At 40.6% G+C, this 144,179-nt stretch overlaps 1 protein-coding gene and 1 long non-coding RNA gene across 7 annotated transcripts; one reads left to right on the top strand and one right to left on the bottom strand.

The window, feature by feature from the left end:
- Positions 1-30,078: 30,078 nt before the first annotated feature.
- TMEM161B (transmembrane protein 161B) lies at positions 30,079-136,170 on the bottom strand. Of its 6 annotated transcripts, none has more exons than XM_019483148.2 (14): positions 136,064-136,165; positions 132,769-132,846; positions 118,739-118,842; positions 112,162-112,242; positions 105,830-105,927; positions 101,213-101,369; positions 84,117-84,268; positions 83,515-83,575; positions 81,536-81,676; positions 74,781-74,894; positions 73,706-73,880; positions 72,792-72,888; positions 71,710-71,822; positions 30,079-31,369 (listed from the first exon to the last, which is right to left on the bottom strand). In XM_019483148.2, exons 1-14 carry the CDS (start codon positions 136,064-136,066, stop codon positions 31,352-31,354), a joined length of 1,392 nt encoding a protein of 463 aa, XP_019338693.1. In that variant the 5' UTR covers positions 136,067-136,165; the 3' UTR covers positions 30,079-31,351. The 6 variants fall into 6 exon arrangements, with proteins under 6 accessions (XP_019338693.1, XP_019338681.1, XP_019338685.1 ...); XM_019483136.2 differs by lacking the exon at positions 30,079-31,369 and adding an exon at positions 43,815-44,559 and having other exon boundaries at positions 136,064-136,166; XM_019483140.2 differs by lacking the exon at positions 30,079-31,369 and having other exon boundaries at positions 60,180-71,822; positions 72,792-72,846.
- Positions 136,171-136,615: 445 nt separating this feature from the next.
- On the top strand, positions 136,616-142,349 carry LOC109282149 (uncharacterized). Its single transcript, XR_009461096.1, has 2 exons — positions 136,616-136,913; positions 137,398-142,349. It is a non-coding gene; the product is annotated as an uncharacterized LOC109282149 (long non-coding RNA).
- Positions 142,350-144,179: the final 1,830 nt, after the last annotated feature.

The following is a 144,179-nucleotide window of genomic DNA, read 5'->3' as shown; positions in this document are numbered from 1 at the left end:
CTCCATGAAGAATTGTCCCTCTTTTCTACAAGTAAAACTCGGAGATCAAAAGGGGCCAAGGCGAAACATGATACTACCCAACTCCTCCTTGTCACAAGCTTCATGGAGTAGAGGACATGTCACTGACATCGACATGGTAGCGGTTAACGTTCACTGGCCTATTCCACTGCCAGCGCTTGTTGCAGGACTGATCGGTCAGAAAGCCCACGCATGGCATGACGGACGGCCAGAACATACCGGTGCAGAACAACTTATGCTAGCGATCATCGGAGTCTCGTACTGTGCCTGGAACCCCAGAGCATGTGCGCTGGGACTGACATCACTCCAGCAAATAAGACCATGGCCTCACCATCATCTACGAGACCCTGGAACCGTTCCAGTGACCGTTCACAGCGTAGTTGTCTTGAGGTTTATGGATGAAAGAACATCGTCGTCCTCCGGATTCTGCTCACCCCAATGGTGAACCAACCCGTGAGTAACCTCCTTCGTCAGTTGTCACGACTGCGTATCCTGATGGAGCCAAGATTGTCTAGTGATTGGGAACGTCGACACCCGACCGAGATTCAAGGCACAAGACACCGCCAATCTGACCTTCCATCATTGCCACCGAGAACACCAGAGGAGCGATACATGTTTGGATTTCTCCTACAGCGTTCTGGACTCAATAAGCGGCAACTTCGGATTTTAGGGGACGCAGGCCAATGGCAACTGGCCTATGAGTTAGGTTTTCATTACCTAGAAGAATTAGACGACGGCTTCTCAACGATTTCATCTAGTTGAGTGTGCAAGAGAGGGTAGTTCAAAGTAGCAAACACCTGTATTATATGTTTTAAAATTGATAGTATAGTTCCATGGAAATTTTGTAAATATTTTGAGATACGTTAACTTATTTTTTGAGAGTTTTGTTTACAGATCCGGAACTCAGAGTGCGTGGCGGAGAGAAGCCCCAAGAAGGATAACATCATCAGCAGAAGTGAGGGCTTGACGCGTGACTTCGCCATGATGCCCACTGAAGCCCTGGTCGTGCAGTTTTTTGTTATGAATCTGATTATATGTATATGTATTTGTGCTGGTTATTATTTGATTCGATCCCTGGAGGACGAACTTCTTATGCTAGCGGATTTTGTGTTTACTCGTTTAGTTCAGCAACCCGTGGTAAGAGCTCTTGATCACCCAAGTGATGAGCGTGCAGCATAATTCAGCTGTGCCTTCAGCAAGGGGGGATGTCACAACCCAAGGGTGTGATTTTTGTTTGTGTGCGCTTCGGCACTGCTGAATTATTTCCTGCCACTCGTAGCTTTCTTTGCAGGGTGCATTTCTAGGTTGCAAAAGAGAAATGCACGGTGCAAGGAGCTCCCGCCATTCGCATGCAAATTTGTGTCCCACTATTGGCCAGTTCTAAATTATTCCCACGTGGCGGCTAGCGATTGGCCTGCTAGCCATATAAGAGGCTTGAGCGGTTTCCGCCCAAGTTGGAGATCTCTGGAGGAGAACCCTGCAAGGGGGGACTCCGTAAACATCTTGAGAAGAACTCTAGGTGCGCTACGGAGCCTATCGGACCCAGCGCGTGTACCTTAGAGCTGGCTATAGGGGTCTGATCAACCTCTGGCCTCTCCCTGTCACCGCCTGATCCCTCGACGTACCCTTCCCTGCGCACAAGTTCCACGGAGCCTAGCAAACTTCGTGTGAGTGTATCCAGAGCTCTGTCCGGGTTCGAGTCCTGCAGGTTTATCTTCCCGTTGCCGAAAACCCATTGCGACATACTCTCGTGTTTTGCATCTTCCCATCGCCGAAAACCCCCTGCGACGTACTCTTGTGCCCTGCAGGTTCAAGCTTTGTTTTGTTTTGTTTTGTAACTGCAACTCAAGCAAGTTTTCCTGCCTGCACCGCGACCATCTTCGGTGTAAGTAAAATAATCTTTAATCAAACACTAAGCGTCTGTGCCTAATTCTAGCGTGCCGCCTGCCTTCCCCAACCCGGCGTGTCCGGGCTGCTGACCACAGCCCGCCGCACGAAAAACCTCCGAGGGCCTCGGACCACTCCTGGCCCGCACACTCCTCTCTGCCACTACTCACTTTTAGCAGAGACCTACATATAGACATATAGACCCCTGGAATAGACAATGTAGAATAAACAGGAAAACACCTGTGCAATCTAGGCTAAAGTATCTTTTCTAAGCAGAGCAGTAGTTTTCCTTTTCTTTATCAGGTGCCTCCTTCAGCTATACAGAAATGTCCACACTTCTGGATTAAAAAGGTCTAGAACAAAACAACCTATAACTTCATTTTCCCCAGGTTACAGCTTTTGTTTGTGTCAACTAACTCCATGGGAAGTTCATGTAATCTCTCTACCAAAGGCCTCTCTACACAGAATTTCCTGGGTATTTTTCCTCACATCTGGTTCTCCCAACTAGAATTGGACATTTTTTTCAAATACTAGTAATAAATATGATGCAAAATGGGATATTAAAAGAAGAACAAAATTACTTCTAAATTTGAGTTAAAAAACAGTGAATCACTTAGACCAAAAATGTGAAAAGTATTTCCTAATGTCAAAACTTTTCATATTTGCATTTACAAAATTAAACATTTTATTTCAGAAATACTGAAACATTTTGCTTTGAATTATCTAACTGAAAACCTTTTCAGCTTTTCATTTTAAATGGCACTTTTTCTTTAAGAATTGCCTTCATTTTAAAATATTATTTTAAAAAATGTTAAATCAAATGAAAATGATGATACAAAAAGAGTGTTTCCAGTCAAATAAAACATTTTAACTTGACCCAAAACAAGTTTGTTTGTTGGTTTGTTTATTTGTGTTTGGGGGTTTTCTTTAGTTTTAGGTGTTTTATTTATTTTATCATAATTATTGAAAAATCTGAAAAAATATGCTTCACTTCAACCCAACTGAATGTTTTGGGTCTGAATTTGTTTCTTCAGCCACTGACTTGAAAAATCTTTTTGGGGAGTTCTTCTGGAGTCTCTTCACTGTAAGTACCAAGACCCTAACTCTCCTGATGACAATAGAAAAAGGTCCACATCCTTTGGGCAGGAGGGAGCTTATTATATCCTTCTTCCATCTTCTGAGAAAACTATGCTCTCAGCCTCTGGTGCTCATCTGTCCTTCTCCAAACAACAACCCACAGGAAGCCTTGGACCTCAGCCCAGATAGTAGCAGAATAAAGCAGAGCCTGAGTCTACCTGTAAGGGGCAGCTCATCTTGTTACATTAACCAATTTTGACTATGTATGCAAAGAGATTTAGTTCAAGGGGAACAATAGTGAACATCCCTCAGTACTGGTCCTATCCTACCTACTCCTCTTGTGCTGCCCAGTCTTATGTAAAAAAGTATCTGTAAAATCAGGAAAAAAATGAGAGGGTACTTGAAGGCAGCTGAGCCATGTCTGTACAGAAAGGAAGGAAATCCACATGTGAAAGGTCTCCTTTCCATGTAGATCTGTCCCTCTGGTCCAAGTAGCTGGTAAGAAAGATTTTCAAATGTCTTTGAAAACAGATTCCAACTGGGAAAGTTTAATTCCTTTTGGACAGTCATGCCTCAGGCCCTGGCAGAAGTTAAAATAGCGTGCCTGGGATTAGAGGAATTTTATGCACCATCCTAAACACCAAACCTCCGGCCACTCCACATGTGCGTATGTTGCCATGTTTGGAATGGAGAATAAAGTTCCTTCAATCCTAAGTGCACCACTTCAGAGCTGCCCCAACCTGACCCTGTAGGGGGACAGCTCTGTCTTGGAACCATAGTTGTCCCCATACCCAAGCAGGTTCTAGATCTTAGACAGCCCCAGAACCAGTTTGAGACCCTTGGCTGTCCAGGCCAGGTCCAACAGTCAGCTGACTATCAGCTAGCCCTAGGACCATACATCTGCATGAGTGGTTTTTAGATGTCCCAGTTCCCCAGGACTTATAAAAGCCATATATTCAGCCCCCTCTGTGGGGGCTTCAGGTCAAGGTAGGAAAAGCTGCTGGTTTGAGGGTTGCCAGGTTCCCAGCAAGGGAACTCCTCAGTTCCCCACACAAGGGAACCCATACCCCTTGCAGTCAATTTTCAGCACCAGGGCTGTCCCAGTCCTGATGCCAACCCCTGCCTCCATGGCAATACTGACAACCATCTGACTGTCTGCATTGGCAGATAGGTGGCCAGTGAGGTAGGGGATGGAACAGTGTATCTTGGGATGCTGGAGGACCCAGCAAACAACTATCACTTGATTTGTGACAAGTGTTCAAATTAAAGTTTGATTGAAACCAGCAACAAAAATGTCCAGCATTTTCCAAGGAACATCTTTGTGGCTGGTTGGCCATTTTTGTGCCTGCTTGGATATTTTTATCAAGTGATAATTACTTTGCATGTGTAGCATGTCTAAATTTTGTGTAGTTAACCAGTTCATTGCATAATAAATGGATGTGTTTCAGGAGCCTGAATTATATAGTGCTTCATTGTAACTGTGCTGCATGAGCCGTTAAACATAGTTTTATAAATCCTTTTTGTTGGATTGAGCTTGAACATTTCAAGCTCTCTGTGCTGTCATCAGAGACAAAGTTTGGTTCTAATGAATATGAAAATTGGTGAGTTTTGCCCTTTGGGTCATTTTGTTCTGAAAGATTCACACACACACCCCTGTAATTATGACTCTAATAGAGATGAACTAAAGAATATCATATCCTTTTTAGAGAAAATTTAACAGAATGTTTAAATTGTTAAATTTGCCCTACCCAGGTTCACCTATATTTCAAAAATATTCCTTGTGGGGCCCAATTCATAATTGTTCTGTGATCCCTTTCCATAATGAGTCCATGACCCTAGTACAAGAGGTCCTTTGTAACAGATGCAAAACCAGTCATGTTAGTTCTCTTCCTCCCTGCCAGAAGCTAGAGTAGAAGGGTTGTATGGGGGTGTTTTGATGGTATGAAGCTAGCTACATGACTAGAATGCCATGAGATCATTACAACAACATGAACAACTTGAGCTACAACAACACTTCGAGTAATTAAGCACAAAATGCCCAGATCTCTGGGCTTTCCACTGTTGTGTGGAAAGCCAAGCTAGTCCCTTAGGTGAAAAGGACTAGAGATATGAAACACCCATTTCAATCTCTTGCCCAAGCTGAGCACTGGGGTATTCCTGTATGTCTTTAATGGACACCAGTGTCCTTGTATATCTTCTAGATGCTCCCTTTTTTTATTTCAAATATTCCCATTTTTATATCCAAAACTTTAAAATTTTGTTTGAATCCAAATTTCTTCTCTCAAATGTGCCTCGTTTCTATTATGTTTATACTTCCCAATACATTTCATAGGTAGTCATGTTTCTCTCTGACTAGATTAGGCCAACATTTTCTTCCTAAAGGGATTTTGCATCATCAGAAATTATTGAAATATTACTTAGATATGTGATAGATCCACACCTTGAAATAGGATAACTAGCAAGACTGGTATTCAACATATTTCCATGTGTTATTTATCTCGCATAAAGAATATACATAATATATATAATACAAATAATTGTATATCAAATACATTCTATATTATATAATATATTGTTATATATTATGTATATAATGATCTGTATACTAAAAAAAAAACCTTTCAGTTAATTCTTCCTTTCTCCGAAAAAAGAAAGACATCCATAGTTTGTGAAATCCTACCCCAAGGATTTTTGAAAATTCAAAATGTGGTAGTCTAGTACAAATCTGCATCCCATCACCTCAGCAACAAAAACCCTCTGGTGCACAGGTCAGTTGACTGGAGCTTTAATGAGAACACTCGCCCCATGGGTGGCCTATGTTTCACTCCTATTGGTATTTTTGTGATACCTTGGTACAAAAATACAAATGTTTCTTTTCTCATCATGTGCTACTTTCAATTTCAAACTTGCCTAAAACCGTCGGCCCACAGGTCCCCTGCTTTCAAAAATACTCAGACTCTTGCAAAGCTGAATGTATTCTTCTTTTTAGAATGCAGTTGATTTCAGGGCAAAGATTAGCCTTTGGCCATTTACCAGATAGAATGTATATTGAATGCATGCTTTTCAGCCCTGTACTTCTCCTAGTACCATCATGATATTGCTCTATTAGCACTATTATTTACCACATGTTCAGTAGCAAGAGGCTTAATGAAATGGTTTGTTGTGTTATTCAACACAAACAATGGCCATTCAAAATCAACCAAAGTGCTGCTTCTTTATTGCACTTTTATTATCTAAATGTGTAAAAACTTTTTTAAAGGTATAGAACTAGTAAGTCTGAAATGCGAATGTTAGAAAGAGTATGTCCTTCTCGTTTACAGTAAGCCTGTACAACTCTGGCAGTTTAAAGGGAGTTTCAAGTAAGAGCAAATGTAATTTGTTTATTCACACTTTAAGGCCCTTTTTACTGCTAGAATTGCATAAAGGGACATTACTGTAGATGAGAATCAGGCCTAGGTATGTCTGACCTTTATGCTGATGCTCTGTATCTGCATTTTGTGCAGAATTAGACAGTGCACATCATCTCATATTATTGCTGGGAATCCAAAAATGATTCAAGTAGAGTGATTTCTAGATATACCATTGGCAACAAATAAAATTGGAGGGGTAAGATACTTCATTTACGTGTAGAATATGAACTTCTAGAAAGACATATCTAAAATGAAAATCCTTCTCTTCCCAGCACATCTGAATGCTTATTTTGGACTGACTAAACACAGCATGATGATTCAAAGGATTTTTTCCCACTTCTAAATTCAAAGGTGCTAGAAGAATTACCCTTGTTACACGGTAATTTCGGGTGACTCCTGGAGCTCTTAACCTCTGAACTGTCTGCACATTAACACCTGAAACTGGTTGTAAGTACTCATTATGCGGGTCAAAGTTATGCCACTCCAGGGCAGGATTATCTCTGATCCATCATGTTACACTAATGTGGAGCCACTCTAGGCTACACCCATAGTGTAAACATCCCAACTGCCCCCCACCACCCAAGCTGGCCGAGACTGGAGCCACCCCCCCCTCCCCATTTCCCCTTCTCACTGCACCCTCCCCCCCGCTTGAAGTTGCCCAGGCATCTGTCCCAGGGTAGCAGGCAGGGAAAGGTTAACTTGCCTGCCTGCCAATGCCACTGTTTCCCCCAGGGGAGGCTGGAGGGAATCGGGAGGGCCAGGGGGAAACTCAGGAGGGGCAAAGGAGGACCAGGGGAGCCTTGAGGGTAGGGGACAAGGAGGGCATCCTGGAATGGGAGGCAGAGGGCTTCTTACTTTTCAGTCCTCCAGACCCCTGCTCACCTGAAGAGTGACTGCTCCAAACTTGAGCTAGCACTAACACTGATCAACACTTGTGCAGCTCAGAGTATAAAATGTAACAAGACCCTTAATGTTTTAATGATTCACAAACCAATGATTTGAGGGTTGTTTATGAGGTGTGTGTGTGAAGGGGGTGTTATTTGCTTGATTGTGTTTATTTGTTTTCATTTTTCCCCCTGAAAAACATCAAGGGGAAAATGCTTCATGGTAATAAATAAATGAAATAAAATATTTAGAGTAGCTTACATGAGGTCATACTTTAAAAATGTTTTTTGTCAGATCTTTGGCTTTTCTATGATCACTTTGCACTGTTCCTCACTGGAGGGAACTGGCCTCACTGATCTTTTGAGTAGGCGATCATCTTGCTGTAAACCCTCCTGAGTCTTTGTTGAGAAGGGTGGCATATAAATTGCACTTATATATATATTTACACTCCTTTGACCCTGTGGTTGATATAGGCACAACTAAGAGCAGCTTCATTCATATATATATATGAAGCTGCTCTTAGTTGTGCCTGCATCAACCACAGGGTCAAAAGAGTGTAAAAATAATTTTAATGACCATTACAACACCCTTCAAAATAAAGGCAAAGTGCCACTTGACCTTTATTGAGGAATGATCAATACTTCAGTATTACATGCCTTTACTGAAACTCTTTGATTGACCAGGAATGAAATCAAGTTAAAGAACAGTACTAAAACTCAGTTTAAGTATGTCGCCAACTGAAACAGTTTCTAACCTGGTATAGTACATCAATTTGGACAAAAACCAAACTGCATTAAAAACCAAAACAAAAATCAAAACATAGAAACCATGGACTAGCTTAGGATGTAGATGGTTGGCTGTTATTAAATCTAAATGGTCCTTCAGTGCAGTCTGATGCTCGTTTTAGATACACCCTTGAAAGTTCTTTCCCTTCTTTGTTTTTCTTCCTTTTAGTCAACTTGTAAACCATCTTTTCTTCATTCCTGATCTCTTTTTCACCCCTCCAGACCCCATCTCAGTTTTATACACACACTCTTCTGGTCTTTTTCTCTCCTCTCCAGTGCTTTCTTTGCCAAGTCACTCCCTAAAATATATTACAATTGTTCTCCCAATTTTGTTTGGTTCTCCCAAAGCCTGGTACTTCCTTGGATCATACATGTGTGATGAAGATACTATTTGGCAAGGGAAGGATGAGGGTGCTGCCACTGAGATGATTTGGGCATATGCTGGCATGGCTTACCTACATGATCTTTTTGCTCCATCTCTGTATTTAGAGAATCTTTCTAAAGGCTATTTCTGTGAGTACATTTCAAACTCACAAATTTTGCATGATGTGAAAATGTGCTACTGAATGTATTCTCCTGTTCCTAGTGATTATCAATTTGCAGCATGCTGTAGGCTACAAATCCCATGCAAATAACATCCAGAATTCAGCTTTGGTGAAAACTGAGAGCCCTTGGAAAATTAGGACCATCAAAAAAAAAATCCTTACAGATCATGTTTTTAAAATGGAGATGTTGATGGCGGAGAGGAGGGGGGGGAAGGACTTATTATCGCTTAAATTAAAGGGAAAGAAAAACTACAAATCTAGTCTAAAACATCTGCAAGTAAAATGCTGCATTGCTTGCTTGTTAGTATGAATGTATTGCATGATAACGCTCTGCTGTATGCTGTGTAGCATAAGGAGTTGCTAGGTTACACAGAGCATCAAGAATTCAGGGAACAATGTACTTATATCTTTTTCAATTTTGAAAAATAAAATAGGTATTGACATAAAATACAGTGTGGCACTGAAGTAATTTTGTAGTGGAGAGATCAGAGGAAGGAGGCCTTTCATCTCAGTGACAGCAGTTTACTTCTTGTTGTGACTTACAGAGGGCAATGGCGGGACAGCACACCAGGATGTCAGTCTGAAGGAGAATGCTTGAAGCCCCTGTACCCCAGCAACTGCTTCTTGAGTCAGGCCAGCCAAAGCCATTGAGCAGCTGCTGTTCTAAGCCATGTCAACTGGTCCTACAGAAAGCCATGACAGCTGTAATGATGTATGGGCCTGGGATGGAAAAACTGAGCCTTTCATGTTAAAAACAAATCTTGCAAGTCTAATGGAGACTCTCTGCCTACTGGTGTTGTGCCTTGGGCTTTATTGTTGTTGTTGTTGTTGTTGTTATTCTCCTGCTCATAGATAATGTCATAATTTACAGTCAGGCATTGTATGGCCTGAATGATTGATGTCACTTGGACATGAATAACCATTTCTGTGGATTTAATAATGGACCTTCCGTGAGACACAGCATGGGGGAAATTCACTCAGAAAAACAGCCTTGCCTTTGATATTTTGTTCAAGATGGCAAGCTGAAGTTCCTAGAACGTGTGGATGATGTGTTCCTGGTATCCTAAAAGAATTACTTAGTGTGTGGAAGAAATATGAACTTGCACAAAGAGTCACTAATGAAAGCAAATGCCATGCTCCTTTCCATCAAACCTTGAAACCCAGGTCACAGAACACGGGTATAAGTGAGTGTGCCTTTTATTTGTTTCCAGTGGCAGGAGCATCTTGACTCATTTTTGTAAGTAACAGTGTTCTTTACATTGTGATGCTTATACAGACAGAGGAAAGAACCACATGGTAATCGTCTCAATTTCTGGACAGTAAGAGAACACTGTTAATATGGATTGTGATCCCATAGTAAGCCACTGATTAACAGAGATCCTATGGGCTGTACATGGCATCTCCCATGGACTTATTACTATTATACCTGTTTCAGCTCCCTCAGAAAAAGTCCAAAGAGAGTGATGACTCAGCTTAGTGTGATTCTTTAAGTGGGGATGCTCTTTGCTGTTAAAATATATGCTTCAGCTGTAGTTTATTTTAGTAAACTACAGTGTTTCTGTGTTAGGAACATGGGAATATGTTTATTTCCATGAAAAACAGCATGTATGTTATTAAACAGACTATCATAAAAGCACCCCTTCTATTTAACTTCTCTTTAATTGTATTTGTTTGTCTTTCATCATTGTCCTTTTTCATTTATTCCTTTTAACCGTCTGCTTGCAGCCCACAAAGAAAAATGCAGATCTACCAAAGTTACCTATGCTTCTGACATCTTATTACCAGTCTCATTTCCAATTCAACGGTGCCATTGACACCACAAATTCTGAGTTGTAGTTTCATAGTTTGTAGGGTCGGAAGGGACCTTGACAGATCATCAAGTCCAACCCCCTGCCATGGCAGGAAAGAGCACTGTTCATCTAGCCTCCTCTTAAAGACCCCCAGGGTAGGAGCCAGCACCACTTCTCTTGGAAGTTGGTTCCAGATCCTAGCCACCCTAACTGGGAAGTAGCGCCTCCTGATGTCTAGTCTAAATCTACCCTCTGCCAGCTTGTGACCGTTATTTCTAGTCACTCCTGGTAGTGCTCGGGGGAACAGGGACTCTCCCAATGCCTGCTGGTGCCCTCTGACTAGTTTGTAACAAGCCACTAGATCCCCCCCCTCAGCCTTCTCTTGTGGAGGCTGAACAGGTTCAGGTACCTTAGCCTCTCCACGTAGTGCAACTAGACTGCTTTAGACCAGCATCTGACAACATTTTCTATAGTGGTTCCTATCTGTTATATGAGGAAAATGATTCTGACTTCTGCTGCCCCCTGATCATGCGAGTGGCCCTCCTCTGGACCTTCTCAATGCTGTCTACATCCCTCCTGAAGTGCGGCGCCCAGAACTGGATGCAGTCCTCCAGCTGCAGCCTGACCAGTGTCGCAAAGATGGGGAGGATCACCTCCTTGGACCTGCTTGAGATGCATCTGTGGATGCATGACAAGGTGTGGTTAGCCTTCCTGACCACGTCCCCACACTGTCGGCCCATGTTCATTTTGGCATCAATAATGACTCCAAGATCCTTTTCTGCCTCTGCACTGACAAGAAGGGACTTCCCCAGCCTGTAGGTATGCTGCTGGTTTTTCCTCCCCAGGTGCAGCACCTTCCACTTGTCAGTGTTGAAACCCATCCTGTTCTCATCTGCCCACCCCTGTAACCTGTCTAGGTCCAATTGCAGCCTATTCCTCCCTTCTAGCGTGCCCACATCCCCCCACATCTTAGTGTCATCAGCAAATTAGAATAGGGTGCTTTTTACCTCCTCGTCCAAGTCACTGATGAAGATGTTGAACAGCGCAGGTCCGAGGACCGAGCCCTGGGGAACCCCACTGCCCACATCCCTCCAGGTCAAATAAGACCCGTCCACAACCACTCTCTGGGCGCGGCCCTCCAGCCAGTTAGCGACCCATCTGACTGTGTAGGTGTCGATGCCACAGTCCCCTAGTTTTTTAATGAGAATGGGGTGAGAGACAGTGTCGAAGGCCCTCCTGAAGTCCAGAAAGACTACGTCCACTGCTACCCCTGCATTTAAGGATTTTGTGACCTGGTCATAGAAGGCCACCAGGTTGGTCTGACAGGACCTGCCTCTAATGAACCCATGTTGATTGCCCCTAAACATAACCTCCCCTGCTTGCCCCTCCTGGACATGCGCCAGGATAATTCTCTCAAAAAGCTTACCCAGGATCGAGGTAAGACTAACTGGCCTATAGTTTCCTTGGTCCTCCTTCCTCCCTTTTTTGAAAATGGGAACCACAGTGGCCCTTTTCCAGTCCTCTGGCACCTCACCAGAGCACCACGAGTGCTCGTAAAGCCATGCCAGGGGTCCCGCAATGACCTCTGCTAATTCCCTCAGCACTCTGGGGTGGAGGTCATCAGGACCAGCTGATTTAAATACGTCCAGTCCCTCCAGAAGTTCCCTGACTAGGTCCTCCCTGGGCCTGGGTGCGCCTCCCCTGGGGCCTGAGGGGGTCCCGGCGGATGGGCTGATCTGGTCCCTGTTGAGGAAAATGGAGGCAAAGAAATCATTAAATAGGTTAGCCTTGTCATCTGGTGCGACAACCAGATTTCCTAGCGTGTCTTGCAGAGGCCCCACGTTACCAGGTACCTTCTTTTTGCCCCCTATGTATTTAAAAAAGGACTTCTTGTTGTCCTTAATCTGGGTAGCTAGTCCCAGTTCCATCTCCGCCTTTGCCTTCCTGACCGCCCCCCTGCAGCCCCGAGCTACTGAGGTATAGTCTTTCCTGGTGATAGCCCCTCCCTCCCATTGGGTGTACACCTCCCTTTTGGCCAGGAGACGTTCCCGTATGCTTTTGCTGAGCCATGGGGGCTTTTGCGCCCTCTTGCCACCTTTGACCCTTGTGATGCTTATACAGAGAAAGGAAAGAACCGCATGGTAATCTTCTCAATTTTTGGACAGTAAGAGAACACTGTTAATATGGATTGTGATCCCATAGTAGAGGAGGGTGTAGGAAGGGCTCATTTAATTCTTGATACTTTCTGCATCCATCCTTTCAAATTGTCAGCAGATTTTATGTTCTTTAAAAATCAAAATAAATAAAGGCTCCATTTTTCCTGATGGATTCTGATGACACCATAAATTACAAGGCAAGACTTGAAAAGTTTTCAAATCCCACCAGAACCTAACGGTAAAATTATGGTTAATAATTAGTGATCAGTGAATTTCAAAATTTGGTTTGGTTCAGTGAAGCACCCAATATTTATCAAACCTGCATCTCAAGCCGGTCCAAACAGATGATACTCCCCCTCTATGCGACTTTGGTCAGTCCACATTCTGAGTACTGCATCCAGTACTGGGCACCGTATTTCAAAAGGGATGTGGCCAGCCTGGAGAGGGTTCAGAGGAGGGCCACCTGCTTGGTGAGAGGGCAGCAGAACAGGCCCTACGAGGAGAGACTAAGGGATCTGAACCTGTTCAGCCTCAGCAAGAGGAGGCTGGGGGGTGGGACCTAGTGGCTGCCTACAAGCTCATCAGGAGGGATCAACAGCAAATAGGTAGAGCCCTTTTCTCCCCAGCACCACCTGGAGTGACAAGGAACAATGGTAATAAATTGATGGAGAATAGGTTTAGGTTAGAGATCAGAAGGCAATATTTTACAGTTAGGGTGGCCAAAATCTGGAACCAACTTCCCAGGGAAGTGGTCCTCGCACCTACCTTGGGAAAATTCAAGAGGAGGTTGGACGATCACCTGCCTGGGGTCTTGTGAACCCAGCATTCATTCCTGACTGTGGCAGGGGGTCAGGCTAGATGATCTGTTCAGGTCCCTCCTGACCCTAGCTACTATGAAACTATGAAACTATTGGAACTTGATAGGTTCAAAAATGCTCTGGAAATCTCATAGAAAAAGGATTTCTCAAGAAGGTTTTGCAACTTCAAGCCTCCAGGAAAGTTATGAATGCCTTCACCAAGTCTTTATCTGGTGTAATTCAGCATAAAGCAGTCAGTGGAACTAGGCTGCTTTAGACCAGTATCTGACAACATTTTCTATAGTGGTTCCCATCTGTAATATGAGGAAAATTATTCTGACTTCTTTTGTAAAGCACTTTAATGGAAAGCACAGTATCAGACAGAGATTTATCATTGTTGCTGTTGTTAATCCACTTGGGGTAGCAAGGCAGTGGTAAGCATTAAGACCCATACTAGTTCTGTACTCACCAGCTCCTAAGATGAGTTCATATAATGCTGTGCACAGGCTAATTCATTTTTTAAGGAAAAATTAATTAATGCTATAGCAAATACAGCTATAGTGCTTCTGTTTTGGAGCTAGCACATGAAAAGTTAGCTCAGGTCATCTGGCCATACCTTTACTGACATGGTGGTATGAGTAAATATAACATTAAACAGTAAAAAGAAGCTGATAAAAAGTCCATGCTTTATATCTCAAAACAGGCTTTGAATAAGTGTGCTTTGAGTTTTAAACCTAACTGACTGAAGGTAGTCTTCTGATGTTATTGCCCATATTGTTCATATTGGACAAGACAGTCCTTTGCCCTATGCCATCTTTCTACCCTGTGCAAACTACACACCAGTACATCCCAGCATTGGGATGAGAGCAACCCATGCTCTCACCACTCCTCAGCCCTGTGGTGCAGCCTGGGGGTTGCAGGGGTGCAGATATAATTCACCTCTGCTCTGGTGTAAAAAAGAAGAGAATCAGATACAGAATTTTGACTCAAAGCTTGGCTTCACTGTTAAGAGAAAGAGGCGTAGGTTGTAGCCATGTTGATCTCTGGCTGCTTTACCACTCCATCCAGGAAGAGCACAGACCATCTGCAGATGCTTCCTCAGCCTAACGAAGGGTGTTTGTGCCTGAAAGCTTGCTAAGAAGAATTTTGCAACTATTTGAGTTGGTCTAATAAAAGATATCGGATTTACCTAAAGAACCTTGTCTGCCTATGATAAATGAAATGTTCTTTTACCTGATGAAATCTGAAACCCTGCTCCTGCCTTTGTTCAAGGTAATTTCCATCATCATCACAGGGCCAGAGATGCCTCACAAGAGATTCCTGCCCAGGACAGCATTCCATCTTTTTACTGTACTGTGAAATGTGAAACATCATAACCAGAAGGAAATACGACTCTTACATTTTGCTTGCCACCAAACAACTTCAAGGTAAACAGACTATAACAACATTTCTCTGAGCCTAATTTGGATAAAAAGAACTGTTCCAAACAGGGATCTATTTGGTAGCTGTGTTGGTCTGAGACAATAAGAAATGCAAAACTCTAGAACTCTTGGTTCAGAGATGATACCTTGTATTAGACCAATTAAGATGTCACAAAAAAAAAAAATCTTTTTCTGCAAGCTTTTGGGCACACACACCCTTCCTTAGGCTCAGGGAAAATTAAAGATGGTAAAAAATCCTCGTAGGTAGAAAATAAACTTAATTTTTGCATAGAGGGAGCTGGAGGTGGAAATCTGTTCCTCTGGGTCCCAACAGATTTTACCATACCTTCAACTCTCCTATAAAATATGAACTTTCATTTCTACCTAGGAGAACTTTTCCAATCTTTTCTCTTATGCCTGAAGAAGGGTGCTTGTGCCTGAAAGCTTGCAATTAAAGAATTTTTTTTTGCAAACATCTAGTTGGTCTAATAAAAGATATTGCCTCCACCACAAGTTCTGATTCCTTTTGCCTCTAGACCAATACAGCTACAACCTGGATACCTTTTCTCATGACCCAAAGGTCTAATTTTTTGTGTGTGCTTCGGCACTAGAATTATCCCCGTGGGTTTACAGATTCATTGCACGGTGGAGTTCTGCTGCACAGAGAACCCGCGTGCAAAGGAGAGAGTTCCCGCCACTTTGCAGCTGTCTTTGCAGGGTGCATTTTCTTTGCAACACAGAAATGCGCAGTGCAAAGAGTTCCCGCTCTTCGTATGCAAATTCATGTCCCGCTATTGGCTAGTGCTAAATTATTCCCACGTGGCGGCTAGCGATTGGCCTGCTAGCCGTATAAGAGGCTTGAACAGTTTCCGCCCAAGCCGAAGAGGACTCCGCATCCATCTCGTGGGGACTCTGGGTGCGCGGCAGGGTCATAGATACCCTGTGTGTTATTCAGGGGAGTTTGGCAGCCTGATCCACCGCCCACCTCTTCCCGTCTTCGAGCAGTAACTTTCTATAAGACGTATCGATGAGTTTTCTATTTTGAGGCGCGCTTGTCCTGGACATCCGGAGTTCTGTCTGCGTGGAGCCTAGCAAATTCCACGTGATTGTTCGTGTTCTGTCTGCATGGAGCCTAGCAAACTCCACGTGATTGTTCGTGTTTTCTGTTTGTAACCGCAACTCAAGCAAGTTTTCAGCCTGCACCGCGACCATCTCGGTGTAAGTAAACAATCTTAAAATCAACCGTTACGTGTCTGTGCCTAATTCTAGCTCGGCACCCGCCCTCTCCGACCCGGTGTGCCTGGGCTGCCAGCCACAGCCCACGTGCAGCGTGACAAAGGGCCTGGGTTCGCGCCCGGCCCATGCACCTTTTTCCTGATGGAAACTTACAGGCTGAAGATGAGTAATTTTAATTTTGTCAAGAAGTAAGCTAAGCAAGTTGAATCCTGGGTGGGCATGTGTGGTGATCTTGGAAAGTTTACTTCATTGTGAAACTGATGTGACTTGTCTTCACTGTGTTTTTACCTTAGGATAGTTCATGTGCATTATTTACCCAGAGCTAAAACATATCACCTTTTTAAAAAATGAAGGCAAACCCTTAGGGCATGTTTTGACCATCAAAGGACCACACCTCAGCAAAGCATGGCACACCCACTCTGTATTAGCCACACCCTGAAAAGATATAAAGTAGCCAGGCCAGTGAGGTATTGGACATGTATCCCTAAGCAATTTGTGTTAGGTGTGCTTATCAGCACCCTCAAGGATGCACCCTGTCACATGCTAAGCAAGCATGCTGTAGTTCACTACAGCACTTCCTAACATGATCCCTTGATGTTATACATATGCCTTAAGGGTCATAATTCCTTCCCAGATCTTCTCCTGCTGTGCTTTTCCTCAAAAATCAGGGAAGAGTCTAAATTTAAAACCTAGACCAATATTAATGGTTTAGATTACTTATACCATATAAAGCTTGAATACCATAAAACCCCCCAGAGATAGGCAATGGAAACTGCCACACTATATATACAATGGTATATATACTGCCTTTCTTCCTGCAATGGCTTACCTTTTATCAGATGAACAGAAAGATTAATTTGAAAACATTTTCTAGAATACAGAATATAAAATTATAGCCTGGAGTACAGAAAATCAAATTATTTTTTAATTTTCAAATACTTTTATTAAGAGCTCATATTGTCCTCCAACATTAAACTTTCAATAAGACAGTAGAATCACAATCCCAAATCATCACAGAAAATGGTATTTGTATTGCTTGGTTTCCAGGATATATATATTTGGGCAATCATCATTTAATGGCAATACAAGATGCATTTATATATTTATATATAAATATCTATACCTGTATACATATATATAGAGAGAGAGATATCTGGAAAGACAGATAGATAGAGAGATAGAGACTGGACAGATATTTGGCTGGGGTGATATAACCCTAGCACCTGTTCCTGCCCAGGGCAGGGGATTGGACCTGATGATCTGTTTAAGTCCCTTCTGACCCTAAGCACTATGCTACTATGATACTATGCTACTATTGATATGTATGTATAGATGTAGACATCTATAGATATAGATATTTAAATAAATCTTGTGTTGCTTCCAGGAGATATATATCTATATAGATATACATACAAATACACACATTACTACAGTTAAAATGTCTTTCTACAATGAGAAGAGAATGTAAAAATAGTATTATGGGGTGCCTATTTTTCATCTCTGAATGACTTCAGATCCAAATGTGATCACTTCAAAAGTCAAAAGATTTTTTTCTAACTCCTTTTAGACTCATCTGTTATGCTCCTTGTCTGAGAAGCGCTTGATTTGTTCTTTGCAATAAAGATGTTATTCAAGGTGGCTGAAATAAAAGGACTTGATTCTCCTTCAACGTGTTGACCACTCATTTTTCAGGTTTTTATTTCCTTGGATATCAGTGGCCTGTGGTTTAGCCGTATGAATCTATTTTATCTGTGGTATATATAAAGCATTTGCCACCTTTGTAGCTAAGCTCCTCTTCTTAGAAATCTTAGATAAAAGATGAAAGATCTGTATTATCTGAAGAGTGATCAGGGCCTATGTTCTTGAGGACTCTCGTGTTTGTGATGTCCCCAAGAACATCTGTGAGCCAGGTCCTCGGTTGTGCTGATGCAACACAAAGGTTATGGTTATGGGCCTGCATAAGATTTCTATCAGAGAGAGCCAGAGTCTTCTGTCCTATACTAAGGAGAACAGGACTAGGGTTAGGGAGGTAATAGATCTTAGAGAGTCTTTCCCCTAATCTCTGATCCTGCTTTTCCCTAGGAAAGTTTACATCCAGGTTAGGCTAATCTAGGTACCAATCACCTGGGTTAAATGTGCAGTGAAGATAAACCTTTCTGCCATCTGCAGTAACTCCCTACCCCATCCCTAAGATGCTTTCTCCCTGATCCCTAGCCCTGACACACTCTTCCAGGGCGGGGACAAACAGTTGACAAACCCAGGGAGAATTCATCAGGAGGAACTTTGTTCTGCTAATCCAGACCAAGGCAGCTAGGGCCAAGAATCTGTCCCAATGTCAGCTTGTCTGTCATCACACATGTTAAGCACATTAAATGCATTTTGCTTCATACCGGGTTTCAGCTCTCACCTAGTAGTGAGCTGTGTGTATGAAATGTTTATATAAATCTTTGTGACAGCTCATTTGGCCTGGTTTTGGGGACCAGGCCAAATAGAAATAACCAAGACTATAATTCTAGCAGCATGCCTGGAACATATTGTGGTGGTGAGCAATCGACTCATCAGGGCCCTGGGTAGAAGCTGAGATGTGAGCCATCCTCTGCTCACACCTACACTAACTTGGTCTACTGGACCCCAAGCAATTGCCCTGGTTGCTTGCCACTAAAACTGTCTATGGCTGTGGTATACATACTGTTAGAATGACCTTACTCTCCATAACAGAAATTGTTTCTTTCCCAGAAGACAGAGCCACATTGCAACATGCTCTATTATGGATGTGCAATGGGCCTGCACAGTGACCCAAACGCCACCTATTTGTTCTAACACCAATTCAGGTTACACTGGCACACTTTCCCCCTGTGGACAAGCCCAGAGCCACACTCCAAGGCACCCAGAGCCACACTCACCAAGGCGCCCCCGGGGGTTACAAGAAACAATGGCCACAAGCTAGCAGAGAGCAGATTTAGATTGGACATTAGGAAGAACTTCTTCACAGTTAGAGTGGCCAAGGTCTGGAACGGGCTCCCAAGGGAGGTGGTGCTCTCCCCTACCCTGGGGGTCTTCAAGAGGAGGTTAGATGAGTATCTAGCTGGGGTCATCTAGACCCAGCACTCTTTCCTACTTATGCAGGGGGTCAGACTCGATGATCTCGAGGTCCCTTCCAACCCTAACATCTATGAATCTATGAATCTATGAATCCAAGCTGACACTGAGTATGCAACCCAAACAATCAGAGTGTGTTAGACATAGGCATTTGGCAGATCCATTATGAGAATCAGGAGTCTCTTCATGCCTCCCCCCTCGCCCAGCCACCTATGGCCAGTCCCCAGCATGTGTGATGCTATGAAAATATGCTTTAGGAGTACTCCTGCCTCCTGCACAGGTTCCCCTGCCCCCCAAATTCAGCTCGTCTTTGTGCAGTAGTACTGCACTGGTTACACTGGCAGAGACCCACTGCACCAGTGAAAGCAGAAGCAAGATTGGCTTCTTAAATTTGGACCACCTGGAAGGTTGTCCAATATTCTCCAGCATATTGTGATTTACCCTTTTACCCCTTGTGCATTGAGAGGTAATGAATACACAACATAGCTCTGGTCATTAGCGGTTTTAAAATGGAGATTACCAAATGAATAACACGGGAGTGTCAGCCCTGCAATGTCAAACTTTCCTGTCTTTCCAAACAAGTCAAATATGAGAGCTCTTATTTATCTAGCAATGATAGACATACTATATGTACTCATAAACCACCTGGATTTAGCCTTTCTTGAAGTAAACAATTATACTATTCTACCTCATTAGAATGTGTAACAGAGTGCCCTATCAGAAGTAGCATATATAACTGACTACACAAGGTGTATAAAAAGAGCTGGCTTTTTCATTTCAGCTGGATAGGTGCCTATAAGTTATTCATCAAATCCTGAAGATCTCTAATCCCTTTGCAGTGAGGGTAGCAGCACATTGTTCCTACTTTTGAGAGGCATATATATCTGAGCTACAACTGAGCTAGCATTGCAGTAATACCAGATCCTGTGAAATAGGCTTAAAAACCAAGAAAAATGTGGGGAAAAATTATATGTAAAGATGGAATACACAGTGCAGATCTCCTGCAGTGAATTTATTAGGTTTTGGAAAGAAATAAAAGATACAGGATAATAGATGGCCCCAGAGTAACTACAAAGCAGTAATCCACGTGAGGGACTCTGCTGATGTCATAAACACTGAGAGTACAGTTCAAAAGGTTTATGGAGAGTGGTATAGCTTTGTGAGTGAAATTAGCCATGTAGCTGTTCAGGTCAAGAACATCTAGTAGATTTTTTCTAAACTATATTGGGGGGGTAGGGGGGTGCTATTTATTTTAACATTGTAAAGGGAGCTAGGGTGGTATGGGTGCTAAAATACACGGCTGACAGCCCAGAGATCACAAGTCTGATTCCATAGCAGAAGCACTCGAGGCGCGGCCTTGTCAAATTCCAAATGAAATCTGCAAATTCTACTAAATACCTTGTCATAAGGGTACAAAAAAATAGGAAGGAACATTGTGAAGAATTCAAAACCATGCAGCAAGAGAAAAATCTACATAAAAAATGAAAACAGAAAAAGAAATTCTTTTATGTCCCTATCCCTTAAATTCTTTATATCCCTATCATTTTGATACATCATTTCTAGCCACTTCTTAATGACTACTATTCGCAAAGCCGAAGCACTTTGTTTAGTCCGGGAGCAAATAATAGGAGTCAAGTGAATGACCTAACAACATTTGATAACCTAACAGATAAATCTACACCGCAGGTACACAAAGGACAGCAGTACTGCATAAAGGTAACTGAGTACCTCAGGTATCAGTAGCATCTAGCTGCAGAAGCAGGGATATCAGCCCAGACTAATTTACCCAGCTTCTCAAGTGGCTTTTGAAGCTGTAGTGTGCTCTATGCTAGGCTAGTACCACTACTTGAACTAGTTTAAAGCTCTACAGTACAGTAGAGTCACTTCTGTGGGACACATACGGTAACAAACAGCACTTAATTCATCTCTACTGGCACATAAGGTGTTAATTACAGCTACTCCTGTTGAGGGAGGCGAGGGGAATAAATGTTATCTGTACTGCTGCCATCCCATAGGAAGTCTGCTAGTGTGAGAGAAGCTGTACATTGTGTTTGAGGCTCCATAGCTACAGGCAGCTGAGCCTGCCTGGAGATGCGTTAAATGGGCACAACTTCGGAGACACCCCCCCCGGCCAGAACTGTCTAGGGGTTGAGTCATCTGGCTGCAGTCTTTCCTCCCAGTAAGAAGGAAGTCAAGGAAATGTTGCATAACTTCATCCTTCTTCGGGTCAAACTGTCTGCCATGGCCCTGCATCTAGGTTAAGCCAGGTCCTTAAGACTGTCACAACTCGGTCATCTCAATTAGGGCAACAGAAAAGGGGGAATAATGACTTCACAAAAAATGCCTGAAGCTTCCTTTCCGCAAAATTGAAACTGGACTCATTTAACATTGCAAAATTGCCTTTGTTATTTTAACCAGCATTTTATCATGTATCATTTTCAAAATAATTTTTAAACTTCTTGTTCAGATTTTGGTACACATACCAAACAAAATGTGGAAAAGCTAGAAAATGTGTAGAATGTCTATCATCTATCCCCCAAATTTCCTTAAAAAATATTTTTTTCTGTTAAAAAAAATTTGGACAATATATTTTGAGCAGCCCCTGTAGAGAGGTAGCAGTGACTGCAATTCAGCATCTTTGTGATCAACAAAAGTAGAATGGGGACTGCAAAAAGTTTACCTAATTCTAAAAAAGTACACTAACCACATTTGTAAGAGAGACGGGAGCTGCAGTTTAGTTAGCTAATTTGCAGTACTTTGCAGCAATTTTTATGAGGTTCTTTTTTCAGACAAATATAAATACTGAAGTCCAGATTTTCAAAGTACATGCCCTCACCTAGACTGCTGTGAAAATCTAAATTTGAAGCCACTCCCATCCATCAATCTGTAGAAAAGACACAAAATTTTTTTAATGTTTAATATCTCTCCCAACTCTAAAGTTGTCCCAATATAAATTGTCCCAATTACTTTACCTGACTAATTTTGGTTTTTGCATATTCCTTACAAAAATGCTACAATCTGTGCATAAGCACAAATTGTGGTATTATACACATTTGGAAGGTGGTGAATGTTCATTGTGAAGTGCTACTTCTAATGTTTATATCTTTATCAATTTTTTGTGTTGTTTGCCCACTCATAAAAGGAATAATGAAATGGAAAAAAGTATTAAAATTCATAGACTTTGAAGAAGGCAGGAACATCATGAAAGACACCCTACATTAGACATAATGGACTATAGTACAATTTACTGATCAACTTAAAAAATCCGCAGTGATCAAACAGCACACCAATATTGCAAAATGTGAAAGAATATCATATTAAACCTTTTCACAGACACTACAGTAAAAGTAAAATTAAAGTAATAAGTAAAATTACCCTGTACACCCATATTAATAACTTGTCCCAACATGGAATAAGCATTCATCAAATGAAATGCTGAGGAAAAGGTTACTAAAGTATTTGGAGAACCAGAAAAAGATAGATGGCCAGATTTCAAGCCAACTGAAAAACTGAGAGTCATCAAAGGTTAAGAAAAAGAAATCCTATGGTTGTTTTGGTTTGTTTGGTTTTTTTTGGGGGGGGGGAAGTGATTGTCTTTTGTGGGGGCAGTCAGTGGGATACAAAAGGTAAAAGACAGACAAGAAGAACGTGAGGTGAGGAAGTAAAGAAACTGGGATCTCAGTGTGTTCGGAGACAAAATAGAAAAATGGCAAGATAAAGAGAGAAACAGACTTCAAGGATCCAAGAAAAAACTACACATCTGAATACAAAGAGGAAGAAGTGTGAGAAGACGATGATTAGTAAGAGACAGAATAGGCACTGGAGAGGAAACAAGGGAAGTTCAGAGATATGAAGACGTTGGGAATGAATTGACAAGTGGAAGGATCTGAAGGAGACAGACACGTGGAGCCCCCATTGGATTAAATAAGAACAGAATCAAACAAGGGAAGAGGCTGGTGGATAAAAAAAGGAAACAGAGGCTGGAGAGCTCCTGTCAAATTTTACTTTAAAAGGTTTTAATAAAATCCTGTGCATAAAGAAATAGGGAAAGAGGAATGAAGGTGAAAGATGAGGGTTTAAGCAAAGACTCAAGAGTGAAGAGTTTTTCAGGATTTGAAGCCTGAGAGCATAAATTAGAGGGGAAATGGGCCAGAAGCAAAACCGAGCTGAAAGAGGAAAGGAGAAACATTCGGCAAGGTGATAGGACACTTTTTTGCAGATGCATTCAGAAGAACAACAACAAAAGTAGAAAACAAGAAGCCTGGATTATGAGGAGCATTGGATCGCACCCTGTCAGTACCACACTTCTATTCCTTTAGGAGCTCTAGAGCCTCACTGCTCCATTTCTTCCCACTTCTGTCTTCTACTGCAATCAGTCCTCCTCTCAGACTGGCATCACTGAGAAAAGAAGGAAATGTAGGTGTTTTTCTTACTCTCCCCTGCATGGTAGGGAGCTGTTGACTGAAACAGGAAAGGTAAACTACTGTCCCAAGAATGGCAGGAGGAGCCAGGGCTTCCAAACTCCCTTTGTGGGACCTTCCTGTCTCACATATCATTATTTATATTATTTTTTATAAACGGAACAGCAAGTTGCAGTGCCTACTAAGCTGAGACAATATACACAAACTAAGCATTAGGAACAGAAGTCTTGGTGGGTACCAAGTCACAGGGAAAAAGAAACAAGTATGTGATAATACAACACAGAGGCATGACCACTGACCACTGTACTAGACAGAGAGATTTGAAGCAATTCCTACAGACCTATGGCTGGAGGTCCTCTCTCACCAATGCACTAACAAGCCCTGCCAGGTTTACTTTGCCTGCAGTTGCAGAGGCGTGAGGGGAGGAATAGCCTCCCATTATGTTGTATGCTAACAAAGAAAGCAGCATAACATCTAAAGAAAACTCCATGTGCCACTTCATTCTTCACCCACAAAAACATGCCATTGATACTGCATAGCTGGAACCACGCTGCAAAATGAAACTGGAACACAATCTTCTGTCCTATCAGGCTACCGTATGATATGAGATTTGTGCATTTATAAAGGTAATAAAAAACGGCATTAGTCCTGAATTTCACTGTTAGAGAAATGAACCTGTAAGCATTGATATCCACATTCCGGAGTTAATATTAGAGTACAGATAGGAATTTCAATTTTTTTTTAGATGTTATTCACTTGGGATGTCTGTTCACATTTTATAAAGCAAACTATAAATGTACTTAAACAGATGAGTAAAACATTAAAATTAAAAATCAGTCTGCTTTTTCTGCAAGTACCTTTTGAAATGGCACAGAGAACTTTACACAAGCTAAAGGAACCTCTGCATTTAATTCCTAAGGGCAATGATATTTCATCAGTACATTTTGCAGTCTGGGCAGGTAATGCTGAGTCAACCTAGTTCTGGGACTTTCCTTCCTTGTTAATGCAGTGCACAGGCCTTGAGATGTCATTATTTCACGGTTAAGGTATTGCACAAACTTCTGCTGGCTTACTGCAGCTTAGAAGCAAAGATTTAAAAATCCTGAGCATCGTATTTACTCTTTTTTAATGCAAACCTGGTATGCAAATTCATTTGAAAAAAAAACAGCTTCCCTTTCACGCTTTTTCTTTTTTCTCTCTGGTATAAGTATTCTCACAGTTACATAAGGATTCCAAGATACTGAAATTCACTGAATTCTAATGCTATATTCTGCAGAGCTGTCATGTAGTGTCAAGCATGTCATACTCATATTCACCATCACCATATACTTTAAGATCTGCTGTGCTTACGTTATATAGAAACACATGATTTGCCTTAGCATTTCATTCTGTAGGTCCAGAAATTTTAGAATCCTACAGCTCATAGCAACTAATATGTGAAGTTCTAGAATACGGTGAGGACTGCAACTACAGCCATTTACAACACTGTACACTTTTACTCTAGCAAAACAACGCTGAGAGAGGATATACGTGTTCTTTATAACACATCAGGAGTACATATGGTTAGAGACAGAGGAGCTATTTAAACTAAGGGATACTGCTGGCACAAGAACAAATGGATACAAACTTTCCATTAATATATTTAGCCTGGAAATCAGGAGGAGGAGGGAGGTTCTGGAACAGCCTTCCAAAAGGAGTAGTGAGAAAAAAAAGTCTATGTTTAAACTGGAGTTTGACAGATTTATTGGCAGATTACATTAATATGACTGCCTGCCGTAATAGAAAATTGGACTCAGTCACATGGGAGATCACTACCAGTCTATGTACTCAATTGTTCAATGAGGGCCAAAGGCAAAGCTCCTCTCAAGTCTAATAACCCATTTGCCTACCATAGCTAGAGCACTTTCAGTTTCTGGAGCCAGTAGCACACAATGGAGTGACATGAATAACATCACATCTGACCACTTTTATTTCCTAACTAGAAGGACAAGATACTCATCCACAGTTAACAGAGGGCAGGCTTTAGCACAAGCGCTAAAGTGTTGCACAGCCTCATACTTCCAGACCTGGTGCAAGATGCCTTAACCGCTCTACCATCACATCAGTGTGGAAAGGGGAGATCCTTCCTGTTTGTAAATAATCACGTTTCCTAATATCTGCCTAATCCAAATCAACATATTTCTATAATGAGTGCAAACCTTCATATATTAGCATCATCCATGTATCAAATAAATGTTGAGTGATTAAAGCTACCCAATTACACTACTTCGTCTGTGAACAGAATGCCAGTGGAGTGGGAGCTGTGTGTGTGTGACCTGAGGGCAGCCTACGGCAGTAAGTGTCACCAGTTTGAGATCACCATGCATTAAATCTTATCACATTCTCTCTATAATAATAAATATTGTTGTACTTACCATTACAAAAACTGTTACAGCCAACCCAAGAAAAAATGCACCAAGTGATTTCCCGAGACAACATTTTCAAAAGCATCTACATTTTTTCACAGAAGTCAATTTTCTACGCAGCACAGATTAGCCCATGTTGAGCTCCATGGTGCTGCAGCTTGACTGCTCCTGGTGCCAAGGCAAGCTCATTTAAAGCTAGCTCATGTATCTGTACACTGCATTGCAGTCATTGTGGTTACAATGCAGACATACCCTGAGGTTCCCAAGTCCCAGTTTTGCATGAAGTCCCATTGACTTTTAGTAAGATTTAGGCTCCTACATTCTTTTGTCACATTTGGAGAATGGCATTCTTATGTCAGTTAGACATACAAAAAACTAGAACTCTTGGTTCCAAAATGATACCTTTTATTAGACCAACTGGAAAATGGCAAGAAAATTGTCCTTTTCTGCAAGTTTTTGGGATCAAAGTCCCTTTGTCAGGCTCTGGAAAAGTGCAGATGGTTGTCTCAGACCAACACAGCCACCAAGTACACCCCTTGTGTCAACTAGGCACTTTCCAAAAGGTTCTCTTACAGCTGTGATGGAAGCTTTCTCTGGCATTAATTGAAAATACAAACCAGAAAGTCATGCTTCTTTGTGGAAAAGAACCTTTACCAAGACTACCTCTTCATATTTGTTTGGACAAACTCAGGATAATGGAACCCTAAAATTATTTTTGCATTGCAAAAAATAGAAGACAGCTACTGTTTAATAAAATCTCACCAAATTTACTTCCATTTGGATCAAGCACAAACAAGTAAGGAAATCCAAACCTGTTTGCACCTACCCTGTACCATTACCTACGCTTAACCCAAACCTTTATGAAGTGCAAGAAATATTGGTTAATTTTCCCCAAAACCCCCTCACCTACTGATAACATAATCTGGTTCACATGTTGCTACAGCACTCTGGAGCATCGGGAGAAGTGATGTTTTAACCTGCACAGATTTTTTGGGACCCTTCCAATCTCACACCCTGGGTCTTCTGAGACAGCAAAGAGGGAAGCTATAAAGCAAGACTTTAAAAATGAGAAAACAAATATCAGACAAGAAGACTTGTGCATTGTGATGGGAGGCTGTGAACTGCCACTTAAGCCTGCTGTTGCAGGGGAAAGTCATCTCCACAGCAAAACGCCCTGCTAGGAGAGGAAGAAGGAGGAAAAGAAATGGGAAAAAGATGAGAATAAAGATGAATCAGGAGGTTCTGAGGTCTGTTTTTGGCTCTGTTGTAGATCTGCTTAGGTGAACTTGGTCAAGTCCTCTACTGTATCTGTGCCCTCATCTCTAAAATGGGATCAAGAAGATTTAGCCCCCTAGGAGCTGGCATGGGAAGTTAATCCATGAGTATTAAAGTAAATGATGTGGAAATTCCTGGATGAAAGGTATTTGTAGACGTGCAAAACACTGCACTGTATTAGGAGAGGGCAGGAAAAGACAGACTCAGTGTAGGAAAGTACAGCTTCACTGGGGAGTCCAGTGTCCTCAAGCTGCCCCTGATTCCAGTGCTGCTTGCTATTCTTTTTCTTGCAGCCTATCCCTGTTCTCTCCCTGCATTTTGCTCATGTATGTCCACAGCCCTCCTGCCAGCCTCTGTGAAACAGCCACTGGATCCAACCCTGTTTGATGCCGGCTCCACATTCTTGCGGCTTAAGGAGCTGCATCTTTGATGTGCAAGACAAATGCGCGCCGTGGCTCTGTGCTAACAAACCCATCCATCATCATCTTGCTTTTTTTTTGTTGCTTTTTTTTTGAGCGCCCCATGTATGTTGGAGCGTTAGGGGGAAATTAATCTGGTGTAACAGAGCCGGAAAGAGAAGGAGACTGGAGACCACTTCAAAAGAAATCTGCATGCAGATACTTCCCCTGCAGCAGCAATCGCATCCACCCTTTTCCCCTTGCTCAGCAAGCCACAAACTTGACCTTCCAGAGCGTTTCAAGGATAGCAACTCTCCAGCCCCCTCCCTCCCCTTCCAAAAGGGCTCTGTCTTCCTCCTTCGGGGAAATCAGCTCTGGAAGTAGCGCTCCAATCACCGCATGCTGAGAGGCGCGGACACGGGGACGGGAGGGAGGAGGTGTATGTGCATATGCATGAGATGCCCAGCACTGACCTAATCCAAAGGCAGCTGCAGCTGGGAGGGGGGCGGGGGGAGGAACGGAGGGTCAGCGCCGAACTCCCGAGCTCAGAAGTGATTTGCATCCCCGCTGCTGATTGGCTGCCGGCGGGGGGCGTGCCAGGGAGGTCTTATCTGACTGGTTAGTGGGGGGGGGGGGAAGGAGCGGGGAGGCGCGGGCGGGTGCGCTGCGCGCCGGGCCCACTAGGGGGAGCAGTGCCACAGCTTTGCCTGGCCCCGGCCCCGGCCCAGGCCCTTGCGGCCCCACCCCCACCCCCGCCCGGGAGAACGTGTGCAGAGAAACTTGTGATCCAGCCACAGCCCCCCCCCCCGCCTTTTCTTCTGCCTTCATGGGAGACCAGCTCTTTTCATTAGAGATTATCACATCAATAAATATTCCTGGATTAAAAAGAAGGCAGCCTGCCAAAAACAAGGGTGGGGGGGAGCTGTGAGGATGTATGTGAAGGGTGCCAATAGATAGAAAACACACATGCACTGGGCAAGCGTATACACACTCAAACCCATACACACGTACACAGCAGAACCCCACTCCTCACACCTAGACGCACATGAACCCATTCACGCGTACACAGCAGACCCCCCTTCACACCTATACACGCACAAATCCACTCACAAGTACACAACATAACCCCCTTCACACATATACACACACAAACCCATTCATACATAAACAACAGACCCCCCTTCACACATATACACATACACACTACACCCCTTCACACCTATACTCACACAAACCCATTCACACATACACAACAGACCCCCCTTCACATACAAACCCGTACACACGTTCACAACAGACCTCCTATCACACCTATACACACACAAACCCATACACACGTACACATCAGACCCCTTCACACCTATACACACACAAACCCATACGCAAGTCCACAGCAGAACCCCGCCCCCCCACGCCCCCCTCACACGCAGCCTGCACACGAACACACGTATCTGCAGCGGACATCGCCAAGTTTCATCATGCCTTGGCAGGACAGGGGTGCCCCTGGGGGCGTGGGCAAGCACCTCCCCAGGTATCCATCAAGGGCAGCTCCAGATATCACCAAACGAGGTGTCCTACCGGAGGCAGAAACGCACAGAGCTGCACACCCGCTAGGATCACGCCCCTGGCACACTCGTGCACACTCCGGGCAGATCGCAGTCCTGCAACTCGGGGGGTAAATCAAGAAAACACGATCAGCTAATTAACATCATCTGGACTGTAGCTATTCCGAAGGGCGATTTCAAGGGTGTCCCTCAATGGCAGACAGGACACTTCCCCCTCCCCTCCTCAAAAAAGTCATATTGGGACATTTTTGTAATGGATTTAAAAAAAAAAAAGGACCAGGTTGAAGAGGCGGGAGGTGCCTTGTGGCGTATTTCCCCGGGTCTTTGGAAGACACAGACTTCCAAAAGCCCCTCAAATCAGCTTGCCTGGATTGCACTACAATGGGCGTAATTGAACAACCCATAGGAAGGACCTGCCTCTGCATTTACTGCTCTGTTCAAATATTTGATCTCCTTAAATTGTTAAACATTTTTGTGGGGGAAGGGACAGGAGACACGTTCTAGGAATTCAGTGAAACAGGAGAACACGAGAGCTTCAGAGACCTGCTCTTTTTTTCATGCGGGTTTCGTTTCGTTTGCGACAGTTAATGTCTGAGATCATTAGTACTTATTACCATTGTGACTAGCTCTTATAACTCCGTGTAGGATAATCTTTTCACGTCCTTTTTGTTTTTTGCTATTTAAATAAAAAATCTCTTCCCAAAAAGACATCCAAATCATGAAATCCCCTTCGCTTTAATTTTGTTCTGATCACTCATTGTTCATGATTTATGTGAAACTATTGTTTCCCCTTGTTTCATCGTTTGTGGCGTTAGACAATATGGAGAGAAGTAGTAAAATATTGGTTACACTAGCCATTAAAAGATCTACAATTTAAGTATTGTTTAATTAGAAAAATAACAGGGAAATGAAAGCTTTTACACCCCTTTATTGGAGCGATCACTTTGAATCATTTTTTTAACCAAAAAAAAAAATAGCTTTACATTTTGTGTGTGCCTTTGTGTAAAGTGCTTTTACACTCCAACGTAAAAATATAGTTTATAGGAGGGCATTTGTAATGCAGCGAATTATGCTCGCACTCCATTCATTATTACAAACAATAAGGAAGTAATTGTAAGGAGGATCATGGAGAAAACTGAAATTGACACCTAAAGTGAATCAGAAGTGATGACAAACTACTTATAAAGTAATTATGCTCTGATTGTTACTAAAACACTTTCCAGCAGAAAAGTGCACAAAATACGTCAGAATTCTTCAACCAAAAAAAAAAACCCGATTTCTAAATTATGCCCTTCATTTCTCGTCGGAATCCAGTTCTCTAATTTATATTATTTTTCAAGAGTTGTCATGTTTGTCCACACGCCGATCTGGCTCCTCAGTAGGAAAGCTTTTAAATGTGTTCAGGGCTGAGAAATTCCCTCCTGTCGTAGCCAGGAAATAAGTAGAAAATGCCAGGGAGGATGAGGGGGCAAATAGCCGAGAGAGAGGGAAGCATGACTCCATGCAACATGCCCACAGTCTGAGGAGCCCTCTTCCATTGTTTTAATTTCGCACCAACACACCCTAGAATTTTTTTCTCAAATGTGTCTCGATTTTTTAGGGGGGAAAAAAGGGTATCCACAAGAGTGGAGTCATCCCAAATACCTATGCCCAGCACACAGGGATGCCACACCTCTACCTCTAGTTTAAACATAACTGGCATCGCAGGTGCCATGTGCCAGGGAAGAATCGTAGTAGTTTCTATGTGAGTGGCACATACAAAGAGCCCGAGAGCGTGATGGCTTCTGTGTGGGTTTGTTGGGCTGCTGGAAGTGGGTGAGGAAAGGGGGGTCAGTAAAATCTTCTTGGGGGGTTAGGGGTACAACCAAAGAACCTGATTACAAGCTCAGGTCTTTTTTCTTTTAAATTCACCTTCCACTTAACTAAATGTTTTTTGTAAAGGGCAGGGATCCTCAGTGAAGGTGGCCATGGATTGAGAGCAAGGTGAGTCTAGGGAGAGGGCTCTGGTCCGCAGATACTTTGTCCCCTCGTGCTAAATTGACAACACCCCCCCCCCGCCCCTCTCCCCCCCAAAATTTAAAAAATCCCTGCTTGCCTAAGCAGTAGCAAGAGGCATCCTGGGAGAGTGAGGGCACTTGGCGACTTCTGCGGTACTTTCTCACTGCTCAGATTCAAAGCTCTTCATCCAGTTTTGAAACCCTGCAAAAGAATGAAAGCTACTTATCATGCGTCCGCTGTCTCCTGTAGTGTGTTGTAGCCAATTATAAGCAATTTAAGCAATCATCGCCGTTATGTGGGGGGGGGGGGGGTCTTTCAAACTGGGATCCTGTAGCCCTGGCGAGCTAATTCAGGGTTGGAATGGGGAGTCATCTGCAGAAACTGGATTGGGGATAGGGGTACACAGGCACCCCCCCCCCCCCGCGCATTTCACTTGCCCCCAGGGCTTCTTGGAGACTTCCATCACCTCGACTCCACTCCTGAGCTGAGCGATTCTAGCAAAGCAGTGGCAGGGATCCAGGCTGTGAAACATGGCGGGGGAGGGTGCCCTGTCACCGCAAACTCCCAGCATTAGTTGAGGGGCACTGGGAAGTTTTCGTGAGGCTGCAGTGTCAAAGGCCACCTAGTAGTGGCAAGAGGATTGAGATGCTCCCACCTCCGGCTGTGGCTGGCTCGGGGTGGCGGGGTTCTTGCCCCAGTGCCAGTCTAGACTAGGACCTGATCAGCATAGCACCAGGTACGGCTGGACGGGGGAGGGGGGATGGATGCAGGAAAAAAAAAAAAAGCCTAGTGTGGCTCTAACCGCAGGAGGGCTGCTTTACCAGGATCCCCACTCCTCTTCCAAGAGCCCCGGCTGCCTTTAAAAAAACAAATCAAAAGCATAAAAGCACTGACATGTTTCCCAAGCAAAACTCAAAGGGGTATTTTTAACCAGAGCAGCGAGGAAGAGAGTCTGCAGTTCTCAGAAACAGCAACAGAAACATGCCTAGCAGGAGCCAACACAAGCGCCATATGCCGGGCAGCTCAGTGTGCCAACAGCACATGGCCACTCGGTTGCAACCTCTCCTTGCACTCAGTCAACTAGTAAAGCTGTAAAAAAAAATGCCTTTGCATTCTAAATAGCATTCATTGACCACTTTTGTAAAGTTTTGTAATGAAGGGGATAGTTTAGAAACCCGCATCTGCCTTGCTCTCCGCCCAGGAGGAAACTCCCAACGCTGCAATGGGATAGCTGCGGAGCCATCTGGGCCCGATCCTGCCCCACTGAACCTCCAGCTCCTACGGTTGTCAGGGGCAATGAGAGCAGCAGGAGTGAAAAGTCCTTTTACTTCTCTAGGACACTTTGCTAGGCTCTCGGAGGGGCTGCTGCCTCTCCCAGCGCATCGCCTGCACAGGATCTGAGCGACTCCGGTGCTGGAGGCAAAGTTTGGAGAGGACAGTGCTTCTGTGCTCAGAGACGGGGCTGCTGGGGCAGGAAAGCTTTCTGCACCTGTGATCAAGCCTGGCTGATCACACCTGACCGCAGCCCGGGCGCAGGGTGTGCTCCGTGCCGGGCGACAGGGAGATGTTGTTAGTTTCCACACTGGGCAACCTGCAGTGGCGGATAAAGCAAGGGGCTTAGCTGCTTCCTAGGAATCATTTCTTCCTTCTGATTCATTCTCTCTCAAGCGAGGGGCTGTGAACAGGTCTGCTAGTTGGCTTTTTAAATTGTGTTGGGCTCTTCCAAAAGAGGGCAGGTGCTAACAGAGACTTGTTTTCCCTCTGAAATATCCACCGTGCTCTAGCAACACACGGTTTGCAAAAAGCCTTTACGAATTTCCAGCGATCGGATGGCAAATTTGCTACACAAACATTGGGGGTTTCTTTTTAAACAGAGAGATTTTTTTACTTGTCTACTTGATCTTATTTTTCAATCAATTCGAACTCCAATGACTTGCCCGAGAAAGCATGGGGCAAAGAAGCAGGGTAACATGTATAACCGGAGTACAAAATGATTCCCCTGGTGCGCTCTGGAAGAGACCCACTTACGCAACCAGATTAAAAGAGTTGGCAGTCTGAAAAGTCAAGCCACGGTGCTTGAATAATTGAGCAGTTATGACTGTGATACGCAGGGTGGAACTGCACTTTGTTGTGTGATCTTCAAGCCCCTAATGAAATCAGGTTTGCCTTGATTATTTGTTTTTCATAATCCTTGCAGTTTAGCAACCCAAAAACCTGTGTAACCCAGAACACATCGGATATTTACTTTGTTTCTGTTAAAACAAAAATCCTTACTACCAAATGGAAGGCTGGTAAACAGGAAACAATTAGAATCACCTTTCTGGTGTAAATGTCACATACAACTCTGCACGATTTTCCCCAAACATTTTAATTATCAATTATATTAAAAAAAACAAAACAAAAACCAGAAGGAATCCAAAAGGAATAACTTTTCCTCATTTTCTGGTTAATAAAAATAAATCAACCCATAAAGTTGATCTGCTCCATTCCCCCCTCCCCAAAACTATCCCACTGAATGTTATAGCAAATACTATAATTATGTAATAATTTTCAGAAGACTTTTTCATATTTTTTTTTTACATTCAATCACTTTAACAGACTAGGCAGTACTTTGGAACAGAGAGTGTACAGATGTCAACAGCTGTAAAAAATTCAATTGCATTCAAATAGCATTCATGGACCAATTCTGTAAAGTTTTGTAATACACTGTAATTAGGTTGATAAAACAGATTTTTTTTTGTATTTTAAGGAAGGTAACAACAGTGCCAGTATTTTGCCACAGTCACATGCTGCACAGCATGAGTGATAGAGGACTGTAAATATCCCTGCAAAGTTAGACTGTTGCCTGAGAAATCATTAGCATTATTATTGAAACTAATATCTACACAAACAAACAAACAAAAAAGGACTTGCTAGTCTGGCTTTCAGAAAACAGTAATTAGTAAACACAGAACTCCAAAAATGGGCAGAATTGTTGCAATAGTCACAAGCTAACAAAAAGAATAAAATATTGAGTGTTTTTAAATCCTAGCTTTGTGTTCTTGTTTTTGGAAAAGTTTTAAATGTTAATACAAAAGAAATTGAAAACTAAGGATTTTTATTAGTTCTTATTCACCACTGAGATCACATAGGCTTTTTGAGTGTGCTGTCATTCATTGTGTTCATCAAGAAAGATTTAACAAGGCAGGATGGGAAATGCTCTATTCACCTACAACACTTCTAACAGGTATGGTCACTTCATCTCGCACAGATGAAAAAGTTCACAGAAAAGCTTTCTTTGTAGGATTCCAAGCACTGTGTGAACTAAAGGGAAGCTGTGCTGGCTTCTCCATGTTTTTTGTTCCAGTAAATGTACAGCCTCATGGAAGTTCATGGGAAAGGTCTGCCATGTCAGAATCACGTGCAACTGGTAATGGCTTCAAAGTTTCAGTAAAGGCATGCATGGCTGTTTTGGTTGAGTGCATTAATACCTTTCATTATTTTGTAATTTTCTCTTGAGAACAGAGGCTTCATTTCACTAGCTATGTGATCAAGGACTGTCAAAGGCACAGGCTCTGAGAGTGTCCTTGTGGTTTTCATTCTCTCCTAGTAGCTACCTACAGCTATTGATATTTCTCCTCTACCTTCCTTCCCTTTCTTACAGGTTTGTCATTTTATGGGAGCCACACTTTTAGGTGTCATCTGGTCACAACAAAGATAAGTTTGTTTTCATTTCCTTCCCAATTCAGATAACATCATTTTTACTTTAACACTGACAAATATTTCCCTTGAAAAATAAGCAGCCTCTTTTCCTCCTCTGATATCTTAGAGTTGGCATGACAAACCAGGGAGGATTTTGTTTTGTTTTGTTTTGTTTTCTTGCCCCCTCCCCACCTAAAATCAAACAAGCAATAACTGCAGTTAATCGATTGTTAAATGATCTGTTTGCATAAACTGAGTGGAGTCAGGTTTGATCAACATCTGGAAAGAAGCCCTCCAAGGACAAAATAGAGAGCTGCAGGAAATAGTGTGCAGATTTAATAGGTGACACTCTTGAACAGTACTGCTGCACAGTGTAGTAGAGAGTGTGCTCTTAAGGGCACCACCATGCAGATGAAACAACAAGCTGAAGTCATTCGGCCTGTGATTATTATAAATCCCATGGTAATTTTTACATGTGCTAAAACTAAATTCAAATACATTCTTCCTACTTAAGATTCCCCTTCATTTTTCAAATTGATTGCTCTTCTGTACTAAAGCATTGTGTACTGTTGCCATCTACTGCTACAAAAACTGTTGTGCCCCACCCTAGAAGTGCTGCAATTTCTGTAGAGGAAGATGTGATTATTCCTTCTTTTAAAGTATCTGGGCCTGAGAAGGACTATATAGATGCAGCAAAAATGAACTTCCACACAACTATTGAAGGCCCACTTTTTTGGCTTACTGTCCAACTGCTTAGGTATTACTGAGCAACTGACAGTGTCACAGCTGGGAATTTCTCTTGCAGAGTTGATCCCTTAGTGGTAAAAGCTCGTAGAGCCACCTCCATATGTTGGCCAGGGGGTGGTATCAGTGTACATTGAAGCAAAAGGAGGTATGGCCAGGGTACTCTGGCTTCCCTTGCCTACCCAGATGCCTCTAAATCCCACAAAGAGCCATCTTTCTCCTTAGATGACCCTATCACTGAGGAAGCAAAAAGGTGAATTATGGTCTGTGCTAAGCAAAGCTTCGTTGGGCTCAGGAAATACAAAGCATGTTTTTCAACAGTTCAATACTTGTTTTTCTTCTTTCTTTGTTTCCAGGGGAAAAAATGACATGGAATGGGCTAGCTCTTCCTATCACTCCATACGCACAAGACAAACAAGTTACTTAAGCATTTGATCTGGGAAGTGGTGGTGGAATGCTACAGGCGATCTTTAAAGTTTGGGACTCGCCCTGAACATAAGACCATGCTTAAACTATATACATGTTACAATGAATATAAATGTACAGTTTTTGGCACTGTCACTTCATAGAGTAGAGAGAGGGAGAATGAGAAAAAGGAAGCATCCTTAACTGCTGGTGTGTGGATTATAGTAGGCCTTAAGCTGTTTAAGGATAGGATAGTATAGAGTTGCTTGTATTTGTCAATAGTTTGACTGAGAGATCAGGCAAAGGAAATGCTTAGGCAAGAGAATGTCACAAGGCATGAACCATTTTAGAAAACTTAAGATGGCTTGAAAAAACACAGTAAATGTTGCAAAGTCACCTTGAGTACCCTGAGTGGTTTGATGATAGATAAAGCTAATTTTAGATAAGATAAAGCTTATAGAGGGAATAAAAATAGGCACATTAATATGAATTAGAATAGAACCTATTTGGAATGTTTTCTATTTTTTTTACCTTATTTAGAAAGCCTTATTACTATTGTAGCCACGCAATAAAGTATAAAAAACAGGTTCACCTTGCAATTTTTGCTCTTTAGTCTTGAACTATGGCTCTTGTTGAATTTCTCACTTACAAGTGTACCTGTATTAGTGCTCTTTAGCAACACAATTTTTGAAACCTAGGCTAGGTAATAAAGGGATTTCCCTAATGGGCTGGCCACCTGTTAGAGGCTTTTTCAGATGTTAGGACTTAGACATGTTAAGATTAAATTGCTTTCAATAAGATTGTTATGCCTTTAGATCAGGAGTGGGCATAGGGCTGCTTACTGAATTTTGGCAAGCCATTGAGGGCTGCATGCCAGGCAGCCCAGAGCAGATTAATATTAATTTTCTAAATTTTTTAGGGGCCCCATGGGCTGGATAGAATGGTTTGGTGGGCCACATCTAGCCTGCAGGCTGAATTTTGCCCATCCCTGCTTTAGATAAATGTAAATTTTATAAATTTTAATAATTTTCTTGCTTTATCTGTACTGTTTAGTCTTTTCTTTTTTGTCTTGTGTTATTTAATTTGACATTAAAAATTTAGATATTCTTATGCTGTATTTAACTTTGGTGGGACTGCCTCTGTGAACCTTTCTTGGTCCTCAGAATCCATCTGAGGATCAACAGGTGGTTATTCAAAGAATGCTTACATGTCATATCAGAAGCTGTATCAAGGACTTGACCAGCTTCATTTTGCCTTTGCTGTGTGGGCCAGGACACCACAGAAACATTATTACTTGTTTGAGGTTCTCTTCATTCAGTTGGGTAAATCAGAAAGCTGTTAACAATCATCTCATTACAGAATCACCGAAGAGCTGGTAAGATCTCTTCCGTCTTTCTACTAGTATTTGTTTTATCTGAAGTAAAAGGGCACTCCCATCACGATCTAGGTACTGAAAGATGCCTGATGCTGAAGCATTTAATTACAGAAAGTATTAGTGGGATGGAGGTACATTTGCAAGTGGCAACATCATTTTGCATTTTATCACCTTATACTTTACCTGGGAGATGTATTCATGAGGTGCTGCAAGAACTCTTGGGAATCATTTGTTAAATTTCTACCAACAACTTGATGAAAAAGCTGGGCTAAGTCCCCTGCCTCCAGCGAACTTTGGAGCATTTCAAAATACTGCTAAATTAGCTCCGCTGGAGAATTGTTTCAGTTCTAGGACTATGAAAATACTTCATAAGAACAAAGAGTCTTGCCCTGGGTGTGAATGAGATTCTGACATGGATTTCTTAAGAGATCTCTATCCCCTTCCCCCTGCCATTCAAGCTCAAATGCTTTACATCGTCAATATGAGGAACAAAGTAGACACTTTTCAAATACACAGCATCACATCTCATTGCCATTTGGTGCTGCCATGCTCCCAGGCTCTGAGGAATCATTTTTGTTTACATAGGAAAACAAATATATTCTTTAGTTTCTCATCTCTCCACTCATCCCATCACAACTTAAGTTAGGGAGAAGATATTTTCTGTGGGATTCCTCTTATTAGAATATCCTATCACTCTCCATTCTTGAAAGCCCTTTTGTATACATAACTTACTTTTGGTATGGCTGTTCATGGGCTGGATTTGTTGTATACCTGTGCCTCATGAAGTGGTTGCAAAACTGACAGTCTTCAAGCTGCAGCTCTCACTTATATTCCTGACACAGCTTTAAAAAAGCTTGCCACTTATTAGCTGACAGCAAATATGCCAACAGTCAACTAATAAATATGAACTTTTGTGAAGACTGACACAACACTAAGCTTGTTGCAAATGTCAGCCTGGCAGCCAGCAGTGAAGTATGTTTACAGCCAGAGGGACTGGAAGATTTATTTACTTTTGCACAAACACGGTTGTCTAGTTATCTCAGTCCAAAATTAGACCAGCAATTCAAAGGCATCTTTTCCTATCTTAGATTATTTTTATGGGCATTTTTTTCAATGAACACATACGATGTAAGAGACTTGGAAATGTAAAAGGAAAATCAACAAACATGCAAAAGAAAGCCACCCCCAAAACTTTCTCCTCTGAGAAAACCTGCAACAAATTTTCCATTTGGTTAAATAACGAAGTCCACTGCTCTGTAGTACATAAAGGTTGAAAACAAGATCTAATTATTTCACTGATCAAAAAAACCTTTTGATCAATTTGCTGCCCCGATATTTTCAAGTTCTTTGGATTCTGATTAAGGCCCTGATTCAGCAAAATAATTAATCAAGTGCTTAACTTTAAGCATCCCAGAGATCTGATTGACTTCAATGGGACCCACGTGCTTAACATTATCCATGTGTTCAAGCAGCTTGCTGAACAAGAGCCTATAATTTAAGGATGTAAGACTAAATGATTAGCTGAATAGAAGAGACATATCATAAACTGAGAATGCTGCCTTCTTGATAAATAGGACAAAGAGTTACAGCCTGTTAAGGCTATGATTCTAGAAATTTGAATTTTTAGTACATACTATTGGCTGACATCATCTTAAAACCCCTTTTTAAATAACCATTAAAACATTACATAGGGCTGGATTTCCACACTTTTATCTGAATTTTTGGAGGCCTTTTTTTTGGGGGGGGGGGCATCATTTTTCACCTCTAGCAGTCAAGAATTTTAGCTGCAATTGCCAGTGCATAATTCCTCTAAAAGTGAGGTCTCTATGGATACAGCACCTAAATGAGAGGAAATTTGAAATTTGTGTTTTTATTTCCATGTACCAGAGTTTACTCATTTGTAAACTGAATATAATTCTTCCTTTCTATGTAAGGATTTTGGGAGAAATAATTACAGTTAGAAAAACAATAGGAGGCCTCTAAAGGAAAGGTTGCAGAAGTAATTACTGCCAGACAGCTATCACTGGGGGTATTTACTATGGCAGGCTGATCAATATCAGTTGAGTATATTAGGGAATTTTTATTATTTAATATATTCCTTCTTTGTTTCTGTTCCACCCACCCCCATAATATACCATTCCCTATGTTTGCTCTTTATTTTTCTTAATTGCCCCAAAATATTACCTAGAAAGGAATGACACTTAGCTGTATAACCAGCTTACAGTATTTCATCTGAGGATTCTGCTAAATACATATTTTCCAAGTCAGTGGGCATCTACATGTATGCATTTACTGCACAGAAACAGAAATTACTGCACAGTACAGGTGTACATCTATATGTGCATGCCCATACTGCATAATAAATTTGACAACTTATTCTGACTTGAGAGTAAATTTGATACCTGCATCATGCAGGCAGACCCAGACACAGCCATGGGCAAACTGGGCGGCTGCCCAGGGCCCAGACAGAAAGGTGGCCCAAAAATGAAAAAAAAAATTATAATTGCAAAAACATTTTAATATTATGAATATATGGGACTGGCAATGTTATCAATTGAAAACGAACTATTTAAGGACATCAGTACCACAGATGTGATGATGACTTTTGCAACAAAAAAATCATTCTCTCTGGCGAAGTGGGGCCCAATACTGAAACTTTGTCGGGGCTGCCAGGAGTCTAGGTAAGGCACTGCATGCAGGTATCAAACTTATGTCCAATTATTTACTGCTCAGTAACACATGTGTAGATGCCTTACTGTGCAGCAACACTGTGTGTGGGGTCTGACTTGGGACTAACTTTAGTCTCAAGTCAGTCCACACACACTGTTAATGCACCTTAATGCCTGCACATGTAGAGGCCAGCCTATTCCTGTTTACTGTGCAGTAATTTACTGTGCAGTAAATTTAAACCAGCATAAATATACATGTAGACACACCCACCATGAGTTATTGTATAGGCAATATACAATAGGCCACAGGTGGCTAAGAAGTTTTCTACTGGGCAGCAGAGAGACGGTGACCACTTCTTCCAGGTGCCACTTGAGTAGAGTTGCCATGTGCTGGTAAACACTACTTGTATTCATGGCATCCAAAGATGTTACAAGGCATTTGTATAAAATGAGACATGGGCACCCATGGATTTCACAGGTTCCTTGTGCTTTAGGCTGGTGTGACGTGAAAGGTGTATCAGGCCTATTATCCATCCTTTTGTTTTTTATTACGTGAGTCAAAGAAAAAAAAAACTATTTTCCTGTCAATTGCCATTTTAGTAACAATAATAATAATCCATTGCTGTGATTAATATAAAAGCAAGTCACCATAACAATGCATGTAAAAACACGTCCTACTCCTTTATCTATAAATATACTGCTTTATTGCATTTGTTCCTGTCTTTATCTTACTTAACCAATATTAACAGACCCTGTAACTAGAAAGAAGGTTACGTTTTCCTTCCCTTCATTGCTTTTCTTCTTTGATAGTATCAAAATAGTTTTCTTTTTTCTCCTTTTGTTCTACTTGGCCACAGCTGATGTTCCTGTTTCTGTTGTACATGATGATTGGCAGGCTAATGGAAAATGGCAGTGACAATGAGAGCTGACAGGAGCTTGTGTCTGGGCCCAAAACTAAGACTGAGGTGGCTGCTCTGTTCCGTACATATCCTAGCCTGGAATTGAGAATCCTTGTAACCAGATGTGGGGTGTTAAATTGCCTCAGCTAAGAAACATACAGCTTGATCCACATGCAGGAAGACACATATATGTCATCTGAGCATCACCAAGTGCATAAGTATCATTGGATAACACACTAGGAGACAAAATAGCTATCAATCAAAAGCTGTTTGTAAGGCAACAGCTCACCAACTTCTTTCCTGAAGAAGAGATCTCCAGAGTGAGAGAGAAGTTAGAGATAAGGACAAGGTTACAAAAAGTTATGGGGGTTACCATTAAAAGGTAACTTTCCCTGTTTGCTTCTCTCTTCCCCTTCTTAGCTATAGAGATAAAGGGCAAACAGCAGATGCAGTGGGCAGTGGCCTGAACAACTGGAAGTTACTTGACTGAATCACTTGAGCATCCTTACAAGAGAAAGAAAATGAAGAACAAGCCTTGAGGAGGCATCACTAAACCTAACAGGTCTCTCCAACAATAACAAAGATGCCCAATAATGAGTGAGTGGCATCTCTGGTGCAAGAAACTAGGAAATAGTATGAGAGGCAAGAGACATCTATTGTGATGTGGACCAAACTGGATGCCTAGGAAATAGAGGAACAGAATACTGCTGGGAGAGACAAAGTTTCCTATATGGAAGAGAGAGAATGCCATCAAGCCAAAAGAAAGGACTGTGGAGATTCAGGGTTCAGACAGATCTCGGACCCAACTGTGAGGAGTCACTCTGACTAAATGGGGAAAGGCAAGACCGACAAGGTTTCTGTAGGCCAAGGCATTAAAAATAAAGTAGAACCCTCAAAGAGAATCTCCTGCTCACAGATGTTGTGGTAGGCTTGGATCCAAACCCTTATCCACAGGAAATCACCAGCTTAAGATATGAACAGAGGATTGTGTGGCTAGATTTCTGTAGGACTGATACGCTAGATAAGGAGCAGAATCAGGGGTTAGGGTAATTGCAGTTCTGGGTCTGGACTGGCCTAAAGTTGAAAGGAGAATACACTTTATAATGTGGCAGAAGAGAAGGAAAGTGCAACCTTTTATGGAGACCCACTGAACAAGGAGAGGAGAAATTCCTTGATGTATCAGATCAGCCTATACTTTGCCTCCAAATACGTTGAATTTTATTTTTGTAAATTTGTACTGGTCCCCCCATATATGTATGTGCATTTTTTAAAACTGCATTTCTTTGTTGCAAAGAAGCAGGTCTGTTACTTGCTGTAGTACTTTAGAAACAGTTCCATCTCTTTTCTTCAGCATTTCTGATTTTTCTTTCCTAACCCTTGTATCCCATATTTTCTCTATCCTTTCTCTCCTGAGGTCTTGTCCTTCCCCCCGGTCCCTCCATCCATTCTGTCCTCTGCCACTCTTCTCTCGGTCTCTGCTATTCAATTTGCATCAGTACCTCTTCCCCTGGAAATTCTCCTGCTTCTATAGTCTCTGTATCTGCTTCAGATGTGTAAATTCAAGGATCTCCTCTTACCCCGCTGGCAACATGATTGCCTATAGTAGCACAGCAAAAACTTGATACATTTGCATGAAGTGTGCATGGAAATGTTAGTCCCTATATTAGACTTCATCCTATACAGTATCAGTTCTCCCTGAGCAGCTCTGTTCACTGTTCCTGAAATATAAGGTGGTGTCATGGCTACACCATGTTACTATGTGCTATGACACGTTGTTAATGTGAAGGTATATTTGATGTCTTGAGGAGGTTCTCTGAGCATATGATACACACCTATTGGTTAAAGAATTAATAGTGAGAAATCAAAAATAAAGATAACTACTGCTATTATTTCCTGCAAGCTGCCAAAGCTCTAGACCTTTTAGATGCAGTCTAGGGCTCAATGGACCTGGAGAATAGGATTGTCTCGAACACATTTTAGCATGGTTCAAATACTGCTTCCACTGAAGCAGTTCCATGAAGAGCTTATCTAACTGTCTGTGTCTCTCCTTTTATTTGGTGTAGAATCAGTTATTCCAGATTTCTGGTGGACAGTTGTGAAGATTGCATTTTGATGTTTGTTAGATGAGTTGGTTATCATCGGGAAAAGATGATATGGCTGAATTGTGATTCTCAACATTTATAGCATGGAAATAGTGTTCAGGGGTAGTCAGTAAACTACTTTAAATTATCCAATAATTACAGATTTGATGTCAGATTAAATACATCAAAATGTTATTTTTGTGACACAAATGGCAGCCAGATATCAAATGCCTCTAGACCAGGGGTGGGCAGCAACCTTTTAGGAGCAACAGACCCTATCTGGCCTACAGGCTTTAGGTACCAACTCTTGCTCCAGACTTTCAGTGCTTGTCTAGCTGCCATTTGTGTCTTTGAAAATCATCCTCCCTAATTAGTCATGAAAGAGCCAAACTGTTAGAGATTCCCATTAATGAAAGCTGTAGATTCTCAGCAGCTCTGAAAATCAGGCCTCTGATGCTTTATTGTAAGTATTTTTAAGTTATATAACAGTCTACTGTAAAGAAAAAAAATATCTGTGATAATGTATTCATTTATTAATGCAGTCCTAATGAGAGTGCTCTGAAGAGATGACTACATTGGACTCATAATTATGCATGGAGCTGGGTGAATACTGATACAAAATTTACGTGAATATTGGTTTAAATTTTAATGATTTTTTTTTTCCCTTGGGTGAAATCCTGGCCCCACTGAAACCAATGACAATCCCCATTGACTTCAGTTGAGCTACAATTTTATCCCTTGTGTTTGCTTCCCACAAATATCCATGAAAATGAGCATACTCATCAAAAGCCATGCAAGCAAGCAAATTTTAATTTCACTTACCATAAACATTCACATGAAGACCTTGATTATAAAGAGTTACATTCCTCCATTTCAGTGAATATCAGCTGATTTATGCCCAATCACAACTAGGCAATAGAGATCAGATTTAAAATAGCAAGCAACAGTGTAAATGGAATTGGTGACAAGCTGACAAATAATCTAGAATGAATAATGCTGAGAAAATTGCAAATCATTTGCAGAAAATTTAGGTTAAATTTTTTAGGAATTATTTCCTCTTCTCTGCTTATGGGTAATAGTTACAAGCAATGTAAGGTCTGATACACTGTAGACTAGATCCACCTCTGCCTTCTTCTGAGGGGTGACTTTATTTTAAAACCCAAAACACAATATCAAGATTCATCTAGTTCTTCTGTTTTTGGCTTGCCTTTCACTTCTTTTCCAGGGCGGGTAGCAAAGAAACCTAAGTGTTTCAGAAACTGTTCCCATGACAGCTTAAACCCCCCCCCCTCCCAAAAAAAAAAAAAAAACCAAACCCAGGGGAAGAGGAGTTAGGAGGGGAGGCAACAGTAGGAATGAAAAGCCATGCATCAAAACCATAATTTTCAGCCAAATATCAAATTAAGTTGACATGCATGCGGGAGAAGGTCAGAATTTCTGAAGAACATTTAAAATATCTGACCACTTTTCTATTATGCAGTGGTGGTAATATCTGTATGTAGAAGCAAGTTGATCTCATCCTCATCTGATTCAGCAGCTGCAAAGACAATAGGCACTAAGTAGAGAGATGCACTTTCAAGCGTTGTTTATTTTAAAAATTACACCTCTTCCTTTTTTTTAAAACAATAGTCTCCAGACATCTCAGTCTTTAAAACATAACAGTTAGCTGTGGAAACTTCAAAAGCACCCTCCTCCTCCAGAGCAAATGACCAATTATTGTTTATTCTGGCTAAACCCTCTAACATTGTGCTGCTTTTATTATGATAGAGATGTGATTACCTCCTTCCCCCTGCCCTGGCTCAGAATCTGCCTGCGTGTCATGTGGGCATTACTGAATCGAAGTGTTAGTATTAGCAGAAGAGAGTCTTCTGAGCAGGAATGTTCACACCAACACACATAGAGGAGATACACCTGGGAAGATTACGAGAGCATTTGCAGGCTGTGAATATGACTGTACTAAAAGCCCCACAGAAATGCTACAATGCTGCTTGAGTCAGTAACAAATTGAAGCACTTTACAAAATTTGTAGCTCTTCAGTAATTTTGAATCACTCTAAAGTGCTCATGCTCCAAACCATAAAGTCTTTCTTAACCACTGCAAACGTATAAAAGGCACATCATCGAAATGACAGTAATCAACTCCTTCAATCTCAGATGTGAAATTGTTCTGTATTCTTCCTCAGTTGTTTTTGTTGTTCACCAAGAGCGACCAAAAAAAAATGGTCATAGGGACACAAGGGAAAAAAATTCCCTTTTCTACATTCCCGCATAATCAAAATTTTAAAAAGTTTTTAGAGGAAAAACATTTTCCTCAGCTTTTTATGCAGGGCTGGCTAAGCAATTGCATGATTTTCTTAAAACATCCATCCCTTGAACATGAAAAACAGGAGGGAGGTAAAAATGAACTTTCAGGGAATGTTCCCTTTAATAGTGCAAGTGTTTTGTAATGGTAGTGAGAAGGATAGAAAAGGGACACATACAAACTTAATATGATCTATTTTATATTTGGATGACACACAATATATAATAATAAGCTCAACATTTATTCTATAACCCACACCACACAGTAGAGAGCAGTATTGAATTGTCTAGGTCAGGTGTTCATAACTAGAACTGTATGAATAATAGGTATTCCAATTCAGCCACCGAACCAAAAATAGGCAAATAAAACCTAGACTTGGGTCAACCCAAAGTAAACTAGTTTTGTTTAATTTTCAATTTATTTAAATTGTACTTTCACCTTTAAAAATATAAATCAATTTCAAAATAAATACATCAGTTTAAATAAAAAAACTACAAATATTTAGTTTAAAAGAGATTTCAACAAAATATTTAAAATCTCATCCCCTCCCCAAAAATTTCTTGGAAATTTTTTCTTGGAAAATTCTTTTTTTTTTTTTAATTGATTTTCCATTTGCAAAAAAAGAACATTTCCCTATTTTTCACAATCAAATTTCACATGAATCTTTGGAGCTATCTACTAGCCTCTTCATGTGCAGTTATTAAAAAATATGTGCAATCCGGCATTTTTAAATCCAAATTTGTCTAAAATGACTTACATCCGCAGATATAATAATTTTGCAGGACACCAAATAAATAGCAGATGTTGATTTATTCACAGTGGGCATGTCTAGATGTATTAATGCTCTGTAGTTACTGCACATTTAGTACCTGTAATAACAGGTACTAGGGGAATATGCAGTAACTAGTGCTACTGCGCAGTAGCGCTGGTACACACCTTTTTTGTGATGCTAATGCACAGTAGACTAATTCTGCTGTGCATTAGTGCAATAGCACAGCTTTTGCCGTGGCATGCCAATGTGCGTTAGAATTAGTATACTGCACATTTAGTGTCTCATGTAGACATTCCCAGTTAGCCCAAAATATACTTAACTCTCACACAGTGAAAATATATTCCTTTTCAAAGGCCAGGAGCAAGACAGTACAATGGGCTAACTCTTGTACATTAACTTTGGGAGCCAAATTCAAATTCAGGTTCATTAACGGTAGGAACAGTTTTTCTCGATAGAATATATTGAATAACAGAACAAAAATCCCCTGTTGACACATTTTACAAAACTGTAGTCGATTTTGGCATGTGAACTGGTCTCTGCCTAAGAGATCTTAAATAACAGAGATGGTTCAATCAAAACCTGAGCTGAAAGCTGCCTTGGTAGAATTGTATGGAGAAACTTCTCTCTCTCTCTCTCTTTCTCTCTCTCTCTACCAACCATAGCCAGCTAAAGTAATCAGATAAACTAGGTCAGCATAAATGAACAAGGTGAGCCAGCTGCAAACTAAATGGGCAAGACAGCAATGAGTAACATAGCTTGGAGGGCATATGCACAAGAGTTCAAATCTCTGGGGAACAGCTTCATGCAGCTCTAATCAATTTTTAAATGTGCTTACTCTCAGTTTTTGCAACTGAGTTTAAGCTAAGTATTTCACACTAATTTTGTAACTATTTTTTGCATCAAAAGACATGATAAACCTGTCACTAAATTGCAAACTATTCAATTAAAATGTCTCCCTTTTGTTAAAATTAATCAAAATCCTTTCCTTTTGATTCAAATGGCTGGACTGCCTGTTTACATTACAAGGGTTATATGTGCACAGCAGTGACAAGAAAAATTCCAAGTGCTGGAGTCGAAGCCAGAATGGTTTGGCTAAATTACAATAGGTACAAAGGGGAGGGAAAAACAAGACAGAAGGAAGCAGGACTAGAATAAGAATTTTGGAGAAAAAAACCGTAACAGGAGGGATGACAATCCCAAAGAGTATTCTGTGGGCATCTCTGGACAGTTTAGTAGGATTGTAAAAGGGAAGTGAAGTGAAGTGTCAGGGGGAGGAGCTGGAGGTGAGGACGTAGTATACACTTGCATGAATGCTTTCCTTAAGATTTGGAACTCGAAGTCATTCTCAAACACATGTAACAAAATGCACAAAAGGGAGGAAATGGCCGAGGAGTATTTAGTGAGGTATGGAATAGTCATTTCTTTCCATTTCTAATTAAGTACCATAACTTGTATAGGTAACCTTTCATACTGATACAATTATTATGTCTGTCTATACCTTATATACAGTTCTGGATTCCATTTCATGGCCTACGCACCTAAAATCTAAATATTGTAATGCCATAAGTCCTTTATTAGATCCTGCCTTCTATCTGTTTGCATAGGGTTTAGTCATCCATGTGTGTCATTCATTTGGAACTATGTAAACTGCCAGTATTCAGTACCATTAAAAACCTGGCCAATTTTATTTAAGGCCCAAGGGCCTACCATTTGATAGCCAGATTTAAAAGCTTGGGCCTACACCTCTCTCCTTATGGTTTTCTAACTACACAGTAAGATAATGATATTTACCGACTAAACTAAAACTATTTACATTATTTACCTAGGGTCAGCAAAATTCTGTTTGTTCAGCAGGATAAACTTAATTTTAAATATATTTTAATTGGATGACCTGCTAGAAATGTATCAGTGTGATTTCATTATTTTAAAACTTCCTGAGGAAAACTCATTTGCATAATGATAATTTCTCAGATACAACCACACCAGCCATTTTCCAGTGTTAGTCTTCTACTCTATCTTTTCTCCCTCATTCTCTTCCAGCTGAAATCTTAAACCAGGGCAACAGCCAGCAATTACCCAACTCAATTAATTACTGCATGCTCTTCATCTTTAATAGTCTTGTCAGGAGGTGATGTGACTCCACCAGATTGTTGTTTAAGACATTAAGTGACATGGCTACCCGTGACTGGTATTCGGTGATGCAGTGGAGGAGGAATGAGACCTTAACCTGCATTATCATACGGACAGTGCGTGATCGCTAGTAGCCTAACCAATCAGAAGTTGCCCCTAGAGCGTGACTGACCGGACCAGCATGCTGAGGCCTCCAGAATGTTCCATCAAGGGGGGACCCTGATTGGCTAGGGAGTCTATAAAGGGGACTGTGCGCCTCAGCGTAGGGTCCCCAGATGCTCCCAGACTCAGGTCCTTGGGATCAGATCAAAAAAACAGCCTGATCACCTGTCTTGTCGTCTGGACAGACCCCTAGGCTTCTAGCTAGATTCCTAGCATGGGCTACCACAGCTTATAGCTAGACCACGCGCTATCCGGAACGCCCTGTGTGTTGCCCAACTAGGCATCATACTTGTACTGATAGTATTTTCAGCTGCAGTCGACCTTCACGATTACACCTTGCTTGTTACTCGCCGCTACCCATCATCTGTTTGTTCTCCGCACCACGTCGTCTGTGTCTACCTGCTACTGTAAATAGTCCTTGTAATTAGTTCCTGTATTAATCAAGTTGATTCAACTCGTTAATCATCTTGTTGGTTTGTAAGTAAACTTATGAATTTTCTTCACCTACTAGTTGTCGCGCTTTTTTCCTCTCCCACACTCGGCATCCCCGAGCATGTCTGGGTTGGGGTCACTACTCAGTGCCCCACTCGACACGCAACTGAGGCCATTTTCCAAACACCATCCTTGAATTATGGCCCACAAGTCTTAAAGATATATTGCCAAGATGAAATTCAGTCAGTTTCTTTTAAATAAAATTTAAAGCTTCAACTACCACATCTATCCATGGGCTCCACTGCCAGTTGGATACATATCTTTTTCCCTGTTGTTGTGTGAAAAACTCAACCAAATAAAAAATAAATAAAAGTGACTGAACATAGCATAAAGAGAATGATGGCATGGATACCACATAAAATATTGCCAAAACACAAACTGAACATTTTCCCTGGTCAATGATTCAGTTGCAGGAATCTTCTTTTCTGGAACAAAAGCAGGGAAAAACATCTTTGGGGAGAACTTTAGCTCTGTCTTAGTTGATTGCCTCTTGGAAAAAATAGTTGTTGCAAATGTGTGATTTAAGGCATGCTAGATGTAGATGATAGGGCATTTGCTCAGAACAAAGGTCATTTAGTATTTGCATGGAAGACCTTCCAGAAGAAGCCCTGGTGGGAACGGTGGGAATTCACAAGACGGTACTCCTTCTTTAGATAGTGTAATGGGGGTAGGGAGATGAGTGAGGATGGAATTTGTGTTGCTACAAGCAAAGGTCCTGGGTGAGGTATATGTTTGACACTGATCACCTAGCCATAAAAGATCTTTTGTTACTTGCCAGATCAGCTAAGTGGCTAATTCCTATTTTGGCACCTGTGTTCTGTCCTAATTCTCTAGGCATCTTCAACTGTTCACATTTTTTACTTCCTACTATAAAAGGGCTGTACTACCCTGTGCTACTAAATGGTGACCAGGGTTCTTTGAGTAGATGTGATGTCTTTTATTAGAACAACTGTGTAGTTGGAAAAACGTTCTTAGCAAGCTTTTGGGCGCAGTCACCCTTCTTCAGGCCTAGGGAGTCTCTGTTGGTCTGAGACGCCAAAGAATGCAGTGTTGAGGTTAGTTTCTTTTTGCTTCATGTTATGAAGTTTATGGTGAACACACTCCATGCCAAAGATGGATCCATAGTGTGGGGAAATTTCACATACACATTTAAGTGAGAAAACTGTGCCAATTTCCTTTTTGAATAAGAGTATCACCTATTATATATACCACAAACAAAAAAAACATACACTGTCAAGTAAGTTCTGTAGTCAGTAACAGTGAACTTGTGAAACAAACTGCATATTTACATATGGCGTTTTAGTGACTGTTAAGGCCATCACTGATAAGTGCACTTTTGCCATATTGCAGCATTCTTTGTAGAAGTAACAGATGTTAAGATTATGGTTGTGGGCAATATGTAATAACTACCCCCATTCAGAAAGGTGCTCCCTACCATCCACTCTCTACTGTGTTGTTTTCTCCCTTCACTGAACAAGTATTCTTTGGATTTACTATATGTAGCTAACAACACAAATCAGAACACTTGTGCTTGCTGCTGTCGCTCAAAGCTTGTATTTTGAGAGTGATGCTGCCACTTGGCATTTTTATTGGAGTATAGAATGATTAAGCCATCAGCAAATAAGTGTGTTAAGTCTCTACCAGTTTTACTTTCATCTACAAACGAACATGCTTTAAAACAGATAAGCAGTGGCAGACAAAATTTCTCTCAATGTTTTGACAATTCTATTTTTATTAAGTATATGAAAAATCTGTATTTGAAAAGTTTACCCTAGTCATTCTCTCAGATTTAATATCCTTATCACATACAAGAACTTACAGATTTTTTTACATTGTTGAATTAAAAGAAAACAACCACCCAGAAGAGATGCAGATGAAAACCAGAATTCCCGAGTAAAGCCATCTTCTGGGAATTCCATGGAAGCAACACATGCTCTGATCATTTGAACTCTTCTTTTTCTTAATAGTTAAATTACCAAAATTTAACAAAGCTAGATGTTAAAGGGATAAAAGCTAGGGGTAAAAAAATCCTTCAGTATGAAGGGCTGAAAAAATGCGTTTCCATTTTTCAGGCAGAGGGAGAGTCACAGTTGTACTGTGCTCTCCTGGATAGGATAAAAGCCAGTATGCAGGAATACAGGTGACCTGCACACCCGAAAGGCTGCAAAGAAAAATTTTCCAACTATTTAGTTGGTCTAATAAAAGATATAACATTTACCCAAAGAACCTTGTTTGCCCATGTCCTTAGACCAACAGGGCTACAACCAACAGCCCTGTTTCCATTTCATTATTTCAAGCTGCTTTCAGCTTCATGTTGTGGAATCTGGTTATTTGCAAATATTTCAAAATATATAAGTATTTTAAAGGAGTTGAGTAGTTAAGTGAACAGGTGTAGTTTGTTTTATGCCACATTTAACATGGTCAAAAGGAATCATCCCTCCTACATCACAAATGTTATAATTGTATCCCATATATGGGGGGGAGGGGAAATGAGAACTTGATTTTATATAAAACATTAAGTTGTAGAACCAGCTAAGAAGTTGGAAGCCAGCAAAGTTTGACCCTACAAAGTTTACCTTGAATAAACTCAAAGTCATATGCAAGTTTGAGAGAAGACAAGTATTACAGATCAAAACAAAGATAGTATTTGATAGAGCTTATGATCACAAGAATAAAAGATCAGGTACCTTTTCTGTTGGTAAGGTTTAGGTCTCTGATGACCCTTTCATGATTCTACTCAACTCTTCCAGCTGTGGACCATACAATGGTCAGAACTGGTAATTTTCTAAGAGTCTGCATATTAAAGGTACAATAGCAAACTCTTTTAATAGATGGGGAAGTATAGCTGGAGACCAGCTAGAGCTATTTAATGACCTGAAATTTCAAAAGGAATTGTACAAGTGGAGACAAGGATACATTGCTAAGGATGAGTATAAAAGAATAGGACAATTACATAGGGACAAAATCAGAAAGGTCAAGACACAATTACATCTAGAGAAAGAAAAGGAAAGTGCAGTAGGTCCATTACTTAACAGGAGGGTGAGCAAATAATGGATGACATGGACAAGGCTGAAATATTCAATGCTTTTTTCTATCTTCACAAAAAATGTTGTGTGTCCAGGTACTTAGACACAATTGATATCAAGAAGAGGGCAGGAACAAGTCAGGATAAAGCAAGAGCTGATAAAAGAACATTTTAGATAGGTGCATTCAAAATTGGTTGGCTCGATGAAACTGATAAATCGAACTGCCAAATATATTGACCACTCCTTAATATCTTGTCATCCTCTGGGTCAGGGGTGGCCGAATTGTAGTACAGGTGCCACAAGTGGCATGGACAGCCTGTGTGTGGCACTTGGCAGACCAGGGAGGGGACAGGCAGCACAGTGGCAGATAGGGCAGAGAGCCAAAAACAAAGCAGAGGCTTGGTCCAGGAGTAGGGGGCCAGAGGCAGAAAGCAGAGCAGCAGATAGGGCAGAAACCACAAGATATGGAATAGAAAGCAGAGCAGCCAATTGGTTAGGGGAGGGGTGAGCACCATACAGCCTGAGGGCCAGGTCTGCTCTGCTGAGGGATTTCCTCCAGTCTGTGGCAGGTTCCTAGGTCCTGTCTGGCCTAGGTGTGGGGGGCAGACTGGGCCGTGGCACATGCAGCTGGTCCTGCCACCCCCTGGCGGAGAAGGGCTGGGGCAGCCTGGTGGCTGAATTTCACTTCCCAGCAGCACCAGTGGCAGCAGCAGCTTTCGGCTGCTGTAGCCACTGGGTCCGGCTCTACTGCCCGGTGCTCACCACCAGAGGTGGAACCTGCATGGGCAGGGTGCTTGGCTGAGCAGCTGAGATGGTTCGGGGGGGGAGTGGCATCCAGAAGCAAGATGGGTGGGCAGGGCCATGGAGACCCCAGGATCTTGGGGCAGTGACGATGTGGGGTTGGGGCCTGGGGTAGAGCTGTGATCTGCTGCCCGCATGCCCTTATGATGGGCACAGGTTCCACGGGCAGTAGCATGCAGGGAGTGGGATCTGCATTGCAGCTCTGCCCCAGCACTGTGCTGTCACCACCCCAAGATCCTGGCCCAGATGCAGCTCCCCCCCCACCCATGGCCCCATCCTGTCCATGCGGCTCCTAGCCAGTCTCCATGGAGACCCCAGGATCGCAGGATGGTGACAGCATGAGCTGGGGCCAGGTCCAGGTCCAGAATGTGCAGAGAGCAGATCACAGCTCTGCCCTGGCCCCATGTTGTCACTGCCTTGTAAACCCTTGTAAACAGTGTGGGGTCAGGTCCAGGATTTTGGGGTGATGACAGTGTGGGGCCAGAGCTGCCATCTGCTCCCAGCATGCCCATCCATAGAACTGGCACCTGTTGCAGGACCGTATGGGCTGCAAATTGTGGCTCAGCCCCAGCCCCAGGCTGTTACCACCCTGTGACTCCACCCCATAATCCTGGGCTCGCCCACCTGTCCAGCTCCTAAATACTACTCCCCACCCACCCACAACCCCATTCCGCTTACAGAGTTTTGGTGAGCTGCTCCACGGGGGCGGGGGTTACTAACCAGGCCAGCAACAGCTCAGCAAAACTCCTCATGGTCCATGGGCTCAAATTATTGCCCATCCTTGAGTTAGGGGAAGGAGATCAGGGTGGCAACTTGGGGAGGATGTGTGGCTAATTTGTGATGTGCTCTCCAAAAGGTTGGCCCCTGCTGTCTGAGGTGGTTGATTTCTCCAGTACTTTTCCAGGTATTGAGGTTAGATTGACTAGTCTATAACTGTCAGAATCCTTCCTCTCTTGCTCTCTCTCTGCTTTCTTCTGACCAGTCTTCCTGTTCGTGGCAATTATCTCAGCCAATTCCTCAAATATTCTAGGACAGATTTCATCTGGCTCCATTGAATTAAAAACAGCTTATCTAAGTAGTTGCTAATTTGATCTTTCTCTGTTCTAGGCTGTATTTCTCCTCCCCTATCCTTGCTGCTAACTATGCTTATCATGTGACAGTTGATCTTTTGTGAAGATTAAAATAATAGTAAAGGTATCAAACACTCCAGCTTTTTCAGGATCATCTGTTTATTAAGTTCTCCTCACCATTTGGTAACAGACCTACATTTTTCTTAGTTTTCTTCTTACTACTGATAAATACAGAGAATGGGTTTTTTTTGTGGCCATTTATGTCCTGTATTACCTGCATCTCAACTTGTGCCTTGGCCTTCCTGCTTTTCTTCTTAAACATCCTTATCCGATTCTTATAATTTACCTAAATCCTACAGAGATGCTCAAAGTTTGCTGTCCAAAACCGTTATCATCTGCCTTGCTCACAAGTATGTCTTTCTCCCGCTTCTCTACATCCTTCTTAAAACGTGATTAAAACTGGAGACAGTATTTTAGCTGAGGCCTGCCCAGTACTGCAGAGCAGTACCATCACTTTCATATCTCGCACACAATGCTTCTGCTAATGCAAGCTAAAACAGATTTTTTTTTTGTTTTTTTGCAACATGTTATATTGCTAATTCATGCTGAATTTGTGATCCACAACCACCCAAGCCTTCTTAGCAGTACTACTGCTAAGCAGATATCCCCCATTCTGGATCTGAGCATTTGGTTTTCCTCCCCTGGGTATAGGACCTTACCTTTGTCTTTGTTACAGGGTTTTTGGCTGTAGCAGTGTTGATCTAAGGACATAGGCAGGCAACATTCTTTGGGTAGATGTTTTATTAGACTAACTGAGTAGTTGCAACAAAGTTCTTTGCAAGCTTTTAGGCACAAGTACCCCTCTTCAGGCATGGGGAGACTGCTGCTGTTGTTTCTTTGCTGTTGTTCTGAGATCTCTAAGAAACAACACCAGTCTCCCTATGCCGGAAGAAGGGTGCATGTGCCTGAAAGCTTGCAAAGAACTTTGTTCCAACTACTTAGTTGGTCTAATAAAAGATATCACATCTACCCAAAGAACCTTGCCTGCCTTTGTTAACATTCATTGTGTCATCTATATCCCAGTTCTTCAATTTATGAACTCTTTGCATTTTAATCCTAACCTCTAAAGTGTTTGCAGATCACCCCACTTCCATGTCTTTTGCAAATCCAATCAATGTGCTCCCTACCCTTGTGTTCCAGTTATTAATAAAAATGTTAAACAGCACTGAACCCAGAATGAACCATTGCATGGTTTAAACCAAGAGAGATTTTGATACTGCTCAGAGCAGGGGGACAGATCAAATGACCTTCCAAGACCTTGATTTCCTAAATTGTAATGTAATGCTATAAAAGACTGGAATAAGGTACTTAGGGATGCTGTGGGCTCTGTCATTGGCGGTCTTTATTAGAGTTTAGACAAACATCTGTTGGGAATGTCTAGGTACACTTAATCCTGCCTCAGAGCAGGGTGATAGACCAAATGACCTTCCATGTTCTTGATTTCTACATTTGTGATTGCGTGCTTTAATCTACAAAGTGACTTTAGGGAAATTAATACAAAATAACTGGTATATATGAGTCTTCTTGGTGAAAAAAAAATCTTGTCAGCTGGGGAGCAGTAAATATCAGTGTTCAGACCACAGATTCCAAACAGGTCCAAAATGAGACAAAACTTTTACAAATCCCACGAAGGTCATAATTTACAAGCCTACCAGAAAAATCAAAAGACTAGTTTAGAGAGCACTTGCCCCGAAGTACCTAGTGGGGATGGATAATGCTGCATAAGACTGGATCACCTCTCCTCCAGTAAATGGCCTTTATGGACTGCAAGTCAAATAGTAGTTAGCTTGTTGAAAGCCACTAACCTACCTTCCATACTTGATTTTACAACCCACCCCAACACTGCAAGCTCTTAGGTGCAGTACATGTCTACAAAGCTATTGCTGCAAGTTTCTCTGCTTCTACGTTGTTAGAAAAGAATACTTGCCAAGCAGTCTGCTGGGCTATTAGCTGATACTTGCACCAAGCAGCATTTAGTTTTTTTTTTGGGGGGGGGGGAAGCAAGGAAAATAAGATTAAAGAGAAAATGGATAAAGAGAAGCAACTGTGAAAAACCTGATATCTTTTAGCCAAGCCTATGTTGGCCATCTCTTTTCCCTCTCCCAAAATAACAATAATAATATAAAAAAAGAAAGAACTGGAAACTACTGCATTATATCAAAGTAGTGTCAAAGCAAATTTAATTGAGCACTTCAGTTACCCAATTGGCAAGTATGGTATTCATATGGGGATGGATTGAGGAACTCTTCTTTGGATACCACCTCTTTGGTGGTACAAAATTTCTCTCATTTGCAAGGACCAGAAAGGAAGGCATTTTTGTCTCTATGCCTCCACCCTAGGGTTTTCCTTCTTACATAAGCCATCAGATTACTAGTGTAATAGAAACAGATTGTAAGGCAAGCACGGAATAAAAGGAACAGGGAAACAAACATGTTATGCTCTTAACTCCAGACATTTAGAAAACTCACAGCCAATGTTTTATGTTCTGAATTTGGAGCCACAAGTAAAAACATCTCTTTTGGGGTGGCAGCATGCTAAATTCCATGGAGGATGAATACAGAATAGTAGCACCAAATTTGTATTGGTTTTTAAGAGGAGCTCCAACATTTAAACAAATTGAAGAATACATTTTTAACATTTCTCAATTTTACAGAGAGGTACAGATCAATTTTCTTCCAAAGTGTCATTTTACCATTGTTTATAAATAATCCTTACTGAAAGCAGGAACGTAATCTCAGTGCAACTACATGACTAAAATCATTCTAGGCTCTTTACTATATTAAGTTGCTCAAAGACACCCAAAATGAATACAACTTACAAAAGGGCTGAGGAAGAAAATCCGTAAGTAATTTGAGAGAAATGAATATATTGGTGCTCTGAAATGTCTCTTCCTGCTGGTGGAATGTCACAATTGACTATGGTTTTGTTGTTTCTCTAAAGTTAGGTAGGGAAGGGTGGCACCTTATGACTAGCTTGATCAGAAAGGCGCTCTGAATTAGTTCATAAGGTGTTTCCCTGCCCTGACTTGTACAGAGGCTGGGGGGGGGGGGGGGGGGGGGGGGAGTGGTTGCAAGAGACTGGAACCAGAGATGTTGCCTTTGTGAAAGATTCTTCCAGCAAGGAATTTAATAGCTTTGTTAACACTTCAATGGTACAGGCTTGGTAAATGTAGCTTGGAGGCGACACCCATGGAAGATGAGCCTCAAAGAATATACAAAGAAAAGAGTTCTGGAGAGAGAACAGCTGAGCTAACTTTCAGGTGTTCAGGGACTGTGCAGGCTAGGCTGCAAACAGAGCAACTGCTTTGGAGGGGGCAAGGACTTTGCGTGCTAGTTTGAAGTTGCTCAATAAATGGGTTTGTTGAAGAGGAGCCGCCTGCTTTACAGCTTGGCACTTCGGTGCATTCTGCTTGAAAAGGGGAAGTCCCTCTCTCAGGCACTGAACTGGAAGGTAACAACTAGGGAGGGTCAGGGACTGAACAGCCAGATCTCAGAGCCAAGACTCATCCTACTCTAAAAGTCACACCTGGGCTGGCTTCAGGCATTTACTTAGAGAGACTAGACAAGGCTGGGGTCTTGAGCCAGGACTCCCCCTGGGGAATCCTGACAGGTGGAGAGCGCACAACAACAGAACTACAGTATTGCCAACCCCAAATATACAAGATTCATGGATCAAGAAGGTAAGAAGTGCAAGCTCATTATTTTTAAACCAAGATAATAAATACGGGGTTTGGTTTTTCTTGCCCTTTGGTTCCTGAGCATCTATCATGCATTCTAGCCATATTTTTCAAAACTCTTCTGCATAGCAACAAAGCCTAGATTTAAAAAGAAAAATGATAATCACGTGACTCCAGCCGGGGGGGGGGGGGGGGGGGTTGAGAAGAGACGAAGAATGCACACGATGAAAGTCACAAAAAGTTGGCAACACTGAATTGTCTATTTTAAAAGTGAACAAAGAGCACTTAAATAAAGGTCTTGGAATTCTCTGGATTTACCTTATCAAAAGGAAAGGCAATGGATGATTATACAAAAAGTGTCACACTTATCAGAAGAACAGATAGCAATTAGCATTTTTATTTTGGGGTACAGGAGTTTTAGGGGCTCAGGAGAAGAAAGTTAAGGCATCCATACAATGAGGCTAGAGTCCTTGGTGAAGTGAAACAAGGTGGGTCTTTTTCCTCATGAAATCCAGAAGACTTATTAGAACATTTACTGTTAACTGCTATATTTTATTGGCCATTTAAATTTCACTGTTTTAACCATGTACTAGTCTGATTAAATAAGGTTTATCAAGTTTAATAAGCTTTACCCTGAACTCCTGCTGAATGAAGATATTGCCCACCCACCAAGATGTAGGCTTAAGTCAAAGAAACCATTCTGGTCACGCACACTCCAACTTTCTTTGAACAGTCTGGACGCTGAGAGCTGCTGGCACAAAGTCTAGTCCAAGAGCTGGCAAGTGTGTCCAACAAAAATTTGGCTGTAGACCCAACCATGAAGCTTCCAGGGTTTCTATTTGCAATGTAAATATTGGACCGCACTGAACCACATTTGTACAGGATACAGAAGGTATGCCTATTTATTAAACAAATGGGACATCAAGGACTTGCCAAACCGCGTATGTGGTGAGGTGCAGTCAATGAGCCACATTGAAAACCCCTGCCCTGAACTTGCATATCATGGAAGAATTGAATAAATCTACTTAGCTGTCCCAGATGTTATCAACTGGCTATCAAACCTCAACACACAACTTTTATTAACCTGTACCTTCTCTGCTGTTGCTTGCCTTAGTCATACAAAAGAAAAAGTTTCATCAAGGCATCCAGCCCAGAAGACACAATTGAGAATACATAACTTCTCTTTTTAGTTTATTCTAGTGGTTAAATCAACCTTACTTGATTCCCATTTTAATATTCTTGGGCTCACCTTCCAGGCATTGAATCTTCTTACTCCTTTCTTTGCCAGATTAAAGAACCTTAATATCTAGCATTTTCTCCCTACTTACACACTGTAATCAAGTCCCCTGCACTTCTTTTTTTCTGATGGAACTAGAGCAGTGATTTTTAACCTTTTTAGACTCTAGGCACCCTTATAGACTCAAGGCACCCCTCACTAAACTTGAGGCACCTGTTTAATTGACTACAGAAAAGTAATGGAGCAATTCTGTTACAAAGAACTCAGAAAGACCCCAGCAAGTCAGAATGCTTTTAACACTACGGATTCCTATTTGAAATCTCTGGGTTTATCTTCTGAACAGTTGGCACACCTAACAATGCTAACACTACATAGCATCTTGTGGTACCCCTGAAAGGATTTCAAGACCCGCCCCGCCCTCCCCCCCCCCGGGTCTTGCAGCACCTTGGTTTAGAATCATGGAACAAGAGAGATTGAGTTCTAAATCAAGTATTTTCTCTAGTTCTTTGATCATTTTCTGGTTCCCTTATGCACCCTATCCCATTTTCTAATATCTTTGTGTTGACACCAGAACTGTGGAGAATTCTAGTATTGATCTCATTAATACTGCATCCCTTACCCATAACTCACTAATCCCATCACCAAAAATTATGTTTGTCCTTTCTGCCACATTACATGGGTAGCTTGCATTGAGCTGCCTGCTCATTATGCTTTCCGGAGTCGCTTTTTTCCAGCTTACAGCATCCAGCCTACAGACAAGCCTGCACTCCCTATTCCTGTACGTACAAAGCTTTGTATTAAAAAATATGCACGTTTTGTGAACCTGTTTTGTTAGGTAGTCACCAGCTCCTACAGACAGATGTTAATTAGGCATGGTCAGCTTGTAAACTACATTTTGAATATCTGAAATGTGGGACTGGCCATCTGTATAAGAGAGCTCAGAATTGATGAGTGCTAAGGGAGAATCCTAGAAGTAGCCAAACCGAGGGGAAGTTTTGGGGTTGATAATAAAGCTCTGGTAATAAAGACAAAATCCAGGAAATAAATTGTTTCAAAACAACTCATGTAAACTTAGTGCAAGATGAGCACACCACACACTCACGCAAGGCAAAGAATTTAATTTTAGGTATAAAGTCTATATAATGCTGTCCCCTAAGAAGAGAAATAGGTGGATGGGAATCCGCTGGACTTCTATGGTCTGTTAACCACATCTGAAGTATCTAATTCCATTAAGACTATTTTTTCAATATACCACTTGAGCAAGCCAGATGTAAACTCTGACCAAGTGCCCTGATATAATGGCATTCTGGCTTACCAGAACTAAGCACAACAAAATTCTTCAACCTGGGAATTCTTCAGTGTCTTCAAGAAAATCTACAAATGTAGCTGTTTACTTAAATTATAAAAATGAACACTTTTAATTACTACAATAAAATGAATATAACTGCCCCCATTTTTATTTTCAGTGACCCCTAGATTTACAATGCATACAAAAAGGTATAATACAAGAGTAATCAAAAAAGCAATCTGAAAGTTTTAGAAGTCAGGTACAGTGATGGAATTTTTGGCATCTCAAATTAATAGAAAATCGCTTGAGGCCCTGCAAGGTGTAGGTGTAATGCTTCTTTATTTTCCCTTCTTCTTGTGGAAGATCCTGAGATAACTCACTTTTTTTTTTTTTTTTTTTTTGATAGGGCATTTCAACTCAGTTAGTTCTCTTTCAGATATTCAGATGCTGTGATGAGTACAGTATAAGAATCAGAAGAGAAAAAGAAAAATCTTGAAGAGCCAGTTCGTGCAACTGCAGAATGAAGCATGTGGATTAGAGAGAGATTGAATTCTTAGGATATCTCGGCTGAACCAAGCATTTTATACAACTAGCTGTTTAAATGACAAAATTAAGGCTCTAAAATATGGTTTAAAAGGGTTTTTTAAAACATATTAAAGACTAAAGCAATGGAGTATTAGGAACAATTAAAAAATTAATCTTGTGGAAATGCAAAGTTCTACAAAACTAGCATCTCATGTACCATTCATTTTAATCAGTTTTATAAAATGTATCAACGTAATATTTGAAAAAAAACAAACATTTATTGATCTTTGGTTTAAAAAATTGACTTATTTCTGATCTGGGCAGTATTGACTAAAATAATGGAAGCTATAATAGCAACTTAGTGCAAGTAGCATAAACAGTTTAAATGACTACAAAGCCAAAATATATGCTGATTACAGAGCAGAACACTAAGGAACTCCTATTACATTAAGCAAACCTTAAAACAGCAATATCACTTCAAATATTAAATCCCCCATTTGAACTGATATTTTATAAAGGCAAGTAGATTGTCAAACTGTTTTACATACAGCTTACTCTGGTATAATCTATGGACGTAACTTTGGCAGCACCATCACTACTTAGCTAGAAAACAAATTCCATTTTGGTAAATTTGTGCTTTATTGTGCATAATTAAAACCAAAGGTAAATTATAAAGTTTCCACAGAACAATGGTTGGGGAATTCGAAAAGCATCATGTTCCTATCCCATATAATTTTTAATAAAATTGCCATCAAAAACTGTTTTAAGATATTACAGCAACCTATTTGTTTTTTAAATCAACATTAGTCAAATGCTGCTTCAGACACGCAAATACTTACACAAGACAGAAAAATGTTCTTTAATTCTCCAAGTAAAAACAGTAAGCAACACGCTTTCTTACACATGGTGTAAAAAATACACGTAGTAGCTTACTGGAGCAAGTTTTCCCAAACTGTGCATTATATACATTAAAATATTATTACACTAACTGCTAAAGCCACTTTTTAGAGCTAAAAGCTCAACACATTATAAGGCTTCCTTTGAGGAGTGCTTCCTTTGGTACAGACTTAATTTAATGCAAATAGCTCAATTTACAAGCACTTTACATTTAACATGCAGAATAATTAACTCAACACTAGGCATCTAATGTTTATTTCATCACTAATATTTTTCTGCTGAGTAAGACCAATCATGTTTGACTTTTCGAAAAATCTTTAAATTAAGAGTATAATAATTCTTAATAAAATAAAAGCTAATCAAAAGTTAAGAGAGCAGCCTTTTCCCTTACTAGCATTCTACAGTTTGAGGCTGCTGTCAAAAATACTATCAAATTTAAAACTGTACAACAGTTAACATTTGCCTCCTGTTTTGGATTCACTGTTTTAACTCCATATAACCATCTTGCTTACCCTTCTATTTGTACCTAGTGCCCCAAAACCAGCAAAAATTTACTGACATGGTAAAATGTAAGCACACGCATAGTCTCCTTAAACCCAAGGAGACTACTTATCAGTTTAAAGGTACACATATCCATGTTTGCAGAACTGGGGCCTACACAGCAACACTGTCAGGGAAGCTGCTACAAGTCTGAGCCAGCCTTTCACTGCAGTAGGTATTTACAGTATTGTAATTCTTTTAAAGGCTGACATTGTTAGAGGAACTAAGATATTAATTTAAAAGAATGGTCAAGGGAAGGGTAAGGAATATTGCAATATCTTATTTTTAAAGCAAAAGACGTGCACTAGCAAGTAAACATATTTAGACAAGATCCTGTTTGCCACAAGCATTATTTTTGTGTGTATATATATTTTACATATAGATAAAATTTACTCTGTTATAGATTGATAAAGTTAAAAATAAAAATTCTCATGAAATCATGGTCTTCTGTGTGTAGTTAACAAAGGCACGTGCACACATTTAGAATAAGGCCTGTTTCAAAAGATCAGAATATTCTAGAAGGTCCGTATTTATGCAAGAATATACATGCACAAACAGAAAGGGGATAAGTTAATCTTTGCTTAGGCTGCAAACTACATATGGAAGTTTAATAAAACTATTTTAATTTTTTATTACATAAAAATGAAAATATTTTACTGACACAAATTTGACTCTACTGGTATTTCCAGCTTTTGAGAGGCCTTGGCAGTACAATTAAGAAAGCATGCTCTTTCAAGCACCTTTGCTCAGAGCAAATCTAATTGACATAATTGTCTAAAATGGCGGAGATGCTGACTCTCAAAATGGGGATCCTCCGCTTTGCTAACACTGGTAAAGCTGAAAATGCAAATCATTAACACGCTCCCTCCCTCCCTCTACGTAGCCAAGACTGAAAATTTCTCATAAGGTTTGGCATTTTTCATTTGGCAAAGACATATTTTAAAACTATTGCTAGCACTATGTATTTCTGTTTTTACTATAAGCTTCATTACTGTCAATATCAGCACGATTCTAGGAATTCTGTATATCAATGGTTTTCAACCTGGGGTACTATATCTAAGGGGTCTGCAAAAGATGATTATGATCAAAAGTTTGTGACTACTAGGGCTGTGCGAAGCTTTGGGTGGTGGTTCGATTCAGAGGAGATTCGGCCTGATTCGGTGGCCAAATCTCCAAATCTGAATTGAATCAGGGGACCAATTAAAAAGTCCAAATCGATTCAATGATCTCCGAATCTTCGGAAAAGATTCGGAGAGCTTTAATGATTCAGGCAGTCCCCACTGGCTGCAGCAGGGAACTGCAGCCAACTCTGAGTTGGTAAGTACTAGGGACAGTGGAGAGGGGACTGGGGGAGGGGACCTTAGGGGGACCCCTGCCAGCCTCCAGCCCCTGCCCTCTCCTCCAGCCCCTGCCCACTCCCTCTGCCCCCCCATGGGTGCCCCCCACCTGCCTCGGCTCTCGGCCTTTTAAAGAAAAGCCCTGGTTCTCACCAGGTGCTGCCGGGCGGGGGGTGATCTCTGCTGCCCCCCACTGCCCCACGCTGCATAGGGTGGGGTTGCATGAGCCCCTCAACCCTCCCTTTGCTCCCTTAGCCTCCCCACAGCTGCCCTGCACAACGCAGCTCCAGCTCTTTGAAAAAGAAAAAAACCCAAGAAAACCCCTGGACTCACCACTCCTGCAGCGTTCTCGGGGGGGCTCGTGCAGAGCCTCCCATGTGGCATGGGGCAGCAGGGATCACCCTCCCGGGCAGGAACGGTGAGTCTACAGGTTTTATCAGGTTTTTTTTTCCTTAAAGAGCCGGAGCCGTGGCGGGCAGGGCAGCCATGGTAGGGGTGATTGGGGGGCTCATGCAGAGCCCTCCATGCAGTGTGGGGTAGTGGGGATTGCCCCCCTGCCCAGCAGCACCTGCTGAGTTGGGGCTTTTTTTTTTTTTTAAACAAGTGCTGGGAGCTGATGCTGGGCAGGGCAGCCATTGCCAGGCTGGGGGGGACAGGCCTGTCTGATTTGGCTGAATCGATTCGGGATAGTGATTCGAATCACCGAATCAAATCACTGTTCCCCGAATCAACCAAATCCAAATCCAAAGCGAATACTAGCTGCTTTGCACAGGTCTAGTGAATACCCACACTTAAAATGGGGTCTGCATCTCCATTCAAAATTTTTTAGGGGGCTGCAAATGAAAAAAGGTTGAAAGCTATTGCTATACATTTATACACCCTTTGCAAACTGCCTCAATAGCAACAAACCTTAAAGAATTAACACTTTACATAGTTTAGCCTCCAATAAGTAAAGAACGGTGTTTTTTTTTTTGTTTCAAAAACATTTTCAATATGGAGAATTAACTCCTATACAGTTTAATAATTCATGCTTAAGTGATTTTCTCAGCATAAACAGTTTAATAGGATTTGTAAATTTATGTTTGCTTAATAAACAAAAAAAAATTTTCTACCACTGAAACTATAGATTGTTTTCCCACTTGTATTTTTTTCTTGGAAAAAATTATCTACAAAAGTTATATAAGATAGTTAACAGTGAGAAAAGGCCTGATTTTTATAGGAAAATCGGACAGGAGAAGTAAACTATTTGTTGGCACATCATAATTGCATATACAAGATTGTTAAAATGGGATCTTTGGTGCCCTTTTGTCTAGTTTATCAAAATTGTGTGAATACCCACACACTTTGAAAAATGTAAGACTTCAATGTAACAAACAAAAGAACATAGGAAATGAGGGCCAAGCCCAATCTATAAGCACAACATGTTGTAGTCAGGTTACAAATATACAGCAATGGTATCATTAAAAAATAACCATTTTTGGGTAACTAGTAAGAAGTCTGAAAACATATGTAACTAACAAAGTCACAAATGTAGTGTTCTGTTGAGATACTGCAGATAACTTCCTCATACTCCCCTATGTTGGAGTTGGACTCCGAAGAACTGTCTCGTATTTACAACTATCAAGCTTTTCTTAAATATAAAATTGCATAATCGTTAGAAGTTCATCAATATGGACTTCAAGTTTAAAAAAAATTAGAATGTATAAATATATTTGATATATAATTGGAGGCACTGACATTCATTAAATTAAATAATGTTTCATGGTATCAAGATTAAAAATAAATTATATAATTTGCATCAAAAACACTTCGATTTACAACAAAGTTATAAGAATACATATATTGTATGAAATCTATGAAATACTGGCCCTTAAAACAGTGACCAGTATACCCTTACTCTCCTAAGAGCAAACAATGGGAGATTTCAAAAAGGATTGTGGTTTAACTTTATCTGGGTCTTAGGATGTAGTCTTAACATTTATATATTTTATGAAAAAAATGCAATTAAAAAAAAAACTTTATTGTAAAAAGAGTTAAATACAGCACACATGATGCTGTAAAAGCAACATCCAGCAACATCTTCACCTGTGCTGTAAGGGTCTACCAGCATGCAAAAACAAACTAGTGCAGGGGTCAGCAACATTTTTGGGCAGAGTGCCAAGAACACCTGCAACCTCGATGTATAAGATGTCTGCAAGCCAGGGGCAGACAGCAGGAAAGCCATGAGGGGCCAAATCCTTGTTGTGGGAGTGCAGCCCTGGCTCCTTCCCCACCATCCACCCTGACGCACGCATGTACCTGCTGCCAACAATGAGCCGGACTGGGGCTCCACAGACCCCAGTGCAACCGCTTGCAGCCTCCCAGCTACCTGCCACAGCCAGCCCGGGGTCTAGGAAGGCCCCTTCCGCCTGCAGCAGGAGGTAGGTAGGCTGCAAGCAGCTGTACCAGAGTTTGCAGAGTCCCAGCTCGTCTCTGAGAGCAGGTGTACACACACCTCAAGGTGGACAGTGGGGAAGGGCTGGGGCTGCACTGACGCAACAAGGATTAGGCCCCTCGCAGTTCCCCTGCCGTCCACTGCGATGTGCACATGCCAAGCAAAATGCCTGTGTGTCACACACTGGCACGTGTGCCAGGGGTTGCCTACTTTTGACCTAGTGAAACTTTTCCCAGCCCAGCCAGAAGGATGGAATTCTAAACTAGCATTCAGAGGAGGACCTAGTACACCACAGGCTCCCACAAACTCCAGCACATATGTTGCCAAAGCAGGAAGCATGCCTCTCCTTTTCAAAGAAGCAGCAGCATGCATGTTGCATTGCACTGCAGTATGGACAGCCACTATGGCCCTTCGTGGGCAAAAGGAGAGCTCTTTTATCTGATTTTTGGCTGCAACTTCTGTTGCCTATACCCTCTCCGAAGAAAGCGAGGGTATTGCATGCAGTTCTGGGTTCCACCATTTAAAGAGGGTACAGAGGCAGGCAAGAAAAATAATAAAGGGCTTGGCCAGCAAGTCATAGGAGAAGAGGCTGAAGGAGCTATGCACGTTCATGTCTGCCTGGGATCTCTTGAGCATATATTAACAACCTTTTATAGAAGCAAGACATTGGCTGCCATGGTTTCCCTGCTTTACGTGTGGAAGGATAGAGTGTTATGTCTGTGTTGTGTCAGGCTTGATGGGAGTCTTATGTAGAGTTTAGATTATGGATTGTATAGGCTGGTTTGGATAGGGATGATCCTGCTGCAGACAAGTTGTTGGACTAGATGACCTCTGGAGGTTCCTTCCAGCCCTACTTCTCTCTGATTCTATGATTTCCCCCTTAATTTATCGTTTGGGGGATTTAGAAATCATAGTCTACAGATGCAGGTCATACCTATTCATTATAGTAAACATTCATAGTCATGAAGATTTGATTTAGAAGGAGTGTCCTGCTCTGTTCCTTTCTTCTGCTAAAATTTCATTCCAACTTCAGCTATATCATTCAAGATTTTCATTTTTACTGTGCACTTTGTTCTAGTCTTGAATAAAATGTTTTTTTTCCCGTACAAGGCCACTAAAATCACTGGCAATTGTCTTTAGCACAGTGGTAAAGCTGGGGTTTTATTTAGTTGACCCTTTAGATAACTTGTGTGTTCACATATGTTTAAATTGAAGAAACTGAAGAATGGCATTTCAAATCCTGCCAAATTCTTCTATGGAAAGCAAGACAAATGTTTAAAAAGTGAAAAATTCCACTTGGTCTTAGTTTGAAAATGAAAACAGTAAAGGATTCAATATGATGACATCAGTAAGTGCTATGAGCATAAAATTAACTTTCACAGTAACATAAATTTACGTTTAAAAAATATTAAAGGCCTCAATTAGCAGTGGAATACTCTGTGCTAATTGTGACTGATAAAGACATTCAGCTGTTTATACGGGTTACTGAATATAGAAATCTTATCTAATTCATCTCATACAGTCAAGTTCTGTCAGCTGCTTAAAACCATAGTGGCTCATGGACCTAGATGGCATAGCATATACTCGCAGGTAAGTTTGACTTCCTAATTAGGGCAGAAGTGCTTTCCTCTTCACAAGTTCTAGATCCTTTCACTAGACAATAGATACTATACAAAAATGAGCTTAGAAATTTTTCTTCTGAAGCCCTTCCTTCTGCATAAAGCTGTTCCATTCTCTCACCAGTGCCATGTCTTTTTTCTTTACTGTATCTGTTAATTCTGCAAGACTAACTGGTTCAACTATGATCTCATTTCAGAGCATTGGACAGAAAAGGCTATAACTTACAAAACTATATGCCTTTTTGGACAAGTTAGTCTTTTATGTGCTGTCCTAACTTCAGATTTAGATGCCTAAGTACCTCTAATTCTTATTTAAAACAGGCCAGGAAGAGATATAGAATTTGTGCAAACCCTTTAAAATAAATATTTTTTCAGTATCATGAAAGCATACCTGAAAGGCATTAAAAGGTGCCCTTCAATGCTGGGGGGAGGGAGGACAAGAGATGCATAAGTATGTGATTTCTCCCTTATGCCATATATATGTACCTCTTTTTAGGATTAGAAATGTCAGAAGTTATATGTGGTCTTCCCTAGTATGGTTTTTTTTTCTTGTCCATTTTTTTCCCCTTAACTGGAGGATGCTCCAGTCTCGAAGCCTCATCCATGTCCATACAAACTCTCATGTTAACTAATGGTGTGATTTTAAACCAATTTAGTTAAATCAATGCAAGTTTGTGTTTAGCTTGTCTTATCTGAGTTTAGCTTAATCCTATAAAAGCAGATTAAGCTAAACCAAAATAAGCCACTCAAATAGAATTAGAACAGCAAAACACAAACTTGCACTAATTTACCTAAATCTGTTTTAAATCACACTTTTAGTAAAATCACTGGGAATTCTTTTCTAGACAGCTCTGCAGGCTAACAAGCCACGCCTGTCAACTGAATGGACAGGAATGGTGAATCTTTACACAAAAGGTATCTTTTCACCCAAGTAATACTCAGGAATTATCTCAATATTCATAAAAACCACACATTTCAGCTACTCTGAACAATCCTTTCCCTCTCAATCAGGATTCATTTACTTCATGTCTCTCTTTCCAGTTAGCCACAGTATACTTTGAGGGTAGAGAGGGAAGAGGGGAAGAGATACAAAAAAATTTAAATATAGAAAAATAAGCTACCTGGCTCTCTCCTCTACTATTGTGAAAACATCTTCAGACACACACTCCTAAAACCTCCTGGACATGTACTATAGACACACACTGTTTTTTTTTTTTTAAAGCAGACTGGTGTTTTCCTTTTCCAGTCACTTTCAGGCATGGCAGACAACCATACAAAGATAAAGCAGAAGCGATTTTACATTTCACCCAGGGAGCTGTTCAGCTGTAAGAGGTTCATGGGCAGTATAGGATGTTACCTATATAAGTTTTGCTCAAAAGCACCGAAAAATCTTTTTTTTTCCCCTCAGGCCAAAAAAGTTTATGATTTACCTACATTTTGTACAGGACATCCCCCTGACTTCACAGAGTGAATAAAGTCAGTGAAGAGACGTTATTTTCCACACAGAGCCAAGTGTGACCAGTCGTAAAACCTTACAATCCGTGTAACAATAAGGAGACAATGGCTGCAATCAGTAATTAGGGTGCAGACCACTTCTCAATTTATCACCGTCATGGTTCTTCAGATGTGTCATCACCACTCTGGTCAGTATTATTGTAACAGCGATTATCATGAAGCCCATCTTAATTACCTTTTTGCTAAACAAAGTCTTATTTAGTTGTAGTTAATCTTCAGTTGTGGGCAGCAACAAATCTATAGGGATGGAAATTCTGTTTTCCCATGGATTTTGAAAGATCCTTCAATATGTGTGCTTTATTGCTACACCTCAGATTGTAATAAGTGTTATAATCTAACATGGTTTGCCACTGAGTTTGCAGCAAGAATGAAAGAGCATTAAGAGATTCCCTCTCTCTCCTGCCCAAATAGTTTTAACCCTGGAAAATTTATCATGACCACTCAAAGGTTAATTTTATCATTCCATTGCTAATCGTGTACCACAAACACTCTGGAACTGTGACTGCAGTGCTACTAGACCTACCAGTCACGTTCTGTTCATTTGAACCTGTATTTCATAAGATTTGAATCTATGAAGTCAGATATTCTTTAGGCCCTTCAGATAGCTGAGACCATGGTTATTAAAAGTCCGGGTAAAAATGAAGCTTTCAGCACTTAACTACAAATAGGAAAATCAAGGGAACTGACAGGATCATCTGAGTAATTTCAGGATAATCAATGGATGTATGGGTGTGCAGGTGAGAAGCAGTTTATAAACTTTGTTCCAATAAGAGGAAATGCAGTTTAATTAATGGCAATGAATATCTTTTTAATAATTTCAAAAGTATTCATTAGAGAAGGGTGATGATAATTACCTTAAATTATCTATATTCTTTGACAATTGGTTTTCCTATACTATATACAACTTCCATTTTAAATATTTAACAGTTTCTTCCATGCCTAAAAGATTACTATATGCAAAGCTTTTCACAAATTCAAGAGACCTAAAAGTGTTCTCTTTCTACGTACATCTCCTTAAACTATGAAAAGTCTTTCTGCCTTGTGAGATTATGTAAAATTAAAATGGTTGCTACTGCACACCATGTAAATACCTGCTCTTAGGTTTCTGATTACACCAGACAATTGAAAACTCAGAGATTTATTTTACTTGCATCGCTTCAGGAACAGAGGTAACAGCTACACTATGACAGCTTATAAGCACTCCCAAGCAGCAACTCTGTCTTCCCATTTCAAGTTACAGTTGCTTGTTAGCCAAAATTTTCATCCTCAGGATGTGTAATTCTAATTAAAGAAGACTTGTCAAAACAACACATCCTGCTTCTTACTGTATCAATTTTAAAACTAGCACACAAAAAAAAATCTATACACAGAACCAAAAGATGTTTGAGATTTCTATGCTGCCAGGCTAACTCATGTAAAACCTAACAAAAATAATCATACAGAGCAGGAATGATAGATAGCATTAGCAATTTCAGTAGACCTCGTCCCCCAAAATAATAAAGGTTCTTTAATGTAGGTAAAATACCTTTTGAAGAGGCACCAAAAAATGAATAGCCCTTTCAGCTGAACTTTCAAAAGGAATTTAATTTTTCATTTCGAAAGTAATCTTAAAACTACTAGATACATACACTTCCCTGTTCCACTGTCCTGTAACATACATTCAGTAATTTAAAATATTAAAGATTTAATATTTCTTTTAACTGATTTCATATATATTATATATCTAATATATAATATATATATATATACACACACACACACACACACACACACACTCCCCACCAACCCAGTCAGCAGGACTATACTGTTTCTTTTAAACAGTTTGATCAGTGTTGATAATCTACTCAAATCATTTTGTGAATTCAATGGAATTTATCCACTAACTGGAAAACATGAATTTTAAAAAACCCAAATGGAATTTGTGGATCAATATTAGCACCAATACTGTAGTTGCAAGGATTCATATGGCCATTCATTACTTAAAAATGACTGCAGGGATTGAAACTATATATATTTTTATAATACCCCTCTTACTGCGTGAGCATTCCTGCATTTGTTTAGCAACACTTGCCAAGTCCACGCATTTGTTCCTATACTAAATATTATACAGCTTCTTTTACTGTAATATACAGTAGTTCTTTTGTCCTGTTGAATTATTTCATTGTTCACCCAGAAAAGTGATCAATACATTTCCAACAGAAGTTATTTTCTCTTCCTCCATTGTATGGCTCAGTTTCAAGATTGTTTAGCAGACAGCCACTATTAGCATTGCCAGTACCTTAAGAGTCAACAGACAATGACTAAACTAATAATCAAAGTTTTGAGGGTGGCTTGGTGTTAATGGAAACCAAGGTACTCACAAGCATTACCTTTTTAACTAGACCTCCAATATTGCCCCACAAAAGAATGTTAGACATAGTTCCAATACCACAACTTAGCACTTCATTACCTACCATTTGGATACCACAAGTCACAAACCCACGTGATTTTAAACACTAATCACAGTATTCACCCTGAGAATGCAGAGGAAGCATTTAAGAATAAATTCTGATATGTTTTGTCACACCTTCTTCCATTTTCTTTCATCCCCCTTTGGGTACATGGGTTTGAACCTCCTATTTGCTTTTTTGGCCAAATAGTTCATGCCACAGTCAGGTACTGGTGATAGAAAAGCCCAAAAAGGCTTGTGGAGAAAAGGCAAGCAGCAATCCACCACGTCAGAAAAGATAGGAGTCCTCGGAACAGGAGAGGAGTGAAAATGTTCTTTAAGCTGCCCAACGCCATGGTTAGTTGTATTACAGTTACCTTCATCTTCTCATCAGCAGATGGAGACTCAAAATAAACTGAATTGGGGAGTAGATTGTTCTCCATTGGAGAGTCAGAGCTAGATTCTGGATAGATGCCCCAGGAGTAATTACCTGTTAAAAGGCAACAAAAATCAGTATTAATGGCAAGCAGATTCCAAAACTAGTTTGCTTGCATTTTGCATCTTGGTCAGTTCTATAAACAGGACAGCAATACTCTTCACATGTAAAAGTTAAAAAATACGAATCTTAACTTGTAAAAAAAAAAAAAAAAAAAAAAAAAAAAAGGAGTTAGAGAGTCATATTGCAATATTACATTTAACAAGTGAGATCTTAGGGTATGAATATGTATAGATTTTAGCTGCTTTAAAAGGCAAGAGGAAGCTGCTGGCTGGGAAAGCAGCTATTATAGTTCAATTGTTATATCTGTATGATCCTTTACTGATCATGTTAGCTATATAGCCAGTCAAATTTCCCCATTTAATAATAGGATTTTTAACTCTGACCTTGCACAAAACTATTAAATAGGAACTGTTTTGCCACACTTTCATCATTACAGGATCACAAAGACTTAACAGTCACATTGCAACAACTTGCATCAGTATCTTCTGATAATTGATAATGATGTCTATACCCTTAGTGTAGTAATGCAGCAAGTGATATCTAATCTTTCATCAGGAAGAGCTGACATCATTTCATCCTTCTACCAATACAGAAGGAAACTTGTAGCGTGTTTAAGAAGTTCATGAAATGTTCTTACCAAATTTTACATATGCAAAACAGATTTCCCTAAAATTAGATGCATTCGTTTTAAAATGGTATGTAACTTTTTAAAAAAGATAATCAACAGCATGATCTGTAACATTAAATTGTTTGCCTATTTTAGATCAGATAGGAATTAACAGCTTCCAAAACCACTTCAAGTATAAAATAATAACTGTTTGGCTTGAAACCATTCTACAATGTCAAAAATATAAGATCTTTCTTCATTTCTAGCTACATATGCTGTATTAGTTCTTTTTAATAGATAATAAAAGCTTTATATAATACAGGAAGGGATAAAATTCATTAAGTTTTTCATACCTAGGGTTTTCAACAGCAGAGTTGTGTGTAGCAGCATTACCAGAGGTGCCACATACTGCAATGCAATTACACAGAGGTAATAAAACACTCGGGCCACCTGAAATCAACAAAACCTTTGAGCAACTTAGCGTGCAAGAATGCTTAAGACAGCTGATATATTATAAATTATTATAGCCAACATTTAAATACAACTGTCAGTAAAACTAAGCAGCTTAAAGAAACAGGATACTGACGAGGAAGACCACATTCAAAAGTTTTTCACAATTTTTTTTAACACGTAATACAAGTTTTAAGAAAAAAGGCTTATTGAAGAATTTCAAATTTAAAACAATTCAAAATTCTTACAGCACTTATTCATTCATCAGTTATTTCCTCATGAATGGAAGCAGTAAAAAAACAAAACAAAACATAGAATATTTACTATACTTTTACAAACAAAATACTACCATTCAGTATTCTACATTTCAATATACTGCATATTAGCTCTGAGCCGACTTTAACAAACATATTCTTAATATTTTTTTTTTAAGTATTTAAGTTTCTTAGGCTTTGAATCATATCAGTCAATACAATTCCTGGATCTCCCCATGTGTTTTGCACCATTTGCAGCATGTAAAATGGACAGAGATCATAAACTACAAGATTCAGAGGGATATGGTATGGTGATCTAACAGAAGGACTGTGTAGTGGCACAATGGGAGTTGCATTATGTTGTTTCCTGGATTTGTGCATTTTTTTCCCTCCTGGTATGGTACCTTTCTGGAAAGAACTACATTTCAGGAAAACCTCCCATTTCATGGTTTTAAAATGTAAATTCTGGTGCTGTGGAAGGATAAGGACAGGGGGTCAACAACATGAGTTCACTACGTGTGAATCACTTATTACGTTTGTCGTTTTTATTCCACTATATTTACCATTTTCTGCAGATCAACTGTACTTATTCTGCCAGCCTCTTTTTTCATCTGATCCACACACTTCTGCGCTAAATTAAGGTAGGCTTGCAGATGATTGCGCATCATGGCCATTCGTAAAGCACACAATAGGATTATAATCCACAGCCGTAGAGTATCAAATGTAGCTTCTGACATTCTGTGGATAAAGAGTAACAATCTCCAAAGGTCATCCTCTACTTAAGTGTTATGTATTTGTTTATACTACCTATACAGAAATCTTGAAATCTATTGAAGGAAATACTTAACACCCAGTCAATAGTTACACATCTTACAGGTAAACAATATTCAATTACAGGTAAGCAATTTTCTTTCTTCCCACCCCCTCCCTTAGCAGCTATTACTTTCCAATCATGCCATAGCATTAGGCCTCTCATATCCACTTGGCTGCAGGAGAAAAACCTAGAAGCTCTTCAGTACTGAGAATTCAAGCAATCTAGAATACTAAACAAATAATGAAATCTTTCAAATAAATCAAGGATTAGAACTGTGTAGTGTGTATCCTAAATAGCAACTGGAATAGTGTTTTTATCCTGCAGCTCTTCAGCCAGATTAACTTGCTTTGCATTTAAACAGTGCTTTTCTAATTTTACAGAAAACTCTAAAATGTGTACAATTCAAGAGTCTTAATACTATATTTTCTATTGAGTTTAAGCTCTCTATAACTTTTCTGATATATAAAAGTCACAGTTTTAAGACAGTTTTCAATTTTAGCATCAGTTATAACATGAGTTTCAACCAACTGTCATTGTTACACTGATGATTCTGGTTTTAAAAATAAGTTAAAAATACCCAGTTTAAAGTAATAATTGGTCACATGTCCCTGAAATTCTGATTTCACAGCCCATTTTCCTCTCAAAGATGTTTTTAAACACTTTGATAGCTCAGCATTTAAAAAATGTAGCTTCAAGAGCATAACTAGTATAAATCAGAGAACACTAAACCCAATTGATTCTGGTACCTATATATATCTATATATAGATATCTATACACACACACACACACACACACACATATATATTTTTTAAAGGAACCTTACAAAGGCACACTCTCTTTTCCCAGAGGTGGGGTCATAATATAGTCCTTGGTGATTGGCTTTACCCATAGGAGGACCATAAGTAAAGGTGCCAGGAAGTTTATATGTAGTAACGTTCTGAAACAAAAACAGAAAAAGAAAATACAGTGAATGTATGCAATTATTATAACTGAGACACCTGGATTACTACTATTGAATCTGTAGTATACATTATTAAAAAATAATGTGGGACAATAACTGAGAATGTGGTGAGAACTGGAACATCACTTTCTTTAATATGCTTACTGGGTTTAACAAAATAATTAGCCAGTATAATTTCCTAAAATCTTAACATTAGATTCTGTGATACTCTAATTGGAATAATTTCCTGCTTTAATTTATTCCAATAGATCGCAGCAAATCATACACAGCAGCACATTAAGAAACAGTTGTTGAATGTGTCTACAATGGTATAATGTAAAGTTGCGCGAGTTGCTGTAAAATTTAATCTAAGAACTCAGATTCTCCGATTGGTAATTATGGAAAACATTGAATTGCATTTGTGAATATTTTTCTAATAAAAAGTATCTAAAATTAGGTTATATTATCCATGCAAATTGAGAAAGTATTTCTCAGTTTTGGCAAGTCAAATTTCCCCGTTTAATAAAAGGATTTTTACCTGGGAATCTTATCTAATTAACATGCAATTAAAGATTCCCCAGTAACAAAAAATCCCAGAACACATTTGAGAAAAAGAGCAGCTACTTCCTTTTAAAGGTATTGGGTTCCTGGGAGATTATACTGAATGGCTGAAGTAAGAGAAGTTAAGCAACTGCAATACAAGAACAATTGTATATATAAAAAAAAAAAAAGACTTGTGGCCTTTGGAGTTAACACACATTCTTGTTCTTGCCATCAGGCTCATCAGAGAGTCATCTCAAAGGACTGGATTTTGCCCCCATTTAAGTCAATGGAAACACTGTCACACACCTCAATGATACAGTATCATAAGTTGACAACAGTGCAATACTGCATGATTGGAAAAGCTCACTTGCTTGTACTTCCACTTGTAAAAAGAAGGCTACAATACTACAGTGGAAAACAATCAGGTAACTAAAAATAATAGAAAAAGGGAAAGGGAAAAGGAAAGGGAGAAAGAAAGTTTAAACTGCTACTAAGACTCTTAAAAGCATTCAAATGTGTGCATTTTTCAGAAGCATGTCATGCAGGCTAAGTAAATCATTGGTTTAAACTGAAGAAAGGGGAAAAAAGCAGTGCAGGGTATGCAGTGTTGCTATGTAACTAACACTACAGAATCAAAGAGCAGGCCAAAGTAGTTTACTAACTTGTAAAAAAGGCTTTTACCTGCTTTCTGCTTATTTAAGTTGCACTAGTGGGTTAGTGAACTGGTATATACAAAAGGATGGCAAAAATCCATTTTTATTCATTCAAGCAGTGGGAGAAAGGCTGAAAAGAAATTAGTGAAATGCATGGGGAAAGGGAAGGAAGGGACTAAGAGAAGTATTCCCAAATCCACAAAGTAGTAGAGAGGAGAGTGATGCTTCTGCAAGAAAGCCAAAAGGCCTATCAAAATGACGAGTAACAATGAACAATGGATTTTATTTTATATAAAACATGTTTCTTGTCTGTACATCCAAGGATCATATTAGCCTTTTTGGCTATAGCATTGCAGTGGGAACTCTAGTTCAGGTCATCATCTACTGTAACCCAAGTCTTTTCAGAACCCTTTCCAGGTCAGAGGTCCCCCATCCTGTACATATGGCTTATGCTCCTTGATCCTAGATGTCTGACCTTGTATATTAGGCAGAAGAGAGACACACTTGCCTCCAACTTAAACAGCTATCTAGGTCACTTTGTCAGTGACCCGATATCTTCAGAAAAGATACTGTCCCTCCAATGCCTGTTCCTTTGCAAACTATCAGAAATTATTTCTGTCAAATTTAGAAAAAAAAGTTAAATAGTAAAGGACCAAGAACTGATCCCTGCAGGACTCACTGAGCAGTGACTCCTTGTTCCTAGTTACAGAGACCCATCATTTAACCAGGTTTAATTATTCAAAGTGTTATGTTTTTATATTGTTCTAGTTCATTTTGTGTAGTCCTATGTCAAAAACCCTAAAGAAATCTAGTACAACATACAAGCTGACTTTGACAAGCTCGGGAGGCTTGTTGGTGAGACCCTAAGGGACCACGACCCCAAGGGGAGGGGAGTTCAGGAAGAGTAGCTGCTGCTCAAGGGAGCAATACTCGATGCACAAGACTAGGCTATTCCGTCTCGGAGGAAAGGCAGCAAAAGGGCACAGCAGCCCCCTTGGCTCTCCAGGGAACTAGCCGACCTCCTGCGGCAAAAAAGGCAGGCCTACAAAGGATGGGGGACACGATCCACCTTCAAGGAGGAATTTTCTGCACTAGTCCGGTCCTGCAGGGAGCAAACCAGGAAACCCAAGGCTGCAATGGAACTCCAACTACAAGTTACTACAAGTATCAAGGACAATAAAAAGTCCTTTTTCAGATATGTGGGGAGCCGAAGGAAAAGCAAGGGCAACATTGGACCCCTGCTAAACCACATGGGACTACTGACAACCAACACCCAGGAAAAAGCCAATGGGTACTTTGCGTCAGTCTTTCATCAGTCCCACGGGACGCCCATGCCTATTACGGGACAGGGATGCCCGGGTGAGGAAGATTCCCTGCCCTCCAGCAATGCTGACCTCATGAAGGAACACCTTGAGGCTGGACACCTTCAAGTCAGCCAGCCCTGACAATCTACACCCCAGGGTACTCAAGGAGCTGGCTAGCATCATAGCCCAGCCTCTGGCACGGACCTTCGAGGACTCCTGGTGCTCTGGTGAAGTGCCCAAAGATTGGAAGAAGGCCAATGTGGTACCTATTGTCAAGAAGGGGAGGAAAGTGGATCTGGCAAACTACTGGCCCATCAGCCTGACCTCTATCCTGGGCAAGGTCTTGGAAAAGATTATCAAAGAGGCCATCCTTAACAGACTAGCTGACAGCAATATCCTGAGGGATAGCCAGCATGCGTTTGTTGCGAGTAGGTCTTGCTTGACCAATCTCATTTCCTTCTATGACCAGGCGACCTATCACCTGGACAAGGGAGAGGAGATTGATGTCATATATCTTGACTTCAAAAAAGCCTTCCATCTGGTATCCCATGATCACCTCTTGGCAAAACTGGCCAAGTACAGCCTCCGGTCCACCACAATCCACTGGCTGGGGAATTGGCTCTGTGGTCAGACCCAGAGGGTGGTGGTTGATGGAAGTCAATTGTCATGGTGCCCTGTGACCAGCGGGGTCCCCCAAGGCTCTGTCCTTGGACCTATATTGTTCAACATCTTCGTTAATGATGTGGACATTGGAGTCAGAAGCGGACTGGCCAAGTTTGCTGATGATACCAAACTCTGGGGTAAAGCATCCACACCTGAGGACAGGAGGGAGATCCAGGCTGACCTTGACAGGCTCAGTAAGTGGGCGGATGAGAACCTGATGGTGTTTAATGCCGAAAAAAAGCAAGGTTCTCCACCTTGTGAGGAAAAGCCTGCAGCATCCTTATAGGCTCAGCAATGCTATGTTGGCTAGCACTATGGATGAAAGGGACTTGGGGGTCATGACTGACCACATGAACACGAGCTTTCAATGTGATGCTGTGGCTAGTAAAGCAAGCAAAACCATAGCTTGCATCCATAGATGCTTCTCAAGCAAATTCCAGGACATTCTCCCATTGTATTTGGCCTTGGTAAGGCCACAGCTGGAGTACTGCATCCAGTTCTGGGCTCTACAATTCAAAAAGGATGTGGAGAAGCTTGAGAGAGTCCAGAGAAGAGCCACGCGCATGATCAGGTCAGGAAAACAGACTTTACGACAACAGGCTGAGAGCTATGGGGCTGTTTAGCCTGGAAAAGCGCAGGCTTGGGGGCGATCTGATGGCCACCTATAAGTTTATCAGGGGTGTTCACCAGGATTTGGGGGAATGTTTGCTCACCAGAGCGCACCAAGGGATGACAAGGTCGAATGGTTATAAACTACTGCAAGACCGTTTCAGGCTGGACATAAGGAAGAATTTCTTTATTGTCCAAGCCCCCAAGGTCTGGAATAGCTTGCCATCGGAAGTGGTTCAAGCACCCACATTGAACGCCTTCAAGAGAAATTTGAATGCTTATCTTGCTGGGATCCTATGACCCCAACTGACTTCCTGCCCCTCGGGCAGGGGGCTGGACTCAGTCTTCTGAGATCCCTTCCACCCCTAATGTCTATGAAAACTAGTACATCAAAACTAACTATATCAACCCAGGTTGTAATCACATTAAAAAAAAAAATCAAGATAGACAAGACTTTCTGTTCATAAACCCATGCGGACTGGCATTAATTACCCTGCTTTAATTCTTGTAACAGCCTGTATCCTGTATCAGCTATTTCATTATTCCATCTTGGATCAATGTCATGTTGAAAGCCTAAACCTACCTGGACTGTCCTGTTGACCCTTTTTAAAGTACTGACACATCTTGGTCTCCTTGTCTTTTATAAATTTCCCCAGTGTTCTAAGACTTATTGAAAATAAGCATTAAGGGCCAGAAATACGTCAGCTAAACATTGTTGTTTTGTTTTTAAACTCCTGGACACAAATTACCTATACCTGCTGATTTAAAATGTCTAACTACAGGAGCAGTTGCTTGACCTCTTCAGTTACTATCAGAAAGTAAAGGCTCTCTTCTCCCACCCAAACAAAGAACAGAAATATGTATTGAACACTCCTGAATTTTACGGGCAATTCTACTATGGTCTAAATTAAATTAATAGAATATTTAGGATTCTTCTATTTCTTGATATACTTGAAACTTTTTTAAAAAAATAGTCTTCCTCTGATATTAAAATGGGAATACAGAATAGAGAAAGAGGATTATTACATTTGTGTTGTCAGTGGTGCTCCTGCTACTGTACTATTGTGTACAGTGCTGGTATATGCCTCAATAAAGATGTTGAAAAAAAATAGAAGAGATTCATAGAAGATCCATGAAAAAAAATGAGATTTGAAAAACACCTGACAGTGAAGGATTCAAGGACAGCTATTCATTTAAACCAAAGAGAAGGTTAAGGAACAACTTGAGCACAGTCTCTAAGCTGAACAGACAGCTAGACTGAAGAGTTGACTATTACACCAAGGTAAAAGAAAAAAAAAAAATCTGGAAGAGGAACCTACACAATTTCAGACCAGAAGTGGTACACATCTGCAACACTAAGGGCAATTAATTACTAGAACAAATTACCAACGATTGTATAGATTCACCCAAACCCAAATACCCAATCCACCCACTGTACGGATTCAGAAAATACTTGGTCTTTATATTTTAAGTGATATGCTTTAGTTCAAGCACAGCTACTAGACTTAAAGCAGAATTAATACAGGGAAGTTTTATAGCCTATGTTATGTGGAAGATTCAATATGATAACACCAGTTCTTTCTGGACTTATTTATGAAGTCTAAGAATGCTATCAGGATGAGCATTATTAAATATTAGGATATTATGCTCCAGAAAATTGGTGGGGATTAAGCTATCACAGAATCCCAAAGAAAGAACAAGTTAAATGCAGCAAATAGAACATTTAAATGTCCACCTGTAACAAAAAAGCTGAACTTGCTTATGTAGCTGTAGACCAATGTCAGCTCCACCTCCCCAATTAAGTAACTTCGACTGTACGAGTCACTGAAACAGCATTTGCTATTTTATCATTTTTAAAGATGTTAGTATATTCCATTACTGCAACTGAACTCTCTTTCTACCTGTTACTCTAATTTTAATGTTTTAACATGATGTAAAGTAAAATTGCTAAGTTTCAATCTGAAGTTTTAGAAAGACTAAATTTCAGGTTTGATTGGCTTTTTTGCCCTCCTTTAATGTTTTCTCAAAGCCCTCATCTCTAATCTGCAGCCACATCCTTCCTTCCATACCATCCACTTACTACAAAGTTGTGCTGAGAACCTGTAGAATTCTCAACATAAGAACCCCTCTATATGTGCAGGTAAAGGCACAGTGGGAATTAACGTGCAAGCCACACAATTGCGACTCCTGTCATAGCACATGTGCATGGCAGGAGGTGTGATTATGGGATTGCACATTAGATCCCATCGCACCTTACTGCCAGTGCAGGGAGAGCCCAGGAGCAAGCTCCTGCAACTGGGAACCCCCTCAGTTGTGGGATTTCCAGCCCTGGCTCGGCATGGTGCATCCCTGCAGCCGGGAGGCCTATGAGCTGACAGGGCTCCCAGCCCCAGGGGATATCTTTCTATATATGCAAATTAAAGTTTAATAGTAACCAGATAGAAAGTTAGTACACATTTTTGAGGTCTAACTTTATAGCTGGTTGGAGCTTTTTATGGCACTCTAGGTAGTTTGCATGTGTAGCTGGTCTCAAGTAATTATGCAATTAACCAGTTAAGTATGTGATAAATGCAACATGTAGAGGGGGCCCTAGAATGCAGGCAGGCATACTCCTTTAATTGCAGGCATACTCCTTTAATTGGTTCTGATCATGTGAGGGATATAATAGATTAGCAGGAGACAGCTTGAGCAAGTAGGTGTGGTTAGAGGCAAAGGGAGCTGGCATTTTGCTGTAACTTGAATAAGCAGGTGGGAAGTGAAAGAGAAGGCCCTAGTGAGCCATTACTTTGATTATAATGAATTGTTTGCTTATTTGTGTACTAAACCAAGCATATTTAAACACTGGGTACATCTATGTTTCTCTTACTGTGTTATTTTTTCTGATGCTAAATTCAGAGCATCCAGATGCATTTGAGCCAGGCGCAAGCCAGGGAATGTCAAAAAAGCACCAATAAGTGAACACAGAACAGCCAGGAACAATTTGAAGGTTAGTTTAGACACAGGACCCCTAAAAAACAAGAAAAGAAACAATCATTGTGTAGAATATTCACAGAAGCTGTGCTCAACTCTCCACATCTCATCCATTAACCAAAACAAATGCCCCCAACCCCCCACCACAAAACAAACAGCATTCAGGTGTTCAAGAGCAGTTTTTCTTCAACTTGCAAGAATACTAGCACTAAGCCTAGAATGACTAGCAATACTACAGATTCATCAACTCCAAATGAAAACTAGAAAATCCCCCTGGCTATGCACATTAAAAAAAAAAAGTCAGAAAACACTTGTGCACTGAAAAGCAGGAACAGTTTTCTAGGAAACATTAAGTTTGCAACTTAAATAACTTGAGACAGTTAAACATTTAAAAAAGGAAAAGAATGCTGAATGTTCAGGACATCCAGAGAAGCCCAAGAATATAAATAACTAGCAGAAAAGTTCAGCAAGCATATCAATAGAGGGAAAGATACTATAAAGAATCTCTGACAAAGGAAGGTAAAATACATTACCTCTATTTTATATTATATTATTTTACTTGTATTCAACCTTTATGTACTAGGTAGCACTCAAAATATCTAACTGTTGTTGATCTATTTATACACATAATCAATGTAAAATATGACAAGTCTAATTAGCATGTCTCATTAAGATGACTACTCATATTTTTGTATTACTGAATGATGCAATGTAAAATGGACATTTTAAATAAACAAAAAGTATAAAAGTTCAAAGGCTTGATTTAACTTCAGAAATATGCAAGCAGCAAAGCATTTAATACAGTTTACTACTGATGTATGACAACAAAGAAGTCATGTGGGAGTTTCAATCGACACATTCATGATCCATTTCACTGCAACTTCCATATAATGCCATGACCATGCAATCATTACCTGTAAGCTGCCAAAGCACTGCAGTGAAATTCAAAAGTAAATGAGGACACAGCCACTAACTAGAAAACTAAGCATTTGCAAAGGAAGCTGAGAATAATTTAAGAATGGACTGAAGGATAAAAAAAACGCAGAGTTCAGGAGAAGTTAAAGAACTCAGAACCCAGAATGCTAAACAGACTTACAGGTACAAAAAGAGTTCCCTTCAGACATCTCCTCTCCACAAACAATACATATTTGCTTTTAAGAATTTCTGCACGCCCACACCATGTAATCATGTAATAAAGCACATGCATGAATGTATATTAAGGCACAAATTATAATAAAACATTCATTTTTTAGAACAATTTATAAATAGCGATCCTATAAACAAGAGAATCACGTGTGAAATAAGCCTTCCTTCATTATCCTATATACAATCAATTTACCTCAGTGAAAATTATATCTGCATAGCAGGATAACAGCCTGAAGATGTAAGAGTGAAAACTGACTTTTAAATCCCAACTGTGCCACAGGTTCCACCTGACAAAACAGTTCACCCTCTTTACCTCTGTTCCCCTACCTGGGCAATAAGGACAATATTTATGCCCAGAGGGATGTTATTCTTTAAGCAACATTTTTAAAGCATTATAAAAATGAATTGTTTGTGTAAGAACTATAAAGAGAGAGAAAGATGCCTGTAATTTTGAAATGTAACAGACAGCAAACTATATGGGCAGTTGTTCTTAATATTAAAAGGAAAACATTAAGACATTTCAGACAATCTGAAAGTACAGCTGAAGTATTCTAATTAATCCAGCCCTTTCATAGTAATAATCACAATACAAGATCTAAGTGCAGAAGAATTAAAAGCTCACTACCAAAAAAAAAGCGGATTGATAATTGTTATTACTGAATATAATGCAGACTGGTTTTTTTTTTTTCAATTTTTTATTTTTTTTATTTATTTTTTTTAGAAACTTACTGGGATTCCAAACCTTGCTTTTCAAGAAACTGCATAGCACTTTCTGAAAAATTTGAAAACCCTGCAGAGAGAGACATTTTTATTATATATTTTACCATGGTACAAACATGCAATATCTCTTTTGAAACAAAATGTTAGAAAACAGAACATCTTTTAAACACATTCTTACATCTAGCTTAGCTCTTTCATGTGCTAATTAGTATGCCACAATGCAATACAACTCTGCTATTAACAGAAGCAGGCTTTAAAAACATCTGTTTGATATTTGTACATTTCATGAATGTGAATAAAATTTACATTAATCTTTAAGAACATAAGTAATTTTCAAACAGAGGAGTTTCACTTAACTGTGTAAGGCAAAATGGGTTAAAATAAAATGTTACGCAAATATAATTAACCAAACAACCAACCACACAGAAAATGACACCATTTACAGAAAAACAAGGGAATTATACAAGATGCACCTTAGAATCTGAAATCTAAAGCAGGACTTATTAATACAGCTTGTTTTAATACAGTACAGGTAGTCTGAGAGAGATTCGAGGAGATTAACATTAACTTTTAAGGTCATGTAATCAAGAGAATTCATGTAAAGTTGTTACCTGTCTCAAGTCCAAACTCCAGGTAATTTTCTGTTACAATAAGGATTGCCATAGCTTTAACAAAGAAAAAGAAGCCAAAGGTGACACAGACTGATCTTTCACCTCCATCCTCCACTTTGAAATAGTGAGTAGTCAATGAGAACAGTATCTTGCTACGTGAGGAAAAAAGTCAAGGAAAATAAAATTTTACTCATGTTGGCAATTACATTTTAAAAATAGATTCTGATAATCTGCACTGTAACATTCTTCTAGACACAAAACCTGCAAATAATGTGATACTTATTACACTAATTTCAGAGACAATTATGCTTTAGAATATCATGGAAGTTCAATATGCAACTGCTACTTAGGGACATGATGGGGCACTGGAAAAATGTCATTCTAGAAAATGGTTTTGTTGTGTCCTTTTTATACGCATTAATAGCTATTAAACCAACAATATTCAGTATCTACTTCCATAATTTAACACAATGCTGCTCTACTCTAAAGCAGGTACAAACAAGCCAGAATTCTAGGAAAATTGAAAGTGTAAGAGAGAACATAGGTTTAAGAAACTAAATACATAATATATATTAAATGATATATTTCAAGATTCACGACATTTGAATCTGATTTTCAAAACAGCCACATGTAATCTATTCAGATTTTCAAAATAGCCTATAAATAAATTAAAAGCAAAGGAACATAATACTGAGCAGACGCATGCACACAGACAGAATCTCTCTCATTTCTGAATTAGAGATTCTTAACTACGAAAAAATATTAAATTGAAGGTCAAATCCCAATACCACCAAAATAAGTGATAGCTTCTAACCAACTTCATTCGAATCCAGATTTGAGGTGTGAAGGTTTTCTTTTTCCTCTGCTTGTTTTCCATCGGGGGGGGGGGGGGGGGGGGGGGGGGGGGAGAATCAGGATGCCAGTTTTGTTTTCCTTCCTGGAAAGGTCTTGCATGGACTGTTACTTAAAAAGAAGCTGAAATTTAGAAAAAATCATTGAGAGTTGGAGTAGAAAATTCCTGTCTCAGGTTTCCCTTTCTGGGTACTTTCTGCTGCTTTCAATAATTTTATTTTGCTCATTACATAAAAAACAGAAATGACATAAAAATACTTGTCCTTCTACACCTGTCTACAGAAGAAAACCAAGGTAAGCAAGAGGAATTTATCAAAAAATCCTTGACAAGATCCCTAACCAAAGGTTCCTAAAAAAGTTTAACTGTCCTGGGATCTGAGGGAAGGCCCTTTTATGGACTGAAATCTGGTTAAAGGACAACAAAACGAAGGGTAGGACCAAGTGATTGGTTTTCAGCCTGAAAGAAGGTATACACTGGGGAGGGCTCAGGGCAAAGGAAGTAGAAAGCATAATGGCAAAATTTGCAGACAATACAAAATTATTCTTCTTTAGTTCAAACTGAAGGTGAAAAGTTGCAGGAAGATGTCATAAAACTGAATGGGCAGGCAAAAAAAAATTTTAACAGTCAATGCAAAGTAATGCACATGGGAAAAATAATCCTAACTACACATAACACAACTGGCTCTGAATTAACTGTTACCACTCATAAAAGATATCTTGAAGTCATTGTGGAGAATGCTCTTTACATAGGCCTGATACTCAGCAGCAGTGAAAAGTGACGTAAAATGTTCACTAGGAAAAGAATTGAAAAAAGAACTGAAAATATCATTTGCCACTATACCAATCATAGTGAGTCCACACCTTGACTACTGTGTGAAGTTCTGGTCACCCTATCTCCAAAAAGCAATAGAACAGAACTAGCAAAATAGAGAAGGGCAAAAATGATCATGGGTATGGAATGGCTTCTGTCAGACTAAAAAGGATTGGATTCTTTAGCTTAGAAGATGGACAACTGAAGGAAATATGATAGAACTCCATAAAATTGAGAATGGTGTGAAAAATAAATAGGGAACAATTTTTGTTATGTCTCAAAATGGAAGCAGCTGAAAAAACCCAATGAAATCATCAGGCAACAATTTTAGAAAAACAAAAGGAAATGTTTTTACTGAATGTATAATTAACATGCGACACACTAGCTATTGCAGAAGTCAAGTTTAACCAGAATCAAAACAGGATTAAACAAGCTTATATACAGGTTTCCCTTGCTTTATGTGGGCTCAGGGGCAGTGCTAGGAGGGTGTTGGTGTAGGGGGGAGGAGGGCGAGGGCTACCATACCGTACCGGGTTTTCCCTGGACACATCCTCTTTTTGGCCCCTGTCCTTGCATCCGGGCAGGTTTTTAAAATCAGAGCAAATGTCTGGGTTTTTGCTCTTCCTCTGCTCTCCTGGGCTAGCTGCTTGGGGCTGGAAGCAGTGGGCAAGGTGATTGGCTGTTGGAAGGCACGTGCTCCCCACGCAGGCCCCAGCAAACTTGCAGCTATTTATGTCAAGAGACACTTCATGTGTGCGTGCAACAAAGGAGCTGCTTGGGCAGCGGGGCTGGGGGTACAGGGGGCTGCGGGTTAGGCGCGACGGGCACCAGCAGGGCTGGGGAGGGCAGGGGGCTGTGGGTTGGGAGTCTGGGGGAGGGGCTGGCAGGGCTGGAGGGGCAGGGTCTTAGGAGTGAGGGTTACAGGCAGGGCATGGGCACATCACTGCCCCCCCCCATCATATGCCCCTCCCCTCACAGGTGTCCTTTTTTGATATTGGAAATATGGTAACCCTACTATGGCAAATGTTGAGGTGGCTGTACCATGCCTGTCCCCCCCAATTCCCCAAAGACCCTGCTAACCCCCATGCCTCTGATCCTCCCTGAAGCCTGCTTGCTCCCCCATCCCGAATTACTTCAGACCAGGTAGTCATTTTTAGTTTAACTTCCCCAAATGTCTGTACATACCCTACATACCCTATTTCTAATACTCTCTCTCTAAAGCATCTGCCAGTTTTCACTGTTGATGGCAAACACCAAACTGGATGGACCTTTGGTCTGACTCAGTATATGCCAATTATGTTCTTATGTTTTAGCGACTTAAAAGTGCTGTGCAACATGACAGTATAGTATTAGAGTAACAAGAGACTATTTTGAGCATAAGATAGTGTTTTGTAGCTCTTGGCACTTATTACTATGCTGTTACTATGTGTTTGTGAGTTTAGTATAGAGCTTATCAGCAAACTTACAGCAAATTCAGTAGCAGCTAGACAAGAAAATCTTTTTCAAAAGGGAATAGGTATAGACTCCAGGTATTATACCTGAGGACAAAGTCCTTTCATATGAGTGTCACAAATAAGAACATAGGTTTCCTGATCTTTTATCAAGCAGTTTTTAAAAGTTCCTTGAACATTCCTTTTTAATGCACTTCTAAACTTAATTAGGTCTGTAACCATACAGTAAATTAAGATAGATTTTTCCTAGTATACTTTTAGCCCTACTACAGCCTTAGCTGCAGTCCATTATAATTGAATTTATTTTTCAAATGCAAGAGATAAAGTCCATGTTCAAATAAAATACTTGTGCCAATGTTTCCAGATATTATCCTTTAGAGAGAAAGAGGAAAAAGGAGAAATAAGTGTAAGCCACAGCAGTTTTTCCATTGCAAAACCCCATAATCATTACTTTAACAAGGGGGGGGGGGGGAGAATTAAGATGCAGGTTGCATGAAGAGCTCATTTTAGAGTACTCATTTCAGCAAAATGTTTTGAATCTGTAGAAGATGGCATACATGCTATGGGGTTAACATGCATACTTTAGTTATGAACAATGTTATGAACAATGTTATGTTTAGTTATGAACAATGAGTGTGTTACTGTATTTCATTAAGCAACATGTGCATCTCAATGCATACTTTACTATACTTTATCATATATGACTAAGTGGCATATCAGCATGTGGTTTTTCAAAAATGATCTTAAACTATTTGATGAAAACTCCTGCATTTGTTAAAAATTCCTTCAATGGGCAGGAGTACTGCACACAAATAATTTAAATTCTTGATATATCATATGCAAAAGTTACATCCATTGGGGTATGACACTTAGCAGCCACAGTGCTATCAAAAGTTTTTAAAATACTTGACACAAGTATGAATTTTTACTTGACAGATGGGAAAAGAGACATAGGCCATGTACAGGTGTTACATATCTGCTTTTCCAGTAGAAACAATGAACATACAAATGCTCATATAGCTCCACCCAGAGCAAAAATGGAAGTTCTGGGAGACAAATAAGTCATCTCCAACATAGTAGAGGTCATTTCCAGTGCTGCTGGAAGAATGAATGCCTGTACATTTACTCTTGCACAAGAAACTGCAGCACTGTCCTCCGGTATCCTAGCATGCACTGATCCTTGCTCCCCACAGCTCAAGGGAAACAACTAGCAACTCAGGCTGGATTCTACTACTCCAGCCGAGCATGGAGCAAATCATTCCTCCTAGCAGCTAATACTGTGCTCCAGAGCTGCAGACACAGGGTGCCAACACAGCTGAATGCCCTGCACATCACTCTGAGCAGGTATGGGAACGCAACTAGACCCTGATGCAGACCCAGTCCAGACTCAGATCCCCAATGAGACAACACCCAGACCCCAGTCATGCACCCATACCTACAGCCAATCCAGTAACTCGATAGAGAGAGAGGTCAGGGACCTCCTTGCCCTCTAGGACCATAAACAGAATCAGGAGAAGCTCCATAAGAGCCAGCAGAACAAAAAGGTATACCTGTGGATCACCATGAAGATGAACATGCAGGGTCACAACTAGGAACTAGACAGGACAAGATAAAATGGATAGGCATCTGCTACAAGGTCTATGATAGCAACTGGGACCTTCAGAGGGACCAGGCACTACAGGCAGCTCAAAAATGAGGGGGAAGGGCACAGGGTGGGCAGGCCAGTCCTGTCTGTTGTTCTTCAAACAATGCAAGCACATGTAGGACGGTGCTTGGGTCATGATCAGAAGGCAAAGTTGCTTCACCTGGTCTTCAGCAAGCTAAGTTTGCATTGATTGTGGCTGTGATCATCTTCATGTCTTAAAGAGTGAGCTTATCATGCTGCATAATGAGGTAGCTTTCCAGCTTTATCCACATAATGAATAGGATTCCTGGCAGCACCATCATAGTGGGTCACTCTTCCACTAATCTCATAGTGGGATTAGTCCTTGCAGAACTATATCCTAAGGAAACAGAATTCTCCCTCACCCAACCCAAGCTCTAACCTGGGGTGCAGAGATTTTAGCTAGAAAAAAACATGCAGAAAAAGCAATATTCCTAGAATGAGGGAATGGGTTGGGTTCGCATCAAGAACCAGCAGTTCCTGTACCCACCCAGGACCCCAAATCCCAGCTGAACCATGTGCCTGAGGGCTCAAACACTGAGAAGTTCAAGTTCATGCCTGGGTTTGTTAGGAGATGCCCCTCCCCTCCCCTCAAGGCAGGAGAGCATAAGGACTACTCAGAACATAAGAGATGGGAACTGACTTTAGATGAGCAGGGTGAGGTGGTGCAACTGTCCCTGGACTGTGATAGCAGAAGGAATCTGTGACTTACCATTTTGAACTCCTGCTGCTGCAACGATGGCCAGATGAAAAGAGGTGCAGCACAGAACTTTTATAGTTATGCCACTTTTTATTTGAAAATAATGACAGTTAATAAACCCCCATCTGCTCCTTGCTCCTGTCCAGACAGAACATCTGCAGCAGGGATTTGAGTCCATGCAGGACAGGACGAAAACTCAGGACACAGGTGACCGAGGGCAGGAGGAGTGTGAGGGGTGGGGTAAAGGAGAAAGCTAGCTATGTCCTGTCCAAGGGGAAGGGGAGAGCTACATGAGTGGAACTGTGACATGCAGGACCTATGGAGCTGCCTTTCCTGGACACCCAAGTCTACTCCCATGAGCTGTCCCCTGCATCAACTGTTCCAAGGTACCCAAGACCACAGGCCCCCAATAGTGGTACTGCACAAGGCCTAGTGAGGCAAACCACCACCAAGCTCCAAGATCTGACTGCAGTGTGTAGCCCCAGTACCCCAAATTCTTGCAGGAATGGAGCTGATATTCAGGATCACAGGCCCCATGGTCTTCCCCCCCCACATGACTAAGATCTACAGGGAAGTAGGGCCCTACCTGCAGGGGCCAGAGCCCTGAGAACAGTGACTGCTCTGACCCTAGTGGAAAGAAAGCCCTCCAGCCTCTGGGGTCAGGTTGTAAAGCACTGCCCAAGCATGCTGGAAGGTCTAACAGGAACCTGAAAATCCAGGACATGTGGATGTAAATGGCAGGCACCCTTGGTGCTCCATATATGTGGCTATGGAGCTGCTGGTACAGGAACTAGGTCCATTGGCTGGTGCTAGTGAGTTATGGATGCTAGTGAGGTAGCACTGCAGGCTGCTGGAGTGGAAATTGTTAAGTGTGGCAGGACTCTGCGCTCTCACCAAAGGAGGCCTGTGACCGGAGTTCCCCAGAGGCAGCCAGCCAATCACCACTGTCCCATGTGCTTAGAAGCTCTCAGCAGTACCCAGGAGCCACTAGCAATGCCAACTATTTGTTCAGCACCTGCCTGACCCCTGGAATGCCTCTCCTGGTAGGTTTTTCAACTGGAAGAAAAAAAAAAAAATACTAAACCTGAAATACTGTATGGTAATCAAAAACATACTAGTCAAAAAAAAATTGATTTTCACAGATAAAAATGTAACTGTTTGCAATTAACATAGCAGATACAATTGTACAGCTGAAATTCACATTTAGCAATGGTCATGACAGACCATTTGTCTTCAAGTAACACCTCAAGATCTCTATTTTGCAAGGCTACATCTTTTGTTGCTCCTCTTCAGTTACTGGAAACTATGCAGTGTGTACATGCAATCACCATGAAGCGCCATCAATCACCTAAACCAGTATCCTGAAAACCTAAACCAGTATCCTGTATCCTTTCAAATATTTTAAATACTGGTGTGATGCAAGCCAGGTAGTACAGCTAGTCTTCTCACTCCTTCCTTCAAGGTAAATACTGTCACTAACTGTTCCTACCTGGTGATTAAGTTTTGTTCATCTATTCTGCTAAAAGGTGAAGGTTAAGAGATCTCTGTGTACTGGAACTCTTCACCTGGGTTGTCATCTGTGAGATTACTGAGGTTCTAAGGCATGATTAAGATGTTAAATCACACCATAAAATTACAACATGCCACAATGTTCAGCCAATTCACGATGGCATAAAATGGCAAAGTAGCCACAAAGATGTTTCACACATAATGTAGAACAGAGTGGGGACGAACTTTTTGGCAGATGTGCCAAAAATTAGCCCCATACTAAGAACCAGATCAAGTCCCTTCTTCTGCCCAATCTGCTGCTCTGCTTTCTCCTTCCTGCCTTGTGCTCCCCACTTCATCTCCTGCACTGCTTCCTGACCTATCTGCTACTGTGTTGCCTGTCCTTTCCCTGATCTGCAGTGTGCCACACACAAAGGCTACCTATGCCACTTGTGGCATTCATGCCACAGGTTGGCCATGCTAATGTAGAATATTTAGGTGACCACTATTTATGGATAACCTTCAATTGTAGGTGCAGATTGTGTGATCACTGAAGCAACAGTCATGCCCTTCCATGGCCAGGAAGTGATTAATGGGGATGTGGGAGCCACTCTCTGGTAATCCCCTCTGGTAATTGAAAATTAATCTTCAATTAAGTTGGATGTAAACCTGTTTTGTACCACAAATCTGTGTAAAAATGTATTTAATAAATACCTAATCAACCATCCAATACTAGATGCTCAATATAATATATTTTTCATTATTTTCTTCTCAAAGCCACAGTAAGTAAATACCTAGGGGATTTTTTTTCTTTTTTAATTATTCATTTTCACCAAAACAGAAAACAAAATGAAAAATCTGACAATGCATTCAAAACCAGAATTATAATTAGTTTCAAAATTTGCTACTTTTGGGAATGACAAATTCCCACCACTTCAGTTTTATTTTTAGAGCGCTAGTCTAACATAAAAAGCCACTGAGAGTCATGCCTATCATTAACCCCCTCCCCCCCCCAAAAAACAAAACAAAACAGAAAACAAAAACTAGAGTTCAGATTTTTCCTCTACTTTAATTTTCAATAGAGTCAGTATGCAAACTGGACTGTGATGAAAGGCTCTTGGTTAACCAATTTCCATAAATGTACATACAGAAAGGTACTGATGCAAACAATATTTTTCTCCATTTTTTCCTTTCATAATCTGCAATGGCAGTTAATGCAGACCTTCTGTTCTAAATGCTAAATCATATTGTTTTCCAGTTAAATTAATGCAGAATTCCAAACCCCATGAGAAACCAAGGTAAGAAGTTTGTGTTTTTGAAATCCTTTACTTAGTTGGTTTGTTATTACTTTAACTCATTATTGCTATTCTTCCTAATGAACTCCCATAAGTAAATCTACAAGAGGAAAAAAAAAGCCTAAAATTACATTTTTGGGTATTTATCAAAACAAATAAAGGTATTATTTCTGCAAAAGCATTTATGCGAACACATCTTCTCATTGTCTTGGTAGCTAGATTTTACCCATGGATGATTATACTATATTCTATATAGATGCTTAATATCACATTTCTCAAACTACCTAAGTGCCTTCCAGTATAGAATTAAACATGACTAGCATTTGGATTGTTGTTGGTGGTATCTTTTATTAGACCAACTGTATATTTGGGAGGGACATACACTTGGTTTAAAAACAAAAACAAAATGAAAACATATCTCCCACAAAAAATCCTTGCCTGCTGTATTTTACCTGGAGCATCACAGCTATTACATTAATATGACTAGCATTTGTTATTTGTTGGTTCTGATCCATTTCCTAGCAGGACAAGCATGGGCTGCAGAATGGTTTTGGTTTTGTCATGGTATGGTTACTTGGCTGTCTTTTTCTTTAATAAAAGGTTGCTGTTCATGGATGTTAGAGAAGCTCCTTAGTTCCTCAGAGATTCTGTTCCACATTCTCTGACCAACTCTCAAGGAAAGTGCATCTCCTATGTAAATGAGCTTTACGCTTACAGTGAAGAGTTTACTGAGCCACAAGGATACAGTTATTAGTTGGTCTATTCCAGAGCTTTAAAGCATCTGGAAAACTGGGACTGAAATGCCATCTCAATTCAAAATCCTATTGGAAACCAGTACCAAAAGGGGAGAAGAGATGTGATATGCCTACAATAACCTGCATAGGCATTGAGGAGATGCATTTCAACATCATGCCTTGCTGTTCTGCATTACTGTTGTCTAGCTGTGTCCACAAAAGCATGAATAGCTGAGGACAGAGTTGGACCTCCTACCTAACCATATCACCTACCTACTGGCCACACACAGTTATGGGAAAGCTTTAACTGTTGTACACTATACATCTTTAACAGTAACACTGAGGGCTCAACAATGTATGTGTATCCACTATGCCTAAGTCTATGAATACTATTCTTCCAATTCATTCTACGTTCACAAAAAATGAAACACCAACATCTTGCCCCTTACAATACTTTAGCACCTAGCTAAAATTCAATCTACCTTTGACATAATTATCTTACATCACATAAACCATTTATCTTTTAACTTCTTTTAGCTGTAAACATTAATACTTGCATATCCTTACAAGTTAGTTACATATGCCCTGCTAGTCAGTACAGATTTCTTGAAGTATATACACAAATCAGAATACACAGGATGTAACATGTTTCTACCTACCAAGATACATGGATGAATGCCAGGAATACTCTATTCAATATATGGCTTGCATAATCTTACCTTAGATGGAAGGCATTCCTGCCTCTGAAAGATCAGAGTACATAGATACTGTTTCTATAACTTAGAGTATTTGAACTGGGTAATTCCCAACCAGCACTGCTGTTTGATTTTGTTTCAAAAGTATTATCTTATTTTTACCAATCCTTTCCCTTTTGGATTACAACATTCTTTCATGAAATTTCTTCCATAAATTACTGATTTTATTCAGTACTATAAAATTCACAAAAATCTCTTACTGACTATGAAAGTGATGGCCATACAGGCCCCAGGCACAAAATGTTGAAGTGTGCAACTACCCAAGGATGAACTACTATTTTTCACGTCTGGTTAAATCCAGGGTACATAGGTTTATTTATGCTGGATGAATATCTACATTAACACTATCCTATTTGGCCTTACTAGTCCAGTGTATATGGATTCTTTTTTACTTTAATAACAAATACAATAACTCAAAGAAGTGAACAAATGATAAATTTAGGACCATCTATACAACTGTTACAGATAGAAATCAGCAATTTGACATTTTTTCCATCTAGTAGTGTAAATAAGACTTTTGCAGGTTCTCTTTTTGAAAGCAAACTGTAAGCAGTCCTGCCCATACTAAAATCTTTTTTTTTTTCCAAAAGGGGGGGGGGGGGGGGGAGAATGGGACAAGATGCAGCTCTACTCTACTCTGCAACTAGCAGTCAGCTGCAGATACATAATATTAAACAGTGCACACACAAACTCCATTCATATCAATAATTCCAAGTACTGTTCTCTATACTGTATTAGGTAGCATGGGTACATAGGGGTTTTATTTTTTATTGATATACGTGTGTGTTCGAATTCATGATGCTTAATTGTTGTGGTGCCCATCAAAACAACGGTTGCTTAAAATGTGTTTCCAATATGTTAGGATGATGTACTTAATCACATGTGCTGATGAGTGTGATGTAAAGAAAACCAAGATAATGTTATGGTTAAACACAAAAAATTCAATATCGTATTCGCTACAAACCAAAAGCCATAATTGTCAATTTGTTTTACAATTTACCATCATACTAAAGCAGAGGTGGCTCACAGATGGGTATCAGCACCTTGGAAATCTGAAGTTTTTCAATCCACCAACACAGTACGACTATTGTTATGTTAATTTCTTGTAAAACTTGACCTTATCCTCTAGTTCCACACAAGTTTTAAGACAGCCAACCCCACAAACTTCTCTTCTTTGAACGTGTTCAATTTTGTACAAGGTAGTTTTTAAGAACACTTCACATGGACAGAATATCTACTACACAAGTGCATTTTACTTTTTTGAAATGCCACAGCAGTGTACTGGGTTATGATTATCAACAATTTCTCCAAGAGCAAGAGGGTTGCTTTTTACTAGAAAATTTGTTGACAGGAAGAAGCAAGAACTCCTGAACTTGAACTTTGGGAACTTCAGTATCTCACTAAACTGTACTTTGGGAACATATGAACAGCTTTAGGAAGACATTCAACTGAGCATTTTTCAAAGGTCAATTTTGGGGCTGGAACAGTAATTGGAAGATTTTGTCCAAAGTTAGAAGTCCTGGTGGCTTTTGTACTCTCCCAGAAGTCTATGCTCTGGCATTCAGAAGCATTCGTTCAATGGCTACTCTCTGGAGGCCAAGAAGGAAGAACAGCACTATCACATACATGAGGATACCAACACCTGCAGAAGTGAAGTTAGCTATAAGTCTTTAAGTCCTTTGTCCTTTTAGTTGTATATAGAGGAAAAGAAGGCAGGAGAATAATGTCATATCAGAAACCCAAATCAAGATATTTAACCTTACTGTCATCCGTTTTGCTTGTTTAACTAGTATGGGAGGATATAGCCACTGATAAAGGTTGCATTCAAAAGAATGCTGACTCAGTTAATTAAGCATTGAAAAACAAAAGGCTTAAGAAAGGATGAAATCAAACAACTTATGTATAAAACTCATCTGGATGACAAATAATGGTAATTCCAGCATAGCTGGCTTCTACTGGGTAAGAAGTGCAGCATAAGAGTAAGAAAAGATGCATCCATGGGTGCATCTCAAGTAGGACCAAGGAGGTGATCCTCCCCCTCTATGCAACACTGGTCAGGCCACAGCTGGAGTACTGTGTCCAGTTCTGGGCACCCCACTTCAAAAGGGATGTGGACAACATTGAGAGGGTCCAGAGGAGGTCCATCCGCATGATCCGGGGACAGCAGGGCAGACCCTACAATGAGAGGCTACGGGACCTGAACTTGTTCAGCCTTCACAAGAGAAGGCTGAGGGGGGACCTGGTGACCGTCTATAAACTCATTAGGGGGGACCAGAAGGGTTTGGGGGAGACCTTGTTTCCCCTAGCGCCCCCCAAGATAACAAGGAATAACGGCCTGGACAAGAATTTTGTCAAGTCACTTGCAAATTTTCAAAGACATGGATGCCACTTCCTGTTGATGGATTCAATTCTTTTCCCTACCCCACAAAAGAGATTCTAGAGGGTAACTGTTATTTACCCCCAACTTTAATATGTGAATGCTGCAAAATTTCCTGTTACACTTCTTGTTCAATGTTTACTGGGCCATTTAGGAGAGCTAGTGAGGAAGTAGGACCCAATGCAAGTTCAGTACAACTAGAACTTTGGCAAGGATGAAAATATGTCAGTAGAGATTCAATCCAGATAAAACTGAGGTAGTAATTTATAGATTCATATTCATAGATGTTAGGGTCGGAAGGGACCTCAATAGATCATCGAGTCCGACCCCCTGCATAAGCAGGAAAGAGTGCTGGGTCTAGATGACCCCAGCTAGATGCTCATCTAACCTCCTCTTGAAGACCCCCAGGGTAGGGGAGATTTAATATTAGTGGAAAATTTGACTTCACTGACTTAACAAACTACTTCCTAAAAAGGGTAAAATTTTTATGTTTTATAAAAGACACAAGGAAATTGAAACTGAATTTGTAATGATCGGATTGTTTCCCTCAACTTGTTTCCACAACACTTACAGTTATTATTTGGGGGCTGAAAGCCTGGATATCAGTCATTTGTTCCACATGTGCAACATGGACATGGTTCTAGAATTACATTTATTTGAAGAGGATTCTACCACTAGTATGAAGAGAAAGGGCTACAACCTTCTGTCTCATACACACACACAGGTGTGTGTGTGTGTGTGTGTGTGTGTGTGTGTGTGTGTGTGTGTGTGTGTGTGTGGGCTGTAATAATCTAGGGCCATCAATTAAATCTGTTAACATGCATAATTAACACAAGAACCAATTAATGCATTAATCATGCGCATGGTTTTGGAATCCAGGCATGGTTTTGGAATCCAGGCATGGCCCAGGCTCCACTCTGAGATGCTGCATGCAGGTGTGCAGCCACAGCATGCATGAGGCCAGGAATGCAGTCCAGTGGCATATAGAACAATGCCCAGCAGGTAAGCCTGTGGAGGAGAAGGGGAAGGGGCAGATGGAAGCCCTCCCCCCCCCCCCCATGAGAGAGGGAGAGTGGGGCAGGGGTGGTGGTGAATGGGACCCCAGAGCCAGGGTGTGTCATAGGATGGAGCCATGGGTGGCTCATCCAGAGGCACGGGGTAAGCAGGGCTCCCTGCCACTGTGCGCACCCCTGAGGGAGGCCTGGATTTGTGCACAGGGCAGAGGCAGGCTGGGACTTGGCACTACCTTTGAGAACTTGGTGCCCTGCTTGGGACCCATGTGATGCCATGTTGTGCCTCCTGCCGCTGAGTGAGAAGGGGGTACAGCACAGCCAGCATGCGGTTCCTGGGGCAAAGGCAGCAGGGTGCAGAGTCTCAGCCCACAGTGGGAAGCCCACCTCTGCCCCACGTACAAATCCAAGGGGCACATGTACCCCATGCCTCCTGGGGGGGCGGGGGGGTGCATCAGCAGGAAGCTACCTCCTCCCCTTCCCCCGCCATAGCTCTCTCCTGCTCCCTGCCCTGAGGTCCTATTCACCCCAGCCCCTGCCCCACTCCCTCCCTCACCATGGGGGCCTTGATCTGCCCTCCCCACCCCTTTCCTTCCCCCAATCGCACCCCTTCCCCTCCGCAGACTTACCTGCTGGGTGCTACTCTACATGCAGCCCAGCTGCATTCTTGTATGGTTACAATATTTCCAGTTTCAAAAAAAGAAGATGGGGGGGGGAGGGAGAAGGCAGTGATATGCTTGTGCCCTATCCCTGCCCCTCACTCCCAAGCCACAGCCCCCTCCCCCAAAACATTGCTGATGTTCCTTACTCCTAACCCATAGTACCCTGCATCCTGCCAAGGCATATGGGGGTCTCCCCGAGCTCCAGACCCCCTGCAAGGACCCTTCTCTCCCCAGGCTCCAAACTGTCCCCCATACACCCACAGCCCCCACACCTTTCCAAATTCCACCTTTTCCCCACACACACCCTGCACTCACTCCCTAACTATACAAAGTACCTGCATAATTTTGCATAATTTTGAGTTTTTAACTGTGCCATTAAAATCACGATTAATTGTGACTAATTTTTTTCTTAGTCGCACAACTAATCGTGATTAAATGTTTTAATCATTCCACAGGCAGCCCTAATCCAGACCTGTCACTTAAGAGATGAAACTACTGCAATATGCTGTAACTGGCTACACTTTAATTTGAAAAATGAAGTAAACAAGGGTATGGCCACCCACACATTAATGGATGTAATATTTGTCCAAGCACCTGAAACTGGTTGTTCAGGAACAACATCGGCTCTCTACTGGTTTTTAAGTGGAGTTTAAACTATGTTGATTTTGACTAATAAGTTCTGAAAGGCTCAGTTCCTGACTGCCTCCTCTCAATTAATATCAGCAGAAGTATGAGTTAGTGCTCCCTTCGACAGAGGGACAACTCCTGACAGGACATTTCTCTGTGCAAGCTCGTCAGTTTAATCCCTCTGTCAACCTAATAAAGAGCACAAATGAACTAAGTAGGTTTTACAAAACCCATAGTTTTTTGTTTTGGTTTGTTTTTTTTTTTACTGGAAAGGCTGAGGTTTATAGCAGTGGTTACCAACCTTTTTAGGCTGCGACCCTAAATCTAGGTCGCAACTCTCGCCTCTCCACCACAAACACACTCATGCCCAGCGGCGCCAGCAGAGCCCAAGCTGGGCCAGGATCACAGGGGGCAGCAGCAGCAAGAGCCATGTGGACTATGTGCCAGGAAAGCCCTGCCGGGGGGGGGGGGGGGGGGGGGGGGGGGGGGGGGGAGGGGGCACAGCAGAGCAAGGATCCCTGATTTAAGCCATGCCCCAATGTTGGGAGCCACTGGTTTACAGGATGAAAAGAAGTCTTGAAGAATTGAGAACCCGGAAAACTGTTACACTCCATACAGCAGGACTGAGTTGCAGGTCATGCACAGCTATTTTTTTTTTCCCTTGTTACTAAAACTGCACCTGTTACAATCAATTACTTCATCATACTACCAAAAGCACCTGGGATAAGTACCCTTTGTATAATTTCAATCATTATATAACTTCTACATTTAAATCAAATAAAAATAAATGACAATATAGTAGGTCTAGTCCATACAATCCAGTGAGATGAAGATGACATGACATGCTAACAGCATGCTGTGGGAATGCCAAACACTACTTTGTCCTACTTAAAAGTAATTAGAAAGTCATGCTTAAAAAATGGTATTCTATCCTAGTTGGTCAAAGTCAGTGAAGTACTTTGCCTGAAATGGACTACAGCCAAACTTTCCATTCTTTCATATCATAAGATTTTGGATTTTAAACTTCATTGCAAAACAATGAGGAAGTTTTTTTGCCTCCCTGCCTGCCATTTGACACCTCCAGGGAAGGAATTCTACCTGATCAACACATTAAAGAGCTACTCAACACAGCTCACAAAGATACTCTCATGGACCCAGAGGGACAGACTTCCATCTTCAGCTCCCTCTGTACAAAAATGAAGTTTATTTCCTACCTACGGGGACTTTTTACCATCTTGTACCATCTACACTTTTCTCAGAGCCTGATGAAGGGACTTTGATCCCGAAAGCTTGCAGAAAAGGACAATTTTCTTGCCATTTTCCACTTGGTCTAATAGAAGGTATCACTTTAGAACCAAGCGTTCTAGTTTTTTATATGTCTTCATATCATAAGTACACTCTTTTAGCTATAACAGTTCCTCCAAATCAACTTATAAATGACTGCAAGAATTGTCTGGATCTCTTCTGCTACTAGAGATTTTTTTGGAATGTGTTACTGCTTTTAGTACAATTAAAGCACATATTTTAATAACAAACAGGACAAACAAGGTGTGTACAGATGTATCAACTTCACACAGGGCTCAGTTTTATTGCATACCTACTAATTAGCAGGGCCAATATCAAGGACAGATCATAACATGAGCTCCCCATGTGGATCCAACTTCAGCATTGAACTCAAGATAGCTAAACCTACCGTCTGTTTAGTAGGTGTTGGAAGAAGCAGAGAAGTTACTTAATTACCAGACTTGCCCGACTTTCCACACTTTTACTCTTTTCTCCACTCATTCATTCAAACTGATCACATCTTAAAATAAAAAAAAACCCAAACCATTTTCCTCTTTATCACTATTAGCAAAAAAATGTGATGCTTCTTGCTGACTACTGTAACTCCTCCTAGGCCTTTCTATATCTGCCTGCCCCCACAAAATATACCAGCTACCTCTTGAACTGGTTTACCATTACATGTCTCCAGAAACAGTGCATGGTTTTCCCTCTATTTCCATACTGAGGGTGAAAAGTAAAAGTTTAAAGTTCTGCACAGTACCACTCCACCTACGTTCCTGTTCCTCTTAACACCACTTCTTGGTTCCTAATCCATTCCTTCTCAAAACCTCCTTTACCTCCTTTTGTGTTCTCCTACTCTCAGGATCATATCCTCATCCAAGCACCCTTCCAGCAAGTCTATGTGGTAGCTGGTAATACTATTCTGTATTGTACTTTGCCAGCTCCCATTACAATTTTAAATTCTGAGTCAGGAAGCTTAATGACAATCCACTGGTACAGTCAGAAAGCTATAAAAAAAAATCTAGATTAATTTAAGGCCTTGTACCAAATGATAAACTCCAGTATGTGCTATTCAACCAAGAAAAACCAGACAGAAACTTACACAAATGTCAATAACCATTTAAAATATCTTCGGCACTTGGTTTTTCACAAGCTAGTGTTAAACATTTTGCTGTTCTGGAAAACAGAACAATCCAGACCCATGAACAGAGACTGGTATCATGATTAAGTAGCATGCAGCATACTGGATGATGCCAGTAACTTCCTTTTCCTAATGAAAACGTTTTGATTCCAAAAGTAAATATAGTTACCATCTGTGAATTGTAGAAAGGTATTAAAAATCTTAAAAAAGGAAAAAAAAAATATTTGAAAGTCATAAAAAGGATACACTGCAAAAGCCAATACAAGCAGACACCAGACTATACTGATATTCATTTCCTGTGAAGGCTTCATCAAACTGTAATAGGCTTCAGTTACCAGATATACCACCGTGGCTGCAACTGTGAAATCCACCAACCACTGATATTCAGGAAAATAATGCAATGCTGAAAAACAAAGGATTTTCAAGAAGTAGAAAGCACAAATGACCTTTTTAAGACAAGCAATGACAAAGCTAACATAATTTGCACTTAACATATAAAGCATATTTAAAATACTGTATTCACAACAGCTGTTACTACTTGATGTCCAGGTAAGTCCAGGATATACAAGTAGCAGCAGCTGCAAAAATCTCTCTTCTACATTTGGTAAGAGGTGCACTTCTTTTAAAACACTCATGTCCCCGTTGTAATGAGATCAGGTAACCGTAGCACAAAATATACAAGGCTAGCTTGTGAAATCTATTCAGACAATTTAAATGTGGAATTTAGTATTCTGCTAAGTATTTTACATGCTATTTATTTAGAGGATTTTTTTTTAACCTGAACTTCCTGATATGAACTGGCTTCCTAATTCTTTTTTCATTTCAAGGCAAAGGTCTAAACAGTTTGTCTTAAATTTTGTAATCTTCTGAGAACGTAAACTACTTAACATATTATATTGAAAAATATACAATACAATACAATTGGGGACCTACCCAAGTCTGGGTGAGACAAATAATTTTTCATGGGTCACTTGCAGTATACAGAGATTTCACAGGTATTTCATAGAGGCTCTGCCCTTTGCCACTAATTGGCAGATGGGCCTAGTGGCCCTGCCCTTCGCTGATGAGGGAGGGGAGGAGGAATGTGGCCAATGCCGGATTTCCCAGAAACTGCGGATAATATTGTTTTTTGTAGTTTCTGTGAAACCACGATTTAGGTAGGTCCCTAAATACAATACACAAATTATATTCTTACAAAGAATAAACCAAAGATTTGTTTTTGAGGATTCTGATTCCTTTCTTGGTTTTCAGAACAAATTGTGAAAATTATGCAACATGAAAGTATTTAACTAGGCACCACAAGTATATACAACAGCCCAGACAGTTCAGATGGCTTAAGAGGAAACAGTTTTTTTTGTTGTGAATCCTAGAAACTGCTCAAAGATCTGCTCAAGACCACAAATGCATTTAGTAAACTAAGACCTTCCCATTCTTTTCACATTTCATTAGGTAAACCAAACACTAACCCTGAGCATTTATCCCAGGGAATAGATCGAGGTAGCAAGTAAAAATTAAACTGGTTACTACTATCAAGATATTTCAATGCACATCTAAGCCGAATACTTCATTTAGAATAACAGTACTTTTTCTTTTATGGATACAATCTTGGGTCCACAAGTATCAACAGCAGTCTAAATGTTGCCTTTAAAACAAAACATTGCTTTACTGTCAGTAAAACTTCAGTAATAATGAATCGCATTGTTTTAAACAAACAGTATTTAACAATATTTGAAAATTCTTTCCTTGCTCATATGCTACTTTCAAAAGTCTTACCTATATTTCAAATGAGGCATTTTAAGTTCCTGTACTAGTTACATTAAGTTAATGACTCAACTGGGATGCTGCTGCACCCCGGGGTGCCTTGAGATATTTTCAATGGTGTCATAGTTAGAAAGCTATGAAAAACTGGGGTTCATTTAATGCCTTGTACCAAATAGTAAGCTCTAGTACAGGGGTGGGGAAAATACAGCCTGTGGGCTGGATCTGGCCCACAAAGGGGCTTTGTCCAGCCAACGGTGGGTCCTTTGACCCTGCCTGGCTGAAGCACTGCCTGGCCATGGCACATCCTGCTGTCCCCCTGGGCATGAAGCAGGGCTGGAGCAGATTCGCAGCTGGGCTGTCTTACAAGGCAGCAGCAGCTCCTTTTGGCTGCCGCTGTCCCCAGACCTGCGGTAGCAGCAGGGACCAGCTTGCACAGCCCCGACCTTATGCCTGCTCCAGGCTCAACCATCTGGGCTGAGTAGCAGCAGCATGGAACAAACAGCTGCTCAGTGCAGAGCAAAAGTGGCCCCTCCCCCTTGCTGGCATTTTCAGGTGTAGCTGCACAGAGCCCATATGGGGCTGCCCCGTGGGGCAGCAGTGGCAGAGCAGACACAGGGCAGCCCTGTGCAGGCTCCGGGTGGCTGCACTAGGAAGCGCTAGCAGCAGGAGAGGGAGGGGCCACTTTTGCCCCACGCCAAGCAGCTGTTTCTTTCCCGTGCCACTGCTGCTCAACCTCGGCCCCAGTGTAGGCTGTGGGCTCACCCATCCAGGGTGAGCAGCAGCAGTGGCTGGGCAGAAACTGTTGCTTGGCACGGGAGAAAGCGGCCACTCACCTTTGCCACCATGCAGTTTTTGGTGCAATCACCTGAAGCCCATACCACACCAAGCTGCCCTGCATCTGTCATCACCACCTGTGGGCTGCCCAGAATGGTAGCAGTGACAACGCAGAACAGCCGCAAGGCAGCCCAGAGACGGCAGTGACAGAGCCGTACCACAGCCTGGTGCAATACAGGCTCCGGCCAGCTGCATCAAAAACTGCCTCACAGGGGCGATGGGGAGGGGCTGCTTTTCCCCATGCCAAGCAACAGTTTCTGCCTGGCCAGTGCCAGTACTCAGCCCAGATGGGCAAGCCCAGATCCAGCACAGGGCATGCAACTGTGTGCACTGGTCCCTCCCACTACCATGGAGCTGGGGGCAGCAGTGGTGGCAGCTGGAGGGAGCCACCCCAACCCCAGTGCATGCCCAGGAGTGGTAGAATGCGTCAGGCCAGGTGGCACAGAGTGGGCCACACTGGGCTGTTAGCGGTGGCGGGGGAGGCACTGCAGGATGCACGGATTCTGGGCTGTTGCAGGGCGGGTGCTGACCGGCTCAAGGGGGGCGCATGCGGGGGCTTCTACATACATCCCACAAACCTCCCCAGATTCCACAACCATACCATCCTCCACACACTGTCACACACCCCACAAACAGCAGCCATCCGCACGCCTCTGGGGAAAGCCTAGCTCACTGCCACATACTCCCAGCCACCCTCCTTCTCCACAAGCCCCATACCCACCCAAACACATTGCCACACACCCCCACAAACCCCATATCCACACCCCGACTTCCACACACCCCCACATACACACGCCCCTACACCCCCCAATATACAAGAGTAAGACTTCATTATGAGCTATTATGCAATCACTTCTATATATACACAACACAAACTCACACAAATCCAGACAAAAATATTTTAAAAAGTAAAATTAAAATATATTATTACAGATGTTTGAATTTTTAGTATATAAATGGGGGGGGGGGGGGGGGTTGGTTCCAAGATAGCAAACCCCCTTCCCAAAAGGAACATTTCCAGGGGCAAGGGAAGAGAGTCATCTAGTGGCAAAGGTCAGAGGTTAGCTGCAGGACTTCTGGTCCCAAGATGGCAAACAATGAGGGGAGGCACTTGTCAAGGGGTGGGGCAACCCTTGTGGCCTTCGACAGCTCACCGAAACTCATTAAGCGGCCCTCTGCCCAAAATAATTGCCCGCCCCTGCTCTAGTATCTGCTATTCAATTAAGACAGGCCAGATGGAAAACTGTACAAATGTCAATAACCTCTTAAGCTCTCTTCGCCACCTGGTTTTTCAATATTGCCCAGGTCACCAGAACAGAGCTAGCTCAAATACTTAAATGTATTGAATATATACACAACATGCCACACAATGTTAGCACAGTTAAGTGTGCAGCCATGATTCACAAGATAAACCCAGGAATTCTGACCTGTTAACAGTCTTTCTGAGGTCTCTACAACAGAAGAAATGCTCTATTTTTTCCTGTAGTGAAAAAATGAGTGAAAACTAAGAGCTAGCATTTTCCAAACGGTACCTTTGAGTCTAGAAAGGTTGAGAACCACTGCATTAAGTTGTATGGAAGATCTTCTCAGCCCAACACAGGCGTATCTATAAGTCTCGGCTGTATCACAGTTTTGACATATAATTAAATATGGGAAATAAGAGCATTACCTATATTTCCCATAGGGAAATAAAAATATAGAAATTAACAGTCCTTCCTCTAAGCTTTGCCTAATAAGCCCAGAACCTTTGAAGTATATGCAAGTGTTTGTTTCTGTAACATCTTTGCTTGGTTCATAAATATTTCACTTAAAACTTCTCAGACAGATACATGAAATTATATGTTTCTATGCTGTAATGAACTTAGTGTTTTATGAAATATTTTTCTATACCTGTCAACTGACTCTTTTGCCTATACTAATCTAGGAGGATATTTCACATGCCTATTTTCAAATATGTATACGATCCTAGCCTTCAGATATCCTCCTATATTAAGAAGCCTGTTGCAATATCAGATGTGCTTCATGTTGGATTTTAGCTCCGCATTCTTTTCTGCAATGCCACTATTTAGATGTCTCTTATAGAGCAAAAGTTGTCATCTTAAATTCTTGCTTTTTGGCTCATTTTTTCTTTATGAGTTTTTTTATTCTCTCCTCCATAAAAAACATAGAAGCATATCTCACAAATGTACATGGAATGAAAAAAAAAAAAACTGCATAATTGAAGAATATATTATGACACACTAAATCCAACTGTAGTCTTTTCCTTACCTAAAGTGTCCACTTCTGTAACAGATTTTGTTTCCAGATGAAGATCAATATCCTTTGGAATGGTTAGGGGCTTGTTTTCAATGTGACCATTGTATTTCCTGTTAAAAAAGAAAAGAAAAAAGTATGTGTGCATATAGTATGTGCAACAATATTATAACATCTAAACATCTAGAGGAAGCTTTTAAAATGCCTATGATGCACATTTTTCACGTGAAGACTTAATTCTCTATATAAAATGTGTATCTGAGCTTAAGTTGGCACATATGAATAATTATTATTAACTCTATCTTGTCAGAGCTTGAAATACCATTGTGGCTATGCATATAACTAAAAAAAAAAAATCAAGTAAATTTAAGCCAAAAATTTAAGGGTAAGGCTCAGACCCGGAGGCTGACAGAATGCGGCATTAAAATCATACTTCACAGATTCATAGATTGTAGAGTCAGAAGGGACCACAAAGGATCATCATGTCTAACCCCCTGCCCTGGCAGGAAAGAGGACCAAGGTCAGATGACCCCAGCCAGGTATCTATCAAACCTCCTCTTTAAAACCTCCAAGTTAGGCGATAGTACTACCTCTTTTGGAAGCCGATTCCAGATTCTGGCCACCCTTACTGTAAAAAAATTTCTTCCTAATGTCTAACCTCAATCTATTCTCCACTAGTTTGCGCCCATTATTCCTAGTTACTCCTAGGGGTGCTCTGGTAAATAGTGCATCTCCAATTCCCTGTTGTCCTCCCTTGATAAACTTATCGGCAGCTACAAGATCTCCCTTCAGATGTCTCTTATGAAGGCTGAAGAGATACAGATCCCTCGACCTCCCCTCGTATGGCTTTCACGGAGGCCACTGATCATGCGAGTGGCCCTCCTCTGAACCCTCTCCAGATTCTCCGTGTCCCTCTTGAAGTGCAGCACCCAAAACTGGACACAGTACTCCAACTGCGGCCTGACCAATGCCGCATAGAGCATCACCTCCCTCGATGTGTTGGTCATGAATCAGCTAATGCGCGACAAGGTGCGATTGACTTTGTTGATAGGTTCGTTACACTGCCGGCTTACACTTGGAGTCAACTATGACTCCAAGATCCCTCTCCATTAGATAGCAATTTCATGTTTTAAGTTACCGAGTAATATTTACAGAAATTAACAAGCAATTATCCAGCTTTGAAGATAACTGGAACTGTTGGCAGAGAGATTGGGTCAGCAGCACAGGATGAGAGAGAAACAAAACAATCAATTGCTACAATCTATTAATGTAAACAAATGTAAACAAGCACTGAGTGAGACTACAAGTTCTATGGGGTCTCCTGGCCTTATAAATTATTATAGCCCACGTTAGTGTGTTTAGAAAATACAATTCAGATGACAGTGTAAATGTCTTGCAGAACAGATCTGTTCTCCTGTTAACAACTATATAAAGATAAGCTCAAAAACACCCCCCATCCCACCAGAAAAAACAAAACAAAACTATAAAATGAGACTAAGTCACATCTGCTTATTTTAATAAGCAAAATTAATCATTATCATCTCTGAGGAACAGCTCTAGGAAGGCAAACTAAATTCTTTCTTACCCTACCAGCAAGATTAGATTAATCTTTTTAGACTTCAGGTACCCAGGACAGACTTGAGGCACTGCTCAGAAAAAGACTAGTTCATAGTTTTCTTTTTCTTTTTTTTTTTACTACAGAAAAATAATAGAGCAGTTTTTCTGGTACAAAGAACTAAGAAAAACCAGAACTATGGATTTCTATTTTAAATATCTTGGTTTATCTTGTGAATCTGTTGTAAACCTAACAGTAGTACCACTGTGTGACATCCCACAGCACCTTTGAAAGGATCTCAAGGCAGCCCATGGTACCATAACACTGGTTAAAAATCCCTGGTTTAAGCTCTATCCATATTCTGCTCATCTGTGCCACCTGGGATACATTAACACAAACGCAACAAGGACAGAACAGGTTCTGTACACACTGTACACACAGTCCCCACCTTTCTGACAGATATTTCCTAGCAGCTTGACCTTTTTCTATGGTAAACTGATAAAGTTGATAGTGTCATTTTTATGGTGTAACTTTTCAAAGCAAAGCTCTAAGTCCAGAAGAAAGGACTAGTAAGAAGAAAACAGCCACAGCTGGGAGGCCAATGGCAGAAAAACACAGAACTGAGTACATTAAAAACCCATAAGATACATATTTTATTTGGAGCTCTAAGTTTCTGATGTCCCATATTTGTCAAAATGTACCACATATTAGTAGCACGAGATATTACTCAAACTAATTCCAAACTGACCCCAAAGCAGCCAAAAAAATATCATTGTAACAGCACAGAAACAAGGTTGTGCTGAAAACAGTCTGTGAAAACACTTTGTTGTTTTTTTTTAATAGGGTGAAAAGTTAGCTTTTCATTACAGGCTCCCAGAAAATATCAAAGCACATCAGAAATAGTTTTGATACGTTAAAACAAATGTAAGTGCTAGACTAAGAAAAACTATATTGTTCTGATACATGTTCAAACATCATTGAAATGAGAAAAGGAAGGATGTATGTTCTATGTCCCAGCAACCTTTTTTTCCATAATGCCCGCTCCCCCCCCCTCCAATCAGTACCAATCTGACCATGGGCTAAAATTTTCTTCCTAAAATGAGGATATGGTTCATTGGGCAAACACAAATTCAATCCATTGTAAGCTAATTATTAGGAATGGATCTGAGTCTGTAAATTAGTACATGAGAAGAAAATAGTCCAAAAATGAGAACTTAATATAATATCCTTGAGTTTCAAGAGTGGCCAAAAAAGCAGTTGCAGGGTATCAGATGAAGTTCAAGTCTACGCCACTACATCAAGCCATAAGCAAACGTGCCAGGCAACAAGTCACACTTCCAAATATGGATACCAGAAAACTGAAATTGACTTAATTATTGCAAGTTTAATTTTGCTGGTTTTGATACGCCAAGGTAAAGGTCCATTTTTGAGAACTGCAGACAGAAGGCTTCAACTCACCAGCCCAGCCTCTGGCTTCTTTACTTTTCATTCCATCCAGGAAGAGCGCACACCAACTGCTTAGCCTGACGAAGGGTTTTTGAACCCGAAAGCTTGCTTAATAACTATTCTCCAACTATATGGGTTGGTCTAATAAAAGATATCAGATTCACCCAAGGAACCTTGTCTGTCAATGAAAGGAAAGCACTTTTTTCCCCCTTCTCTCATTTCTTGCACAACCCCAGCAGCAGAGGCCACTGCCTCTTGTTCCTATATACAGTTAATTCTTCACTAGCTGAAAAGTGAAACAAAGAACACCCAATCAAAACACTTTGTTGTTTCATGACTAGGAAACTGTTTACTTCCCTGAACAAGACAAATTCATTTTCTCCTGCATCCTAGTTTGGAAGCTTTGTCTGTGAGTACAAGTATAAATTTCTGTAGTTAACCAAAAAAGACAAGCATGCACGTACATAATGCAAACTGGTGACTTGCATTTCTGAACGGTTCACTGTACTTTAAGGATCATGCTTACAACAACCTTCAAATCATGCCAGTGTAACAGCGCTTTTTTCTAAAGTGAAATGGCTGGGAGTAAAAAAAGTTTCTAAACCACCAAAGAAGAGACTAAAGAGATTCTGAAATACTGGATTTGTAAAGCAATAATGTTTCCAAGTTATGCAGATGGTGGACCAGTATTAGTGCTTACTAATAAATTTGGTAGTAATTTCTACATAACAAAATTAAATTTACATGTATGCTTCCATTTATGTACTGTATTTGTAGTTTGATGAGTAAAGACTGTTCCAAATAAAAATGGGAATATATAGATTAGTAATGGCAGAAGTTTGGTGAAGTTAATAAAAGGTATTTGATGACTGGAGTTCAGGAATACTTGAATGACATCTGCTTTCCCCAGGCTAGAACCTGTAGGCTATGCAGTTCAGAAATGATGATTCAAATCTTGAATTTCTGCTATACTTATTTTCCAGATCTATACACATAAATACATAAATCTGTCAATGGTTAGTTATTCATGTGGATAGTTATCCATCTTCATGTGACACCCAAATTAACTACATTTTTCCCTTGAAAAATGTAATGGGATATAACAGATTTTTGCTAAATCAAGATGAACCTACTATCCCTACAGTGGAATTATTAAAGCTATTTACGAAACAGTCCCCAGATTGCTTTTGTTTTAAAATTAAAGAATGTAAATAGGATTTGCAAGATGACTGTCAAAGTAACTTGTAGGATAAAAGCTGAGAAACATAGATACTACCTCCAAGAGCAGTGAACCTAAAATAGACATTGTTCATAGGTGACAATGAGAGAGACAATAGAAAATGTCAGAAGAGTTCGTATTAGAAACATAAAAAACAGGATCTCCTGGTTCTTCAAGTCCAGACCTTGGCTGCTAGAGACAACTATATCATATAAAGTGTTACTAATCTAGCATCATATTGAAATCAATTACGTTTCTTGTCTCTCACTATGTCCGAGAGGCTGGTCTAGAATCTCACTCGTCTGATGGTTAGAAATCTTTTGATTTATATCCATTTGTTCTTGTGTCTTGATTATCCTTGTTTCAATAGCTCTTCATCCCCTTGATGTTGTTTTTTATCTGCATGTATTTAGAGCAATCACCTCTATGCAGATTTCTCTGTAGCCTAAACAAACCTACTTCTTGTAGTCTTGTCTCAAAGTGAGCTCTCCATTTCTTGGATCATCCTAGTAGCCTTTCTTGCGCACCTCTTCATTTTGAATTGAACTTCCTTGAACATGAACTACCAGACCTTTATACAGAATTCCAGGTGAGTTTTTACCAGCTCCTTTTACATATGTAGTAAATATTTCCCTGTCTTTTCTAATGGAGTTACAAAGCAGTTTCAGAAAGTAATGACAATTTTGAAATAAAACCATATTGTGTGCAATGATCGTTTACTGGATAACATAATTTCTCTACATAGCTGTAAACAATGTGGCATCAGTGTTCCCTGCTACTCTGTAGCTTCCCACTCACTGCAAGCTATATATTTTATTTCAAAATTGCTGTTACTTTCTGAAACACCCACATAACTTGCCTGATGCATCCTGAGATCATTTCTGCTTTCCATGGCTGTATCAGACTGGAGGCTCAGCCTGTGATCTACTAATATACTCAGGTCTTTCTTCCCCTCAAGTCCAGATGACAAGCTTCCATTATAACACTTTTTTTATTTTTATCTCTTAAGTGCATGACTTTACACTCTGTTCTATTAAATTTCAATCCATTTCTACTACAATCTTAATCAGCTAGTTTTTCCTGTGTTATTCCACTTCTCCTCCATATAGATTATGAATCTCAATTTTATTCACTAGATTTGTGTCCTTGCTAAATATCATTAGCACATTCCTACTTTGTGTTAAGGTCATAAATTAAAACATTTAATAAAATCAGTCATAATACCATCTTTAAGGAACTCCACAAGTAACCTGTTTTGGCCCAGCACAATCTGTTGCAGTCTGCCCATTTAAATAGTTTCTTATTGCCTTATAATTCTTATGCAAAACCACCATCTCCAGTTTCACATGCAATACTGTATCAAAAGCTTTACTGAAGGTCTGAAATTCTTTATTATATTTCCTTTGCAAAAATCAGTTACTTATCATAATCAAATAAAGATAGCCAGTTAACACACATTTTTGGTAAACCCATACTGCATTTTATCTTATTTTCCACATACGTCTATGCCTTTAATTATTCTTTTTTTTTGACAAATGTTCCAAGACCTTGCCAGCTTTATACATCAGACTAACAAGCCTATTTTTACTCACATTACAATATTTAAGAAAGGTAGAGCAAGTACAGTCTTTCAGTAACACCCCTAAATTTGATACAATAATAAAAAATAATCCTTGCAGTTTCAATGGCCAGTTTTCTATGAGGGACAACATGTAGTCCTCCTTATTTGAAGGCACTGAACACTTTAGTTTACTGGAGAACAATTTTCAAGATCCCAAGTCAATACATAACTACAGCAAATAAGAGCAATGACATGTAACGAGAAACTTGACTGATGCTATCAGGAAAAGACTGACAAAGAAGAATTTCTTTCTTTCTAAACATTCGGATTTGAAGGGTTATTTTTAGACTAAGAATTAAGCCAAATGCTTTCAAAGATTAGTAAAAGAAATTCAAAATAAAAGCACTGAACAAAGGCAGTGTGCTTCACATTGAAATAATACTCTACTCACTGTTATAAAATTACTGAGTAGCATGAACACGGACAAGATCTGCCAAAGTCAGCTGGCAATCTAGTCACTGCATGGCTTATGTAAACACACTCAAGACAATTGAATAAGCACTTACCTGTCTTTTTTGCTTTTCCCTTTTTGTTTCCCTGCAAGAATTCGTAGTTCTTCTTCAGTAGGATGTTGATACCATCGTAAACTAAAAAGAGAAAAAAAATTTTTTAGTTAAACACAATATCAATAGAAGCATTTAACGTACTTATGTAAAAGTTTCAGTTGCATATTACAAAACTCTTGGTTCAGAGGTGATGTCTTTTATTAAACTAAAAAGTAGCAAATATTTTTTCCTTTGCAAGCTTTTGGGCATGTGCACCCTTCATCAGGCTAAGAAGAAATTAAAGATTGTATAAGTCTTCTTAGGTAGAAAATAAATTCCATTTTGCACAAGAGAAGTTGAGGCTGGACGCGTATTCCCCTGGGTATCTGGGAATCCTTTTGTGAAAATGTTGCTCTGCGTTGCAAATGTTGCGCTATGTTGCAAATAAGGCTGTCTTCCTCCCTGGATTTGTCATCCTATGTCAGAGGCAGGTAAGGAGGTACAAAAACCTTTCTTGTTTATTATTTTTTGTTTTTATTTTTAATTTATTGTTTATTATTGTTGCATATTACAGCACTTCAATAAAACACCTGTGTAAGTATGAATGAGATTCAACCTGAACCGTCAAAACTTCACTTTATCTGAGGTGAATGGATTTTTTTTTTTTTTTAATTAAAACAAGTATTTAAGCATCTCAGATCCTAAATTAGTAAGAGAATGAAATGGTAGTCATTACATTAAAAAAAAAAACCCTGCCACTGAACTTGGTAAATCACACGGCAACTAAGCCCATGTCTACAGAGGAAAAGCAAATCAGAAAAATTATACCACTGTAACTATGCTGTACAGACACTACTCTAGAATTATTTTGCTCTAGGATAATTATTCCACTATAATTATTTTGGTAATTTTCCAAAATAAAAAGTGAATTTTATTCAATAAAAAAGCTGATGCAACAGAAATATTCTGGAATAGCTAATGCAAAAGTTTTTTATTACCTATACCACTCAATTTTCCCATGCAGACCTTAGCATACCGTTTCCTGCCCTGACTTTGGTTTTGTTTGTTTTGGGGTGGGAAGGAGGGGGCCATGTCAGCTAGCCCCATTGCTGCAAGCCCCATCAGCTGACAGGCCTCCCAGTCATGGAAGCACATGGGGCTCCCCTGCAGCTGTTAGCACCATCAACTGACAGGGCTCCCAGCCACAGAGGAGCGCCTGGCCAAACATTCAATTAATAGTGTGATGGGAACAAGCCACAAAGTTAGTACACGTTTTTTGTGAACTAACTTAGTGGCTTACTCCTCATTTTATCATACCGTTAACTGACTGAATATGTGGCTGGGTCACAACTTAAGACAAAATTAACTAGTTAATCACGTCTTAAGTGTAATGTGTTGCGGGAGCCTAAAAGTGAGCTCTCCCTTAGTCTGTTCTAAGTACATGTATTATCTTCAACATTCAAGGATGGAAATGTGGATAAGGAAGTTATTGGTCTTAATATGAACAACGGATTTGGAAAAAAGTTACTTGAAAATTTCCATTTGGCAAGAAGCAAAACCTACAAATTTGTAACGGGTATTTCAGCCTGCTTTTAGCTTTGGAGCAGAAACGTAAGAGCCAATCACTGACAGAGGGGACTACACTGCTCTCTGGAGTTCCTTGTTTTTGCAGGTGGTTAAAAGGCAGGGTAATTCACTTTTTACTTTGCTAAAGTACAGATTGTGTTAAGTGTGCCTTGTGGAAGAAACAAAAGAACTTGTACCTCAAATAGGGAAATTCCCCACCACAAAAACAATTCCCAGTCATGAGATGCCATTTTCCATCTCTATTCTGGATGTTCGTTTGTCACTAGGGTGGGACACATCTGCGTGCCTTACCAGAGAAGAGGGAAGGAGGGAGGAAATCAGATAATTTTCCTTAAGAAAGTGGTAAGTGTTAAGATTCAGAGATCTATTACCATGAAAATCCTATTGCAATGGTGGGAAACATAAGCAGTCTTCAAATAGGAGGAGCCAAAACAAGGTTAATTATTTATCATCATTATCTATCATCCCAGGATCTGGAAGCAAGGAGACTACTTCAACCAAAAAAAATGGCATTGGTTTAAGGACTGGATTCACAGAATTCTGGTAAGTAAAGCCTCCAGCTGCATAAAAGATATGCATACAGCCATGAATGATGCGTGCCACCGGCAGCTGGGGGGGGGGGGGGGGGGGGGGGGGCATGGCAGCAGTAAGCCGCGAGTTCCTGAAGACGCTGCTGGCGCTGGCGAGCACTGACCAGGGGTCAACGACCACCTGCAGACGCTGCCAACAGTGTTGGCAGCAGTCTGCAAGGACCGCAGACTGCCCGCAAATGCCGCCGGCAGCATTGGCAGCGCCTTTTTGCAGGGGGGTGAACCAGCATGCTCAGGGGGTGAACATGCACCCACATGCACCCCCCCTACATGTCACCCCTGCATACAGCAGATACAATTTCTCTGCCCTGAGACTATCAGTTCTCCCAAGATCTGGACTTCGCTATATGTCAGAAGTTAGAATTTCTTGAAATTGCTTTGGGAATGAATGCTATGATAGCTATAAGGTCTATTTGTGCAAATTAAATATATAATACTGGGTATCAGAGAAGTGTCCCAATTTCAGAAATCTGTCTGACTTAGCACTATAGTCTCGGTACACTACTTGGTGCCCAGATGTTATGGTAATACAAATAATAAATACTTAAGTGTATAAGGAGTAGTATGACTTGGTATTGCTATCTCAAATAGAAGGAGGTTAAAAGGATGTGATTTATAATCTGTGTAGTACTTGAATAATTGCTTTCTCAGGGCTTCTTAATGTTAGATTGTGTAGAAACCTCTTCTTCTTGAACATGCCAATATTAATAAACTACAGGGATCTTACCTTTTTATTTGAACACTCATACACCTAGCATTAAGGCCTTCCTAGAGAAACTCAAGACTATATTTCACTTGTTTTAATATAATACAACTATGGACTTTGCATCAGTCAAGAGATTTAAGTTTTTGTTTGTTTGTTTTTTAAATTTAGGGTGTATGAAAGTGAATTTCTTTATTCAATTATTTATTTTCAATCTATGTAGTCTTCAATGAAGGATTTGTTTGTGCAACAAGAGTCATATCTGAGATAGATCAAAAGGTCCAAAACTAGGTTAAATCAGGTCCACGAGTCAAAAATGCTTAATTCAAAGGCTATAAAGAACATCAAATGTTGCTCTTTCCTCCCTGTCTTTTGTATGACTTGGGCACAAATGTCAAAAAGTTTGGAGATATGACCTGCTTCAGAATTTAGAGTCATGCCCACAAGAGTTCAGAGACATTGGTGGCAGACCCACAGAGCTGCGCTGCTGCCTAAACCCAGGAGGAGTCCCTGTGGAGCTGAACACACTACCACAGGAGTTAAATGGAAAAGAGTAAGACTGGGCCCAGAAACAAGAAGTTCTACAGACATGAGAAAATGCGAGTAAGCAGTAAGAAAAATAATTAGACAAAATGCTTCATGTTCATCTTCAAAAATACATGCAGTTAACATTCAAGAAAAAAATGTTTTAGTACAATGTGAGGACAGAGCTTGCATTAAGGCAGCCATCAAACCTATAAAACTGTACTGAACAGATAAAAAACTTGTGTCCTGCTAATAAGAAGAGTTTAAAAAAAAATCTCATTTAAGTGGAATCCAGTGCCACTTCCACTGCATCTTTAGGATGAACACCAGAGAAGAGTCCTGAACAGGAATTTGGACAGAAGTACCTTGTCAACAGTAGCAGAGTTAAGGGATGCTTAAACCATACCTAGGTACAAGACCTTGTTGCAGATCTGTTTGCAAACATGGTTCTTAGTAAATAAGGGTTTGGTTGTTATTTTTTAAAAGCTCACAGAAATCCCAGGGAAAAAAATGTAAAAGACATGCAAATGATGATGTTGCTTATTGGCTGAAAAGCTTTAGCGTTTATAATCTAAAAACCAGAGAGATGCTTGAAGACACACAGGTTTTAGTATAACAGAAATTTTTAAAAAGTGTAGCTCAAATCTGTTTCAGACAGGATATACATTACTGTCAGCTAGCTCAGGTACTTGCAGCAGTCAAACCACAGGAAATGCTGAGGTTATGTTTACACTGTACATGTGGTTTAAGGCCATTAGCTAGGGAAAAAACTGAAAGACAGAGGTGGTATGAATTGAAAAGTGATTTACGGTTGCGATTAATTTGGGAAGTCACATGTAGCAAGCACCTAAACCTGCAAGTTACATGCACACAATTAACATGAACAATTAAACTTTGTCGAAGTTTACTGACAGTAAAAGATTGGAGAAGTATGATTCTCAATTAACTGAAAAACAGTGCATTTGTTCTCCCATTTATCAATGATAGAAGGTTCACTTGCTTTGGAAACCTATAACTTAGCATTTTTTTTACATTCTATTTGTCCTAGCGAAGGTCTGTATTTTTGTGCGTTTTTTTTTAAACGTAGAATACACAAATTTCTAGTTTAATAGAGAAAGTGTGTGTGCGCCTGCGCGCGCTAGCGCGCATTTTTACGTTAAAAAGTGTAAATTTCTCAATTATGAGTTACCTAGTTCTTTAAAGATAATAAATTTTGTTAGAGATTTAAAGACATTGGTAGAAAAGCCTGCTGGCCTTTGGGAAGGCAGCAAAAACAGACAGCAAACAACTTGAAATGGTGTTATCAGAGCTTGAAAAAGTTCAGTAATGAATGAATAGCTGAAGAGAGCCTGAAATCAAAAGAACACACAAATGCATGATCAGATGGGAGAAAATTCTCAGTTTAGCTCTCCTTAGAGGAGAAACTGATGTTTTCCCCCCTCCTAAGCAAAATGAGGTTACTGAGACTGTCCTCAGACTTAGATTCAGATGTTTTTTTGTGGTCAGCAAAGCAATAATGCAGTCAAATCACTGGTATTCAAATACAGATGAATACTGCAAAGCAAATTTTCAAAACTGTTTGACTTAAGAGGTAACAGGAAAATTCCCATCAAGGTCACTGGGAGAAGAATCAGGCTAATACTGACTGTGGAAATACAAAGCTATTCACTAACAACATCTATACAGAAAATCCTGCATAGCTCATTAAGAGAAAACAAAGCTTAAAAAATAGATACAACTCAAACTAAGAAGTTCAGCAATATGAAAATCATAAATTTAACAATATACAAAATCAAAAGTGTTCCAAAAGCATTTGCTATATAGCTGCATGTATTTTTTAAAAGAGGGTGTAAAAAAAAAGAAAATATGTCATTTGAATAAAGATCGCAACACATACTATTAAAAGATAAATGTCACTTGTAATTTCATATGCATTAAATAACTGCAGAACTTCACAAATAATTATCCTGAAATTATTTTAGAGGACCTGAAAGTGTGCTGTGATATTCAATATCCTGCAGATGAACTCAGAAGTGACATCTACACTGTAGTAGTGTTTCCATTCAGATTATCCACTTACCCATTACTAGAATCCCTCCCTCTTCAAAATGCACCAATTCCCAACATACTCACAAGCTAACTTAAACGCCATTGTTAAATATTAATACTTAAAATATGACCGTTAGAGAACAATACTGATTACATAACAAGAAAATCGGGACAGATTTGTAACCCAGCAGATGCTCAAACAACTTTTACCCCAATCTACTCTGATAACTACTTTCTAATCGCATCTGAGCTTTCCACATTGTAACATGGTGAGAGTTCTTAAAGAAAGAGAAAAGTGGGCCAACCATAAAATGCAGAAGAAAATGGTAGTGAAAAAGTTAAATAAATACACACACACCAGTAAACAGCATATCCAAAGTCTAGGTATACTTGAGAAATCATTGAAAAAAGTGGAGATTTGGGATCTCACTAATAACTTGGAAGGTTATTGTTAAGATCCTGAGAATATTAACTATGAGCAGGACAATATCCTCTAATGATTCAGAGTTTCTTTAGAAGAATAAGCAAGCCATACAGTTTTCTAAAATTTAAGACACAGATTTACATTCACAGCAGCCGCTGTTTTTAGTTATTATGGACACAATCATACAGGGAATGCTCCCCTTGCAACTCATTATGTCTGTTTGATCTATTGTTGTGAGAGAGCAGTATATTGAAATTTACACAAATCCTACCCTCTGAAGTAGTCAGAAAATAGGATTTGGGGTAAATTTCTAAAAAAATTCTTACATGCAAGGCTAATCAAAATGGGGATTAGGAACACAAGGCACTGCAAAAATATTGAGCATTATGGGACCTCAAGATATGAATTTTTTTTAACAATATTAAAAAGATAAAAATCGCTATGTAGCTCATCTCTTTAAAAATAGGAAGTGCCAGCCAACCTCTAATTTTATGAACAAGAAGCTTAAAAGTATAAGACTGTTGCTTTAGAACAAGCATTTTATTATTTTTTCAAGTCCTATAATCATCCAGGTTCAGGTACAAGCAATGCAGATGATGGCATTCTACTGGAAATAGTTTAAAATTAGTTTAATTTTCTGATTTATAAATATATAAAAAAAAAAACAATTGTCACCGCATCCATATATATACACCATAGCAATTATGTTTATTATCTTACCTGCCACTACAGAGAAGCCAACGAGCAAGAGAATAGTGAGGTATGATCTTCTGTATGACACTAGCCATCACCATAGTAATCACCAACTGTACACCTATCACAGCCTGTGGAGAAATAAGTTAAGTAGTTAAGTAACAAGTCAATATATGTAAAAGTGCTGAAGTATGCAGTTTTCATACTATAAAGCAAAAGGTTGCTTTTGAAATAAGAATAAGATGTTTAAAAAAAGGTAAAAGGGGGGGGGGAGAAAGAAAAGAAACCTACTACGTCAATTTTCATGAAATGGTCTCAGAGTTGCTATTGTCAGCCTTACACTGGTTCCAAAAAATGCACTGCTAGACCAAAGGACCAGGAATATATATATATATATATATACATACTGTCTGACAGTTCAGTGCTAGACATGTGTCCCCCCCCCAAGACCTCTCTGTGTTCCTGGGATAAAGCCAGTCATTTCTGGCCAAGACATTTCACAAGCCATGGGACTTTAAAATAATGTCAGAAGTGAAGTGAGAACAAAAAGCAAGACAGTAATCAAAGTGGCATAATTTTAAACAGCACAAACCTGCTAAAGTTAACAAAGATTTATAATACATTTAAATATCCTACATTGCAGTTTTCAAGCAACATGCTTCATTTGTTCCCAACTTAATTCAGGGGACTAATAACCACAATGGAGAAGGAGGATAAGGAAAGAGATATCAGATCAGCATAGCATGAAGTTCTAACTGTTCTATCCATCCCAATTATATGCACAAATTCAGACTGAGGAATGACCAGCTACCTCACAGTGCTGCAGAAAGACCTGGTGGGTTACAGTGGACCATCAGCTAAAGAGGAGCCAAGAGTGCTCTCTTTTTTGCAAAAAAATAAAAAAAATAAAAAGCAATAGCATACTGGGCTGTATTAACAGAACAGTCACTTGCAAAGGATGTGATCCTTCCACTCTATGTGATGCTGACGAGCCCTCACCTGGAGCAGTGAGTCCTATTTTAGGCACTGTACTTCAAGAAATACATGTATACACGGACAAATTAGAAAAAGTCCAGTGGAGAGCAATAAAAACATCAGAGGTCTAGGAAACAGAATTTATGAGGAAAGACTGAAAGAACAAAGACTATCTAGCCCGGAGAAGAGAAGACTGGGGGTGAGGGGGAAGAGATGTGATAAATCTTCAAATACCTAAAGGGATGATGGTGGAAATTTCTCTCTGTGGCCAAGGGATAGGACAAGGAGCAACAATCTCAAATCACAGCAAGGGAAATTTAGATTAGATATTAGGCAAAACTCTTCACAATGAGGGTGGTTAAACAGTTAGACTATATTCAGAGAGACAGTGGAAATGTCACAGGACATGTTTAAGGGCAAGTTAGACAAACATTCATCTAAAATGGTTTAGTCAGGAACAATCCTGCCCTGGACAAAGAGTTGGACTAGATGACCTTCCAGACCTACGTTTCTATTATTCTGTGCACCACAGGAACATAGAAGAGAGACAATCTTCACCAATGCAAAATTGCTTAAGTAAAGCATACTCAGTTCTTTGGAAATAAATCAAACCCTCCCCTACTGCAGAAGGCAAAAAACCAAACAATGCCCCCCCACTCCAAAAAACCCACCAACAGTCCACAGCCCATGCCAGTCTGAGAAAATCCTGCCTTGATCTGGAATCTGGCAACTCGTTTGACCTTGACCTCTGACAAGACCAACCAACTGGGTACCTCAGAGGTTTCTCATTACAATTTAGGAGTACTTGAGTATACAGGTCAAGATCCAAAGCTTTGGAGTAAAGGGAAGAAGGAAAACAGGGAAAAAGGAAAAATTCCACCCCACAGGTGCCAAATAATATATATTTAAGAAGGGCCAACCTTTGTTAGCAACCAGAAAAGCCTTGCTATATAAAATTACCAGAAGCCACGCATAGGTAAACAAGTTTGTACATATTTGTTCTTACACAATATTGTTCTTTAACATAAATAACTTTGTCTTTCCTAATATTTATACCAATAAATTACTCTTTATAAATAATTTCCCCTTCTGAACCTCTTTTGTTCCTCAAGTTAAATCCAAGCTCTTTTAAATCTCATCTCATCAAGACAGGACAATTAGGGAAATGAAGACCTTATTAGCCCTTCTCTGCAATCTTATTCCAGATTTTTTTAAAAATGAATTTAAACCAGTGATTCTCAACCAGGGTTTTGTGGCACCCTGGAGTGCCTTGAGAGCCTTTCAAGGGTGCTGTAATGTGCATTGCAATGTTAGCACATTAGGTTTGCAAACAGGATTCACAATATAAACCGAAGAGTTCTTTGCAACAGAGGAATTGCTTTATCTTTCTGTGGTAAAAACCGAGTGAAAACTAAGAACTGACATTTTTCTGAGGGCCGTCTCAAGTTTAAAATCAGTAGTTCTCAAACTTTTCAGTCAGATGACAAGAACTGTCCACACTATTCTAATTGGGGTCTTACCAATGCTTGAACAGTGACTGTAATAATATCTCTCTCTCTCTACAGAAGATCTCTCTCTCTACATCCTTCTTAATTTGCCCTCAAATTGGATTATTTTCACAGCTGCGTAAAAAAAAAAAACCTTGATTGGTTATCCTCCAAATGAGTACACCCAAGTCCTTCTCTTCCTCCATCACCTTCAGACTATGAACCCCCAATAAGACAATCTTATGGAAAAGGTCCTTGTATTAGCCATTAGTACATGGCTTCACAGTTTTTACTATTACATTTCACACCATTTCTCTTACTCCAAGAGATTATCTAATTCTTCCTATATGATAATCCAATCCTCCTCTACACTTGAAATCTCTCTCAACTTTGGGCTTTTAAATTAGAGATGGCACACACATTTCTTACACCACAGTTGCTAATGAATACATTCAAAACAGCATAAATCCCCAAACTGATCCCCAAGGATCACCACTAGTAATCTCTCTCCAAGCAAATAACTCCTCTTTTAATATAACCTGTTGTAATCTCTCCTTTAGACAGCTCCTTTTCCACTTCAAAATTACAGTATTAATCCTCTCAACTTGTAATTTCCCATGAGAGAAAGTACCAAATGCTTTGCTGAAATCTAGATGGATAAGGACAAGCCAACAGACCTGTTCTAAGAGGTCAGTTACCCTATCACAAGAAGATACTAGTCTGACACGATCTTCCTTGGACAAAATCCATGTTGCATTTTGCCCAATTTTCTGCGATCATGTCCTTGATTAGTCTTTCCTTCAGTAGCTGTTCTAAGATAGCTGGTCTTCCACAGAATTTAAGTCAAACTAACAGGCCTACAGCTGTCTGCGTCTCCATCCTCTGCCTTTTATGATTCCAGGCACTATGCGTGCTCTTCTCCAACAATAGGGCATTATCTTCAAATTAAATTCACTCCAAATCCATGCTACATGAGTTGCCATTTCTTGGGATCATTCTTTCAGTATACTGAGACACTCTATCCGAGACAATTATCTAGTTTTGTCACAGTAAGCAATCTAAGATTTGCTTCCACATTACAGGTGATAATTTTTATTACCATATACTCATCCCCACTGCTTCAATTTTCAGTAAGCAGGAAGAAAAGCATTTGGTACTTTAATACTTGGACTATATACCTAGATTATCTTTTCTCTCTATACCCTTTTCAGCACATAATAATTCAACATCTTTCCTCCAAATTATTTTTATATAATGTGACTGAAGAAGCATTTAGTTGATTCTTTTGGGCACAAAATGTAGTTGACTGGACCTTGAATTCTCATTTTGACTCCTTTAAAATAAAAAGAGACAGCTCTCTTTATTGATCAATCTTTTTTCCATTCCTTTCAGTTTCTCTACTTGCTCTTGATTTCCTGTTTAAGATACTTGCTCACACAACAGACCTATAGCATTTCTACAATTTTTTCCCCCTTCTACTTGGAATAAATTGTGTATGTATTTTTTATTTAATGTACTTTCATGCCTCTTCTGCATTTTAATCTTTGAGAGCTTGAACCTACTTATTTTTCTTAACTTTTCAAAGTTTGTTCATCTGTAGTTCAAAACATAAGTCAGACTTAATTCTTACCAATTGTGCAATTTTAGTCTAAACCGAATCAACTTAGGATCGCCTGATCCAAGGGACATTAATAAGAAAGGTTACCAGGCTGCTGAGGAACGTTTACCATAGCAGAACAATAATCACACCAAGTTCACATCCCTAATAGGGAACACTGGAATCTAGTTGGGAAAATGAATGCTTCCATTCTTTCCTATAGACCTACTCCCTGGCCTAAAAGTATCTCCCATGAAATGATGCATTCTCCCCTCTGACAAAGGAGTGGACTTTCTTCATATATATTCTTTCCATAACTTCCATGATAAAAATCAGAGCCCTACAGTTAAGTTATTGTCTGACTGTCCCAATGAACTTCATCTCCCCAATATGCATTCCAAGATTAATACTTACGTCTCAAAACACTGTATGGCAAATCGCCTACCATGTTTTTAAGAATTAAAAGTAATTACTTTGTGCAAAGGTCCCAATTCAAAATTGATTTGTATTGTGAATATCCTCTGGTTGAAACACAGTAAAATAACACCCACCCACCTATCAATCAAGAGCCGACTGTGACTAGCATATACCCATTTGGTTTCAGTGACAAAACCTTTAAATATCAACAAGAGTTAATTATTTTACAATGAATCAATAAAACATTGACACATTCCACTTTCCATGGAATGTTAAATATCCACAGATGTCTCTCTCAAGTTTTGTATGATTAGGGCTTTACTGATTGGACAGAGAAAAAATGTGTACACAAAAACAAAATTGAAAGAAAACCTTTATAGTTACATAGATATATGCAGTGAAGACAATTTCCAAGACTTTTTAATAATTGGCACCATTTTATTAGTTCCATCATGGCTTCCAATGCCAGCACAGATATGCTTTCTGTCTTAATCTCAGCCTATCTTCAAGGAAGCTTCCGACTTAATTATCGGGAAATATTCATATTTTAGCAGTGATCTCCAATTACAATCCGATGCAACTTTGAAGACTTATTTTTATATAAACATACATTCCTATCCCTTTACAGAAATGTGGGTATACTACAATGGAGCAGAAAATTCTAAACAAGCATATCAGACGTGCATATTGCAACTCAACTAAAGCACAGTATTTTGCCAATATAAATCTTCTTTGCCCAAATCTACTATGCAAGGAGTGGATAATTATTTGGGCTGGAGGACCACTTAAGTTTTGTTGAGCTGTTAAGGGCCGCGCGCATGTACATGTAAAGGCAAAAATGTGCGTGAAGGCACACACACAGGAGCTCTCCCTGAACCCCCAACACCTACACCCGAGTCCCCAGCGTATGGCTGGGTCAAGCAGGACTTGTGCAAATTACACCCATGTAGTCTAAAGCAGTGCACAAAAACAGTGCAGCACCAGCCCAGCTCAGCCTGGCTGTGTGCTGGGGACTCAGGGCCAGGAGAGGGGTGCAGCAAGCTGCAGGTTATCCAAGTACAGTCAGGTCAGTGCCATGCTGTAGTCACTGCCATGTTGTATTCTCTTCTCCCTGCACCAAGTCCACAGCACACAGCTGGGCTGGTGCTGTGCTGTGTTCTTGTGTGCCACTCTAGGCCACATGAATGCTGCTGGAGCAGCTGGTGTGTTCCTGCCCAACCCAGCCATGTACCAGGGACTCAGAGCCAGGCAGGAACCATGCGCCAGCCACTCCAGCTGCACCCACGTGGCACGGCCTAAAGTGGTTAGTAGCACAGCTCATCACGACATTAGCAGTGCCTGTACCCCTACTAGGCACCAGTCCAGCCTGGATAACCCGCAGTTCCAAGCACTTTTCCCCCTGCATCCCTTCCCCCACCAGCAGGGAGAACCATACCTGAGCTTCAGTTCTCACTGGAGACCGAGCTGTCTGGTCTGCAGACAGCCACCCTGTTGGAGCCGCATGCAGACAGCCTGGACAGGCAGAAGCCTGCCCAGGAGCTCAACACCCCCTGCCTTGGAGCATTTATGGAGGGCTGCAAGGTGGGGGGACAGGTCAGGCTAGAATGGGAATGGCTGCCTAGCCACTGGAGCTGCAGCCAGCTGTAACATGAGGAAGGGAGAGTAAGAGTTGCCAAAAGCCAGGGCAGCCATGGGCAGTATACAATCCTCCTTCAGACGAGTAGCTGTGGGCCTGATAGAGTCATTTGGTGGGCTGGATTCAGCCCATGGGCCATATTTTGTTTACCTCTGCACTATGCTGTATTAATTATATAAGTATTCATGCACATGAAGAAAATCCAGGTAGGTATCCCATACAATCTCAGATTACTGTACTAGGGCAGTTTCTCACATAACCTATAGGATTTATTCCCATAAAACTAATTAAAAATAGGAAAAATTGATAAGGTTTTCCCTGCTGTTCCTAGCACTTCAGATCTACCAGTTTTAACAATCCAAGTGTAGATTAACCATTAGCTGCCAAGAGTATTTTTACCTTTTCAACATGCCTCAAACTGCATTGAGAATGTAAAGCTTAAGACATTGACAGCAACACAACTTCCTTTCCCTCCTCCTGCCCCCACAATTTTTCATAGGCTAAGATAACCTAGTTCCAAAAAAAATGTTTATGTAGTTCAGAGCTCTACTGTTTTCCAAGTTCCTCAGAAACCAGAACAGCCATTTAGATAGATACCAGACTTCTGTATGCACTCATAGGGCCCTCGATGTGCTATCTGAACAGATCAGTCATTAACAAGACTCATCCTCAACAATACCACAGAAAGGTAAACATCTTCCTTATACAGATGAGGAACAGGCACACAAGACAGCCTAAGTGACTGGTCAGTTTGCAGAGGCAAATTTGGAACAAAGCGCACCTCCACAGTGTTGCAAATATTATTGACTATATGTGGAATATTTAGGTAAAATGAAAAGTTCTCTTAGCTATATGCAAAGCCCTCTACTAAACTGGATTTGGATAGGCTATATATAGTGAACCATAGCCCTCAAGACTGCCTCACCATACACGATTGAGTTCTCATAATAATGCCATGCCCTCAGAACAACAGAATTGTCAGCTTCAGTAGTGAAATTCAGAAGTGCCTGAGACAAAGCTTTATCTTTGACTAGTCAAGAATCTGGCCCTTACTCCTGTAAAGATCAGGAACTCCACAAAGCTTGGGGCAATCTGAACAAAATATGAAAATCATTGTGGCTGCTGACAGGTGTGGAAAATAAAACAAAACACTCTTTACTGGAAGAAGCAGCATCTGCATAGATCGGGCACTTCAGCAGGGCTTTCTGGCACTTTTACCTTAACAGATGATTGAATCAGTTTTGAAAAAGTGCCAAAAAAGCCCCACTAAAGCATCTGATCTATACAGACATTGGGTGAACCAGGTCCAACTAACATGATACCTGTTCTGGGCATGTGCTGGGCTCAGCACAGGAACACATGGAGTTTAAATTAATGCTCTGGGGTATTTAAAAAAAAATTTTGTAAGCAGCCTGTAATATGTCCCATGACATTAAAAAAGCCTAAAAACCTCAAAAGATGAGAACGTAAGCACGAGTGCTTGCTAACTAAAGAGAAGTTAAAAAAAGACATCTTTGTACATGCACATAACATGAAAAAGAAAGATGATAAACTGAACAGCGACATATACAGTAAAATCTTTGTTATCTGGCATTTAAGTAACCGGAAATTCTATTAATCGGAGTTTCTGGCCGGCCTGCCGGACACAGGGGGAGGGGGGAAGGTCACATGTGGCGACTGCCATCCACCACCTTGTCCTGTCGCCGCTCTGCATGCGGCCGCCGCCATCCCCCACCCTAATCTGCGTTATCTGAAAACCCCTGCCAGGTTATTTCAGATAAGCAGAATTTCAGAATTTTTACATTTTCAAATTTCAGAACTTTTACATAACTGTCAATACTCTTACCCCGGGGGGTGCTGGATAACAAAGATTTTACTGTATTTTCTAAGCCTATGCAAGAAACACACCATAATTCCCAGGGGACTAAACACCTACAATCTTCTGACTACTACACACAATTCCAAATATGCTTCACAACTATGCAAGAGACCTTCAGAGATCCTGAAAAATAATTTTAGGAGATGCTCAGACCACAATAAAGGTATAACACAGTTAAGCAAACCAGTCTACAAAGTAGAGCTTGACAATTCCATTATACCATCCCTCAACAGTGAGAGAAACACCACACCTGAATTAGCAACTCTGTGGTGGTACAAGCCGGGGTGCAAACTTGGTAGGCACTACTAACATAACCTTTAACTAACCAGAAGCTTGCAATCGCAAGCACTGCATCCTACTAGGCAATTTCCAGGATTTGAATGAAGGGTTATTACTTGAAACCACTTTTGATCTTAACAGCAAAAACCACTACACAAAAACACTAAGTTTATGACTAAATGAACACAATTCTACAAGCCTAGACAGCTTGTTTCCCAAAAAATTCCCCCCACAGTTTTTCAAGACAAACAAAAGATCTGAATTTCTGATAAAAAGGAAGAAGGAGAGAGGAGGGAAAAATACTCTCTCCGACTCTTATATAAAGGAAACGAGACATGGTACAAAACCTCTAGGTTTTTTCTGTTAAGCCCAATGTGCAAGCTAGGCATTCTCTAGCATTTATAGTTTCAGTCTGTTTTAGACACAGGCCAGTCAATAGCTAAACAGTCAAGTTATGTAATTATTCAGAATTTATTCCACTAAATTTGAACTGGTCTTCCCCAATAAATGTATAAGTAACATAAAGACAAATAAGCACCAGATTTCCTTAGCTAAAGAACCTTTGACCTACAGGTCACTGGTACAAATCAAACAGAAGACTGTCTTTTGACTAGACTATGTGTATGTAAAGCGAGTTGGTGCGAGTCAGGCTCCAGCAGACAAAACCCAAATCACACAACAATCACCACAACTGAGTTTCAACAGAGTAACCAAGTAGTGAAAAGAACTGATTATTCTCTCTCTCAAAAATCATCCTTTAAAATTAGTGGCTTAAGGGCATCAGGGAAGGGCAGAGTGGGAAAGTTTACAGTGTTAATTAGTGCTGCACCAATTTGCTCAATAAATCAAGCGCAGGACAAGCCATACACCAAAAATATCAAGCATCTTTTGCTTGTCCAGGTTATGGCTAACTTTAACAGTCCCTTTCATGTTTTCCAGTGCAAGTACCATCACCTATGCTACGCTGTGCAACAGGCAAGGTATGGGCATCCAACACAGCTGCACACATGGCAGTCTAAGCATAGTTTACACCAGAGATGTGGGGCGGAAAATTTTCCAGCATTTTATTTTTCCATGGGAAATTTTATATTTCTAAAAATTGTTTCATAAAATTCATTAGTTACAATGAATGGATGACAATATAATATTAGGCAAGCTTGACAGTTTCAAAGTTGTAATTAATGTTTTTCAGGTGATTATCCCTAGGAAGTATGTGAGTGCATATATGTTTTATTGATTTGTAAATAGGAGGGTAAATACACTCGCATAATAATCCAAACCAAAAATCAAGTTATGAATTCACCTAATGGGCTGCGAAGGTCAAATCAAAACCAAAGCTTAAGTTCTTATTTCATCTCAGACTGGAATTGAAAGCAAAACCAAAACTAAGATTAATTTTTGTTTCACTTTCAGTTCAGCAAACAAAGAGCAGTGTGTCTCATTTCTTTTGAGTTATGAAAGTTGGAAGTGTTTGCATAAGATCCGTTAGGTTTTTAGTACTTTTGATTTGAAGTAGTCATAATAATGTCTAATCAGGAAAAAAAAAAAACTAGTGTGTGGCATCATTATAGTGAAGTTCAAGCCACTGAAGAAAGGAATAAAGTTGGTAGATGTCAATATTGCGAGGAGGAGTATGCTAACAACGCAACAAGAATGAAGAAACATTTAATAACATGTAGAAGCTGTTCTGAAAGAGTACAAGCCATATACAGAAAGCTAATACAACGAAGTGGTGGAACTCCATCTGAGAAAAGTCTACTTCTCAACAAGTAAGTAAGTAAACAAATCAGTAAGTTAAACAACATACAGTATAGACTAGCATCTAAATTGTTTTAAAACATTATAATTTTAAAAGTTATTAATGTAACTCTGGATTATTTATTTATTTAAAATATTTGCATCCTGCTTCTCTGCTTGCACTAAGCACCCAAAGTGGCTTAGACGTTACAATATTTTTTTATAACTTACATAATAGATAAATAGTTAACTATTTTAACCTAACAGAGCAAGCTTAGTCCTCTGGCTGATAGAAGAGGCCAAACTATACTTCCCTTTGACTCTGCAGTCCCAGAGCAACTGAGCAGCAAGTTGAGCAGCAGTGTTCTTTCTGGCAGGGAAGGGGGAAACAACCTCCCTGCCGTTTCTCTTTCTGATGGATGGGGCCAGACTAGAATCGGCTAAAATAAAAATCTTTTCCCCCTTTTGTTGCAGTAATTTGGTAGGCTCAAGTGTAATAGCAGATTTGCAAAAAATGGAAAATTAAGATGTTGAGCTGCCAGATCTGGGGGAAGCAGCAACAGGGTCCTCACTTTCAAGATCACTGTCACCAGATATGCGATCTTCCAGGCATAGCTGGTCAACAGTCAAGCTTTTTAATCAAGCCTTATGGACAAAATGTCAAAAGAAGATCAAGAAAAAGCAGATGAAACATTAGCTCAAGCTATATTCGCAAGTGGTACAACCCTTTCCATAACTGAAAATCAATACCGGAAGGAACTTTACAAACTAATTCGCCCATTATATGTTACTGTCATGTTATCGCTTTGTCATACTCTATCTAAGAGAGAATGTGACGAGTTCAAACAATGGTTATGCAAAGAAAGGATTGGTCAAACAGAATCACTGACTCTGATGTCAGATCAATACATAAAAGGAAATCCTTTATTGAACATTATTATGTTAGCAACACATGAACCAATATTCCTGAAAGCAACAGCTATCAAGTCTTCTCCTCATACAGGTGAAAGCATAGCCAAATTACTAAATGAAGAGATTGAAAGTGCAGGTCCCTCCAGGGTACAAGCCCTTGTAACTGATAATGCAAGTAACATGAAAGCTGCATGGCAAATATTAAAGGCAAAGTATCCTCATTTAATAGTATTTGGCTGTCTTGCTCACGGGTTGAATCTTCTAGCAAAGGACTTAGTAAGTATGAATACAATGAAGGCAATATTGGCAAACTGCAAAGCAATAGTGAAGGTATTCAACAATCATCATGTTGCTAATCAGACTTTGAAGAAATTACAGAAAGAGAAGCAAGGGAAAGAAAGTACACTTTTACTGCCAGGAGAAGCTAGATGGGGCTTAGCTACAAAGCATTTACATAGTTTGTTGCACACAAAGAACTGTTTGCAGTGTGCTTCAATAGATGACACAGTATCCCAGATTACTCCCGTGAATATTTGGAAGCAGATTCTTGACAAGGCGTTCTAGGTTCAAGTTCAAGGACCATTCAATTTGCTACTACCAGTTTCAGTTGCTACCAAGAAACTTGAAGGAGATACACCAAGCCTTTCAAATATTCCAGATATTCACACAACTGAATGAAAATCTAATTGAGTTCGTTTTTTTCACCTCTATCAAAAAAAGAAATAAAACAGATGTTTACTAAGAGATCTGAGTTTTGCACTCATCCAGTTCACCTGGCAGCAAACCTTTTGGATCCTCAACACAGGGGACAACATTTATCAGAAGATTAATTATCTACAGCTCTTGATACAATTATGGAAGTAGCTAAAAATGTCCCCAACATCGGCAGAATAGCTGTGATGACAGACATTGCCAAGTACTGCAAAAAAGAAAAACTTTGGAGCAAAGACATCATTTGGTGGGCAGCAAAGAATATTATGTCTCCTCTCACATGGTGGAAGGGATACTGTAATACCCGACTACTATCCAGGATTGCTCTAAGGATCCTAAGCATTCCACCAACAGCAGCTTCTTATGAATGGAACTTGGAAGGCTTTCAGCTCAATCAAGACAAAAAAGAGGAACAGACTAACAAATGAATGCACTGCTAAGCTTGTTTCTATTTCTCAAAATCTCTTGCTTCTGGAGAATCAGTCAGAAGCACAAGTAGTGAACAAGATGCAGTGCGATGATAAGTTACCCTTGCCCATAGACGCATTGGTAAAGTCATCCTTTAGCAAAAGAGAATGTGGTTCAAGTAGTTCAGAATCAGATGTGTCTTATTAGTTCCATTTCAGAATCAGACTAAGTAGCGCAAGTGATTCTACAGATAGTGACAGTGAAACTGGAGCTGCCGCAATGATCTCAGTGGAAGAGAGTTAAACTCTGCTGAAATAGATGAGTAGACAACCACAGCGTATCATGCGCAGTTCTTTGGGTGTGCTAAAATTAGCGTGTCACCAGTTTTCAGTGCCTTCATTTTTTCTCTTTAATTTAAACAAACAATGCAAGGGAAGTAACATGCTATTGTGTAATGTCTTTACATTTTTACAAGTATTCCAGTAAAAATAATTTCTTTTCACAGAAAGCTTGAATTTGACCATAACATTTAAACCACATTAAGTGGGTTGTATTTAATTTTTTTCCTAATCAAATCAGTTCAAATACTTGTGGCTATTGGGACATAAAATTAATACGGGGGGTACTTTAGTTTTGTTTACTAAATACAAGTCAAATAAACATGCTAAATCACATCAGGCTGTATTTAGGGCATTTGGAAAGTTTTCCAGAAATTTTTCCAATTAAAAATTTTCTGGAAAACCCACATCTCTGGTTTACACTAGTGCTTTTCTAGATGCTTTGACCTTCATACCCTAATTATAACACCTGTCAGGGCTAATCTCGATAACATTTTTTAAAATGAACAAAAGGAAAGAATGTGCAATTCAGATAAAGATGTGAGGACTCTGTTAAGTGTTTCAAACATAACAGTGTTAAGTTTACAAATTAAATACTGTAGTGTTAAAATACTGTAGATAAGATCTTTATGCTCTTAAGAAAACTCCTTTCTAAAGGACATTTCTAGAGTCACTTGATTAAATAAGCAGTAGTGAGAAAAAAACCAAATCTAAGTGTACACAAAGTAAAGATAATCACAGTTCATAATTTTATTTTTAATCTTTCTAGTTTGACTTTGTGCAAGGTTATTTTCAAATACCTGTAAGAACAAGGCAGCGTTCCCCCCTCCACTCCTATCACATATATGCTAGCCCCCACTGTTGTTATAATTAAGGTATGAAGGCTCAGATTCTGCAGTTAAGTACATGCTTAACTTGAAGTCAGTGGAATTATCCATACACTGGAGTGAACAAGTTTCATGCTTAAAATCAAGCATGAGCATAATTGGAACACTAGGCCTTGTTTAAGAATTAGTCAACTGTAGTTTCTTGGGATGCTGCAGAATGCCGAAGAGACTTATCTATATTACTAAGGAAGTGGCTAATCCACAGCAACTTCACTTACAGAAATGCAATTGCATTTCTGTAAGTCTTTGTACAGCTTAAACAAGGGTCTATCTGTTTTCTCTGGAATTTAACTGAATCATCTATTTCATCTCTACTTGCAAAACTGCTAAAATAAGGTTAAAAAAACTTTCAAGCAAGAAGCAAGTATTTGCACTAATTATTCATGGACAGAGAGGCTTCTAGCAAAAGGGGACACTTGTCATGCTGAAGAATGTAACTTGACTAAACATCTGCAGTCGAAGTCATATAACATACCTGAGAAGGATGTCTGGAAATGGTATTTAGAGGCTCATTTGGCAATATAAGTTCTGTAAATATAGAACATTAATAAATGCTAGTTTTAGGAAGCATCACTCTCAATGAGGCTCCATACATTTTTGTTTGTTTAATAACCACATTTTTGTCATTTGTCTGTCCCTACTACAGAGAGACACAGAAAGGAAGCACGAAGCAAGAATGGTAAGATTAAAGGATCTCAAGGGACATAAAAACAGCTCAGCGTATCCTGCTGCACGCACACATACCACTAAGAGGCCCACCTATACACTGGAAAATACTTGCACCCACTTCCTACCTGAAAGTTGCCTCTCTCTTTGGACCTGCTCAAAATGAGTCCACCATTTCCTCCTTCAAAAGGCAATGAAGAGGAGTTCTGTGGAAGGCATGTCAGAAGAAAGGGATTATGGAGTCTTCTTCCATCTCAGCTAGGTACCTTAGTAAAATGTTTAATGATTAATTTATCACAAAGCAAGAAGCACTCAAGTGTGCTCTCATGCTCTCCCTCATTTCCAACTCCTGGGACTCTAGGCACCATACATGATTTGTTAAGTTTCTTTCAATTAATCCAGGTGTGGGTGCATGGCTTGTCAAACTCACTTTCACAGTATATTGCTGTATGGTGCTCTAGAGTATATGTAGCTAACGGACCACCACTGCCTTCAAGGTTTGCATGTAAAAGTCTCTTTCCTTTTGGAAAAAAGGTTATTGCAGACTCTTGTGTCAAACTTCCAATACTTTTATCCTTTTCCAATCCAACTACATAAGCAAATGACATTTTTCAAGCATTTACACAATTCTGTTTACAAATTAGCTGCCTGTGTTAAGCAAGATATGAGTTTTGCTTCTAATTTTATTCAAGCTCCTCTCAGCATAAAGACAATCTAACTATTTGGGAAAATGAAAACTTAAAAAAACTGGCTCCAGACAAGTAAGCAGGTTCTATAGTAACCTATGGCCAGAACTGGGACCCTTCCTATTATACAAACATCACCACAGTGGTGACTGACAGCAAGTACCAGGAGGACCATTTTATAGAATACTAATACTTACTGCAGTACACTATGAAATCACAGGAAAAACTAGTCTAGAGAACTAATCTGGGGACTAAGAAGGTGCTATGAGAGGGAGAATCAGGTTATACTGGATTAGGTGTGGCAAAACTTGATGCAACAACTCACCCATACTAAATCAATGCAGAAAACCTCCCTGCTGTATTGTGGAAGCGATCAGTTCCCAAAGGACTTACTCTTGCATTTAAAAAAGCTAGATTTCTAACTTTTGTGATTACAAAGAGTCTTTCCCAACAAGAATAGGGAAATTTTTGCTATTCTCAGGACAGCTATTAAAACAAGTGTCAACACTCTGGCCTTGTCTAACCCTGGAATGCAGTGCACAATTTCATGTTGGTGGAAGCAGAAACGCAGCTAACCTACTCTCTGCTAATGCTGTAAGTCTTGCAAGTGTATTGCAGCTAGACAAACTGTACAAATTCTTTATGTAAACACACCCTAGAAGAATAAAGGTAGCAAAACTGCTTTGTTGATATATCAGAACTTTAACATAAGCAAAACTGATGACCATGATGGAAATATTCTACTCTCGCTTGAAAAAGCTAAGCATTTGGAAGAGGAGAAAGGATGCAAAAATAGAGGAATGGGCACCGCAAACAGCTCGGAGGCACTAGAAAGTGACAGAAACATGTTCCTCCTCCCAGTGGCTGTAGAAGACACTGGGGTTCACAGTTCTCCAAATCTGCCAGACATTAGCCAGCCAGCTGTTGATAAGCTACACTGAATCATATCAGCATCAGAAGAGAACATCCTGCACTTCTGACAGGTACCACAAGGACAAACCAAACCTTTTCCACTGCTTTAAGGCTTAGCTGACAGATTACTCTCCTCCTCTTATATTTTGGTCTCCAACTAACTTGTTTTCTAGTTAACAGATACCTTGTAAAAATTACTGACTTTGGAGTCTAACTTCATTAGAATACCAAAAACGTTTGTATGCAAAAGATTTACTAGCACTTACAATGTTTTTAAGTGTGTATTAGACGTTAAAAGTTCAAGTTCAGCTTTTAGTATCATTTGAAAAAGACAACATTAGGGCTTGACAACTAATGAGTCAAAATGTTAATATATTAATTACACTCCAAACACCTACATCACAATTTAACCTATAAGATGCCACCCTGCTCCGTCTTCTACATATCACTATATCCAAGTCATGTTATGCAATGTAACCTTTTACCTTTTTCTCCTAATTTTCAGAATGAAGTTTTTGGTTTGTTTTTTTAATGGTTTCTAGTAGATATAAGCTTTAATATGTTAAACGGTGCAATTTTCTGCCCTCAGGGTTGCCCTCGCTTAAGTAAAGAAGATATACTGTTGTTATTATTAAGTTTGGGCAACCCTGAGGGCTTGCCTATGTGAAACTGTATCACTTAAATTACACCAGCATGGACACAGCTATGCATCTGTTTATATCAGTAATGATTATCTCCATATGGGAAAAGAGGTAAGTTACTCTGGCTACCTTTGACACTTTCATAGTAGTGTAAATGTATGCAGACCAAGAGGTGTATCAATATTAGTATGTAAGGGGGAAAAAAAAACCTAATTTATCCAGAGAGACAATTTGTGAGAGAGGAGATTTCTTAAGGTGATATCCTCGCCCAGCTGTATAGTTTGGATACAATCAGACAAGCTTTCAAATGAAGTGAAGAATGCTTTGCATTTGAAAGCTTGTCTAAATTTATCCCAACCACACAGTTGGCCCAATAAAAGGCATCACCCTAAGAAATCCTTGCCTCTCATACAATTTCTGGGCCACCATAGCTTCAACATCACTCTTATGCTACCGTAATTAGGTCTGTACATTGTCTACATAGACCAGGCCTGAATATAAACCCAGCCTCAAGTGGCAAAGTTTAGCTGATCAAATAAGGCAATGCTGGCATAAACCCCACCTGTGCTCAGCTACTGACAAACTACAACCAATGATGTCCTGGAGCAGCCATCCCAACAGCTGGGGCCCCCCTTCTGCCTTCTACCACCACCAATTGAAGGCAGCCTCATAAGATATTTGACAGCCATGTTAAAATATGTGACTAACCCAATGTAGCCGGCGCTCTCACACAGGCCAAGGGGCTGCCTATGCCACAGCTTCCCAAGGCCTTGCTCACACCAGCAACACTGCTGCCCAAAATCTTGGCAGTGCTCAGGCAAACGCAGCCAGGGCCCAGCCAACGCCTGAGATGGGGGACGGCGGAACTGCAGGAGCGAAGCTGGTTCCCAGCCTGGCACGAACTCCGGACTAGTCTGCCCAGGGCGGCTCCTCGCGGGGGAAAGCCTCGGGGGAACACGGGCCGCTCCGCTCCTCCACGCTTCCCTGCGGCCAAATCAAACGGCCCCCGGGAAGATGCAGGCAGCCGCCACGGCAGGAGAGCAGCGCCCGGCCCGGCCGCAGGGAGCGACAATACCCCGCCCCCAGGCGCAGCCCCACGAGCCGGCTCTGCCCGAGGGGGGCCAGAGCGAGGCGGTCGCTGCATTGCATTGCAGCCCCTCGCCCGCCCGCCCGGCCCCGCTCACCATGGTGCCCGGCTGCCCGCGCACGCGGCCCCGGCGGCCTCAACGCTGCGAGCCCGGAGCGCTGGGCCCGGCGCACACCGGCTCCCGCCCCCTCGCCCCGCAGAGGTCACGCCAGGACCCCGCCTGCCGAAGGCCCCCCGGGGCTGCACCGCCGACTGCCTGCACCGGGCGCTGCGCCCCGTTCCCGCCCCGGCCCGCAGCCGCCGAGCCCGGCGGGTCCCGGGAGGCGGGCGAGACACCGGGGGCAAGGTGCCGAGCTGGAGACAAGTAAAAACAGGCGCTGTCCCCAACTCGCCCCATCAGGCGCGGCCGGGGCAGTCCCGCGCCGCGCAGCCCTCGAGGCAGCGGTGGGACCTGGCTCACGTGACGTGTGAGGTCACGCGAGCCCGGCCCCGCGGGAGTCAGCAGCTCCCCTCCCCCACCCGCCTGTACCGAGCGAGGAAAATGCGGAGCGCCGCGGGCAGGTGACAACACTCGGGGGGGGCGGAATGGGCACACGCAGAAGAGGCCGCAGGGGTCGCGGCTCCCTTTCACTAAGGGCAGGTACAACACCACAGACACTCGGGCGCCGCTTCTGCGCATGCTCCGCCCTGACTCCCGCCGGCCCCTGCGGCGCATGCGCCTCCCGCCCCGCCCCCCTGCAGCGGCCATCTTGTGAGAGCATCGCAACCCGGAAGTGCTGTGAGGGCTGGGTTGCAGTGCCGCGAGATCTCGCCTTTCCACCGGCCGCAGCCGCCGCTTGGGAGCTGGGGCCTCCCGCTACTCCGGGCGGGGGAGGGGACCAGCATGGGCACCCGGGCAGCGCGCACCCCGCGGGGGCAGACCCCGGCTCTTCTCCCCCTCCCCCGAGGTGCGCGTTGATCGGGGGGCGGGGGAGGGGAGGCAGTCAGCGACTGGTGACTGCCGGGCGGGGACCGCCAGCGCCGCAGGGGCTACCCCGTGCCCGCAGGCGCCCGCTGCCCGCGCCGGGGTGAGCCCAGATGTGTCGCCTCCTCTTGCGCGCGGGGCGGCACTTCATCTGGCCCCGCCATGCCAGTCCCCCCGTGTCCACGCACATGCGTGTCCATGTCTTGCACGCGGGAGGACATAGACCCATTCGAGTGATGGGGCCCGCAAGCCACCCCCCCCCTTCCACGAGTCCTACCCGCCTCGCACTTGTTTTGTAGCCCATGTGGTCACTGAGCCAGTGGGTCACCTGGCTCTCGTGCCAGGGTCCCAGCTGCTTTCTCAAGAGCACTTGCCAGCGCCAGTCCCTGAGGGGAAGGCAGGCAGGGGATGATGCACCAATGCAATGGATGACAAAAAAATATTTTTCTTGTCGTTGTGATTCTGAGTGGGCTGTTGCAGAGGGCTCCCATGCTTGAAGCTGAGACCCAGGAATGAAGTTATGCGCCAGGGTGGGCAGGGTGTTCAAAAACCCCGCAACCACAACATGCAAGAGGTTAGCATGTCAGGGACAGGTGCTGGGGGACCTGTGAGGGACCTGGCCCCTTCCCCACCATCTGCTCTGAGGCACACATGCATCCACTGCTGGCAACGAGCCAGGCCAGGGCTCCACGCATGCTGGTGGCTGCCTGCTGAACATAGCCTGGGCTCTAGCCAGTAGCAGGGGCCTGCCCAGAGCCTGGGCTGGCTGTAGCAGGCCTGGCAAAATGGCTTCACGTACCAGACCCATGTTCTACACCTGTGATATTTTTAAAGAGGGTCAGGGGGAAGGACACTTGTTAGTATAATGACTTAACTTGCCTTTCAAAGAATCCCAGGGCACAAACCTCATCACACACAGAGAGAATACAGTAATACCCTAAGAGCTGTTGTAGAGGTGCATAAACTAGAACAATTTGAAATACTGGAAGCAAGTAAGAAACCCACAAGTCAGTATTATAAAAATAAGAGGCATCATTGGGACTCCATTTGGATGTAAGAAATACTGTAAATTACAGGGCTAGGTGCTAAGATAAAATAATTTGAAAAAGTCTGACTATCTTATGTCAGTCAGAAATAAGTTTTGGCCTACAAATTTGTTAGTGCTGATTTAAATATTTTTGTGGCTGACAAAATGATAACTTACAGCACAGACAAATTTAGCAGTTGTAACAATAGTCTAAAATCATTATCTTTTAAGTCAAGTAGTAGTAGAAACGGGTAAGAAGTAAGACCACAGGTCAAGTAAGAAAAAGATCTAACTAACAGTGAGGATCTCACTTGGAAGGCAGGATCAAGAAGATCTCTGATTATATTTCAAAGCATCCAATTGAAAACTATGAAGATAAATTTTTATACAACTCATAATTAACCTGTGGAACATTCTACCACAAGATTTCACAGCTAGTCAGAGCATTATAGTATTCAACATACACTGATCATGAAATATCCACTACGTTAAATAAAGCGTGACTTATGCTATAAAGCAGCAGCTGACAACCTTTAACAAGCCACTGGCTGGAACAACCTAGCTCTGGTTTGACATGAGGTGTGCCTGTGCAAAGGCCTAGCAGCTGGGAATTGTACCCACACCACTGCCACTTCCCCAGCTCCCCAGCTGCAGTGTAGGTGCAGCTTCCAGCCTGTGGGAGCTACTTCCAGGCCAGGCAGCTGGAAGCTGCATCCTCATCGCTGCTGCTTCTCCCTAGCATAGGCATAGGCAAAGCCTTCTGGCTCCATAGGCTTTATGTTGCCAACCCCTACTCTGAAGAATAACGATTTATACCTTCTGAATTATCTAATGGTGATTAAAAAGTACAGAACAACAGTGTGCATACAGATGCATGTTAGATTCATTGTGAGCATGCAGGTTAGATTTGCTCTTAAGAATCAGGCAGAAGTGGATCTTTATGAGGGACTGGGTAAGGGTGGGTTTTCTGAGTGAGCTCAAGGACACTGCTATGCTGCACTAAAAGACTGATGAAAACACCAGTATCACACTAGTCCTGTTACTCTAGAACCTGGACCACTGGAAATTTTAAGAAATATATTAAAGTAGGCCAGTCCCTCATGATGGGCACTAGAAAGTAACTAACTTTACATTCAGGTACCTTGCATATTTTTTAGGCATCTAATGTCCATCACTGTTGGAAATCGGATGCCAGATTAGACACGTCGCTGATCTAATCCTGTATTTGAAATCATACATTCCTACTTTCCACTTTAAACATTAATATGTTCTTAAGTTTACAGGCTCTGGCTCTAATATTACAAAATAGTTACCTGAGTTTTCTGTGGTGACAGATTTATTTTCCCATCTTTTCCCCTTCTTTCTGCCCTCATTTTTCAGCCCCACATTTTTAAACTTTTATGGTAATCACTTCCTCTTTCTTTCTGCACCAAAAAGCTTTGTCCTGCTCTACACGGAGTAAATTAAACCTTGTATAACAATCTAGGATGCAACTTGTGCCAACTAGGCTAGTAACATGCTTGTACATGTAGTATAGACAACACCTTTAGGTATAAAGCAGACAGTTGTGCCTATTTTGTGACAGGCATCCAGGATCACACAATTTTGTTGATTAACTATATAATCAGCTGTCTTATTCAGATCATGTTTGGGAAGGAATAGGACTGATAGCCCCTGGGCTGGGCTGAGCACCTTTTCATTGCAGTCTGCCCTGTTCTCCTTTAAGCAGGCTATGAAACATCATCCCAATATTTTATAAGGCACATTTAAATTAGTTTCAGTTTTGGTGACTATTAACAAAATGTGTCAAAGATACTCTCTGTTTTTGTACCTGTGAATCAAACCATGCAATGTATGTCATGTGGACTATTGAATACACTGGGGGCTGTTCCACCTAACACTAGGCCTCAAAGGAAACAATACATTTTGGTCTAGTCTATACTGTGGTAAAAAACCATAACTATCATTAGCAAGCAACTACCTTGTAACTGGGCAGTGGAATACACTTTTAATGTTAGTTTAAACACAGACAAGGAGAAGGGAAAAATAGGAGAAACATTTCTTCTAGTAACAATATTGTTGCCTCCGTTAATTGCCATGGAAGATAAAAAATCGCATTAACTGGCATATCAATATTACTAGAAGCAGTTGATGGATTTTGGCAAATTCTATTCCACCTTGGTAAACTCAAGCTGACAGCATTTTTGGAAGATACAGTTTCTCTTGCCTCCCGTATACTGTTATACTTGCCCCAAAAATCTTCCAAGGAGAAATGAGCAAGATTCTGGAAATCGGGAAAGAAATGGAAATTCATATGGATAGCAGCTAATGTTTGGAAAAGGCCATTGTATAAGGTTAAAATTAGGCAAGGTGCTGGAATATAAAGTTAGAGAAAAGCATTCAGTGACAAACCAGTCTATACTCCTTAGGCTGGATGACTGATGGAGGGCGGAACTAGAAAAGTTACAGCTAACACTGAAATGCCACCACTGAAAATAATATCATCCTACAGTATGATAAAATATTGAAGCAAATTGCAGGATGATACATTAGGGTATGAGAGTTATAAAATGCTGAGAGTGAGGTTTTATGTTTATGCATTGGTCTGGCATAAGACAAAAAGTAAAAAAAAAAGTGAGATTGTACAGGTCTTTCAGAACAACCAGAAAAAGCCTCACATGCCCTGTTTCTAGAAGAAAAAGTGATTGGCAATGGACAACACTTCACAAGCTATGACTTTTAAGAGTTTAGTATAGAGTATTACCTCATACATTATTTCCAGTCTATCTGTGATACATTTTTCTTGCCATAGTATCAGAGCACCTGATGAGATGGAAGACTACTATTATCTCTGCTTCGCAGAGTGGGAATAGAGGCACAGAGAGGACAACTCACTTGACAAAAGACAAAAAAGTACCATGATGGAATAGAGACTGGGATCCCAGTTTCCTAGCTCCTAGATCAATACCATAACCACTGGACTATCATTCCTATCCCACTGTTTGCAATAGATGTGTGCACAGACTAAATGCAGAAGTGCCTGCCAAGGATTTTATTATGTTGTTATTAAATACCTGCTTATATAATTTAATGTCCATCTGCAAAAAGTTAATTTTGTTGGATTTTTAGGCATAAACCAATGAAAAAAGTTTCCATTTACCCTTGTTCATATTTAAATCTACATTATAATTCCATTTGTTACAAAAACGTAGTATTTACAGCAAGATTAATTGTCATGTGTGGTAATATTTCACTTTTGATACTCCTTGACCTAAAGAGTTTCTTCCACCTCTGCTTTGCTCCATCTTAGTTACTTATTTCTATGTAAGCTTTACATATCTGCGTGTGCGTAAACTGATAACTGTTGTCTGAATGCCAATCTGAGTTACATGCAGCAAAGTATGGACCATTTCTCTTCAGCTTGTGACAATTTTGGTCTCACAATCAACACTAAGAAGACAGAGGTTATCAGCCTGCACCAGTAAAGCCTTATGTAGAGCCTACTGCCACAGTTAATGGCCAGACCCTCCAGGCAGTGGACAAGTTCGCCTATCTCGGCAGTCATCTATCACATGCAGCTCACATCAATGATGAAACCAACACCAGAATTGTTAAAGCAAGTGCGGCCTTCAGCATACTGCATGCAAACGTGTGGGAGTTCAGAGGCATCATTCAACAAACAAAGCTGAAGGTCTACAAAGCCGTTGTATTGCTAATCCTGATATATACGTGGGAAACCAGGACGGTCTACAGATGCCATGCTACAATGCTGAACCACTTTCACATGGGCTGTCTGAGGAAATTGATGAGGATAAGATGGCAAGGCAAAGTCCCAGACACTGAGGTTCTCGCACACTCAGGCATGCCAAGCATCTACACTCTGTTGATGAAATCACAGATGAGATGGGCAGGCCATGTCACCAGGATATCAGATGAGAGACTGCCAAAGAAGATCTCTGGTGAGCTAAAGGAGGGAAAGTGCTCTCAGGGAGGCCAGAAGAAACATTTCAAGGACTCCCTCAAGTCAGCCTTGAAACATTCAACATTGACCCAAAGTCTTGGCAAGATCTAGTTTATGATCATTCCACCTGGCAAAGCTTCATCCATACTGGAGCTACAGTCTATGAGCTGAGGAGAACTGCTGAGGCAGAGCAGAAGTGCAAAACAGCATAAATCTCACAACAGCAGCACGTCCACTGTTGATCAAGCAACCCAAAGAGGTATCTCTTGCTCAGTGTAGCACAGACAGTTGAAAACACAAATTGGCCTGATCAACCACTTGTGCTCACAGAAACCAAACCAACCAGAGATGGTCAGCTTTGAATTCGAAGGACAAACAACAACATGTATATGTATGCAGTGTCATTAATAAAGAATAGTTTTCACACAGAATCGATAGTTATATCATTGATTTATTGACCTGCCTGAATCATAATTAATAGAAATATTTGCATATATAGCACTCTTTGTTTAAAGTTCTCAAGAAGTTCTCAAGAATCTTTTATGTCCATTAGAGAAGTTCTAGAAGCAGCAATTATTATACCCATTTTATAGATAAGTAAATTGTACAGATTAAGCAATGTACTCAGTGTTACTCAGAAAGGCCTTTCTGTGCAAACAGATCATGGTACTTTTGTGGAACCTCATCCTCTGAATAAGGAATTATTTTCTTCATGGAGCAATTTACTCAATCAAGGCCTTTATTTGTAGTAGAATAGCAAAGTAATCTGTACTCCTAAATCCCATATTTCTACTTAAGGGGAATAACGAAGAAGGCCTATTTCATGTCTTGTCTTTTTTAACTCTTCATTTTGTTGGCTGTTTTCATTATCAGTTGAAGGGCATAAGAATCTTATTTCAAAGCTAATAATACATGCAAGAAAATATCAAATAAAAATAGTTTTAAAACTATAAAAATATATTCACAGATTTTGCAGAGGAGAGGCTTGAAATGTTTGCATTTCAAACCATTAAAATGAACCACTGTGAATCCACAGTGTAAAACAAAGACAGCTTCCCATTATTCTTAAATAAAAAATACATGTGCTTGAGCTTAAAGAGTGTTACTTATATTTATTTTTACATAGGCAGGTGGCAAGCTGAGCCTATATGCAAAAAAAAATGCTTGCTTTATTGTTACCTTGTATTCCTCCTACTGTTTTCCCCACCAATTTGTCTGTTTCATCTACCTGTTTCATCCTGTCATAAACTAAGACTGTGAGATTGTAAACCCTGTGGGTTCATTTTCCTTCATATATCTTTCTTGCATGTCTGTGTAGCATCTAGCACCATGGGGCCCAGCTCTTTCACTGGCCTTCTCTATACTATTGTAAGATAATAATAATTTTCTATTTTATCTACTTCCAGAGAAAAAAAATCTAGTAAATTAGTTAAACCCCCCCTGGAATTATTACTTAATATATTGAATCATATACGAAAGTAGACCCTTTCACCCATTAGTTCCTACATGACACACTTATAAAGTTCTACATAATACATAAAACTTGTCTTTTGAAATGAGAAGACAGATCATCAGGTTGAAGACTCCAAATGAGGAAAATCAGTCATGCCCATCCTCACTTTTGCAATGGCTACTGGCCTTTTGTGCAATTAAGTTAAGCTGAAATTTACTTCTCCTGAAGATGAAAACATTTCTTTTTTGTTTGAAGAATCGAGTTGTTAAGCAGAAAGCACCTTTTTGCTGAGTAGCGAAGGTAGATCATGTTACGTCTTGCCTTAAGTGCTAAATACTAAAATGAATATTAGCAATAAATCTATTTTGGTAGTTGTTTCTTTTACAATAAAAGTGGTTTTGATGTTTTCTTTTCACTACACCACAAGCTTCCACTTGCATTGTTGTAAAGATATACTGAAGTACTTACAAGTTGATATTAGAACTATCAGAAATTAATACATTAGCCACAGGCCAGTATTGGCTTTATTTTTTCCCGATGCGGCATTCCTATGTGAAGATCTTAACATGAGTGAGAAGACTACAGACTGGGAAGCATTCCATTTATGTAGTGTGCAAAATGTAAAGTTCTTTTGGTCTTCTAACATTAGAGCTAATAGCAGCTGATGAACAATAAACTCATACCTGTCATACAAGTGGAAGAAAGAGCTTATATAGGTTTGCAGGAATGGGACCATTGAAGGTCTTACAGGTCAGAACTAGAATTTTAAAATCAATCCTCTGCTTCACAGGGAACTAGTGTAATGAAC

Source organism: Alligator mississippiensis, chromosome 3 (assembly GCF_030867095.1).
Source record: "Alligator mississippiensis isolate rAllMis1 chromosome 3, rAllMis1, whole genome shotgun sequence".
Classification (NCBI taxonomy): domain Eukaryota; kingdom Metazoa; phylum Chordata; order Crocodylia; family Alligatoridae; genus Alligator; species Alligator mississippiensis.
Note: the sequence above shows the minus strand (reverse complement) of the source record. Positions and strands in the feature narration are given on the sequence as shown.

Bases quoted from the DNA above. Each gene is read 5' to 3' on its own strand.
- TMEM161B (XM_019483130.2), bottom strand. The intron at 105,928-112,161 runs GTAAGTGCTTAT...CTTTTTTAACAG, and splicing joins GGGAAAAGCAAAAAAGACAG to GAAATACAATGGTCACATTG. The intron at 73,881-74,780 runs GTAAGGTTCCTT...CTTTATCCACAG, and splicing joins GGAAAAGAGAGTGTGCCTTT to AATGTCAGAAGCTACATTTG.